Source organism: Oncorhynchus gorbuscha, linkage group LG06 (assembly GCF_021184085.1).
Source record: "Oncorhynchus gorbuscha isolate QuinsamMale2020 ecotype Even-year linkage group LG06, OgorEven_v1.0, whole genome shotgun sequence".
Taxonomy (NCBI): domain Eukaryota; kingdom Metazoa; phylum Chordata; class Actinopteri; order Salmoniformes; family Salmonidae; genus Oncorhynchus; species Oncorhynchus gorbuscha.
In genome coordinates this window covers 86545617-86667512 of record NC_060178.1, presented here as the reverse complement: position 1 = coordinate 86667512, position 121896 = coordinate 86545617, and the positions used below count along the sequence as shown (strand labels likewise).

Here is a 121896-nt window from a genome sequence, read left to right as displayed (position 1 = left end):
AATCATTTTTTACCCAAACGGTCCCCAGAAAAAGAAGGCCATGCCTTGCCAGTCCCTGGCACAAAAAAAAATTCTAAATGAAACCATGAATGAGATCTAAGGAGAGAGATACCAGTTATGGACCTAAACTCAGCCCACTGGGCAGATACTGGTTGCTTCTATGTTGTTTCCCCGTCATTTCAACAACAAAAAAATGCTATTTGATGATGTTGAATCAATGTGGAAAACTGATGCAAGAAGTCATCAATGTAAGGGAATTTTATATTTTTTCACCAAATAATTAACTTAAATCCAACGACATGGCAGAATTTTTTATTGATTTCACGTTAGTTGCTCTTTAACTTCTTGCCCTTTGTGTTGTCGTCTGTGCCCAATAAAGTTTGTACCATGTTTTGTACTGCTCCCATGTTGTGTTGCTACCATGCTATGTTGTGTTGACTCTCTTGTCGGGGTGTGTGTTCTGTTCTATATTTACATATATACACTACCGTTCATGTCACGGTATTCGTTGGAAGCACACTCGGACCAATCTGCAGCGTGATATGGTTTCCACATACTATTTAATTGAAACGAACAAAACAACAAAGAATGAATGACACAAACAATGAACAGTGACTACAGCGGTGCAACATGCACTAACTAAAATCAATATTCCACAAAACACAGGTGGAAAAAAGACTTCCTAAATATGATCCCCAATTAGGGACAACGATAACCAGCTGCCTCTAATTGGAAACCATATCATGCACACCAACTTACTAGAAACTAGAATAACCCCCTAGTCACACTCCGACCTTAACACCATAGAGAACCAAGGGCTCTCTATGGTCAGGGCGTGGCAGTTCAAAAGTTTGGGGTCACTTAGAAATGTCCTTGTTTTTGAAAGAAAAGCACATTTTTGCCCATTAAAATAACATAAAACTGATCATAAATACAGTGTAGACATTGGTAATGTTGTAAATGACTATTGTAGCTGGAAACGGCAGAATTTTTATGGAATATCTAAATAGGCATACAGAGGCCCATTATCAGCAACCATCACTCCTGTGTTCGCTAATCCAAGTTTATCATTTTAAAACCCTTTTGCAATTATGTTAGCACAGCATGTCAATATTTGACATGGTACAGGTGTCTTCTTCAATTTGAGCCATTAACCATATGTGTGAGGTGCAGTGGTAAAATACTACTTGAGTAAAAGTCTTAATGTATTTGGTGTTAAACTTAAGTATCAAAAGTAAATGTAATTGCAAAAATATACTTAAGTATCAAAAGTTAAAGTATGAATAATTTAAAATTGCTCACAAGCAAACCAGATGGCACCATTTTCATGTTTTTTAACTTTACAGACAGCCAGGGGCACACTCCAACACTCAGACATCAAACACTTTTCAACCCGTATGATCTAATACAGAATTTAAAAAACATACACATATTATGATATCATAGTGAATTCATGAGGTGAATGAACAAGCCTTATCGTACTTCATAATTTTCGCTCTTATATAGTTACAGTCAGTTTTAAAAACATCTAACCAAAATATTTCAACTTCTTTATTACTTTACCCAAAACAGTTGGATTCATGAGTTTTGATGACAAAAGTAAATTTAAAAAAGATCAGCGAAAGCAAATACCTGATAAAAATGTAATTATATTAATGCTGTAAGTACAGAAATGGTTTGTTCTCAAGGAAATTAATATCCAAATAGTCAGTGACAAGTGGATGGAGTTTGTGATAGGTATGTGAACTTACTACAGTATTATAGACACTATGTCCTGGGATTTCCTATGATCTTCTATGTAGAAGAACCCATAACATTCTATCGACGGTTGTGAGCATCATCGAGCAAAACGTGTATGTTCATGAGAGTCTCAGCTTTTCATAGATAGATTTTAATAGTTTGCAGCTCAAACCATTCTGACTCTACAGACGTTTTTGTAAGCTCAGCTACTAGCATAGTACCCGTTAATTGTAAAAAGACCCAGCTACTAGCGTAGCCCCCATTAATCACACAGACTAACGGTAATAGACAAATCCATTGGTACTACCCTGAAGTCTGTAGCTCAAACACACAATGTTTGAAAGGGGTTAGAAGTCCAAAATGCAGGTGTTATGCTGAGATTTGTCAAGATAAATTACACAAGTTGTTTGTTCAGCTAGCTACGTAGCTACAATGTATTCGGAAAGTATTCAGACCTGTTGACTTTTTCTACATTTTGTTAAGTTACAGCCATGTTCTAAAACGGATTCAATTGTTTTTTCCCCTCATCAATCTACTCACAAAATCCCATAATGAAAAAGCAAAAACTTTTTTAGAAATTTACATTTTTTAGAAACTGAAATATCACATTTAAGTAGTCAGACCCTTTACTCAGTACTATATTGAAACACCTTTGGCAGCGATTACAGCCTCAAGTCGTTTTGGGTATGACGCTACAAGCTTGTCACACCTGTACTGTGTTTGGGGAGTTTCTCCCATTCTCAATCTCTGTCAGGTTGGATGGGGAGCGTCGCTGCACAATTTCTTCAGGACTCTCCAAAAATGTTTTATAGGGTTCAAGTCCGGGCTCTGGCTGGGCCACTCAAGGACATCCAGAGATTTGTCCCGAAGTCACTCCTGTGTTGTCTTGGCTGTGTGTTTAAGGTCCTTGTCCTGTTGAAAGGTAAACCTTCACCCCAGGCTGAGGTCCTGCGCGCTCTGGAGCAGGTTTTCATCAAGGATCTCTTAGTACTTTGTTCCGTTCATCTGTCCCTTGAGCCCGACTAGTCTCCCAGTCACTGCCACTGAAAAACATCCGCACAGCATGATGCTGCCACCACCATGCTTCACCGTAGGTATGGTGCCTGGTTTCCTCCAGACGTGACACTTGGCATTCAGGCCAAAGAGTTAAATCTTGGTTTTATCATACCAGAGAACCTTGTTTCTCATGGTCTAAGAGTCCTTTAGGTGGCTTTGGAAAACTCCAAGCAGGCTGTCATGTGCCTTTTACTGAGGAGGGGCTTCTGTCTGACAACTCTAGCATAAAGGCCTGATTGGTGGAGTGCTGCAGAGATGGTTGTCCTTTGCATAGTGTAATCAGAAGAATATAACTGCTCTTCAAGAGGTGATCGTATTATAAAGAAAATGGTTGTAAAATGTATTTGACATTCCCTTGAAAACAACATTCGGTTGTCAATGGCGGAGCTGGGAGTCTCCCTGCCCCCTAGGTGAATTGAACGTTCTGCACCTTACTGTGACGCTTATTGATAACGACTTATAAACCTCCAGATATTCTATGTTCACACAGTGAGGATTCTGTGGAGAGAGAGATACCTCTGGAGAAAATAGCCTACAGCAGGGCCAGCCCTAGGCATAAACAACATAAGTGGTCGGTTGGGGGCCTGATCAATGAATGCCTTAGCTTGAGTGTTAGAATAATAGAATACACCCAGCCCAACACTCTAACCACTAGCCTACCCTGCCGCCACATTTGAAACTTCTCTCCGCCCCATAGCAAAAATATATATAATTCCAGCAAACTTGCTTTAAAACTTGCTTTAAAACTGCAAATTGCAACTGCAATTTTGGGAAATTAATTCAGGCCACTTCAATGTTTGCCCGCAAGGTGGGGGGCCCAAAAGGCATGGGCCGGCCCTGGCCCACTGTGTGGATTAAATGGGGATGTGATATTAAAGAAGACTGTTCTTTAAAGGCTATTCCCAGGCACAGAAGTAAAACACAATTGTGTCTCTGTCCATATGTCACATTCATTTAGCTGTGTCTGTACCACAACACACATCATGGATAGCCAGGTGATGTATTTTTGGATGAAGTTACCTTGTCACATGGGCAACAACAGCAACAACCACCTGAGCAAAGAAACCAGCTATTCTTCTATTTGTCCTTTTAGTGGCCATGCTGATTGTGTCATTGTGGTGTGGCGGGAATTGGTGGGCAGCTTACAGAGACCAGAGAGAAGGTATCAACCAGGCAACAACACTGTCTAACAAACATGCTTTTTTTACACAGGAGGGTGGAAGAAGTGTTTTTCTCACAATCTAATGACAATAATAAAGTTGACAACTGACTGTTTAGAAGGAAGATGAAAACAATGGTATGATCACAATCAAAAGCAAAGGCACTGCATTTCAAATAGCCATTTGTGACATATTCTAGTTCATGGAGTGGGCCACCACCTTGTGGCTTTGATGTCAAAATAATCAACAGTTGGACTAGGCCTACTAGTCGAGTAACCACTGCCCAGTAACCACTGCCCAGTAACCACTGCCCAGAAACCACTGTCCAGTAACCACTGCCCTGTAACCACTGCCCTGTAACCACTGCCCAGTAACCACTGCCCTGTAACCACTGCCCAGTAACCACTGCCCTGTAAACACTGCCCTGTAAACACTGCCCTGTATCCACTGCCCAGTAACCACTGCCCTGTAAACACTGCCCTGTAACCACTGCCCAGTAACCACTGCCCTGTAAACACTGCCCAGTAACCACTGCCCAGTAATCACTTCCCTGTAACCACTGCCCAGTAACCACTGCCCTGTAACCACTGCCCAGTAACCACTGCCCTGTAAACACTGCCCAGTAACCACTGCCCTGTAACCACTGCCCAGTAACCACTGCCCAGTAACCACTGCCCTGTAACCACTGCCCAGTAACCACTGCCCTGTAAACACTGCCCTGTAAACACTGCCCTGTAACCACTGCCCAGTAACCACTGCCCTGTAACCACTGCCCTGTAACCACTGCCCTACCACCAGGTGTCTCCTCATACCTACTTTTTAGATCTTATTAAGAAAGATAATCTGTGTGTGCAGATGCAAAACTAGGCTATTGACACATTGGGGGTCTCTATTTCATCATAGGCTATAAATGTTCTGTGGAGAGGCACGAATAGATAGCCTAATTTATTTACAATGGTCTACTTCTAGTCTTGATGTCCCAATTGCATATAAATGTTCAATCCATGGAGCGGGGAAAAGACACTTTGAATACCTTCGAGGTCACCACGGTCAAATGCAGCAACTTGTACATGGAACGCAAAGACCTTGAAAATAGACTTTGCAAATACTTTTCCTGGCAGTGCAGTAATTTTGTGCAAGCTTTACTTATTCAAATCAGACATCTTTGTAAAGTGTCAATTAGAAAGTGGTTCACACATCCCCCTTCCCTTAGAAGTAATACATTGTATTTGTTATCTTTGTAGAGTTAACAAGACAAAAAGTTCCTTGTATTATTCTATTTACAGTGACACTCAACCCTGTTGGTATTAATCAAAATGGTGTGAGTGTGTGTGTGTGTTTGAGAGAGAGAGAGAGAGAGAGAGAGAGAGAGAGAGAGAGAGAGAGAGAGAGAGAGAGAGAGAGAGAGAGAGAGAGAGAGAGAGAGAGAGAGAGAGAGAGAGAGAGAGAGAGTAGGCAGTCACTATCCAATCGCTATACACTATACAATCGCTCTGCATGAACAGCTCTAGAAGCCTAGTATTGTGAGATCCAATCCCGATTTAAATATTTCAGAATTGACAAAAAGCAGAGATTGCAGGGTAATTCAAAACCACTAGAAACGGAATATAGGCAACATTTTCAAAGAGCTATCAACTTTTATCCCACTGGATGTAGGCTACCTGGGGACAATGTAGAGCGCTTTTTTTTTGTCAGTGTGGGTTGGAACAGGTGAATTGCAAGTAGCGACAATATCAAGGACCACCAAGAACAACAACAATTTACAACAGTCAGACATCTGAAGGTAAGGTCCTCAACAGATTAATGTAATTTGTGAAGAGATGAAGGTACAGTAAGTGTTGTGTAACACAATCAATACGCACGGTCTAATAGCGACACTCAAAAGCCAGTAGAGACTATACAACTTTCGTGGGTTTTTGTAAATTGTTCCAAAACATATTTAACAGTTAGTTAAAAGCCTATAGTTGAGCTTCATGTATCTGTTGTGAAGAGATTTTGCGATTCAAACTTTGGTGAAGCAAACATGACGTACGTTATGTTATGTACGTCATGTTATATAAAGGTTCAATTCATTTTTTGTGTCCAAAATATGACATATTAACACTATATAGCCCAGTGTTTCTTAATCCTGAGGGTATCCATTTTTACAAAACAACTACCACACCTGATTCAAATCATCAAAGCCCGATGACGAGTTTATCCTTGAAATCAAATCAAATAAAATGTGTATTGATCGCATTCCGAATACACCAGGTGTAGACTTTACAGTGAAATGCTTACTTACGAGCACATTCCCAAAAGTGCAGAGTTAAAATGTAAGACAAATATTTCCTCAATTAAATTAAAGGAAATCGTAAGACAATAAAAACAATAGTGAGGCTATATACAAGAAGTACCAGTACTGAGTCAACGTGCAGGTGTGCTAGGTAATTGAGGTAATAGTATGTGCATGTGGGTAGAAACAAAAAATATGCACCCCTTTGGTTCCCCAGGAACCACTGCTTATATACACTAACATATGACAGTTTTTTTTTTTTTTACAATCACTTTGGCACTAATTTCAGGAACATTGATGTCATTTTTCAAAAATCTAGTCACAAAACTCACAACCAATGATCAAAATGCTAATTTGATGCCATCAGCTCTACAGACCTGATTTAGCTCATCGAAGAAAGTTACATTCGAAACAGCGAATCATGTGGCTGCCTGCAACTCAATATATAGAGTATATCGAGTAGAGAGCTTTAGATGTTGTTCGACCAAACATTAGAACAGGCAAGATGAGTAATCTAAGCCAGTTTGACCGTGGTCTGATTGTTGATGCCACACATGGTGATTCCAGCATCTCAGAAACAGCTGCCCTCCTGGGATTTTTACTCACTACAATCTCTAGAGTTTACAGAGAATGGTGCTATAAACAAAACACATTCAGTGAGCGGCATTTCTATGGGCAAAAACACAGAGGAGAATGTCCAGACTCATTCAAGCTAACAGAAAGGCCACAAATGCTCAAATAACAGCTGTTTAATACAGTGGTGTGCAGAAGGGCATCTCGTAACGTACAACACCGTGAATAATTCAGGCTGTTGTGGAGGCAAAAGGGGGTCCTACCCAGTACTCAATAGGTTTACCTAATAAAATGGCTAGTGAGTGTACAATAATGTCAAATCTGAAAAGTAAAGGGCCTGAATAATTTTGCATGCCCAATTTTTCAGTTTCTGATTTGTTAGAAAAGTTTGAAATATCCAATAAATGTCGTTCCACTTCATGATTATGTCCCACTTGTTGTTGATTCTTCACAAAAAATACAGTTTTATATCTTTATGTTTGAAGCCTGAAATGTGGCAAAAGGTCGCAAAGTTCAAGGGAGCTGAATACTTTCGCAAGGCACTGTACATGATCATCTGAAGTTTGCCAATGAAAATCTGAATGATTCAGAGGACAACTGGGTGAAAGTGTTGTGGTCAGATGAGACCAAAATGGAGCTCTTTGGCATCAACTCAACTCGCCGTGTTTGGAGGAGGAGGAATACTGCATATGACCCCAAGAACACCATCCCCACCATCAAACATGGAGGTGGACACATTATTCTTTGGGGGTGTTTTTCTGCTAAGGGGACAGTACAACTTCACCACATCAAAGGGATGATGGATGGGGCCATGTACCATCAAATCTTGGGTGAGAACCTCCTTCCCTCAGCCAGGGCATTGAAAATGGGTCGAGGATGGGTATTCCAGCATGACAATGACCCAAAACACACGGCCAAGGCAACAAAGAAGTGGCTCAAGAAGAAGCACATTAAGGTCCTGGAGTGGCCTAGCCAGTCTCCAGACCTTAATCCCATAGAAAATCTGTGGAGGGAGCTGAAGGTTCGAGATGCCAAACGTCAGCCTCGAAACCTTAATGACTTGGAGAAGATCTGCAAAGAGGAGTGGGACAAAATCCCTCCTGAGTTGTGTGCAAACCTGGTGGCCAACTACAAGAAACGTCTGACCTCTGTGATTGCCAACAAGGGTTTTGCCACCAAGTACTAAGTCATGTTTTGCAGAGGGGTCAAATACTTATTTCCCTCATTAAAATGCAAATGAATTTATAACATTTTTGACATGTGTCTTTCTGGATTTTGTTGTTGTTATTCTGTCTCTCACTGTTCAAGTTAACCTACCATTAAAATTATAGACAGATAATTTCTTTGTCAGTGGGCAAACGTACAAAATCAGCAGGGGATCAAATACTTTTTTCCCTCACTGTATGTCATTGTGTGGGATAATGTCAGGTTCCACCATGCTCAAATGGTGCAAGCATGGTTTCAGGCCCAACCACAATTTACCACCCTGTACTTACCCCCATACTCTCGTTTCCTTAAACCGATTGAGGAATTTTTCTCCACATGTAGGTGGATGGTATATGATAGGCGTCCTCACGAACAAGTCACCCTTTTCCAGGCCATGGATGACGCATGCAATGACATCACGTCAGGCCTGGATTCGCCCGAAGATTCTTCCTAAGATGTTTGCCTAATGAAAACATCCATTGTGATGTGGATGAGAACCTGTGGCCAAATCCACAAGACAGGTTTGATGGAAATATAGAAGTACAGTAATCAATCTTTTGTTTAACTTTTTACCGTAAGCCAGGTGAGGAACACTGCAGTGATGTTTTACAGTAAGCCAGATGAGGAACACTGCAGTGATGTTTTTCAGTAAGCCAGGTGAGGAACACTGCAGTGTTGTTTTACAGTAAGCCAGGTGAGTAACACTGCAGTGATGTTTTACAGTAAGCCAGGTGAGGAACACTGCAGTGATGTTTTACAGTAAGCCAGGTGAGGAACACTGCAGTGATGTTTTACAGTAAGCCAGGTGAGGAACACTGCAGTGATGTTTTACAGTAAGCCAGGTGAGGAACACTGCAGTGATGTTTTACAGTAAGCCAGGTGAGGAACACTGCAGTGATGTTTTACAGTAAGCCAGGTGAGTAACACTGCAGTGATGTTTTACAGTAAGCCAGGTGAGGAACACTGCAGTGATGTTTTACAGTAAGCCAGGTGAGGAACACTGCAGTGATGTTTTACAGTAAGCCAGGTGAGGAACACTGCAGTGATGTTTTTCAGTAAGCCAGGTGAGGAACACTGCAGTGATGTTTTACAGTAAGCCAGGTGAGGAACACTGCAGTGATGTTTTACAGTAAGCCAGGTGAGTAACACTGCAGTGATGTTTTACAGTAAGCCAGGTGAGGAACACTGCAGTTGACCTTGAACTGTTTTTTCTTTTTTTGTAGCTAATTATTTTTGCTTTGATTCAAAGAAACCTATGTTGTGATTTTGTTGTATTTCATCAATAAATTTCAGATTTTGTTTAATGATTCCACTGTGTCTGTAGTATTCTCTCTACTAGTCCTTTTACGGTGATGTATCTACGTGTAGTACCATAATGAAACATGTATCACATATTTTGTACTACAATATTTAATGATTGGACGAACAACTACACAGTGAAACTATCGGTATCTTGTGTGTGGGTGATCTAAATGAATGGTCCTATGGTATTTCATGATAAATTAGTTATTGATTATCATTGAACCAATGATTCTGCAAGTGCAAGGTTTCTTTAAAGATATGAATGCACAATGCAATGTTTTGAACATTGGACAGCCTGTGTTACAAGTGATGACCATTTTGAGTTTTGGGTCTAGAGTTTTGAAAAATGACCACAAGGTTCTGAAATTAGTGCCAAAGTGATTGTTAAAAACTGTAATCAATACATTTTCAGATGAACACAGCATTGACCGTCACTTTTTTTGCACGCACAGTACACACCTGAGCAGGTGAGCCCTTTTTTCTGCAACATTATATTCCTGCCTTCTCTGTAATTTCATTGGTTTGAAAGAGTGATATTCTGGAGTGATTTGTCAGAGCTTCTGCCTGTCAAGTTTTGAGATTCGTATTGGCGATGGATTGAGAATAATACCTGTAAAAGGAAAAACAAGATTTCAAATCAAATCACATGCGCCGAATATATATGGTGTTGACTTTACCGTGAAATATTTTCTGACGAGCCCTTCCCAACGAGGCAGAGTTTAATAATACAAATACAATAAAAGAATGGAGCTATATAGAGGGAGTACCAGTACCAGATCAATGTGGAGCTAAATAGAGGGAGTACCAGTATCAACCAATGAGTGAAACTGATACATGGCAAAAAAAGAATAAAAATTAAACATTCTTCATGGTATTCAGTTTAAGGTTGAATGACCTCAGTTGGTGATTGAAAGAGTTAATGGCAGAAGCGGAATGGTTAACATATCCATGATTTTTCTTGGTTTTAAGGTTGGGAACAAAGACCATGTTTGTGTGTGTGAGAGTGAGAGTGAAACAGAGGGAGAGTGCGAGTTTGTGTCAGTGAGAGTATGAGTGAGACTGAGAGTGCATGTGAGTGTGGCTAAGCACTGGCTCCATGGCAGGAAACTAAACAGCATCCGCCACCACAACAACTCCATCTATTTGGTTATAAGATGGCTGTCGTCAACTCAGTATTACGTAATCTGACAGAGACAAACAGCATGGCACAGCACTGAAAGACGTCTGGGACTACTGTAGGGATGCTTAATAAAACCATTTGGCAGTTGTTTAGATGGGTTTGACAAACTCTTCACAAGGAGAAGTCTTGGTATAAAAATAGAAAACCTTGAAAGGCTCATGGCACCTCATCTCAAGTTCAACTTATAGTTCGAGCAGCACATACAATATGTGAGTGTGTTTCCTGTACTATGCTATCCAATGAGTGTGACTCAACAAGAGTTTCTCAACTGACATTCCTAAGTGTTATCACTGGGGCGGCAGGTAGCCTAGTGGTTAAGAGTGTTGGGCCATTAAGCAAAAGTTCACTGGTTTCTCCTAGGTGAAAAATATGTTTATGTTTACCTTGAGCAAGGCACTTAACCCTAATTTATCCTGTAAGTCACTCAATGATTCTTAGAAGGGATCAATGCCAGCTTCAGCAATACCTCCACTTGTGTTTTCGTGTTGCTGGCTTATTCTTACCTCCTGAGGATTTCTCAGAAAACACTGAAATCTAGCCATTTTGAACAGAAACAGAATCAAATCAAATCTCTCCATCAGTTGCTTGTGTGATGTGGGTTAACACCACTACATCCTGATTACAGTATGTTTTATTTGCTTGCTCCTCACTTAGCTGGTTGGGTGTATCGAGAGTGACTCTTTTGAAGAGATGACAAAGTCACTAGTTTCTCACTTCTCATCCTCTTAAAAAACGTTCTCCTCTTCTCTTTCTGTGTGAACAGGTTCTGCTGAATTCCATGGATCGGACACTCAAGAGGCTTCATCTCCTTCTGCTCCCGACCGCTGTCACTTTCTGGTCTCTCCCCTTCTCTATGGCCACCAGCGTGGCCCCAGGGGGATGTGGCTCCAATGTAGGCTCCCTGTACTATAGCCTGTGTGACCTCAGTGCCGTATGGGGCATCGTACTGGAGTCATTCGCGGCGGCTGGCGTGGTGGGTTCCATCATCCTCCTCATCGTCCTCCTGGCCAGCCTACCATTCATCACAGACAAGAGCAAGAGGAGCTCCGTGGGGCTCCATGCCTGCTTCCTGATCTGTACCCTGGGCCTCTTCTGCCTCACTTTCTCCTTCATCGTAGGGAAGGACTTCGCCACCTGTGCCTCGCGGCGCTTCCTCTTTGGGGTGCTGTTCGCTGGGTGCTTCACGTGTCTTCTCATGCAGTGTGTGAGGCTGAACCTCCTGGCCCGCAGGGGGGATCAGGGGCCCCGGGCCTGGGTTCTGTGTCTGGGAGCCCTGGGGCTCTGGCTGGTGGAGGTGGTCATCAACACAGAGTGGCTGATCATTACCATTGTTCGCTACCCACTGTCACCGCTCAACGTTACTGGGACAGCACTAGGCACGGCCGCCGACGTGCCCTGTAACATCGCCAACCAGGACTTTGTAATGGCGCTGATCTACGTACTGAATCTTCTCCTAGCTGTCGTAGTGGCATCCTTACCCTCCCTGTGCGGGAAACACAAGCAGAGACGCCAGGAGGGAGCAATACTCCTCGTCACGGGTCTCCTCTCTGTGTTCATCTGGGTGGCCTGGATCACCATGTACGTCTGGGGGAACCTGAGGACCGGTGGACCCAGCTGGGATGACCCTACCCTGGCCATCGCCCTAGTCAGCAATGCCTGGGTGTTCCTGGTCCTCTACACCATCCCAGAGATCTGCTCTCTGACTCAGGAGGACGGGGGGGCACCGGGGTTCAGAGAGGACCTGCACCCCAGTAGAGGGGTGGGCTACGAGACCATCCTGAAGGACCAAGGAGCCCAGAATATGTTTATGGAGAACAAGGCTTTCTCTATGGATGAAAACTCAGGTATGTAGACATACATTCATGCATGCACACACAGGTGCGCGCAAACACACACATTCACAAACACACACTGACACTTGTTGACCCACTAATTACCTGGCTTCACTAATTAGTACACCTCACTAGACGACAGGATGTTTTGTCCTCTTGCTGGCAAATCACATACAGTGGATGATTCTAACACACCTAGCAAACATTAGAGGGGGAGGTTCATTAAGAGGGCCACTGAAGCTTGCATCAGTCCAGTCCGACACATGAATAAGGGAACGTTGTTGTCTGCATGGAGTGATCTTAACACACTGTCAGTGAAGAAGTAACAATAAATGGCATCGAAACGGCAATGAATTCACACCCAGTTTATGTTCTCCAAACTCTTCAGAATTTGATATGCTGATGGTTTTAATCCTGTTGGTGACCCGTATCTGATCTAGTAGGATGCAGCCGGGCCAGACAGGACACTGTGTCCCTCCTCCTCCCACTCTATCTCTTTGATGCTGCTCTACCTGCCCCCAACATGCCCTAGCCTCATCTCATCACCACAAGGTTTGCGTTCCAAATGGCACCCTGTTTCCTATGTAGTGCATGCACTTCTTTTGACCAGGGCACATAGGTCTCTGGTCAAACGTAGTGCACTATATAGGGAATAGGGTGCCCTTTGGGACGCATACTATGGCTTAGGTTAAAGTGGGAGGGATAATAGCACATGGTAATGTGGATGGCGGATGGCGCCTTTTGAGTTAGCAGATCTGTCCTGACAGAGATTAGCTTACTGTATGTCCTGGTCTGCTGAGAGATCAGCTGGCACCACGCCCTATCAAGACAATATTAGAAGATAGAGGGACACCATTTTTACTGACTGGAATATCATGTTTGAATAAATTAAACTAAATAACATTTGGCTTAGCCCATCAAACTAATAATGTGAAGAGAACGGAGAATGTTGGGAGAAAAATAACCCTTCCATATTTGGCGACTATATTAAATAGTAAAAGGGAATGTTTGTTTTAAAACAAATGAACATTTTCTGGTCGAGACTGAGAACGAAGGATGATGAGAGAGAGCTATGAAAACATTAAATAGTCAGTCACTGTCTATGTTTAGCCAGAGGACTTATTTAAAAGTTAAGCTACCGAGTCGCCTCTCCCACACACGCGTTCCATTACCACCGATCCACCAGGTGATTCAATGGGAGTTTGTAATTACTCAACCGTTAGTACATGTCTAGAATAGAACAGTGACCTAACCAGTGTCCCATGCATACATAAATGTTGACACAACACACACCTCAGCTCTAATTCAGTCCCAATATCAATGCTTGTGTTTGCGTTACTGTGCCGTCTCCATAGATACCTAGTCAGTTGCACAACAGAATGAATTCAACTGAAATGTGTCTTCCACATTTAACCCAACCCCTCTGAATCAGAACATCTGAACGTTCTGTACATTTTCATTCTCTTGAACAGGCCCCAGGTGTAGATAATCAAGTCAAACCAATCAAACAATGATATTGTGTACAGATAAGTATAAATAAGTTGTGACACTGTACTGCACAGCACTGTACTGCATAGTACTTCTCCAGTGTTACTTAAAAAATATATCCTTTTTAAGGCTTTACACTAAGCAGTGTTAAATCAAGTGTTGCGTCTATGGATCCATATAGACACCGGAACAGTGTTAAATTAACACACTGCTTAGTGTAAAGCCTTATTCAAATATTTCCCTGAGTGCCCTGTATTTGTTAAGGACAGAGAAATGACTGTTGCATTCATCCATTTTCTGTCCGATGGACTTCACCAACTCAGATCCTAAGCTATCATAAAATTGTTTTGTTTCAAATGTTAACGAAATACCATGCTTATTTCATAAGGCCTTATTTGTTTTAGCCTAATACAGGGGCTTGAAACTCATACACATCACTTTGAACCAAAACCACGCCCATCGTTATCAAATTTCCTAGCATGATCTGTTGCTGGTTTATTTTTTAGAATTGTCTGTTTCAATATCTATGTTTGTGCATGTACATATATTAATTAATGTATCTGATGCTACTCATATAAATTGCAAACAGTTTCTGAACTAATGCAATATGTTACTTGGACTTATTGCACCCATTTACTGAAATGGTTGTTCCAGTTTAGATGCTTTAGGTAGTCTCATAGTTTAGTCTTCCCAACTCTGGCAGTCATTCTGAATACAGGTTGGAGGTAATAAAACATCCAATAGGTGGATGTCCCCACACTGGCTGGATTACAATAGGAATTACACATCACTGCATGGCCTGTAAACTATGACTTCCAGGCTGTTGTATTGCTCTCTAATATACTTATTTTTTAGATTTGTTCTTAAAGGGGTACAAACACTACCCAGTAAAGGTATCCTTTGTACCTTTAGTTATGAGTGCATAATTGGCATGTGAGTAGGCTCCAAAAATCCTGTTTGAAGGATTGTGGATGTCCTGCGTCCATTTCCAGGAAACTTCCAAAGAAGACTTGTGGAAAATCTTGGAATTTTGCAGAGTTTTGGAATTCTAACTGAAAGTCATACAGTATTATACTGGCTTGCAAATGGAGTTTTCTAAATTCTACTGGAATCCAGCAGGAGTTAAACAATCCAAGTCATACAGTATTCTATTGGAATCCAGCAGGAGTTAAACTACCCAAGTCATACAGTATTCTACTGGAATCCAGCAGGAGTTAAACTACCCAAGTCATACAGTATTCTATTGGAATCCAGCAGGAGTTAAACTACCCAAGTCATACAGTATTCTATTGGAATCCAGCAGGAGTTAAACTACCCAAGTCATACAGTATTCTACTGGAATCCAGCAGGAGTTAAACTACCCAAGTCATACAGTATTCTATTGGAATCCAGCAGGAGTTAAACTACCCAAATCATACAGTATTCTACTGGAATCCAGCAGGTGTTAAACTACCCAAGTCATACAGTATTCTACTGGAATCCAGCAGGAGTTAAACTACCCAAGTCATACAGTATTCTACTGGAATCCAGCAGGAGTTAAACTACCCAAGTCATACAGTATTCTATTAGAATCCAGCAGGAGTTAAACTACCCAAGTCATACTGTCATGCAGGTGAAAGAGGACCCAAAAGCGACTTGGCGAAAACAGAGTCTTTAATCCAGTAAAGTAAATACAAACAAAAAAACACAACTTTCACTCGAAATGACGAGGACAAACTGGAGACTCGATCTTGAACCGCAGGTGAACAGCAGGTTGCCTCGGGAAGGCACTTGAACCAGACAGACTCAGACACCTGCTCACCACGCAGCATCTGAGGAAAACACGACACGACAGGGCGATACACAAACACAGCACGGTGAATTCTAGACAAGGAACCGACAGGACAGGAACGGAACACAAAGGAAGAAATAGGGACTCTAATCAGGGGAAAGGATCGGGAACAGGTGTGGGAAGACTAAATGATTGATTAGGGGAATAGGAACAGCTGGGAGCAGGAACGGAACGATAGAGAGAAGAGAGAGCGAGAGAGTGAGAGAGGGAGGGGGAGAGAGAGGGATAGAAAGAGGGAAAGAACCTAATAAGACCAGCAGAGGGAAACGAATAGAATGGGAAGCACAGGGACAAGACAAGATAATAAATGACAAAACATGACAGTACCCCCCACTCACCGAGCGCCTCCTGGCGCACTCGAGGAGGAATCCTGGCGGCAACGGAGGAAATCATCAATGAGTGAACGGTCCAGCACGTCCCGAGACGGAACCCAACTCCTCTCCTCAGGACCGTAACCCTCCCAATCCACTAAGTATTGGTGACCCCGTCCCCGAGAACGCATGTCCATGATCTTATGTACCTTGTAAATAGGTGCGCTCTCGACAAGGACGGGAGGGGGGAGGGAAGACGAACGGGGTGCGAAGAAAGGGCTTAACACAGGAGACATGGAAGACAGGATGGACGCGACGAAGATGTCGCGGAAGAAGCAGTCGCACAGCGACAGGATTGATGACCTGGGAGACACGGAACGGACCAATGAACCGCGGAGTCAACTTACGAGAAGCTGTCGTAAGAGGAAGGTTGCGAGTGGAAAGCCACACTCTCTGGCCGCAACAATACCTTGGACTCTTAATCCTGCGTTTATTGGCGGCTCTCACAGTCTGTGCCCTGTAACGGCAAAGTGCAGACCTCACCCTCCTCCAGGTGCGCTCACAACGTTGGACAAACGCTTGAGCGGAGGGAACGCTGGACTCGGCAAGCTGGGATGAGAACAGAGGAGGCTGGTAACCCAGACTACTCTGAAACGGAGATAACCCGGTAGCAGACGAAGGAAGCGAATTGTGAGCGTATTCTGCCCAGGGGAGCTGTTCTGCCCAAGACGCAGGGTTTCTGAAAGAAAGGCTGCGTAGTATGCGACCAATCGTCTGATTGGCCCTCTCTGCTTGACCGTTAGACTGGGGATGAAACCCGGAAGAGAGACTGACGGACGCACCAATCAAACGACAGAACTCCCTCCAAAACTGTGACGTGAATTGCGGGCCTCTGTCTGAAACGGCGTCTAACGGGAGGCCATGAATTCTGAATACATTCTCGATAATGATTTGTGCCGTCTCCTTAGCGGAAGGAAGTTTAGCGAGGGGAATGAAATGTGCCGCCTTAGAGAACCTATCGACAACCGTAAGAATCACAGTCTTCCCCGCAGACAAAGGCAGACCGGTAATGAAGTCTAGGGCGATGTGAGACCATGGTCGAGAAGGAATGGGGAGCGGTCTGAGACGACCGGCAGGAGGAGAGTTACCCGACTTAGTCTGCGCGCAGTCCGAACAAGCAGCCACGAAACGGCGCGTGTCGACGCTCCTGAGTCGGCCACCAAAAGCGCTGGCGAATAGACGCAAGAGTGCCTCGAACACCGGGATGACCAGCTAACTTGGCAGAGTGAGCCCACTGAAGAACAGCCAGACGAGTGGAAACAGGAACGAAAAGGAGGTTACTAGGACAAGCGTGCGGCGACGCAGTGTGCGTGAGTGCTTGCTTAACCTGTCTTTCAATTCCCCAGACTGTTAACCCGACAACACGCCCATAAGGAAGAATCCCCTCGGGATCAGTAGAAGCCACAGAAGAACTAAACAGACGGGATAAGGCATCAGGCTTGGTGTTCTTGCTACCCGGACGGTAAGAAATCACAAACTCGAAACGAGCGAAAAACAACGCCCAACGAGCTTGACGGGCATTAAGTCGTTTGGCAGAACGGATGTACTCAAGGTTCTTATGGTCTGTCCAAACGACAAAAGGAACGGTCGCCCCCTCCAACCACTGTCGCCATTCGCCTAGGGCTAAGCGGATGGCGAGCAGTTCACGGTTACCCACATCATAGTTGCGCTCAGATGGCGACAGGCGATGAGAAAAATAAGCGCAAGGATGAACCTTATCGTCAGACTGGAAGCGCTGGGATAGAATGGCTCCCACGCCTACCTCTGAAGCGTCAACCTCGACAATGAATTGTCTAGTGACGTCAGGAGTAACGAGGATAGGAGCGGACGTAAAACGTTCTTTTAGAAGATCAAAAGCTCCCTGGGCGGAACCGGACCACTTAAAACACGTCTTGACAGAAGTAAGAGCTGTGAGAGGGGCAGCAACTTGACCGAAATTACGAATGAAACGCCGATAGAAATTAGCGAAACCTAAAAAGCGCTGCAACTCGACACGTGACCTTGGAACGGGCCAATCACTGACAGCTTGGACCTTAGCGGAATCCATCTGAATGCCTTCAGCGGAAATAACGGAACCGAGAAAAGTAACGGAGGAGACATGAAAAGAGCACTTCTCAGACTTTACGTAGAGACAATTCTCTAAAAGGCGCTGTAGAACACGTCGAACGTGCTGAACATGAATCTCGAGTGACGGAGAAAAAATCAGGATATCGTCAAGATATACAAAAACAAAGATGTTCAGCATGTCTCTCAGAACATCATTAACTAATGCCTGAAAAACAGCTGGCGCATTGGCGAGACCAAACGGCAGAACCCGGTACTCAAAATGCCCTAACGGAGTGTTAAACGCCGTTTTCCACTCGTCCCCCTCTCTGATGCGCACGAGATGGTAAGCGTTACGAAGGTCCAACTTAGTAAAGCACCTGGCTCCCTGCAGAATCTCGAAGGCTGATGACATAAGGGGAAGCGGATAACGATTCTTAACCGTTATGTCATTCAGCCCTCGATAATCCACGCAGGGGCGCAGAGTACCGTCCTTCTTCTTAACAAAAAGAACCCCGCCCCGGCCGGAGAGGAAGAAGGCACTATGGTACCGGCGTCAAGAGACACAGACAAATAATCCTCGAGAGCCTTACGTTCGGGAGCCGACAGAGAGTATAGTCTACCCCGAGGAGGAGTGGTCCCCGGAAGGAGATCAATACTACAATCATACGACCGGTGAGGAGGAAGGGAGTTGGCTCGGGACCGACTGAAGACCGTGCGCAGATCATGATATTCCTCCGGCACTCCTGTCAAATCGCCAGGTTCCTCCTGAGAAGTAGGGACAGAAGAAACGGGAGGGATGGCAGACATTAAACACTTCACATGACAAGAAACGTTCCAGGATAGGATAGAATTACTAGACCAATTAATAGAAGGATTATGACATACTAGCCAGGGATGACCCAAAACAACAGGTGTAAACGGTGAACGAAAAATCAAAAAAGAAATAGTCTCACTGTGGTTACCAGATACTGTGAGGGTTAAAGGTAGTGTCTCAAATCTGATACTGGGAAGATGACTACCATCTAAGGCGAACATGGGCGTAGGCTTCTCTAACTCTCTGAAAGGAATGTCATGTTTCCGAACCCATGCTTCGTCCATGAAACAACCCTCAGCCCCAGAGTCTATCAAGGCACTACATGTAGCACCCGAACCGGTCCAGCGTAGATGGACCGACAAAGTAGTACAGAATTTTGATGGAGAGACTTGAGTAGTTGCGCTCACCTGTAGCCCTCCGCTTACAAATGAGCTCTGGCTTTTACTGGACATGAATTAACAAAATGTCCAGCAACTCCGCAATAGAGGCACAGGCGGTTGGTGATCCTCCGTTCCCTCTCCTTAGTCGAGATGCGAATCCCTCCCAGCTGCATGGGCTCAGACTCTGAGCCAGAGGAGGGAGATGGTTGCGATGCGGAGCAGGGAAACACCGTTGATGCGAGCTCTCTTCCACGAGCCCGGTGACGAAGATCTACCCGTCGTTCTATGCGGATGGCGAGAGCAATCAAAGAGTCCACATCTGAAGGAACCTCCCGGGAGAGAATCTCATCCTTAACCACTGCGTGGAGTCCCTCCAGAAAACGAGCGAGCAGCGCCGGCTCGTTCCACTCACTAGAGGCAGCAAGAGTGCGAAACTCAATAGAATAATCCGTTATGGACCGTTTACCTTGGCATAAGGAAGCCAGGGCCCTAGAAGCCTCCCTACCAAAAACTGAACGGTCAAAAACCCGAATCATCTCCTCTTTAAAGTTCTGGAACTTGTTAGAGCAATCAGCCCTTGCCTCCCAGATAGCTGTGCCCCATTCTCGAGCCCGGCCAGTAAGGAGTGAAATGACGTAAGCAACCTGAGCTCTCTCTAGAGTATGTGTTGGGTTGGAGAGAGAACACAATCTCACACTGCGTGAGAAAGGAGCGGCACTCAGTGGGCTGCCCGGAGTAGCAAGGTGGGTTATTAACCCTAGGTTCTGGAGGCTCGGCAGGCCAGGAAGTAACAGGTGGCACGAGACGTAGACTCTGGAACTGTCCAGAGAGGTCGGAAACCTGAGCAGCCAGGTTCTCCACGGCATGGCGAGCAGCAGACAATTCCTGCTCGTGTCTGCCGAGCATGGCTCCTTGGATCTCGACGGCAGTGTAACGAGCGTCTGAAGTCGCTGGGTCCATTCCTTGGTCGGTTCCTTCTGTCATGCAGGTGAAAGAGGACCCAAAAGCGACTTGGCGAAAACAGAGTCTTTAATCCAGTAAAGTAAATACAAACAAAAAAACACAACTTTCACTCGAAATGACGAGGACAAACTGGAGACTCGATCTTGAACCGCAGGTGAACAGCAGGTTGCCTCGGGAAGGCACTTGAACCAGACAGACTCAGACACCTGCTCACCACGCAGCATCTGAGGAAAACACGACACGACAGGGCGATACACAAACACAGCACGGTGAATTCTAGACAAGGAACCGACAGGACAGGAACGGAACACAAAGGAAGAAATAGGGACTCTAATCAGGGGAAAGGATCGGGAACAGGTGTGGGAAGACTAAATGATTGATTAGGGGAATAGGAACAGCTGGGAGCAGGAACGGAACGATAGAGAGAAGAGAGAGCGAGAGAGTGAGAGAGGGAGGGGGAGAGAGAGGGATAGAAAGAGGGAAAGAACCTAATAAGACCAGCAGAGGGAAACGAATAGAATGGGAAGCACAGGGACAAGACAAGATAATAAATGACAAAACATGACACATACAGTATTCTACTGGAATCCAGCAGGAGTTAAACTACCCAAGTCATACAGTATTCTACTGGAATCCAGCAGGAGTTAAACTACCCAAGTCATACAGTATTCTACTGGAATCCAGCAGGAGTTAAACTACCCAAGTCATACAGTATTCTACTGCATTTACATTACATTTAAGTCATTTAGCAGACGCTCTTATCCAGAGCGACTTACAAATTGGTGCATTCACCTTATGACATCCAGTGGAACAGTCACTTTACAATAGTGCATCTAAAACTTAAGGGGGGGTGAGAGGGATTACTTATCCTATCCTAGGTATTCCTTAAAGAGGTGGGGTTTCAGGTGTCTCCGGAAGGTGGTGATTGACTCCGCTGTCCTGGCGTCGTGAGGGAGTTTGTTCCACCATTGGGGGGCCAGCAGGAGTTAAACTACCCAATAGTTAGAATTGTTATTCACCTATAGCCTGCGTTCAGATTGAGCACCATGATTATAAATATTGGGTGGAGACTACCTAAGCCAACTCAACTGGAACAAACATTTCAGTAACAGTTACAAAAAAATCTAACTGAATGGATTTGTTTAGAAAAATGTATGTTATGTATCTCCGTGTAGCATAAGATTAATCAATGTGAATACAAAAACATAGCTATTGAAACAAACAATTCTAAAAATCAACCTGCAATAGAGCATGCTGGAAAATATAATATTATATAATAATTATTATTAATTACATTTTTTAACACAATCTTTTTTCTTTCAAGTCCATGTCCCAGGTCATTTGTTGTGTAGGTCCATGTATATTCCTCAATGCTAAATGGAAAGATAAGTGCTATGTAATTCCCTGGTTCATTCTGTGCTTATCTTTTCCATTCATTTGGGAATGAGGGATGTACCTGAACCTACATACTGTAACTGATGGCATTGGACAGAATTAAGGAAATGATGTTTGTTTCAGCATCACTGGAAGAACGTTCAGACCTCAACAAAACATTTGATACGCTGATGTTCATCAAATGCAATCACCATCTTAAATGATTAACCAAGATCTAAAATGACTGTTAAAGTACCATAGGCTATGACAATGATGTAAACATTAATGTAATGCATGATGTAAAGAAATCCTGAAAAATACATGTTAATGATTAATGATACATTTTAATTTTCTCGACATACTCACTAGAATATATTGAGAGAACAGGGATCAATAAAGAAAGCCATCAAAATATGCATATTAATCTCCTTTTAGTTGATCAAAAATCAGAAAAGTATTGCGACCCCACCATGTAAAAAATAAAAATAAAAAAGGTAATGTAATCAATAGTCAGTGTTTATTTTTTGATTTGTGGCTATGACAATTACAGTATAACAACATACAAGGAGCGTAGCGACACGAACAGTTACGTCTTGCAGCTGAGCTATCAAACTCAATCTGTATCTGAGTCCAAATATAAACCTAATGACCGTGACAGCTTTAGTTTCCCACTGAAAACCAAACTTTGTCTCATTGTCAATATTACAGATATACAAGGAGGATAGCGATACTGATGTCTTATAAATTGAGCTTGATAGCTTTGCTGCATCTGAGTCTGAGTATAAACCTGTTTCTCCAGTGACCCCATTCTCAGATAAGGCGACCCCTCGCATGTTGGGGAAACGCTGATTTAGAGTTAGGAGAGTATTTATGAATCTACCTACTTCATGAAAATAACAGATCATCCTGAAAGTTGCCATATTCAGTTCAATCCATGAAATATTGGAAGGGGAGAAAAGTGTACAATAGTCGTTGAACAATAGTCATATAAATCGACCTTAATCCTCACTGATGATGGAACTGTGATAACAACGGTCCAGTCGTCATGAACCGTGCTTCAGGTTTAAACTGTCATATTTTGTCTGCATTACATAATGATTCAAATAGGCTACATGTCCCTTGTAACTTGTAATTCAATATTATTCATTATTGCTAGCGACCCTCAGCAACAACCACATGGACGTGACAGTGATTACAGAGGAAACTAATAAAAATGGTCTAAATCAAACAATGTAATGAGATGTAGGGTAAGGCTACCAACTGAAAGGAACTAACACTAAATTGGCAGTTAAATATGTGTGCTTATTACTTACGGTCGCTACCGATATTGGCGTATAACATTGAACATAATAGGAAATTATAAGAAACAGGAAAAGTCGGGGGATATAATTAAATATTCTAGAGTGCACAAAGGTTAAATTTGGCACAACTGTCATTCTGCTCGGATATGCCTCACATCTCGCGTCTGTTTTTCTACTTGGAACTGAAAAGTTAGCTAGACCTTATTCATGGTTTCCTCGTGCATAAGGATGGTTGAAATATGAGGGAATGAAGTCCAGGTCTAATTATGGTGCATCTGTAGTCACACATCGGCCACTCCTCCATTGATGTGATCTCCACCCTAAACGAATACATGGCTGGCACATGAATTTCTCCATGCTTAAATTGTCAGAATAGGCACAGAGAGAAAATTGCATAAAACGGGAATTAAGTTCCATTGAAGCGCACATAACTTGGGTCTGAATTCCACCCTTATAGCCTAAATCAGTGGTTTATGATCTTGTCATGGTGGTTAAAACCATGACTGGTTGCTTGGGAACACTGAATACCTAGAGCCCTCAAACTCAACTCTGGACTTCAAAGCTAGTTCCACTGAGTTTTTCATTGTTGGCACAATTGATTATCACGTAGAACAAAAAAACAGCAGCCAACAGCCCTTGTAGGTCAAGAGTTGAATACCCCTGACCTAGAGAAGGACAACATTTCAGAGCTGAATATCTGACTAAGTTGGATTGATTGAGATTAGAGGTTGAATATGTATTTATATAAAGAAAGTATTCATTGTCCCAACGTATATTATTCAGATGTTGTCTGTTTTCTTGTTGTACCTTTCAGGTCCGAAGGTTGTGTCCCCATACAGTGGCTACAGTGGCCAGCTCCGCAGTTCTGTCTACCAGCCCACAGAGCTAGCTATCATTAGCAAGGGAATGGGGAATGTGAGTACTGGCCATCAGTTGTTTGTCCATATGCGCTCGCGTGCACACACACACACACACACACACACACACACACACACACACACACACACACACACACACACACACACACACACACACACACACACACACACACACACACACACACACACACACACACACACACACACACATCCTCAGATTGTTGTTTTTTGTTTTTCAATTATCTCTTAAAAGGAAAGAGGACCCATATTAATATCCATTTGTTTAAATATTATTCCCTTCTCTTTTGTCTGGATGCTGATGTGCATGTTGTGGCCCATGTGTATCACTGACTGCAGCAGGAAATGTCCTATGAGTCTCGCATCCCCCGAGCCTCCATCAACAACAGCTCCCCGGCCCACAGTACCCTGTCAGTATCCACCGACAAGGCCGCAGACACACAGACACAACAGGGCCACAGTGTAGGTGGAGATAGACAGCCCATGTCCTCTTGAGTGCGTCCCAAATGGCACAGTATTCATTTTATATTACACTACTTTTGACCAGAGCCCGGTCAAAAGTAGTGCACTAAATATGGAATAGGGTGCGATTTGAGACGAACACCTGCTGTACTCAGACACATTCTCCTCACCTTTCTCTAGCCTCTGTCTGCACACAGCACAAGCAATCCTCTCAACTCTGTCGTATACCTGTATCCATAGCAACTTGTTCTACCTACGGGTTCCTCCTGATGAATTCTCTCTTTGTCTATGTTTCACCTTGACGAGCATGTGTATTTTCTTCCTGCTCTTGTACACGCTTATTGGATGGTGTTTAGTTCTACATTCCTATCGGATGGTTTTTAGTTCTACATTCCTATCGGATGGTTTTTAGTTCTACATTCCCATTGGATGGTTTTTAGTTCTACATTCCCAGGGAATATATTGTTTTTGCCTTTTTCTCTTATTGAGATGTTCCTGTTTTGGACCTGTCTTATCTTTCACTTCATTTGTCCTCTGGGTTTCTTACTTCTTTCTGGTGTTATGGACAGTCCTTTTATCAATTCAATCTTTTTTCACACGCACATTGCATTAGGACTATCATTACACTACGCATATTTATGACATTAGCCTCATGTGCAATTCCACGATAACAGAATTACAGTGAGACTCAAATTTTACACTTCCTTGTTGAAGGTAGACCTTCTGCATGGAGTTGTATGGTTTGTTAAGCTTTTGAAATCAATGGTTTAAGTTTGGCATACATTTTAAAGTGACAAATCTGAGTCCCCGCGTAATTCCGTTACCATGGAATTGCCCCAAAACAGTTTTTAACAATATCATCTCTCTTTTTTTCAGGGTAATGGACTACACAAGAAATCCCAGTGGTGAACACAGACTTTACGTTACACCTCTCTCCTCAAGACATTTTTGTTCATCCATTTTATTCAAATCTGTTGACTATATTTTGCTGTTTTCCATTGGATTCTTAATATGAGCTGGCTCTAAAGCTGCCAGCCTATCAGACTCCAGAGGTGACATTTGGGTGATCGATACAAACAATTTGCCTATCTATAAATGGACAGACCTGCACAGCAAAATCAATGGTGTACATTTAACTCCGAAAGTGTTAAATGTACACTATTTTCAGTGAACATATGAGTCCCACTGAACTGGTGTTAATATAACACTTTTGAAACTGTTAAAAATTGAACTCTGTTGCAGTGTTCCCCATTCAACTCTTAAACTGTTCATAATAATATAATAATAATAAATAATATATGCCATTTAGCAGACGCTTTTATCCAAAGCGACTTACAGTCATGTGTGCATACATTCTACGTATGGGTGGTCCCGGGGATCGAACCCACTACCCTGGCGTTACAAGCGCCATGCTCAACCAACTGAGCTACAGAAGGACCACTTGATTGTGGTATTTGCATAGCTCTACTGTAGAGTATTATGCAATACCTACAGAGTAAAACGTAACATTAGACAAATTTGCGTATTTCCCAGAGTGCCTTTTCTTTTCAAGTGAATTGTAAAGTTACCACCCATGACTGTATTTGTTAACGATAGAGACATGCTTACTGAATTTAATTTAAAAGGCCTGTAGCTTTCACCTACTGAGTATCTAAAACTATGACTCTATGATAGTACATGTATCATGACCTAGTTTCATCCTAACACAGAGGTGTTAAGAAAGTCATGGTTTGCACACCAAATCAGGCCTGCAAATTGCATTATGCTGGCTCTCGAAGTGATGTGTAATTCCTATTGAAAACCAGCCAGATTTGGGATATACTATAGTTAAAATTGTTATTCACTTGCAACCTGCATTCAGAATGATTGTCAGGGTTCTTCTTCTTTTGAAAATTGATAAGACTACCTAAACCATTTCAACTGAAACAACAATTTTAGTAACAGGTGCAATAAATTTAACTAAGTGATTGGGTTAGTTTAGAAAAATGGCTATATAGTAAACATACACACACACACACACACACACACACACACTCACATGGAAGTGCAGCCAACGACAAGATCGGTCAAGCGAGGGGCCAACAGGTGTGACGGTGTCATGGGATTTACCTGCCATCCCTGGGTTCCCAGAGGAGGACTCATTAAGAGTGGGAAAATTCCATATCTGGAACATCTCTATGGTTCCAAGGAATATTGGGAAAGGACTCTTCTGTCACTGGGATACCAACTAATATGAATACACTTAGTTATAGGTTAAGCATTCAAATAGTGTGCACTTGCTTGCTTTAAATGAAGTAAGGGCCAATATTATTAAATCATAATCCAATCTAATTTGATTTGTCACGAGCGCCGAATACAACAGGTGTAGACCTTACAGTGAAATGCTTACTTATGTGCCCATTCCCAACAGTGCAGTTTTAAGAATACCTAAAAACGGTCAATGTTTAGTGCTTAGATTGTGGATATCACTTTCATAAAGTTCACATAGCTATTTCAGTTGTAGCTAAATGGTGTTGAATGAGTTCATGTAAATACCATGCCAATGAATGTCTCCTCACTACATACTGTATGTATGGAAGCACTTGTATGAACTGTTGTATGAATTTGAAATATATTTTTAACATAGCTATTTACAGTACTTACTTTTTTATCAAATCAGATTTGAGCCTACACTTGTAAATGTAATCATGAAATGTAAATCTAATATGAAGTTTGAAAAACATAATTAATTATTTGATTGCACATTCTGTATCAACAACCTTTAATGTCCCAAATAATAAAGAATCACTGGTGAAATACATAGTCCGAAGAGAATCTGTCATAAATTAAACCCTAATTCCGGTAATATCTTATACTGTTAATTACCCTTATACTATTATAAATGCCCATATGTTTTATTTTATTTAAATTTGTCCTTTATCTAGGCAAGTCAGTTAAGGACCAATTATTTTTTTCAATGACGGCCTAGGAACAGTGGGTTAACTGCCTGTTCAGGGGCAGAACGACAGATTTGTACCTTGTCAGCTCGGGGATTTGAACTTGCAACCTTCAGAGACTACATAATATCCTATACACTGAGTGGCCCGTTTATTAGGTACACCACCCTGTTCACAAAAATGGTTCGCCCCTACAGACAGTGAGTCATGTGGCTGTGGCTTGCTATATAAATCAGGCAGACAGGCATTCTGCTACTGTTCAACTGAACGTTCGAATGGGCAAAATGAGTGACCGAAGTGAGTTTGAGCATAGTATCATCGTTCCCATATCTCAGAATTGGCTATCCTCCTGGGCTTTTCACACAGACAGTGTCTAGGGTTTACCGAGAATGGTGCGACAAACAAAAAACATCCATTCAACGGTAGTCCTGTGGGCAAAAACAAATCAAATCCAAATCAAATTGTATTTGTCACATACACATGGTTAGCAGATGTTAATGCGAGCGTAGCAAAATGCTTGTGCTTCTAGTTCCGACAATGCCATAATACCCAACGAGTAATCTAACCTAACAATTCAGCTTATAGGTGAGAGGTCAAAGGAGAAAGGCAAAAATCATGCAAGCTAACAGCTGGCCACAAACAGGCAAATAACGTTGGTCCAACGGTTTGTGTTAAATGCGGAAGGCACATTTCATTTGAATGCATTCAGTTGTACAACTGACTAGGTTTCCCCTTTCCCTCGTCACAGAAGGGCTATTGCAGGAGATGATCACACCGGGTTCCACTCCTATCAGCTAAAAACAAGAAGAAGCCGCTTCAGTGGGCATTTTATCACAAACACTGGACAATTTGAGGAGTGGAAAAATGAATCCCAGTTCCTGTTGCATCACGCTGATTGCAGAGTCAGGATTTGGTGTAAGTAGCATGAGTCCATGGCTCCATCCTGCCTGGTGTCAACGGTACAGGCTGGTGGCGGTGGTTTAACGGTGTGGAGAATGTTTTCCTGGCACACATTAGGTCCCTTGATACAAATTGAGCAATGTTTCCATGCCCTGAATAAGTCATGCTGTTCTGGAGGCAAAGAGGGGTCTGACCTGGTACTAGATGAGTGTATCTAATAAACTGGCCACTCAGTGTATGTTGTATTATAGTTCAATTATAGTTGTCAACATTGCTATTACAATGTCTGGCATGCAAATTCATGTGATGGGGAAATAGCACAGCAAAACTGTAACCCAGTGTTGTCAGGTCACTGGTCTGTTGCCGCTGTGTGAAGAGACTGTAGACATCAATAGAATAAGGAATTAGTAAATTAATAGGATCTCTCTGGAAAAATGCTAGTTCCCCTCGGCAGACGGGTTGCCTCCCACATTAACAATGTTCCAACATACTGTTGCCCTAGGTATGGGATTTCCCAGACTAGATAGATGCCATCTCAAAGGACACAGTTGATTGGTGGCGGAAAAGTACTTAATTCTCTGCTCTCTCGCTCCCTGTTGCATGGGTTATTTCCATAGCCACCTTGATAAGGGCCTCTGTGGAACTCCCCTCAGGGTCTCTATGTGTCACACTGAGTGTTCATTCAAAATGGCACCCTTTATCCTATAGTGCCCATAGGGTTCTGATCAAAAGTAGTTCACCCTGTAGGGAATAGGGTGCCATTTGGGGTGCACAGGATGATAACAGGTTAGTTAAGGCCAGGATTACAAGTTGGATAACAACACAGTTTTTAAGTACTATTTTTATTAGAGTGGTATAAGGAGATAGCTAAAAGAATGTAGAGTGGTGGGTTGCATTCACAGCCAAGAATGTGCTATTGTTTCATGAGTGAGACTTGTGTGTTGACTTTCACACCCCTCATTTGTTTTGCCTATCAGTTGACTAGTCACAGGGTCCCGTGTGGTTCAGTTGGTAGAGCATGGAGGTTGCAATGCAAGGGTTGTGGATTCGATTCCCACGGTGGACCAGTACGGGAAAAAGTACAAAAATGTATATATTCACTACTGTAAGTCACTCTGGATAAGAGTGTGTACTAAACCACAAAGGCCCATTGTGTGTTAGAGAAGATAAGTCAGGTGTTATAGAGTAGCTGGCCACTGCATGGGCAATTTGGTTTTGTTAGGTTGTTGTGGAAAAGGACAAAATAAACTGTTCACATAATCAAAAATGATAGAATAATTATTTGGGCTAAATAGTTTGCTATGCCATTATTTGATAGGTGTCTGATGACACATATACAGTACTTCTAATACTCAGACATTCTGATACACCAGTGGACAGAGAATTGGGAGACACCCAAAAACCGTTCTGCTTATTTTCATAATAGCATGTCATTAGATCATGTGTGTGGTCATAGTAATATTGTATCCAGTTACACTGACTGACATTAGATTGATGGAACGATACCAGTCATCAAAGGGGATGGAAATAATTCATTTATGTTTGTTGTATTATCTATTTTGTGCTTTTGATATGAAAGATACAGTATACAGTATGTATCCATAGTTCTCTCCCTGGTTGTATTATGACAACATAAGAGAGACCTAAAGTAAGACAGTATATCTATCCAGAGTTCTCTCCCTGGTTGAATTTTGACAACATAAGAGAGCCCTAAAGTGGTCCAGAATATCCACTCGTGCCTTGTTATAGAGCTTGTACAAATCAAACATCATACTGTCTTACTATCTGGTCTAGTGAATCACCACCCAAGTTACCATTGCAGTTGCCTGTTGTTTATCTGTTATCCTGGCCAGTGTTAGTTGGAGCGATTCCACTATCTGGGATAGGCTATTCAGGTCTGTATATCTGGGATGGGTTATTCAGGTTTGTTATGATGACAAATGATGGTGCTGGCAACACCCTATACAGGACTATAATCCTAGGGCTGTAATGGATAGGGATAGACTGAGAGGAGGGTATGCTTTGAATGTGTTGTGCATCTGTTGAAGTCTGTCAGTAAGCACATGTGTATGAGCTGCCTACCCTCAAGCCTTGGCCCCATGCCATTGTGGCATAAACTGACTGCTGCCTCCTCAGTCTTGCAACCATGAAAACTAAAGCTAATCAACGCAAACCTTCCATTGTGATAGCACCTATTCTCTCTCTCTTACGCTCTCGCTCTCTCTCCTGTAAGTGGGCGTCAGGGTGGCTGAATGTGATGTATGTCTGATTCCAACTACAGAAGGTTGACCTTGATAACCTCCTAGCGCTAAATAGCTTGGGAAGGGCTCCCCCACACAAGTCTAACTTTATCAAGTGTTGTTGAATGCTGCTGGCTCAGGAGGAAAAGCTATATTTTCTTTGATGGGCAGAGAAGAAGGAGAACCTGATATTTTCTAGGACAATCCTACCTCAACAATGTAGGGTCACAAAACGGTTGTAGGCTTACGAAACCCATTCTGTGATGAAAACAATGTAGGGTTTTGAAACCCATTCTGTGATGTACATACAGAAATGTGGTTATAACAAAGACTTGATATATTATGTAAGGGTGGGTAGATTAAATAGGTAGATGTGGTTCTTTGTGTTAGCGCTCACACATAGGTAAGTTCATATGACTCTGTTACACAATGGGCACATCCCAATTGGCACGCTATTCCCTATATTGTGCACTACGTTCTCTTTCTAACGCCCAGAGGAGTGTGTGTGATGCGGAATGTGTGATGCAGGGATAGATTTATTGGAAAGACCTAACCTTGAGATCAGACCATAGGCTCAGAGGAAGTGAGAGGGAATATTCGGATCAATGTGAAAAACAAACCCTGTCTGTGAACACAAGGTCAAGGGAGCCATAGAGATGCAGTAGAATTCCTTTTAATTCTGTGGTCAGAGCATTAAGAAAAGCATCACTACCCACATCTGGTCTGTGTTCTATGTCCATTGGGGTATACATACAGTAAAGTACACACACTAAAGGGTAAGAAATTATACAGTTGAAGTCGGAAGTTTACATACACCTTAGCCAACTACATTTAAACTCAGTTTTTTAATCCTAGTCGAAATTCCCTATCTTAGGCCAGTTAGGATCAACCACTTTATTTAAAGAATGTGAAATGTCAGAATAATAGTAGAGAGAATTATTTATTTTAGCTTGTATTTCTTTCATCACATTCCCAGTGGGTCAGAAGTTTACATATACTCAATTAGTATTTGGTAGCATTGCCTTAAATTGTTTAACTTAGGTAAAACATTTTGGGTAGCCTTCCACAAGCATTCCACAATAAGTTGGGTGAATTTTGGCCCATTCCTCCTGACAGAGCTGGTGTAACTGAGTCAGGTTTCTAGGCCTCCTTGAGCACACACGCTTTTTCAGTTCTGCCCACACATTTTCTATAGGATTGAGGTCAGGGGTGATGGCCACTCCAATACCTTGACTTTGTTGTTCTTAAGCCATTTTACCACAACTTGGGAAGTATGCTTGGGGTCATTGTCCATTTGGAAGACCCATTTGCCACCACGCTTTAACTTCCTGATTGATGTGTTGAGATGGTGCTTCAATATATCCACATAAGTTTGCTTCCTCATGATGATGCCATCTATTTTGTGAAGTACACCAGTCCCTCCTGCAGCAAAGCACACCCACAACATGATGCTTCCACCACCGTGCTTGTTATGCAGGTGAATGAGGACCCAAAAGCGACTTGGCGAAAACAGAGTCTTTAATCCAGTAAAGTAATTCTACAATCATAAGACATAATTCCACTCGTAATGACGAGAACAGACTGGAGACTCGATCAAGAACTGCAGGTTGCCTCGGGAAGGCACTTGAACGTAGCAGACTCAGACACCTGCTCACCACGCAGCATCTGAGGGAAACACGACACGACAGGGCGATACACAGACACAGCACGGTGAACAATAGACAAGGATCCGACAGGGCAGGAACGGAAAACAAGGGGAGAAATAGGGACTCTAATCAGGGAAAAAGATATGGAACAGGTGTGGGAAGACTAAATGATTGATTAGGGGAATAGGAACAGCTGGGAGCAGGAACGGAACGATAGAGAGAAGAGAGAGAGGAAGGGAGAGAGAAAAAGGGGAACGAACCTAAAAAGACCAGCAGGGGAAAACGAACAGAAGGAAAAGCAAAATGACAAGACAATCTAAGACAAAACATGACAGTACCCCCCCACTCACCGAGCGCCTCCTGGCGCTCTCGAGGAGGAACACTGGCGGCAACGGAGGAAATCATAGATCACAAACAGTCCAGCACGTCCCGAGAAAGAACCCAACTCCTCTCCTCAGGACCGTAACGAAAAACGATAAAAAGGGAAACTAGGGTACTACTCTAAAAAAAAAAATGAGACACGGGTAGAGAACTGAAAGCTTTAGAGCAAACAGGACCAAACAGGCCAGGAGAGTAACAACTAGGGACAGACTGAGACACAGCAAGGGCAGGAACAAGAACAGGAGAGATGCGATGGCAGGGAACAGACTGAGACCCAGCAAGACCAGGAGCAGAAGCAGAAAAAAATTACCAGACTTCTTCTGCGCGCAGTCTGAACACGCAGCCACGAAACGGCGCGTGTCACGCTCCTGAGTAGGCCACCAAAACCGCTGGCGAATAGAAGCAAGCGTACCCCGAACGCCGGGATGGCCAGCTAACTTGGCAGAGTGAGCCCACTGAAGAACAGCCAGACGAGTAGAAACAGGAACGAAAAGAAGGTTACTAGGACAAGCGCGCGGCGACGCAGTGTGCGTGAGTGCTTGCTTAACCTGTCTCTCAATTCCCCAGACAGTCAACCCGACAACACGCCCAACAGGAAGGATCCCTCGGGATCGGTAGAAGCCACAGAAGAACTAAAGAGACGGGATAAAGCATGAGGCTTGGTGTTCTTAGTACCCGGGCAATAAGAAATAACGAACTCGAAACGAGCGAAAAACAACGCCCAACGAGCATGACGCGCATTCAGTCGTTTGGCATAACGGATGTACTCAAGGTTCTTTTGGTCAGTCCAAACGACAAAAGGAACGGTCGCCCCCTCCAACCACTGTCGCCATTTGCCTAGGGCTAAACGGATGGCGAGCAGTTCGCGGTTAGCCACATCATAGTTACGTTCCGACGGTGACAGGCGATGAGAAAAATACGCACAAGGGTGGACCCCATCGTCAGTATCGGAGCGCTGGGACAGAATGGCTCCCACGCCCACCCCCGACGCGTCAACCTCAACAATAAACTGTTTAGTGACGTCAGGTGCAACAAGGATAGAAGCGGATGCAAAACGCTTCTTGAAGAGATCAGAACAACAATCATACGACCGGTGAGGAGGAAGGGAGTTGGTTCTGGACCGACTGAAGACCGTGCGCAGACCATGATATTCCTCCGGCACTCCTGTCAAATCACCAGGTTCCTCCTGAGAAGAGGGGACAGAACAAACAGGAGAAATAGCAGACATTAAACACGTCACATGACAAGAAACGTTCCAGGAAAGGATAGAATTACTAGACCAATCAAAAGAAGGATTATGACACACTAGCCAGGGATGACCCAAAACAACAGGTGTAAAAGGTGAACAAAAAATCAAAAAGAAATGGTCTCACTATGGTTACCAGATACAGTGAGGGTTAAAGGTAGTGTTTCATATAATATACTGGGGAGAGGACTACCATCCAAGGCAAACATGACCGTGGGCTCCCTAACTGTCTGAGAGGAATGTCATGTTCCCGCGCCCAGGCTTCGTCCATAAAACAGCCCTCTGCCCCAGAGTCTATTAATGCACTGCAGGAAGCTGCCGATCCGGTCCAGCGTAGATGGACCGGTAAGGTAGTACATGTACTTGACGGAGAGGACCGTCTAGTAGCGCTTATCAGTCGCCCTCCGCTTACTGATGAGCTCTGGCCTTTAACTGGACATGAAATGACAAAATGACCAGCGGAACCGCAATAGAGACAGAGGCGGTTGGTGATTCTCCGTTCCCTCTCCTTAGTCGAGATGCGAATACCCCCCAGCTGCATGGGCTCAACACCTGAGTCAGTGGGGAAAGACGGTAGTGTCGGAGAGAGGGGAGACACAGTTAACGCAAGCTCTCTTCTATGAGCTCGGTGACGAAGATCTACCCGTCGTTCAATGCGAATAGCGAGTTCAATCAAAGAATCCACGCTGGATGGAACCTCCCGAGAGAGAATCTCATCCTTAACCTTAGCGTGGAGTCCCTCCAGAAAGCGAGCGAGCAACGCCTGCTCGTTCCAGTTACTGGAGGCAGCAAGAGTGCGAAACTCTATAGAGTAATCCGTTATGGATCGATTACCTTGACATAGGGAAGACAGGGACCAGGAAGCTTCTTTCCCAAAAACTGAGCGATCAAAAACCCTTATCATCTCCTCTTTAAAGTTCAGATAATTGTTAGTACACTCAGCGCTTGCCTCCCAGATAGCTGTGCCCCACTGCCGAGCCCGACCAGTAAGGAGTGATATGACGTAGGCAATCCGAGCTCTCTCTCTTGAGTATGTGTTGGGTTGGAGAGAGAACACTATATCACACTGGGTGAGAAAGGAGCGGCACTCAGTGGGCTGCCCAGAATAACATGGTGGGTTATTAACCCTAGGTTCCGGAGGCTCGGAAGAACCGGAAGTAGCTGGTGACACGAGACGAAGACTCTGATACTGTCCTGAGAGGTCGGAGACCTGAGCGGCCAGGGTCTCAACGGCATGCCGAGCAGCAGACAATTCCTGCTCGTGTCTGCCGAGCATCGCTCCCTGGAACTCGAGAGTAGAGTAGAGAGAATCCATAGTCGCTGGGTCCATTCTTGGTCGGATCATTCTGTTATGCAGGTGAATGAGGACCCAAAAGCGACTTGGCGAAAACAGAGTCTTTAATCCAGTAAAGTAATTCTACAATCATAAGACATAATTCCACTCGTAATGACGAGAACAGACTGGAGACTCGATCAAGAACTGCAGGTTGCCTTGGGAAGGCACTTGAACGTAGCAGACTCAGACACCTGCTCACCACGCAGCATCTGAGGGAAACACGACACGACAGGGCGATACACAGACACAGCACGGTGAACAATAGACAAGGATCCGACAGGGCAGGAACGGAAAACAAGGGGAGAAATAGGGACTCTAATCAGGGAAAAAGATATGGAACAGGTGTGGGAAGACTAAATGATTGATTAGGGCAGTGGTTCTTAACCTGGGTTCGATCGAACCCCAGGGGTTCGGTGAGTCAGTCTCAGGGGTTCGGCGGAGGTCAAGACACACATCCGACTCATATGATTCGTGATGACACGCCCCGCTTGGCCATCATTGGCTGCAGGTGATCACGCTACATCGCTTGGCCTATCTGTGCTGCAGGGAATTTGGTGTGCTCAGTAGTCGACTTGTGACTGTTGTGATGGTACGTCTTGTGATTTCTTTCTTAATATTTTAATCCCTTCATACTTATTATGTCGAGCAAAAAAATAATGTGTTCGGACGAATATGTACAATATAAATTCACATGTATAACGGAACGTGATGGGAGTCAGCGTCCTAACTGCATGATTTACAATGCCAAGTTGAGCAATTCTCGTCTAGCACCGGCAAAACTACGAGAACACTTCTGCATGACATGGAAAATACAAGAACACAACGCTCGCTGAATTCAAGGTGAAGAGAGCCAGATTTGATGAAAAGGCTACTCTGCCTGTTCTCGGCTTTGTACCCATCAACAAACCGATCCTCACAGCATCGTACGAAGTTGCTTACCTGATTGCAAAGCAGGGCAAACCACACACCATTGGTGAAACACTCATAAAACCAGCTATGTTGAAGATGGTGAATATCATGCTGGGAAAAGAGGCTGAAGTTAAGTTATCCCAAATTCCTCTTTCAAATGACACCACCAGTGACAGAATAGAGGACATGAGCAAAGACATCTTGGCTCAAGTAGTTGCAGATCTGATTTCAAGCCCGGCAAAATTCTGCCTTCAACTCGACGAGACCACAGACATTTCCAATCTAAGCCAGCTTGCTGTATTCGTGCGCTATGTGAAAGACGACTTGATAAAGGAAGATTTTTTATTTTGTAAGCCTCTTACAACAACAACTAAGGCAGCAGATGTGAAGAAACTTGTGGATGACTTCTTCAAAGACAACAATCTTTCGTGGGATATGGTTTCTGCAGTTTGTTGGGACGGAGCTCCAGTCATGCTGGGAAGAAAGTCTGGTTTTGGTGCGCTAGTGAAAGCCGATGCACCACACATCATTGTTACACATTGTATTCTGCACAGGCATGCGTTGGCAACAAAAACCTTGCCTCCAAAACTGTCAGAAGTATTAAAAATTGTAGTGGAATGCGTGAACTATGTGCGAACTAGTGCTCTGAGGCCCCACATCTTCAGTGAGCTGTGTAAGGAAATGGGCTCTGAAATCGAGGTACTTCTGTACCATTCTAACGTTCGGTGTTTATCCCGGGGACAGGTGCTGAATCGTGTTTTTGCCGTGCATGTGGAATTAGCCCTGTTTTTGCAATAGCACCAACATTGTCTTGCAGATTGCTTCAAGAATTCTGAGTTCATTCTCATTTTAGCGTACATGGCCGATATCTTCGCAGCTCTCAATCATCTCAATCAAAAGATGCAGGGCGGTGGAGTCAACATCATCGAAGCGGAGGGAAACCTGAAGGCTTTTCAAAAAAAGCTACCGTTATGGAAACGACGAACAGAGAACAATAACTTCGCAAACTTTCCCCTGCTGGACGACTGTGTAAGTAAGATCAAAGATGTATCTGGAATCGGAGACATTTCTGTACCCGCTGAACTGAAGCAAGCAATTGACACAGTCTCTCGACGGATACTTCCCTACAAGAGAGTCATATCCAGCATAGGTGAGACAGCCGTTCACGTGTTGAGACAGATGTCAATGATGAATACCTCGATGAAATCATTGAAATTCAGCAGAGCCAGGTTCAACAGCAACTCTTCAGAACAACAACGCTTTCAACGTTTTGGTGTCAACAAATGGTAACGTACCCTGTTATTGCTAAGAAAGCTCTGGAGATTTTCATACCGTTTGTTACAACACATCTTTGCGAGCAATCCTTTGAGGATGCTGGACATAAAAACGAAGAAAAGGAACAGAATTTGTTGCGAAAATGACATGAGAATGGCACTTGCCAAGCTGAAGCCGTACATTTCTGAACTGGTCTCTGAAAGGCAACAGCAGAAGTCACACTGATTTGCAGTAAATATTCATTATTATATTTTTGTTTGAAAATAATGTTTTGATGATTTTGTTCTTTGAACACAGTGATGTTGATGCACGGTTCATTTTGTGCACCAGTAAAATATATACCTATGTTTTGAGTAAAATAAAATATTTTTAAAATATATTTTTTTAAATAATATTTTATTTTTCCAATTAAGAAGGGTTCGGTGAATGCGCATATGAAACTGGTGGGGTTCAGTATCTCCAACAAGGTTAAGAACCACTGGATTAGGGGAATAGGAACAGCTGGGAGCAGGAACGGAACGATAGAGAGAAGAGAGAGAGGAAGGGAGAGAGAAAAAGGGGAACGAACCTAAAAAGACCAGCAGGGGGAAAACGAACAGAAGGAAAAGCAAAATGACAAGACAATCTAAGACAAAACATGACAGTGCTTCACATTTGGGATGGTGTTCTTCGGCTTGCAAGAATCCCCCTTTTTCCTCCAGACATAATGATCATTATGGCAAACAGTTCAATTTTTGTTTCATCAGACCAGAGGACATCTCCAAAAAGTACGACCTTTGTCTCCTTGTGCAGTTTCAAACTGTAGTCTGGCTTTTTTATGGCGGTTTTGGAGCAGTGGCTTCTTCCTTGCTGAGCGGCCTTTCAGGTTATGTCGATATAGGACTCGTTTTACTGTGGATAAAGATACTTTTGTACCCGTTTCCTCCAGCATCTTCACAAGGTCCTTGCTCCAGAGGAGAGATTTCCACCCTGCCACCATCCAGATAAATGCCAGCATCTCTTTGGGACTGCAGTCCACACCATGTACAGTATCATTCACATCATCAGCACTCATATGCTGAGTTTGGCACTTCGCCAGCTGGGAGTTTCACCCGGGTGAATTGAGCTCTGGCAACACTGTTCCCAGTTCCCGCCTGTAACGGTTTTCTAGATGTGGCGCTGGGCAGACTGGGAGCACTGGCGGCGCTGGGTAGACTGGGGGCACTGGCGGCGCTGGGCAGACTGGTGGCACTGGCGGCGCTGGGCAGACTGGCGACACTGGCGGCGTTGGGCAGACTGGCGGCTCCTTGCAGACTGACAGCTCCTTGCAGACTGACATCTCCTTGCAGACTGACAGCTCTGGCTGCTCCATGTAGACTGACAGCTCTGGCTGCTTCATGCAGACTGACAGCTCTGGCTGCTCCATGCAGACTGACAGCTCTGGCTGCTCCATGCAGACTGACAGCTCTGGCTGCTCCATGTAGACTGACAGCTCTGGCTGCTCCATGCAGACTGGCAGCTCTGGCTGCTCCATGCAGACTGGCAGCTCTGGCTTCTCCATGCAGGCTGGCAGCTCTGGCTGCGCTGAACAGGCGAGAGACTCCGGCAGCGCAGGAGAGGAGAAAGGCTCTGGCTGCGCTAAACAGGTGGGAGGCTCCGGCAGCGCTGTAGAGGAGAAAAGCTCTGGCTGCACTGAACAGGCGGGAGACTCCGGCAGCGCAGGAGAGGAGAAAGGCTCTGGCTGCACTAAACAGGCAGGAGGCTCCGGCAGCGCTGTAGAGGAGAAAAGCTCTGGCTGCGCTAAACAGGCGAGGCGCACTGAAGGCCTGGTGTGTGGTGCTGGAACTGGTGGTACTGGATCGTGGACACGCACAGGAAGCCTGGTGTGGGGAGCTGCTACCGGAGGACTGGAGTGTGGAGGTGGTACAGGATGGGCTAGACCGTGAAGGCGTACTGGAGATCTTGAGAGCAGTGTTGGCACAGGACGTGCAAGGCTAGGGATATGCACAGGAGGCCTGATGCGTGAGGCTGGCACCAACTTCACCAGCCGACTAACACGCACCTCAGGACGGTATGGAGCGCTAACCCAGGTGCCATCAAATCCCCAACACGTTCCGTCGGGCAAATTCCATGCAAAAAGCACCAACACAGCAACTCCCTCATTTCTCTCTCCTCCAATTTCCCCCATTAACTCCTTCACAGTCTCTGTTTCGCTTACCTCCAACACCGGCTCTGGTTCTGGTCTCCTCCTTGGCTCCTCACGATAAACAGGGAGAGTTGGCTCAGGTCTGACTCCTGACTCTGCCACACTCTCCCTGAGCCACCCCTCAAGAAATTTTTGGGGCTGATTCTCAGGCTTCCATCCGCTACGCCGTGCTGCCTCCTCATATCTGCGCCTCTCAGCTTTCGTCGCCTCCAGTTCTTCCTTGGGGCGGCGATATTCTCCAGGCTGAGCCCAGGGTCCTTTACCATCCAGTTCCTCCTCCCATGTCCATTTCTCCAGGTGGTGCAGCCTCTCCCACTGCAGCTGCTGCTGCTCCTGCTGCCTCTGTTGCCTCTCCTGTGGCTCCTGCCTGTTAACACGCTGCTTGGTCCGTTGGTGGTGGGTGATTCTGTCACGGTTTTCTAGGTGTGGTGAAGGAGAGTCGGACCAAAACGCAGCGTGTAGATTGCGATCCATGTTTAATCAAACAAACGTAAACACGAATAAACACAAACACTACAAAACAATAAACGTAACGAAAACCGAAACAGCCTATACTTGTCAACTAACACAGCGACAGGAACAAAGACACTAAGGACAATCACCCACGACAAACTCAAAGAATATGGCTGCCTAAATATGGTTCCCAATCAGAGACAACGATAAGCACCTGCCTCTGATTGAGAACCACTCCAGACAGCCATAGACTGCTAGATAACCCCACTAGCTACAATCCCAAATACATATACACCAAAACCCCAAGACAAAACACACCACAATACAAAAACTCCATGCCACACCCTGGCCTGACCCAATACATGAATAAAAACACAAAATACTTAGACCAGGGCGTGACAGAACCCCCCCCCTCCTAAGGTGCGGACTCCCGAACGCACCTCAAAACAATAGGGAGGGTCCGGGTGGGCGTCTGTCCATGGTGGCGGCTCCGGCGCGGGACGTGGAACCCACTCAGTCAATATCTTAGTCCCCTCTCCTCGCGTCCCTGGATAGACCACCCTTGCCGCCGACCATGGCCTAGTAGTCCTCACACCACAATACAAAAACTCCATGCCACACCCTGGCCTGACCCAATACATGAAGAAAAACACAAAATACTTAGAACAGGGCGTGACACCGCCCCTGCATCCAGCGACTTGAGGGAGGTCTGTCAAATGTTTAGCCTGCTCTGCTCTCACGTGGTTGGCCAGGGACCTTGGCAAAGTTTCAACTTTCTCATCAAATAGCTGCAGATGACCCTATGCCTGTTAGCGCTTATAGGAATGAGTTAAACACCCCATTTGACTTTAAATCTCGTAGGGGGCTTGGCCTATGATAAAGAAAAACATTTACACAACTGTAACTTGGGTAGAGGACTCTTGTCCTGACATTCTGGTCGCTGAAACATGGTTAAATGGTTCTGTCTCTGATACAAAACATTGAAGTGAATGATTATAATGTATTTAGATGTGACAGATTACAGAAAGGTAGAGAAGTGACCATATACAGTACCAGTCAAAAGTTGGGGAACACCTACTCATTCAAGAGTTTTTCTTTATTTTTTACTATTTTCTACGTTGTAAAAAATGATGAAATGACATATGGAATTATGTAGTAACCAAAAAAGTGTTAAACCAATCAAAATATATCTTACATTTGAGATTCTTTGAAGTAGCCACCCATTACCTTGATGACAGCTTTACACACTCTTGGCATTCTCTCAACCAGTTTTTCCAACAGTCTTGAAGGAGACATATATTGATCACTTGTTGGCTGCTTTTCTTTCACTCTGTGGTCCAACACATCGCAAACTATCTCAATTGGGTTGAGGTCAGGGGATTGTGGAGGCCAGGTCATCTGATGCAGCACTCTATCACTCTCCTTCTCGGTGAAAAATCCCTTACACAGCCTGGAGGTGTGTTGGGTCATTGTCCTGGTGAAAAACAAATGATAGTCCCACTAAGTGCAAACCAGATGGCATGGCGTATTGCTGCAGAAAGCTGTGGTAGCCACGCTGGTTAAGTGTGCCTTGAATTCTAAATAAATCACTGACAGTGTCACCAACAAAGCAACCCACAACATCACACCTCCTCCTCCATGTTTAATGGTGGGAACCACACATGCAGAGATCATCCGTTCACCTACTCTGAGTCTCACAAAGACACGGAACCAAAAATCTCAAATTTGGACCAAAGGACAGATTTCCACCGGCCTAATGTCCATTGCTCATGTTTCTTCACCCAACAAGTCTCTTATTATTATTGGTGTCCTTTATTAGCAGTTTTTTTGCAGCAATTCAACCATGAAGGTCTGATTCACGCAGTCTCCTCTGAACAGTTGATGTTGAGATGTGTGTGTGTTGCATGAACTCTTTAAATAATTTTGGGGGGGCGCAATTCTGAGGCTGGCAACTCTAATGAGTTCATCCTCTGCAACAGAGGTGACCCTGGGTCTTCCTTTCCAGTGGCGGTCCTCATGAGAGCCAGTTATCACAGCGCTTGATGGTTTTTGCCACTGCACTTGAAGAAACTTTCAAAGTTCTTGAAATTTTCCAGATTGACTGACCTTCATGTCTTAAAGTAATGATGGACTGTCATTTATCTTTCCTTATTTGACCTGTTCTTGCCTTAATATGGGCTTGGTCTTTTACCAAATAGGGCTATCTTCTGTATACCACCCCTACCTTGTCACAACTGATTGGCTTCAACGCATTAAGAAGGAAAATACATTCCACAAATGACCTTTTAACAAGGCACACCTGTTAATTGAAATGCATTCCAGGTGACTACCTCATGAAGCTGGTTGAGAGAATGCCAAGAGTGTGCAAGCTGTAATAAAGGCAAATGGTGGCTACTTTGAAGAATCTCAAATATAAAATATATTTCGATTTGTTTAACACTTATTTGGTTACTGCATGATTCCATGTGTTATTTCATAGTTTTGATGTCTTCACTATTATTCTACAATGTAGAAAATAGTAAAAATAAAGCCCATTAACATTGACTGGTACTGTATGTAAAATCAAATTTCATGGCATCCCAAACTTTAAATAGTTTTTTCCCAAGAAATCTGAGCTCCTGGTTGTAGAAGTGTCCATAAATCAGAATACACATAGCTGAGATTTACTGCACACCTGCTGCCAACAGCGGATGCTAATGGTGACATATCCGAGTGTTTAACAGCTTTCCTGTCCTCGGAATTCGTCATTTGGCTATCCTCAGCCAATTTAAGACTATGTGCATTTATTTTAATCTCTCAGTTGATCTCAAAACCAATAGGGCTAATTGTGAGAAGAAAAATAACTTTTGTAGAAATCCTTGTTGAATGATTTTATTCTTACTAGTAAGCCCCCAAAATATTTGTCTAGTGGAGTATTTGCATATGATCTCAGTGATCATTATCCCATAGCATGTATTAGAGATACCAAACAGCAAAATACTAATCCTTGTTTAATTAAGAAGATACATTTTAAAAGGTTTTCTCCTCAAGGGATTTTACATGACATGTTCTACTATAATTTAGCCATCATCTCCTGTATTCCTGACTCTGACATGGCTCTAGAAAATGTGTTCTCCATTATTTATTCCTCTGGCAGATAAACAAGACACTTTTAAACAATTCAGAGGCTATTCAGGGCTATTAGCTATCTGAGCTTCAGCTATCTGAGCTCGTTCCTTGCTCAGGCCTGGGCAAAAATCAAGGAAAACTGACTCTGTAGTAGACTGGCAATCTTTCAGACAATTGAGAATCAGATTTACTATCTCAATTTAGAAAGCTAAATCAAGCTACTTTTTAAGCCCTATCTCGGACTCTGCTGGTGATCCTTTTAAATATGGCATCATAACTGAGAAGAATGGGATAAGTGATGCTTTTAATCATCATTTTATCTCGGCATACCTGGGCCAAAGCAATAGCGGTCTCTGTCTTGTGGTAAGACTCACTCAGTTGGAACAAACTTAAACTTGCGCCTATTTTCAAAGCTGAATAAAATGTCTTTGAGAAAACATAAAAGTGGCATAACATATTATTTCACAAACATTCTTTATGAATTTAAATGTATTCCAAGAAGTAATGATCTAGTTTTTCAAAAGTATCTGTAATCTGATTACATGAAATCAGTTACTCCTCAACCCTAGTGGACAATAATATGACGTCAATGGGAAAATCAACACCATTCCTGGATAAGCTTACGTTACTATGAATCAGAAGTGACTGTGTGTATTCTGGCCACTGAAGCCTTAGTATCTCTCACAACAACAATTTAAATAAGGAGGTTGATTCAACGTACAATTGTAAGGCAACCTGCTGCAATGGGACTGCGAGTTTGCTCAACATTAGGGCATGAAGCTGAACCAAGATACATTCTCAAGTTGAATTGTATGTTCATTCAAATTTTAATTTTAGATTGAATGAACATGCAATTCAACTTGAGAATTTATTCTACCTCATTTGCATATTTTCCAGTGTGCTTTGCCTTTCAAGTGAATAGGAGTTACCACCCATGACTGTATTTGTTAGCGACGGAGACATGGTTGTTCTACTCAATGGCTTTCAGTCCCCGGTCACTGTGCTATCTAACCTCCAAACGAGCTTCGATGCCATACAACACTCCTTCTGTGGCTTAAACGCTAGTAAAACCAAATGCATGCTTTTCAACCGTTCACTGCCTGCACCCGCACGCCCGACTAGCATCACCACCCTGGATTGCTCCGACCTAGAATATGTGGACATCTATAAGTAACTAGGTGTCTGGCTAGACTGTAAACTCTCCTTCCAGACTCATATCAATCTCCAATCTAAAATCAAATCTAGAGTCGGCTTTCTATTCCGCAACAAAGCCTCCTTCACTCACGCCGCCAAACTGGATGCAGTTCATCACAGTGCCATCCTTTTTGTTACTAAAGCACCTTATACCACCCACCACTGTGACCTGTATGCTCTAGTCGGCTGGCCCTCGCTACATATTCGTCGCCAGACCCACTGGCTCCAGGTCATCTACAAGTCCATGCTAGGTAAAGCTCCGCCCTATCTCAGTTCACTGGTCACGATGGCAACACCCACCCGTAGCACGCGCTCCAGCAGGTGTATCTCAATGATCATCCCTAAAGCCAACACCTCATTTGGCCGCCTTTCGTTCCAGTTCTCTGCTGCCTGTGACTGGAACGAATTGCAAAAATCACTGAAGTTGGAGACTTTTATCTCCCTCACCAATTTCAAACATCTGCTATCTGCTATCTGAGCAGCTAACCGATCGCTGCAGCTGTACATAGTCTATCGGTAAATAGCCCACCCAATTTGACCTACCTCATCCCCATACTGTTTTTATTTATTTACTTTTCTGCTCTTTTGCACACCAATATCTCTACCTGTACATGACCATCTGATCATTTATCACTCCAGTGTTAATCTGCAAAATTTGAATTATTCGCCTACCTCCTCATGCCTTTTGCACACAATGTATATAGACTTAAGTGTTATTGACTTGTTAATTGATTACTCCATGTGTAACTCTGTGTTGTCTGTTCACACTGCTATGCTGTATCTTGGCCAGGTCGCAGTTGCAAATGAGAACTTGTTCTCAACTAGCTTACCTGGTGAAATAAAATAAAAATAAAAAAATTAAAAACTGTAGCCTTCACCAAGTGTGTCCAAAGTGAAGGTTGCGTCATTAAGTTTATACTCTTTCTGACCAAACATGCAGTTTCTTCAGAAAGTATTCACACCCCATTACTATTTCCAAATGTATTGTGTTACAAAGTCAGATGAATTGATTTAGTTGTTATTTCTTGTCAACAATCCACACAAAATACTCTGTGATGTGGAAGAAAAAGTCTGATAGTTGTAAAAAAAAATGTTTTTTAAATGGTATAAACACATATCGCTTGATTAGATAAGTATTCAAACCCGTGAGTCAATACATGTTAGATACACAAGACTTTCTGGATAAGTCTCTAAGAGCTTTCCACACCTGGATTTTGCAACATTTGCCAATTATTCTTTGCAAAATTCTTCAATCTCTGTCAAATTGGTTGTTGATCATTGCTAGACAACCATTTTCAGTTCTTGCCATAGATTTTCATGCAGATTTATTTCAAAACTGTAACTTGGCCACTTAGGAACATTCAATGTCTTCTTAGTAAGCGACTTCAGTGTAGATTTGGCCTTGTTTTTTTTAGGTTATTGTCCTGCTGAAAGGTGAATTCATCTTCCGGTGTCTGGAATTATTATTATTAGAAAATCTTTGGAGGGAGTTGAAAGTCCATGTTGCCCAGCAACAGCCCCAAACATCACTGCTCTAGAGGAGATCTGCATGGAGGAAGGGGCCAAAATACCAACAACAGTGTGTGAAAAGCTTGTGAAGAATTACAGAAAATGTTTGACCTCTGTCATTGCCAACAAAGGGTATATAACAAATTATTGACAAACTTTTGTTATTGACCAAATACTTATTTTCCACCATCATTTGCAAATAAATTCAGTAAAAATCCTACAAAGTGATTTTCTGGATTTTGTTTCTCATTTTGTCTGTCATAGTTGAAGTGTACCTATGATGTAAATTACAGGCCTTTCTCATCTTTTTAAGTGGGAGAACTTGCACAATATGTGGCTGACTAAATACTTTTTTGCCCCACTGTACATTTATTTATCTGCTTTATGTCTCGAGAGTAAAACATTTTTTGTTGGCTCGCAAACCCTTTATACACACATAAATAAATAAAAATCACACATCTTAGCCATCAGGCTAGCTATATGAAAAACATAATGGATAAATAAGTAAAGCGCAATAAAAACTTAATCAAACAAGAGCTTGAAGTGAGGGTGGAGGAAATAGCAGCCAGGAAAATGTTGCTATTGGGGAGGATGGGCGAGAATGGCAAAGTCTGACTCGGACTGCGCGACCAGTAAGTTAGCTAGCACGTAACAACATTAGCTAATTAGCCAACATAGCTAACGGCATCAACGTTAGCTAAGTTAGCCAAGTTCTTCTTTGAAAATTGACAAGTTAACTCTAGCTATTTAACACTTCTAGAATATAGTAATATATTGTCAATTACTAGCTAGCTAGATAATGCACGTTTTAATTTGTTTTCTTGCTTTATTTAAATGCCCAGTAACCAACTGTGTCTGTGGCACAAGAAAATATTCATGGTTACAAAAGTATCCAGTCGTGCAGCTAACGTTACACTTGTTACTTCTCTCATCAGCCTACAGTTCTTGAAATGTTGTTGTCATGCTGACATGATGTGTCTGACTTTCCAGAAATAACACTAGACCTCATCCATATGCCTCTGTGCTCAGATGTGGGAGCCATGGATCATCATGATCATATGACAGAAGAGCAAGCAGAGGTAGGTGTTTGTTTGATTTCTAATTTCACAAGTTTATTATTCTTCTATAATAGGCCTACAACACAAATAATTTCCATAGCGGATTCATTGTATTTTCTCAACAGATATCACTGAAGAAACAGAAGAGATGCGCCTGTCTTGGATCCTTATCCATCATGATACCCTAATGTACGAACCAGTGCCACCCCAGACAAGGAGGCTTGGTGGTGTGGGGGAGATGGTGGCTTTCCAGAGGATGCTCCTGGGGTAGGTCACAGTCCTGCGCAGGTTGCAGGAGGTGCTGTTAAAGGAGGAAAGCGAGAGATTAGCCCTGGAGAAGGAGAAGCTAGCCCTGGAGAAGGAGAAGCTAGCCCTGGAGAAGGAGAAGCTAGCCCTGGAGAAGAAGAGAAGCGAAGAAGACTTGAAAATTAATATCCTAAAATAAATCTGTTTCGATATCATACAAACCTTTTTGTCATGTGAATCTCCTCCTTATGAGGTCATTTCTTATTTGTAGGCCATCACTGTATCTACCAGTGGCATTGTGATCAGTGGCAACATCCTGATCAGGTACAGCTGGTGGAATGTCAGGTATATTGGGATGTGGCATCCTGTTTTGTATGCAGATGTAGTGCAAGATACATTCTGAGGTTATGATCTTGCATGTTTTTTCTGGTCTGTATGACATAATGCCCCCAGAGCGGTCAATGCATCTGCATCTGGATTGTAGGAATCTGATAGATCTCTCTACTAATCTCCTTATTTTCATCTGAGCATGGTTGTAGTTCTCTTCTGCAATGTGGTTAGTGTCTAGGATTGGTGTCATGAGCCACATTTTTTGTCAATAGCCACTATCTTCCTGTCCAGGTTGGTGCCCCCCCTTGGGTTCTTGCCGTGGGGGAGATCTTCGTGGGCTATACCTGGCCTTGTCTCAGGATAGTACGTTGGTGGTTGAAGATATCCCTCTAGTGATGTAGGGGCTGTGCTTTGGCAAAGTGGGTGGGGTTATATCCTGCCTGTTTGGCCCTATCTGGGTGTATCGTCGGACGGATCCACAGTGTCTCCTGACCCCTCCTGTCTCAGCCTCCAGTATTTATGCTGCAAAAGTTTGTGTCGGGGAGGCTAGGGTCTGTTATATCTGGAGTATTTCTCCTGTCTTACCCGGTGTCCTGTGTGAATTTAAGTATGCTCTCTCTAATTCTCTCTCTCTTTTTCTCTCTTTCTTTCTTTCATTCTTTCTTTCTCTCTGAGGTCCTGAGCCCTAGGACCATGCCTCAGGACTACCTGGCCTGATGACTACTTGCTGTCCCCAGTCCACCTGGTCGTGCTGCTGCTCCAGTTTCAACAATTCTGCCTGCGGCTATGAAACCCTGATCTGTTCGCCAGATGTGCTACCTTGTCCCAGACCTGCTGTTTTCAACTCTCTAGAGACAGAAAGAGCGGTAGAGATACTCTGAATGATCGGCTATCGAGAGCATCCTGGCGGGCTGTATCACCGCCTGGTACGGCAACTGCTCCGCCCTCAACCGTAAGGCTCTCCAGAGGGTAGTGAGGACTGCACAACGCATCACCGGGGGCAAACTACCTGCCCTCCAGGACACCTACACCACCCGTTGTTACAGGAAGGCCATAAAGATCATCAAGGACATCAACCACCCGAACCACTGCCTGTTCACCCCGCTATCATCCAGAAGGCGAGGTCAGTACAGGTGCATCAAAGCTGGGACCGAGAGACTGAAAAACAGCTTCTATCTCAAGGCCATCAGACTGTTAAACAGCCACCACTAACACTGAGTGGCTGCTGCCAACACACTGTCATTGACACTGACCCAACTCCAGCCATTTTAATAATGGGAATTGATGGGAAATGATGTAAATATATCACTAGCCACTTTAAACAATGCTACCTTATATAATGTTACTTACCCTACATTATTCATCTCATATGCATATGTATATACTGTACTCTACATCATCGACTGCATCCTTATGTAACACATGTATCACTAGCCACTTTAACTATGCCACTTTGTTTACTTTGTCTACACACTCATCTCATATGTATATACTGTACTCGATACCATCTACTGTATGCTGCTCTGTACCATCACTCATTCATATATCCTTATGTACATGTTCCTTATCCCCTTACACTGTGTATAAGACAGTAGTTTTGGAATTGTTAGTTAGATTACTTGTTGGTTATCACTGCATTGTCGGAACTAGAAGCACAAGCATTTCGCTACACTCGCATTAACATCTGCTAACCATGTGTATGTGACAAATAAAATTTGATTTGATTTGATTTATATGAAAAGTCAACTGACATTTACTCCTGAGGTGCTGACCTGTTGCACCCTCTACAACCACTGTGATTATTATTATTTGACCCTGATGGTCATCTATGAACATTTGAACATCTTGGCCATGTTCTGTTATAATCTCCACCCGGCACAACCAGAAGAGAACTGGCCACCCTCATAGCCTGGTTCCTCTCTAGGGTTCTTCCTATGTTCCAGCCTTTCTAGGAAGTTTTTCCTAGCCACGATGCTTCTACACCTGCATTGCTTGCTGTTTGGAGTTTTAGGCTGTGTTTCTATACAGCACTGTGACATCAGCTGATGTAAGAAGGGCCTTATAAATACATTTGATTGATTGATTGATTGATTGATTGATTGATTGATTGATTGATTGATTGATTGATCCCCTGAAACCCCAAACATACAAAGTAGTAAATTGATATCATAAGAAGCAACACTATTTTACGTGCGCTGTGGACCACAAAACAATTACACAGGTAACAGGTAAAGGAAAGAAAGGGTTAGTGATGTCTGATTTCTTCACCTAATAGCCAGCCATTTGGGGGCTCCCGAGTGGCGCAGCGGTCTAAGGCACTGTATATCAGTGCTGGAGGCACTACTACAGACACCCAGGTTTGATTCCAGGCTGTATCATAACAGGCTGTGATTGGGAGTTCCAAAGGATGGCACACAATTGGCCCAGCATCATCTGGGTTTGGCCAGTGTAGGCCGTCATTGTAAATAACAATGTGTTCTTAACTGACTTGCCTGGTTAAAAAAATATATATATATATATAAAAATATCAGGAATGTGATGTTCCTCAAACTCCCAGGGCTGAATTTGATACAATGAAGGAGTCATGTGTGCTCCTGGGCCATTCGTCAAAAACATTTGTGAAGGCTAGTGTGACATTGCAGACTAGTTGCACATTGATAGAGTGGAAGTTCTTTCGATTAATCTCAATTTCCTCCTCTTCACGTGGACCCTATCAGGAGAAATGGTAAGACTACATCAGATACCTATAAGGCTTACTGAAATAATATATTTTGGTGGAGTGCAAACTCTACTTATGTAGACATGTTTTGACAGAAGCTTGTCATCGTCACTGACCTTTATTGCTACATGGGTCCCATCCACTGCACCAAGGACATTGGGGAATTTAGCCACCTCAAAAAAATGTTTGTTTGGTGCTTATTTGTTCAGCTGCAGTTGATAGGAACTTGATAACTCTTTGCACATGATGACACAATTCATCATACCTGCCCTAACCACCCGACTCACAGAGGACTTTCTAGCTCCCACTGTCCCTGCGAGCAAGGCTTGAAAGGATCCCGATGCTAGGAATCTCAGGGCTATCATGAATTGTAGGATGAATGGAAAAGGTCATGATCTAATGGTCTTTCTTTTTAAGTTTTCATGTAGAAGGTCAGCCAAGTACATGATAGAGTGTCGTGGTAGTCGATGTTGCCTCAGTAGAACATGCTCAAGGACATGTAGTGGATCCGTCTGATCTCTGAGGGGCCTCTGTGGGTTCTCCCTCTCTCTATCAACTACCCAAAGAACTACCTTCCTTTAATGTAAAGTAAGCTTTGAATCACAAAATATTCCTTTTTGATTATTACCGTTTTTGACTATTGGCATTTTGTTTGACTATTGTTATTTTAATTAACATTGTCTAATCAATACATTCACCTTTGTCATCATTTGATATGACCATTTCAACAATTATTATCATGATATTCATTATTTAATCAAATATGTAATTACAAGTTTTTCAAATTAAGGTTTACATTGATGTTTTTAGATATGTCTTTTTGAAATGCTCACCTACTGACACCAGTCTGCAGAAGACAAGCGTTTACCTGTCCTAAACTTAAGTACATTTCCAAGAAGAAGTTCTAAAACATTATTTTCAAGAAACCCATTTCTTCTTTGCTTTTTTCTTAGAAATAAACATAGGGGAAAAGAACTTGAGAACATTTCCAATAACTATGTTGAGGAATAGCAAAAACTAGAAAGCACTTAAAAATACATTTCTCCTTAAGACGGTTTAGTGAATCCAGGCCCTGAAACATACATTGAGAATTACTGCCAGGGTAATTAAGTTTGGTCATTGAGACAACCTAAATCATATAAACTGGAACAACCTTCTCAGTAATGGGTACAATATTTCCAACTACTAAGACTTTGGATTAGTTTAGAAAATGGTATGTTATTTATGTTTGTGTAGCATATGATTAATCAACCAATCAATGTAAATGCAACAACACAGGTATTGAAAGAAACCATTCTGAAAATCAGTCTGCAATACAGCATGCTGTGAAATATGATGATGGGTGTAGTTTTGAGCAAACATAAATTTGTCATTTTACTCAACAAGCTTGTTCAAATTCAGCTCACTTTGAGCAGAGTTTGTTGAGTAAACAAACTGGAACAAATTAGCTAAAACTCTTGTCTTTTTGAATTACCCTCAACTCACATATTAATGCTGATTAAAGGTCCAATGCAGCCGTTTTATCTCAATATCAAATAATTTCTGTGTACAATTAAGTACCTTACTGTGATTATTTTCAATTCAACTTTTCATAAAGAAACCAAAATAGCTTCTTAGCAAGAATTTTGCTAGGACTGTCGGAGTGGTCTGAGTGGTGAGGGGAAAACTGAAAACTAGCTGTTATTAGCAGAGAGGTTTGGAAAACTTATTGGTCTATTAACTCATTAACTCACATCACCAGGCAGGCCAAAACTCCATCCCACCAAAACAGGCTGGAATTTCAGAGGGTCTTTTCAAACAGCTCTTACATTTAAAGGGCATTATCATCATTGTCACAATTTCACAATATTATTCCAACCTCAGTGTGGAAATACACTGCTCAAAAAAATAAAGGGAACACTAATTTAACACACCCTACATCTGAATGAATGAAATATTCTTATTAAATACTTTTTTCTTTACATAGTTGAATGTGCTGACAAAAATTATCAATGGAAATCAAATTTATCAACCCATGGAGGTCTGGATTTGGAGTCACACTAAAAATTAAAGTGGAAAACCACACTACAGGCTGATTCAACTTTGATGTAATGTCCTTAAAACAAGTCAAAATGAGGCTCAGTAGAGTGTGTGGCCTCCACGTGCCTGTATGACCTCCCTACAACGCCTGGGCATGCTCCTGATGAGGTGGCGGATGGTCTCCTGAGGGATCTCCTCCCAGACCTGGACTAAAGCATCCGCCATCTCCTGGACAGTCTGTGGTGCAACGTGGCTTTGGTGGATGGAGTGAGACATGATGTCCCAGATGTGCTCAATTGGATTCAGGTCTGGGGAACGGGCGGGCCAGTCCATTGCATCAATGCCTTCCTCTTGCAGGAGCTGCTGACACACTCCAGCCACATGAGGTCTAGCATTGTTCTTGCATTAGGAGGAACCCAGGGCCAACCGCACCAGCATATGGTGTCACAAGGGATCTGAGGATCTCATCTCGGTACCTAATGGCAGTCAGGCTACCTCTGGCGAGCACAAGGAGGGCTGTGCGGCCCCCCAAAGAAATGCCACCCCACACCATGACTGACCCACCACCAAACCGGTCATGCTGGAGGATGTTGCAGGCAGCAGAACGTTCTCCACGGCGTCTCCAGACTCTGTCACGTCTGTCACGTGCTCAGTGTGAACCTGCTTTCATCTGTGAAGAGCACAGGGCGCCAGTGGCGAATTTGCCACACTTGGTGTTATCTGGCAAATGCCAAACATCCTGCACGGTGTTGGGCTGTAAGCACAACCCCCACCTGTGGACGTCGGGCCCTCATACCACCCACATTTGTGGCCTGCTGGAGGTCATTTTGCAGGGCTCTGGCAGTGCTCCTCCTGCTACTCCTTCCACAAAGGCGGAGGTAGCGGTCCTGCTGCTGGGTTGTTGCCCTCCTACGGCCTCCTCCACATCTCCTGATGTACTAGCCTGTCTCCTGGTAGTGCCTCCATGCTCTGGACACTACGCTGACAGATACAGCAAACTTTCTTGCCACAGCTCACATTGATGTTCCATCCTGGATGAGCTGCACTACCTGAGCCACTTGTGTGGGTTGTAGACTCCGTCTCATGCTACCACTAGAGTGAAAGCACCGCCAGCATTCAAAAGTGACCAAAACATCAGCCAGGAAGCATAGGAACTGAGAAGTGGTCTGTGGTCACCACCTGCAGAACCACTCCTTTATTGGGGGTGTCTTGCTAATGGCCTATAATTTCCACCTGTTGTCTATTCCATTTGCACAACAGCATGTGATATTTATTGTCAATCAGTGTTGCTTCCTAAGTGGACAGTTTGATTTCACAGAAGTGTGATTGACTTGGAGTTACATTGTGTTGTTTAAGTGTTCCCTTTATTTTTTGGAGCAGTGTATATATAAAACACAGGGCTTTTAAGCAATTGGTTGAGTTGGCTTTTTTACAGTGTTGCCTTCCAAAGGCAAACATGAATTTGTAATTTTACTACACACATTTTTTCAAATTCAGTTCACTTCGAGCAGAGTTTGTTGAGTAAACAAACTTTAACACATTAGCTCAAATTCTTGTCATTTTGAAGTTAAGATGGCTTTTTTACTGTGTGCAAATGTCTGTGTTCCCATGAAATGTAAGGTGTCAGAATACTGTATTACATCACAACTCACTGTAACACATGCAAAGAGGTCAGACGGACACAATCTTTGTCTATGTTAATAGCCCTTATGCACATTCCATGATCGAACGTTCTAAATACACTTCCTATCGGTTTGGCAATTTCCGGCCAGTCTAGTTGTTATCGACGATATAACATTACTACCACCATGTCACAGTTTTTTACTAGGTGTCTTCAGGACTTGCCTCAAATTAATATTAATGATGTACATCGAATTGTGAAATCAGCCTCCGAGACTCCAGCTAGCAAGAATGAAAATGGGTTCAAGATGTATATAGGAAGCTACATAGACAACTATGAAAGTGAGTACCAAATCAATGACAGATATGACGTTAGCTAGCTACAATCATTAGCTAGCTACAATCATTAGCTAGCTACAATCATTAGCAAGCTACAATCATTAGCAAGCTACAATCATTAGCAAGCTAATTTAACTAATAACTGTAGCTAGCTAGTTACTTCGTAAAAATGTGTAACGTTGATAGAATCTACCTGAGAATGTGTGTATTTTCGTTAGCTTGGTTAAGTTATGCTTGCTAGCTAAAAAATCATCGTTATTCATGTCTTCCACACAGTATCCAACAAAGATGCATTGGCAGGGGAGATCACCGTGAGGGCTGCCTGCTACAGGTCCATGAGGAAGAGTGAAAAGCCGCACAGCATGAGAGTAGGGAAAGGTTATAGATAGCTACTAGGGACCTTGTTCAACATCTCCTGTGAGACACTGTCATCATGGTCAAAATGTGTTGGAAACAGTATCAACGTTTAGTCTTATCAGTAGATAGATCTTAATGATGGGTCCCAATCCCAATTTAGAATTGCCCACTTAACAGGTTATTTGGTAAAGATCTGTTGATACAGTGTTTGGTAATTGTGTTACTGAGACACAATGTATTCCTGTATAGTTAAATGAGCTCCTAGTTAAGAAGACTAGATACTACTATGTTTATTGTTATTTATGGACCGCATCATTCTTGTTTCTCACTTCAGTCACTCCGTACCAGTGATAAGGGTCCAAAGCCACTGTTCCTGTGTTGCAGGAAGTGCTCTGTGCCATCATCAGGTGGCCCTTCTTTACCAGACAGCGCACTACTCTCAACTAAACATTCCTGCTGCACCACCAGTTCACAGCTGCACAGACACAGAACAGCGTTGGCACAAGCCAAGAACACTTGTGAGTATATCAATATCCATACAAAAATGCACCTGAAAAGTATTCAGCCTATGAGACGGTAAATCCATGTTAATTAGAGTGTGAAGCCAGGTCCGGTTGATGGGACAGAGTTCCGTAAACCTACTAGCTCGTGTGCTGATGGAATAAGGTAAGTTGGAGGTTCCTAGAATGGTAACATTTTAGAAAACATTTTCTTGTGATTGTATCCAGATGATGATAAGCCTAAACAGTGGCGTCTTTACGATGTAATGACAAATGTTTGGGACAAAGACTGGGGGGAAATATATAATCTATAAATCTGTATATTTTAATTAATTTCATTTGAACTTTCAGGCTTGTGCTGTTTCTGGAAAAGTTACACGAGTCTTTGTCATAGTAATCTCTCCAACCTGATGTTAAGGTTTTAAAATGTTTTGCAGAAGTTCTCTCTACAAAACACTCAATGGATACATGCCTGACACCTTCTCCGCGTCTCAGAAACGTATGCCAACTTTTATCCACTTACTGAACCTCTTGTGACAACAAATGTCAGCTGACGTGCCCCTGGTTGAGTCCGCCTTTGGGCCAGTGCAATGTGGCAGTGTTCTGTCCTATCAGCTTCCACAGCCAAAGACCTGTGAAATTGTGAAGATTGCCGATGCTCCTTCTCCACCAATACTTCCATTAGATGGCTACAGGCTTCAGGCTTCCCAGTGTGCTTACGTCCTTAGCCATCAGGAGCAGATCCACCTCAAGGCATTAGAGACAACCTACGAGATGTCACACAAATTCGAGGTTGCTACAAGGGAGCAGAGCAGCAGCCCGGAATGGCATCAGCTCAGGAAAATGAGAATAACATCCTCTCGTTTCCGAGAGGTTTGTCATGTCCGGGGAGAGACCTCAGCTGACCACCTAGCTGAGCAGATGTTCAAGGGATCTGGTATGCAGACCGTGGAGATGAAGAGGGGGCTAGCCATGGAGCCAGTGGCTGTACAGGGATCTGGTATGCAGACCATGGATATGAAGAGGGGGCTAGCCATGGAGCCAGTGGCTGTACAGGGATCTGGTATGCAGACCATGGAGATGAAGAGGGGGCTAGCCATGGAGCCAGTGGCTGTACAGGGATCTGGTATGCAGACCATGGAGATGAAGAGGGGGCTAGCCATGGAGCCAGTGGCTGTACAGGGATCTGGTATGCAGACCATGGATATGAAGAGGGGCTAGCCATGGAGCCAGTGGCTGTACAGGGATCTGGTATGCAGACCATGGATATGAAGAGGGGGCTAGCCATGGAGCCAGTGGCTGTACAGGGATCTGGTATGCAGACCATGGAGATGAAGAGGGGGCTAGCCATGGAGCCAGTGGCTGTACAGGGATCTGGTATGCAGACCATGGATATGAAGAGGGGGCTAGCCGAGGAGCCAGTGGCTGTACAGGGATCTGGTATGCAGACCATGGATATGAAGAGGGGGCTAGCCATGGAGCCAGTGGCTGTACAGGGATCTGATATGCAGACCATGGATATGAAGAGGGGGCTAGCCATGGAGCCAGTGGATATACAGGGATCTGGTATGCAGACCATGGAGATGAAGAGGGGGCTAGCCATGGAGCCAGTGGCTGTACAGGGATCTGGTATGCAGACCATGGAGATGAAGAGGGGGATAGCCATGGAGCCAGTGGCTGTACAGGGATCTGGTATGCAGACCATGGATATGAAGAGGGGCTAGCCATGGAGCCAGTGGCTGTACAGGGATCTGGTATGCAGACCATGGATATGAAGAGGGGGCTAGCCATGGAGCCAGTGGCTGTACAGGGATCTGGTATGCAGACCATGGAGATGAAGAGGGTGCTAGCCATGGAGCCAGTGGATATACAGGGATCTGGTGTGCAGACCATGGAGATGAAGAGGGGGCTAGCCATGGAACCAGTGGCTGTACAGGGATCTGGTATGCAGACCATGGATATGAAGAGGGGGCTAGCCATGGAGCCAGTGGCTGTACAGGGATCTGGTATGCAGACCATGGATATGAAGAGGGGGCTAGCCATGGAGCCAGTGGATATACAGGGATCTGGTATGCAAACCATGGAGATGAAGAGGGGGCTAGCCATGGAGCCAGTGGCTGTACAGGGATCTGGTATGCAGACCATGGAGATGAAGAGGGGGCTAGCCATGGAGCCAGTGGTTGTACAGGGATCTGGTATGCAGACCATGGATATGAAGAGGGTGCTAGCCATGGAGCCAGTGGTTGTACAGGGATCTGGTATGCAGACCATGGATATGAAGAGGGGGCTAGCCATGGAGCCAGTGGCTGTACAGGGATCTGGTATGCAGACCATGGAGATGAAGAGGGGGCTAGCCATGGAGCCAGTGGCTGTACAGGGATCTGGTATGCAGACCATGGATATGAAGAGGGGGCTAGCCATGGAGCCAGTGGCTGTACAGGGATCTGGTATGCAGACCATGGATATGAAGAGGGGGCTAGCCATGGAGCCAGTGGCTGTACAGGGATCTGGTATGCAGACCATGGATATGAAGAGGGGGTTAGCCATGGAGCCAGTGGCTGTACAGGGATCTGTTATGCAGACCATGGATATGAAGAGGGGGCTAGCCATGGAGCCAGTGGCTGTACAGGGATCTGGTATGCAGACCATGGATATGAAGAGGGGCTAGCCATGGAGCCAGTGGCTGTACAGGGATCTGGTATGCAGACCATGGATATGAAGAGGGGGCTAGCCATGGAGCCAGTGGCTGTACAGGAGTACTGCATACTGAAGAATGTTAACTTCTTTCCGTGTGGCTTCGTAGTGCACCCAGATGCTCCGTGGTTAGGATCCTCTCCAGATGGCATCATATTTGATCCCAGTGTAAGACCACACTTTGGGCTCTTAGAGGTCAAGTGCCCAAATGTACCATGTTATTTTGACTGCCCTTACCTGAAGATACAGACGTTGAAGAGATGTCATGCTTACTACTGGCAGGTGCAAGGTCAAATCCTTCTCACAGGTTGTAGCTGGTGTGACTTTGTCATCTGTGCACAGGAGGACATCCTAGTTGAAAGGATATATAAAGATCTACAGGTTTCAAAAACTATAAGAGAGAAGGTTGACCACTTTTATTTTTACCACTACTTGCAGAAGTGTCTCTCGCACCTGAATGGATCCCTTGCATGGGTGCCAAGTTCTTGTGAAGAAATCTACAGTAGAATAGATTTGTTTTAAAAAATGTATTTCAGCAAATGTTCAACAGTTCAATTAATCAATTACACATCTCTAACATTGTATTCAATCTTGCATTATGGCTGTTCTGTGTTTACCTGATTTCTCCCCCCCCCATTACTCATTGCCTAATTAAAGCCAATACAAGCTCCACACAAACTGATATTCACTACAACACAAATGATTGATACATGTCGTAGATAAACAAATTATTATTTTGCTGGTAGCAAATAAACATGTCCATTTACACTGGCTTGGCCCATGCTCTGGACCAGATCAGAGACGGCACAGTACATAGGCAGCGCACCTTGTTCCTCACCCCCCTCAGTCGGAGCAGGAGGTTTCAGTCTTCTCTCCCAAACACCAGGTCTCTTTTGAATTTGCCAGTTCCACACGAAGACAGTAGGAACAACACCTCTTTTTAGGTATTGTCGCTCCCCAATCTTTCCCTCAACAAAGTCACTTTCAACGAAATGTGTACTACACACCTTTATGTGTTTGGTGACAGGAAAGTTGTCACGACGTACTGCCACTAACCACCTTTTTCTGAGCTCGACATCGACTGGGAAACGATGGAAGCTCACAATACCATTACATTTGGAAGAAACTGAACACAGAGGCACTGAACAATGTTCATTAGCACCTCCTTCGTGGGGCTGTAATTTAAACGTAGTCATTGCGAACTATTTCAGTCAGAAATGCATTGACGATAGCTAGGAAACTAATGATAAAAACAATAGCAGAACTCGCTCCGGAAGTCATCAACCCGGTCGGAAATAAATTAGAATGCTGGAGGTGGAATAATGCATAGAGCCTATTATATCCTCATTTGAGTCCACAATCATTGGACACTGTATTGGACACCACAGTCGACAGCATATTGGACACCGACTTTGAATGAAAGTGTCTGCGAAATGACCTCAAACATGGTACACTTAGACAGCATATCACACACCACATTGGACACAGTTTGGATAAACACATTGAAAAATATTAATATGGTATATTTATTTGTAGCCTACACACAAAGGTTTAGGTTCGGATTCAGAGATTCAGAGTGTTTATTGGTCACATGAATAGAGGATTGCAGGAGCATTGACGGGGTGTGGGGGACAAGTGAAATAAAAACAATAAAAAGTATAATAAAAACAAATCAATAATATACATATTAACAACTGCAACAGTGATGAATGTCATTGGAGTTGGGCCAGAATAAAAGTAAGTTAGTGAGGGGAATGTCCATAGGAGGAGCAGCATGTAAGGTATGTGACGTTTGATGGGGTGTGGGGGGTGGGGAATGTCCATAGGAGGAGCAGCATGTAAGGTAAGTGACGTTTGATGGGGTGTGGGGGGATATGTCCATAGAAGGAGTAGCAGGGGGAAATGTCCATAGGAGGAGCAGCATGTAAGGTAAGTGACGTTTGATGGGGTGTGGGGGTGGGAAATGTCCATAGGAGGAGCAGCATGTAAGGTAAGTGACGTTTGGTGGGGGGGATATGTCCATAGGAGGAGCAGCATGTAAGGTAAGTGACGTTTGATGGGGTGTGGGGGAAATGTCCATAGAAGGAGTAGCAGGGGGAAATGTCCATAGGAGGAGCAGCATGTAAGGTAAGTGACGTTTGATGGGGTGTGGGGGGGATATGTCCATAGGAGGAGCAGCATGTAAGGTAAGTGACGTTTGATGGGGTGTGGGGGGAAACGTCCATAGAAGGAGTAGCAGGGGGAAATGTCCATAGGAGGAGCAGCATGTAAGGTAAGTGACGTTTGGTGGGGGGGAAATGTCCATAGGAGGAGCAGCATGTAAGGTAAGTGACGTTTGGTGGGGTGTGGGGGGATGTCCATAGAAGGAGTAGCAGGGGAAATGTCCATAGGGGGAGCAGCATGTAAGGTAAGTGACGTTTGGTGGGGGGGGGGGGGGGATGTCCATAGAAGGAGTAGCAGGGGGAAATGTCCATAGCGGGAGCAGGTTGCTGACTAGTGGTGGCTATTCAGCAGCTTTATGGTCTGAGGGTAGAAACAATTGGCAAGTCATCCAGTTTTGTCGTATATAAATTAGCCTGAGAGTTGGAGTGTGTCCCTGGCTATCTGTCAATAAGAAAAAATGGGCCGTTCGGTTTAAGGAATTTGAAATGATTTATACTTTTACTTTTGATAGTTCAGTACTTTTGATCAATTCCATGTACTTTTACTTTTGATACTTAAGTACATTTTAGCAATTCCATTTACTTTGATGCTTAAGTATTTTTGTTAACCAAGTACTTCTAGACTTTTACTCAAGTAGTATTTTACTCTGTGACTTTTACTTTTACTTCAGTCCTATTCTATTAAAGTATCTTTACATCCGGACACTTTCTGTTTACCTGGAATTGTTCCTTATTGTAGCTCAAGACGAGGCCCTCTCTGTTAGCACCATCTCAACCATAGAATTGATCCTAAAGAGGTACAACTGCTTTGTCACTAGGGTGGTATTGTGTAGCGTCCTCCTGTACTTTAAGGTACCTATTTGTACCCAAGTTCATTTCTCAGATAGTAACTTTCTCCACAAATACTTTTTGCCTTTACAGAGTACCACCACAGTGACGAAGCTATTTGTTCCTTAATAATGACAAAAATGTACCTCTACCATAGAACAATTAAAGTGGCACAACACTTCCACTCACAGGTGGCCAAAAATAATTATCGGAAAGCCACGCCTCCAATATATTTTCCCAGTATGCCTTGCCTTTAAGATAATTGTAGAGTTACCACCCATGACTGTATTTGTTAGTGACAGAGACATGGTTGTTGAATGTATTTATTTACAGCCCTGTAGTGTTCACCAAGTGAGTTCCTAGGCATATATTATCATTACAGTTAAACTTGGCGGTCCTCAGGTATTTCATCCTCACTCTCGTCAGGTTCCATCTCCTAAACGAATGGAGCGTGTATTCATTCCTCTTTTTGCTCTTGATGCCAAACTTCCTCATTGCACCACTACACTCAGTTCCTTCTCTGCGGTCATCACTGCACCTAACACCACAGTTCATTCAACCTCACTCTCGTCAAATTCAATTTCCTTCTGTAGCTCTTCCAAAAGTTCTGTGTTACTCTCCATTCCATATTCACTCAAAACATATTCCACTTTCCTCCTTCTCCCCCACTCCATATTTACACATCATATGTTTTACTTTCCTCCTGTCCGCCATCTTACCACCAACCTCTCAATGAGATTGTTTTCAAGAAAAACTTGCCTAACATTGAAGTGCGGGCACGCACACCCACATCCCTAGTGACTGTCAGGTTTAGAAAACATTGTGAGTAGACCAACTAAGCCATTTAAACTGGAACAACCATTTCGATAACAGGTTTAAAACATTTAACTGATTGGATTAGTTTAGAAGAATGTATGTTATTTATCTTTGTGTAGCATAAGATTAATCAATCAATTAATGTCCATGGAAAAACACTGATGTTAAAACCAATTCAGAATAATAGACCTGCAGTAGAGCATGCTGAGAAATATGACGAGAATAATAGTTACGGCACAAATTTCCCTTTTTAGAGTACCACTCCAAAGCTGTTAGTTCCTTTAAGTTAGCAAAAAGTCATCATTATACCTTGTGAGAGTGTGATGATTGTGCATTTATATTCAAAATATGGTTTACAAAAAGGGATAATTATACTCTTTATCCACACATGTACCCTAAAAGGTATCGAACAGTACCATGTGACATCATTATATGTACCTCTGAAAGTACATTATGTGTATTGTGATACTTTTTGTACCCCAGGGAACAATACTGCAGGCTTATTTCTAATAGCGTAGGCATACGTGAGAGAGAACCTTTGAATCTGTGGTTTGATGTTTACCCAGGTAGAGCTCTGCCTGATAAACTTAGTTTAGGAACATGTTCTCTCTCTGACTGAGAGTAAGACACACACACAGGCACCTGCACACACGCACATAATCTATGGCAGTGCAGGACCAGGCTTCCCATCAAAGCCCCTCTGTCCCATTGCAATAACAGTCTCGTCCAGGCCAGCCCCCGTTCAGCCAGCTTCCAGCCCACCTCTTGTCCACTGCCCCAGGCCTAAGGCCAGGGCCGAGGGCCCCACAGCAAACAAACTGAGAATCACCAGCAGCCATTGATGAATGTGGTAACATTAGGAACTAGCTAATACACTACACATCCAAGGCAAACATAGCCGGAACATTCTGGTCGAATGAACAGTCCTCCTCTGCAACTGCAGACCTGCGCGTAACTAATCTATAAAATAAAGCCAGGCAATAAACTAAATGGCACAATCTGGACTAATGAATCAGTGATAGCGAGACATTGATTGTAGTGTTTTTGTTTATTGAAGCTTGATAGGATTGTTTAGATTTACTAATCTCTTCCTCCCACTACTTTGACATTAATTAACGTTTTTATTTTATTGGCTTTTCCACTAATCCTATCTATTATTTATCAGAAACAGTTCTGAAATGTCAGTGAAACATACCGCATTTGGTTTGGATTTCAAGGTTAGCATGGTGGTGTAAGCAGGGTGTAAGCAGGGTGTAAGCAGGGTGTAAGCAGGGTGTAAGCAGGGTGTAAGCAGGGTGTAAGCAGGGTGTTGGGATAAAGTGGTGGTTGACAAATGCTCTTCCTGAACATATAGGCTACATGTTCCCCCTCTATGTAAACAAAAAGCCTTTCATTATGGACTCATGAACCTGGCCTGAACCTCTGTCCTGTTTACCAACAGGCTTACATCACTACCACTAGCTGCTCCACGCGGCCCCTGCCCTGCCAGAGGCCCCTGAGGGTGAACTAACTGTTGGTGTGAGAAGTGATGACTGACAGCATTGCTATGTAGGACTGCTGTGCGGTCACTGGTCAATCAGGTTATACAATACTAGTCAAAAGTTTGTCACACCTACTCATTCCAGGGTTTTTCTTTATTTTTACTATTTTCTACATTGTAGAATAATAGTGAAGACATCAAAATGATGAAATAACACATATGGAATCATGTAGCAACCAAAAAAAGTGTTTAAAAAATAAAAATATATTTGAGATTCTTCAAAGTAGCCACCCTTTGCCTTGATGACAGCTTTGGACACTCTTGGCAAAATAGTAAAAATAAAGAACAACCCTTGAAGGAGTACGTGTGTCCAAACTCTTGACTGGAATGTACATCACTGGAAAAACATAGGATGTTTACCAAATGGCACCCTATTCCCTATTAGGATGCCGGTGGGAGGAGTTGGGAGGGTCGTCAGCTACATGGGACACCTGGGCCCCACCTGGGCCCGCTGTGTCATAGGATAAATACACCACTTCCCCATTCAGGGAGGAGACTCTCTCCATTCAGACACCTTTACAGATTTTGTTGTGTATCTTGGTGGTCTTTTGGTTGTTTGCTTTGGCACCTTTTCAACACCCTGCATTATCACATTCATGCATGCAAAACACTCACTTACTTACACTACTGATTACCGATTACACACACCATTGTATATTGTACTTAGTTTACTTTATTTAATAAATATATATTTTGTTACTCCTTATCTCCACGTTGTCTCCCTTTTCTTACGGGCTTTGAGCCGGTTCGTGACAGATGTAATTGAGAAAAAAAACATATTAATAATATTAATAAAACACAGTTCTAGTCCTCCTCAGTGCGAGTTGCTGAATCAATAAGGGGATCGGTTTGGAATTCAGTTATGACCTAGAGGGAAGGTGACTCTTTCTCCCTCAGGAAGGCTTTTACCAGACGTTTGCATATAGCTGGTGACAGTTAAAACAGCTCTGTGGTCAAGGCAAACAGAGAGACCTGTTGAAGCATGTGATAATGGAGTACAGATTTGCCTCACAACTATAGTCGTTAACTGAGAGCCAGATGTTATCTTTTTTTGTTTCAAGTGAGAAGTAGGCATTGGTCTGAAGCCGAAAAATAAACAACATTTTAGTAATTTAGCAGATGCTCTTATCCAAAGCGATTTACAGGAGCAATTAGGATTGGTTAAGAGCCTTGCTTAAGGGCACATTGACTGATTTCACCTAGTCAGTTCAGGGATTCAAACAACCAACCTTTATGGTTACTGGCCCAACCTCTTAACCGCTAGGCTACTACCCAGCCCAAATTCACATGAGTACCACAAAGCCTATTCCACCCATGTTCTACCAAGATTTTCCAGCACACAGCATTGACCTGCTACAGTAGCTATGTTGGTATTGTACTTCAAATTGTAGGCGGGTTGCTTAGGATTCAAACCTCAGTGCCTAATTCATACTCGTAGAGGAGATGCTTCCACAATGTGATTTGTACCACATACAAGGTCAAGTATTGGATCCTTCACACACCACAGTGAGACATTATCCCATTATGCTACCTAAGCAAGCTTTGCTTTTATACTTACAAGACCATCTGGCTTGATTGAGCTGTTTTGTCTTGTAGTAATGTGGAGCCTGTTTTTCCTTAAACCTATATTAGAGCAATACATGTAATTGAAAAATAATTAATCATAACATACTATTTTAGTCAGTAGGTGCCCAACATAGCAACAAGTGGTGGTGTGTTGGACACAGTAGCTCAGATAGATGGAGTCTGTCTTCATTCTTGATTTCTGTAAGTGTTAGCTTACCTGTGTAATATTGACATAAGCTCAGAACCACTTGTGGTGTATTTCAAATATGGTCCTGTTTTATCAAACGCTGTACTGATCAGTGGACAGTTCATTACCTCTTAAAATAATATGTAGCTTAAAGTTATGTCTGTACTTGTACACATTTACAATAGGCCTACATCTAAAAATACATAGTCAAAAGACATAACCATATACAACATTTGAATAGCAGGACACTTAAGTTCATTATCCATCTGAAGAGTATGAATTAGGCTTTTTGAAAAGGTTTGAATCCTAAACAACCTGCCTACGCATAGTTTGCAATAAAATACCAACATAGTTACTGTAGCAGGTCAAAGCTGTGTGCTGGAAAACCTTGGTATATAGCATGGGTGGAATTGTGGTGTTCATGTGAATATTCCGTTTTATTAGAATTCATAACAATGCTTACATCTCACTTAAAACTTTTTTTTAAATTTTTTTTTAATAGGGAATAGAGTGCCAGTTCTGACTCAGACTCAGTCAAATCCAAGATGGCGTTGCAGTTCAGACATCTTTGTCTTGTCCCGTTTATATATATATATATATATTGTTTCCTTTGTATATATTTCATATATATTTTTAATATTATTAATCTCAGTTTCAACATCCCAGAGGATCCTGCAACCCGCCTCACCCAATGTGGTATGGATCTGCTATTTTCTACACTTTAGAACCGGAACCCCCAACAGAAGCCAGCCAGCTAACTAGCTACGAGTAGTCTGTTAGCCACTGCTAGCGGTCATCAGCTAATCTTAGCCCAGTTAACTCCTGTCAGTCTGCACAGCGCAATTCAACCCAGCGCATACCGGACTGCTTTTTCTCCACGTCTCTGGTTTCCTACTACAAGCTCTGAACCTGGATCATCGCAGCTAGCTAACTGCTATCTGAGTGGCTACCCCCTGGCTAACGTCTCTGTCCCGAAGCAAGCACCAGTGAGCCTGGAACTAGCCTCGTGCTAGTTTTCCCACAAGAAAGAACTGCCAAAGGGGGTGGAGTTGCAAACTACTGCAGAGATAGCCTGCAGAGTTCTGTCATACTATCCAGGTCTGTGTCCAAACAATTCCAGCTTCTACTTCTAAAAATCCACCTTTCCAGAAACAAGTCTGTCCCGGTTGCGGTTTTGTTATAGACCACCTTCTGCCCCAAGCTGTGCCCTAGACACCATATGTGAATTGATTGCCCCCCATCTATCTTCAGAGCTCGTACTGTTAGGTGACCTAAACTGAGACATGCTTAACACCCCGGGCGTCCTACAGTCTAAGATAGATTACCTCAATCTCACACAAATTATCAATGAATTTAACAGGTACAACCACAAATCCGTAAGCACGGACACCCTCATAGATATCATCCTGATCAACCTGCCCTCTGAATACACCTCTGCAGTCTTCAACCAGGATCTCAGCGATCACTGCCTCATTGCCTGCGTCCGCAATGGGTCTGCGGTCAAACGACTAGCACTCATCACTGTCAAACGCTCCCTAAAACACTTCAGCAAGCAGGTATTTCTAATCGACCTGGCCCGGGTATTCTGGAAGGATATTGTCCTCATTCCATCAGTAGAGGATGCCTGGTTATTCTTTAAAAGTGCTTTCCTCACCATCTTAAATAAGCATGCCCCATTCCAAAAAAATTGAACCAGGAACAGATATAGGCCTTGGTTCACTTCAGACCTGACTGTCCTTGACCAGCACAAAAACACTGCATTAGCATCGAATAGACCCCGCGATATGCAACTTTCAGGGAAGTTAGGAACCAATATACACAGGCAGTTAGGAAAGCAAAGGCTAGATTTTTCAAACCGAAATTTGCATCCTGTAGCACAAACTCCAGAAAGTTTTGGGGCACTGTAAAGTCCATTGAGAATAAGAGCACCTCCTCCCAGCTGCGGAATGCACTGATGCTAGGAAACACTGTCATCACCGATAAATCCACAATAATTGAAAACTTCAATAAGCATTTTCTATGGCTGGCCATGCTTTCCACCTGGCTACCCCAACCCTGGTCAACAGCCCTGCACCCTCCACAGTAGCTTGCCCAAACCTCCATTTCCCCTTCACTCAAATCCAGATATCTGATGTTCTGAAAGAGTTGCAAAATCTGGACCCCTACAAATCAGCTGGGCTAGACAATCTGGACCCTCTCTTTCTAAAATGATCTGCCGCAATTGTTGCAACCCCTATTACTAGCCTGTTCAACCTCTCTATCGTATCATCTGAGATCCCCAAGGATTGGAAAGCTGCTACGGTCATCTCCCTATTCAAAGGGGAAGACACTCTAGACCCAAACTGTTACAGACCTACAGTGCCTTGCGAAAGTATTCGGCCCCCTTGAACTTTGCGACCTTTTGCCACATTTCAGGCTTCAAACATAAAGATATAAAACTGTATTTATTGTGAAGAATCAACAACAAATGGGACACAATCATGAAGTGGAACGACATTTATTGGATATTTCAAACTTTTTTAACAAATCAAAAACTGAAAAATTGGGCGTGCAAAATTAGTCTATACACAAGACTATTTCACTTATAATTCACTGTATCCCAATTCTAGTGGGTCAGAAGTTTACATACACTAAGTTGACTGTGCTTTTAAACAGCTTGGAAAATTCCAGAAAATTATGTCATGGCTTTAGAAGCTTCTGATAGGCTAATTAACATCATTTGAGTCAATTGGAGGTGTACCTGTGGATGTATTTAAAGGCCTACCTTCAAACTCAGTGCCTCTTTGCTTGACATCATGGGGAAATCAAAGGAAATCAGCCAAGACTTTAGAAAAAAGATTGTAGACCTCCACAAGTCTGGTTCATCCTTGGGAGAAATGTCCAAATGCCTGAAGGTACCATGTTCATCTGTACAAACAATAGTACGCAAGTATAAACACCATGGGACCACGCAGCCGTCATACCGCTCAGGAAGGAGACGCATTCTGTCTCCTGGAGATGAACATAATTTGGTGCGAAAAGTGCAAATCAATCTCAAAACAACAGCAAAGGACCGTGTGAAGTTGCTGGAGGAAACAGGTGCTGTCACGAGCGTCGTCTTGTAAATGACCGGACCAAGGTACAGCGTGGTGAGCGTACATTTTTCTTTATTTTTTAAATGTCGCCAAACAAAACAATAAGCAACAAAAACTAACGTGAAGCTCCATAAGGCTATACATGCATTAAACGAAGACAACAACCCACAACTGAGAAAATGAAAAAAGGCTGGCACCACTCGTCCTGGCTGAATGCCCACTTTGGCCCGGCACGTGCGGAGCGCAGGCACAGGATGCACTGGGTGTGACAGCACACCGGAGACACAGTGAGTCAAGCCGGCACAGGTTACCCTGGGCCGAAGAGGCGCACAGGAGACCAGGAGCGCTGTGCTGGCACAATTCAATTCAATTCAATTCAAGGGCTTTATTGGCATGGGAAACATGTGTTAACATTGCCAAAGCAAGTGAGGTAGACGACATACAAAGTGAATATATAAAGTGAAAAACAACAAAAAATAACAGTAAACATTACACATACAACAGTTTCAAAACAGTAAAGACATTACAAATGTCATATTATATATATATATACAATGTACAAATAGTTAAAGAACACAAGATAAAATAAATAAGCATAAATATGGGTTGTATTTACAATGGTGTTTGTTCTTCACTGGTTGCCCTTTTCTCGTGGCAACAGGTCACAAATCTTGCTGCTGTGATGGCACACTGTGGAATTTCACCCAGTAGATATGGAAGTTTTTCAAAATTGGATATGTTTTCGAATTCTTTGTGGATCTGTGTGATCTGGGGGAAATATGTCTCTCTAATATGGTCATACATTGAGCAGGAGGTTAGGAAGTGCAGCTCAGTTTCCACCTCATTTTGTGGGCAGTGAGCACATAGCCTGTCTTCTCTTGAGAGCCATGTCTGCCTACGGCGGCCTTTCTCAATAGCAAGGCTATGCTCACTGAGTCTGTACATAGTCAAAGCTTTCCTTAATTTTGGGTCAGTCACAGTGGTCAGGTATTCTGCCGCTGTGTACTCTCTGTGTAGGGCCAAATAGCATTCTAGTTTGCTCTGTTTTTTGTTAATTCTTTCCAATGTGTTAAGTAATTATCTTTTTGTTTTCTCATGATTTGGTTGGGTCTAATTGTGCTGTTGTCCTGGGGCTCTGTAGGGTGTGTTTGTGTTTGTGAACAGAGCCCCAGGACCAGCTTGCTTAGGGGACTCTTCTCCAGGTTCATCTCTCTGTTTGTGATGGCTTTGTTATGGAAGGTTTGTGAATCGCTTCCTTTTAGGTGGTTGTAGAATTTAATGGCTCTTTTCTGGATTTTGATAATTAGTAGGTATCGGCCTAATTCTGCTCTGCATGCATTATTTGGTGTTTTACGTTGTACACGGAGGATATTTTTGCAGAATTCTGCGTGCAGAGTCTCAATTTGGTGTTTGTCCCATTTTGTGAAGTCTTGGTTGGTGAGCGGACCCCAGACCTCACAACCATAAAGGGCAATGGGCTCTATGACTGATTCATAAAGCACAATCCGTCCTGGCACAATCCGTCCTGGCTGGATGCCCACTCTAGCATGACACATGCGCGGAGAGCTGGCTCAGAGCGCACTGGGCTGTGAACGCGCACTGGAGACACCTTGCGCTTCACCACATAACACTAGCTCCGCCAACCTCCCCGTGTCCCCCCCCCCCCTAATTCTTTTTTTTCCCGGTCTTCCTTGCCAGCCGTGACCCTGTGTAACGCTGGGCCCCTTTACTAGCTGCTTCCGCTTCCTCGCTGCTTCCAACTGCTTCCAAGGCAGGCGATCCTTTCCAGCCAGGATCTCCTACCACATCCAGGATCCCTTTCACTTTTTATAGCTACTGTTTACAGGCCTCCTGGGCCATATACAGCGTTTCTCACTGAGTTCCCTGAATTCCTATCAGACCTTGTAGTCATTGCAGATAATATTCTAATCTTTGGTGACTTTAATATTCACATGGAAAAGTCCACAGACCCACTCCAAGAGAAATGAACATTAAATTATCTGGCAACAGCTATAGGTGGACATTCCTGCAGTCAGCATGCCAATTGATGCCAAACCTTGACCCAGAAAATATAAAAAACTATCGGCCTATATCGAATCTTCCATTCCTCTCAAAGATTTTAGAGAAGGCTGTTGCGCAGCAACTCACTGCCTTCCTGTTGACAAACAATGTATACGAAATGCTTCAGTCTGGTTTTAGACCCCATCATAGCACTGAGACGGCACTTGTGAAGGTGGTAAATGACATTTTGATGGCATCGGACCGAGGCTCTGCATCTGTCCTCGTGCTCCTAGACCTTAGTGCTGCTTTTGATACCATCGATCACCACATTCTTTTGGAGAGATTGGAAACCCAAATTGGTCTACACGGACATGTTCTGGCCTGGTTTAGGTCTTATCTGTCGGAAAGATATCAGTTTGTCTCTGTGAATGGTTTGTCCTCTGACAAATCAACTGTACATTTCGGTGTTCCTCAAGGTTCTGTTTTAGGACCACTATTGTTTTCACTATATATTTTACCTCTTGGGGATGTTATTCGAAAACATAATGAGAAATGAACATTAAATTATCTGGCAACAGCTATAGGTGGACATTCCTGCAGTCAGCATGCCAATTGATGCCAAACCTTGACCCAGAAAATATAAAAAACTATCGGCCTATATCGAATCTTCCATTCCTCTCAAAGATTTTAGAGAAGGCTGTTGCGCAGCAACTCACTGCCTTCCTGAAGACAAACAATGTATACGAAATGCTTCAGTCTGGTTTTAGACCCCATCATAGCACTGAGACGGCACTTGTGAAGGTGGTAAATGACATTTTGATGGCATCGGACCGAGGCTCTGCATCTGTCCTCGTGCTCCTAGACCTTAGTGCTGCTTTTGATACCATCGATCACCACATTCTTTTGGAGAGATTGGAAACCCAAATTGGTCTACACGGACATGTTCTGGCCTGGTTTAGGTCTTATCTGTCGGAAAGATATCAGTTTGTCTCTGTGAATGGTTTGTCCTCTGACAAATCAACTGTACATTTCGGTGTTCCTCAAGGTTCTGTTTTAGGACCACTATTGTTTTCACTATATATTTTACCTCTTGGGGATGTTATTCGAAAACATAATGTAAACTTTCACTGCTATGCGGATGACACACAGCTGTACATTTCAATGAAACATGGTGAAGCCCCAAAATTGCCCTCGCTAGAAGCATGTGTTTCAGACATAAGGAAGTGGATGGCTGCAAACTTTCTACTATTAAACTCGGACAAAACAGAGATGCTTGTTCTAGGTCCCAAGAAACAAAGAGATCTTCTGTTGAATCTGACAATTAATCTTAATGGTTGTACAGTCGTCTCAAATAAAACTGTGAAGGACCTCGGCGTTACTCTGGACCCTGATCTCTCTTTTGAAGAACATATCAAGACCATTTCGAGGACAGCTTTTTTCCATCTACGTAACATTGCAAAAATCAGAAACTTTCTGATGCAGAAAAATTAATCCATGATTTTGTCACTTCTAGGTTAGACTACTGCAATGCTCTATTTTCCGGCTACCCGGATAAAGCAATAAATAAACTTCAGTTAGTGCTAAATACGGCTGCTAGAATCCTGACTAGAACCAAAAAATTTGATCATATTACTCCAGTGCTAGCCTCTCTACACTGGCTTCCTGTCAAAGCAAGGGCTGATTTCAAGGTTTTACTGCTAACCTACAAAGCATTACATGGGCTTGCTCCTACCTACCTCTCTGATTTGGTCCTGCCGTACATACCTACACGTACGCTACGGTCACAAGACGCAGGCCTCCTAATTGTCCCTAGAATTTCTAAGCAAACAGCTGGAGGCAGGGCTTTCTCCTATAGAGCTCCATTTTTATGGAACGGTCTGCCTACCCATGTCAGAGACGCAAACTCGGTCTCAACCTTTAAGTCTTTACTGAAGACTCATCTCTTCAGTGGGTCATATGATTGAGTGTAGTCTGGCCCAGGAGTGGGAAGGTGAACGGAAAGGCTCTGGAGCAACGAACCGCCCTTGCTGTCTCTGCCTGGCCGGTTCCCCTCTTTCCACTGGGATTCTCTGCCTCTAACCCTGTTACGGGGCTGAGTCACTGGCTTGCTGGGGCTCTCTCGTGCCGTCCCTGGGGGGTGCATCACCTGGGTGGGTTGATTCACTGTTGTGGTCGGCCTGTCTGGGTTCCCCCCTTGGGTTGTACCGTGTCGGAGATCTTTGTGTGCTATACTCGGCCTTGTCTCAGGATGGTAAGTTGGTGGTTGAAGATTTCCCTCTAGTGGTGTGGGGGCTGTGCTTTGGCAAAGTGGGTGGGGTTATATCCTTCCTGTTTGGCCCTGTCCGGGGGTGTCCTCGGATGGGGCCACAGTGTCTCCTGACCCCTCCTGTCTCAGCCTCCAGTATTTATGCTGCAGTAGTTTATGTGTCGGGGGGCTAGGGTCAGTTTGTTTATCTGGAGTACTTCTCCTGTCCTATTCAGGTGTCCTGTGTGAATCTAAGTGTGCGTTCTCTAATTCTCTCTTCTCTCTTTCTTTCTCTCTCTCGGAGGACCTGAGCCCTAGGACCATGCCCCAGGACTACCTGACATGATGACTCCTTGCTGTCCCCAGTCCACCTGGCCATGCTGCTGCTCCAGTTTCAACTGGCCTGGGCCCTAGGACCATGTCCCAGGACTACCTGACATGAGGACTCCTTGCTGTCCCCAGTCCACCTGGCCATGCTCCTGCTCCAGTTTCAACTGACCTGAGCCCTAGGACCGTGCCCCAGGACTACCTGACATGATGGCTCCTTGCTGTCCCCAGTCCACCTGACTGTGCTGCTGCTCCAGTTTCAACTGTTCTGCCTTATTATTATTTGACCATGCTGGTCATTTATGAACATTTGAACATCTTGGTCATGTTCTGTTATAATCTCTACCCGGCACAGCCAGAAGAGGACTGGCCACCCCACATAGCCCGGTTCCTCTCTAGGTTTCTTCCTAGGTTTTGGCCTTTCTAGGGAGTTTTTCCTAGCCACCGTGCTTTTACACCTGCATTGTTTGCTGTTTGGGGTTTTAGGCTGGGTTTCTGTACAGCACTTTGAGATATCAGCTGATGTACGAAGGGCTATATAAATAAATTTGATTTGATTTCCTTCCAGAATGTCTTCCCATGTCCACTCTGTCTGCTCCTCCCGGCCATGCCGCTTGGTCCGTTTGTGGTGGGTTGTTCTGTCACGAGCGTCGTCTTGAAAATGACCGGAACAAGGTGCAGTGTGGTAAGTGTACATTTTTCTTTATTTTTTAAATGTTGCCAACAAAACAATAAACAACAATAATGAACGTGAAGCTCCGTAAGGCTATACATGCATTAAACGAAGACAACAACCCACAAACGAGAAAAGGAAAAAAGCTGCCTAAGTATGATTCCCAATCAGAGACAACGATAGACAGCTGTACCTGATTGAGAATTATACCGGGCCAAAAACAAAGAACCAGAAAGCATAGACTTTCCCACCCGAGTCACACCCTGACCAAACAAACATAGAGAATAAAAGAATCTATATGGTCAGGGCGTGACAGGTACAAAAGTATCTATATCCACAGTAAAACGAGTCCTATATCGACAAGGCCACTCAGCAAGGAAGAATCCACTGCTTCAAAACCGCTATAAAAAGCCTGACTACGGTTTGTAACTGCACATGGGGACAAAGATTTTTGAAGAAATGTCCTCTGGTCTGATGAAACTGTGAAGCACGGGGGTGGCAGCATCATGTTGTGGGGGTGCTTTGCTGCAGGAGGGACTGGTGCACTTCACAAAATAGATGGCATCATGTGGAAGCAAATTATGTGGATATATTGAAGCAGCATTTCAAGACATCAGTTAAAACTTGGTTGCAAATATGTCCTTCAATGGACAATGACCCCAAGCATACTTGGCTTAAGGACAACAAAGTCAAGGTATTGGAGTGGCCATCACCCCTGACCTCAATCCTATAGAACATTTGTGGGCAGAACTGAAAAAGCTTGTGCGAGCAAGGAGGCCTACAAACCTGTTACATCAGCTCTGTCAGGAGGAATGGGCCAACATTCACCCAACTTATTGTGGGAAGCTTGTGGAAGGCTACCCGAAACATTTGACCCAAGCTAAACTAATTCAAGGCAATGCTACCAAATAGTAATTGAGTGTATGTAAACTTCTGACCCACTGGGAATGTGATGAAAGAAACACAAGCTGAAATAAATCATTTTCTCTAATATTATTCTGACATTTCACATTCTTAATATAAAGTGGTGATCCTAACTGACCCAAAACAGGGAATTTTTACTTAGATTAAATGTCAGGAATTGTGAAAAACTGAGTTTAAATGAATTTGGCTTAGGTGTATGTATACTTCCGACTTCAACTGTAGATGTTTTCTATTGTGTTATTGACTGTACATTTGTTTATTCCATTTGTAACTCTGTGTTGTTGTTTGTGTCACACTGCTTTGCTTTGTCTTGGCCAGGTCTCAGTTGTAAATGAGAACTTGTTTTCAACTGGCCTACCTGGTTAAATAAAAAAATAAAAAGGACATTGACGAACTCGAGGGAAGGCAACTCTCCCTCAGGAATGATTTACCAGCAGTTTGCATAGAGCTGGTGACAGTTACAACAGCCCTGTGGTCAAGGCAAACAGAGAGAGACCTGTTGAAGCATGTGATATAGGAGTACACATTTGTCTCACAACTACAGTAATTAACTGTCCATATCAGATCCAAATGTTACATATACAGTGCAAATCTACACTGAGTGTACAAAATATTAGGAACACTTTCTTAATATTGAGTTGCACTCCCTTTGCTTTTACTCATTGGGGAATGGACTCTACAAGGTGTCGAAAGCGTTCCACAGGGATGCGGCCCCATGTTAACTGTTTTGTCAGTTGGCTGGATGTCCTTTGGGTGGTGGACCATTCTTGAAACACACAGGAAACTGTTGAGTGTGAAAAACATAGCAGCATTGCAGTTCTTTACACACTCAAAGCGGTGCGGCTGGCCTAGTACAGTACCATACCCTGTTCAAAGGTTCCTTAAATATTTTGTCTTGCCCATTCTCCCACTGAATTGAACACATACACAACTCATGTCTCAATTGTCTTAAGGCTTAAAAATCCTTATTTAACCTTTCTCCTCCCCTTCATATACACTGATTGAAGAGGATTTAATATGTGACATCAATAAGAGATCATAGCTTTCACCTGGATTCACCTTGTCAGTCTGTCATGGAAAGGTGTTCCTAATGTTTTGTACACTCAGTGTATATGGCTATGGTCCATTAAAGCTGTTACTGTGTACATCAACTGTATGTAACTTGACTTATTGTGTTGATAGTATGGTAGGGTTATGTCAAGGCCAAGGGCACTCCACTCACACCATCCGCAAACATAAGCACCTGTGAGATGAACAGTCAATTTACGGAGGAAACCATAGCAACACTAGAACCTATGATATCGAGTGAGTGAGTGAGTCATACAGTATAGTTGACACTGAAATGCTTGAATTGCTTTTTCATTTTAAAGAGAGCAAGAAAAACATGTCTATTTTTAATTAATCTTTGAACCCAGAACCAAGTGCTAGACTACTTTTTCGTAAGCAAACTCTTTGTAATCAACCAGATGCTTTTGGAGAAAGATGTTCAGGGGAATATAACACCTATTATCCCTGTGAAGATTTTCATTCTGCTCTCTATCCCTTCGGGGGTTAGGTCTCGTCACTACTAACTGCCCATATGATTGTCTCTGTATTCATGTGCTTAATTGGAGTGTTCTGATGACTCCCTCCCTTATTTACCTCATTATCTGCTCTGGGCTCTACCTCTCTGTGGAGAAGGGCTTTGTTGTACCAGATCATCACCACCACAGTCATTACCGTTAACTGTTTCACACTATTGATGGATTTTTTTATTTTACCTTTATTTAACAAGGCAAGTCAGTTAAGAACAAATTCTTATTTACAGTGACGGCCTACACCGGCCAAAACCGGATGACACTGGGCCAATTGCGCACCGCCCTATGGGACTCCCAATCAAGGCCGGTTGTGATCCAGCCTGGATACGTACCAGGGTGTCTGTAGTTACGCCTCAAGCACTGAGATGCAGTGCCTTAGACTGCTGTGCCACTCGGGAGCCCATAACTGTGGGGTGATAACCACAGAGTTATATCATATCAACATATATATGGCATGGTCTTGATGCATGAGAATAATAGACACCCACACATTGTATAAAAATCCAAACGGATGCTCTAGATGCAAAAAAATATAAAATACTACCAACTACTGTAGGAACAGACATGCTCAAAAATATCCCCTCAGGACAGATCTCTGTGTCCTCCTCTTCCCCTAATCCTGTCTACCCCCCTTGTGCTTTAGACACTGTGGCCTGTGGCCATCCTGACAGGTGAGGAGTCTGGGGTGTCCCTAAGATGTCACTTTGGATCTGTGGCTACTCCACTGCCAGAGGAGATGAGATGAACAGTGTGGTCTTTGTGTGTCTGGGACAAAGCTGGTCCTGTGAGAGAAGAGAGCCAGGGGAAGGCAGGGCCACGGGAGATATTACACTGACGGCAGCACTTTGAGGAAGGGCACCATCTGAACACCACAACAGCCCCTGTCCTGCTACTACTGACAACCACAGTGTAATCCCCTGAACAGCTGATCTCACAACCCAGAACCAAATCTCACGTGCACTCAGTGACGATTTTAGCATGTAAATCTTGGTGGGGCAAAAACAATTATTGGTGGGGATGCATGCCAGCAAAGCCACTACACAGCACAACACTAAACAATACATTAATTGCACTATATGGCGAAAAACGGTCCCACAAATTGTTAGGGCCTACATAAAGTTGTGCCAACAGCAGATTCCCAACACCTTACCACTGCTACAACTGGTTATCAGCGGAGCTTTGTCTGGCAGTGAAACAGCTCATTCAGCCTCATTTACTGTCTTTTTATACAAATGTTGTTTCTACTGACAATTGAGATGTACAAACTATTGCATAAGGGGATGACAAGCGGATAAGAGGCAATCCATAATTTCGATTAAGACATTAATGAGCAAGTTAGGACAGACGTAGTCAATATAACTATTTGTTCAGCACTTTTGAAATGTACAGAGACAGAATTCAGAACATGGGCCGTTTTATAGTGTCCTCCATGTACACCAAGTCAGAACGCTAGGATAAATAAAGGGGGCATATAAGCAGACAATGAAAGCTCTTACAATATTCAATGATTACATTCCTCTAAAACAGGTTATAGGCTACATGTGTACCACCAAGTTAGAACAGAAGGTAAAATGAAGAGGGGAAAATTTACCAAAATATTAGGGTGAGGTACATGGGCTACTAACACAACATACACTTAGTATTACTTTCTTAACTAAAGTACACAAATCTCACCTGGCATATTACATCATTTATTCAGCAGCATACAAGACAATTTTGGACTCACCTTGTTGTGCTGTGCCCACTTGAACAGTGTGGCGGTCCTTCATGGGCAAATTTTGTCATCAAACTTTGGTCATCAAAGTCTGTCATTCTCTGGATTTATGGTGCTTTCAAGACACCTGGGAATTCAGAAAAGGGTCAAATCATGATGAGGTCGTAACTCTAGAAAAAGACCCCAGTTCCCGAATTACAATTCCGAGTTGGATGACCATTCAAAACGTACTTTTCCCAGTCAGAGTTTGTTTTTTTCCCCGAGTTCCCAGGTGTCTTGAACTTTCCCATCGGAGCTAACAGTTATTTTCAGCGCGGCAGATATTCATGCTGGATTGAAAGCAAGGCCAATGTTGAATGTTTATCATTTTAAGCTTGGAAAATAGACCCTTTAACCCATACTTGGGACCACACAGCAGTGGTGGAAAAAGTACTCAATTGTCATACTTGAGTAAAAGTAAAGATACCTTAATAGAAAATGACTCAAGTAAAAGTGAAAGTCACCCAGTAAAATTGTACTTGAGTAAATGTCTAAAAGTATTTGGTTTTAAATATACTTAAGTACCAAAGTAAATGGAATTGCTCAGATAAAAGTATAACTCATTTCAAATTCCTTATATTAAGCAAACCAGACGGCACAATTACATTTTTTATTTGTATTTACAGATAACCAGGGGCACACTTCATCACTCAGACATAATTTGCAAACAAAGCATTTGTATTTAGTGAGTCCACCAGATCAGAGGCAGTAGTTATGACCAGGGATTTTCTCTTCATAAATGCATGAATTTGACCATTTTCCTGTTAAAAAGTTAACGAGTACTTTTGGGTGTCAGGAAAAATGTATGGAGTAAAAAGTACATTTATTTTCTTTAGGAATGGAGTGAAGTAAATGTAAAAGTTTCCAAAAATATAAATAGTAAAGTAAAGTACAGATACCCCAAAAAACTACTTAAGTAATATGTTAAAGTATTTTGTTGACATGATCATTCCAATCAAAGGTACTGTAGATATAACGTGATTTGATGTCATTTCATCTGTGGCCAATGACCATGAGCCTTCTTAGATGGGCACTTCTAATGTAACTCTATGGCAGCACCTAGGGGCTTGAATTTTCAAGGTCTACCCTTAGATTTGGTGGTAACATAGTGTCTCCATGAGTGACAGAACACTGAGCCAATCATGGCGCAACTAGAGAATATTATCCAATCATGGCGCAACTAGAGAACATTACTTACACCTACGCTCCATATTTTTCACTGGCTGCCCCACCACAGAAAAGCACCGAGCTTGTCACGGATCGGCTTCGTCCCCGTCTTTTTCATGACATACTTTATTTTGGGTGGCGAAATTTAAAAAACTATTACGTATTCCTGCGCCTGTCTAATATCATTATACAGCGTGACATAGCTAGGCTGAAACCTGCATTTTTGAGATGCCTTACTCAAGAAAGAAAAAAAGAGACCATTTTTTGGGGCTTTATTAACTCAATTATTATATTTTCTTTTAAATTGTTTGCAAGCTGATATGTGACACGTATTAATGTCAAAATAACATGCAAAACAGGCAACCCCCCCCAAAAATGTTTTGTAAATGAGTTGTTAGTAGAGGGTGGTTAAGAGAAAGAGCTTGATGTGTCAGTATTCCTGTGTTACCAATAATGTGTTAATACTGTGCTAATACTGAGTTACTCTGACTATCCCCTGTTTGAGCAATCAGGGGAGGAGGTCTGCAGGTGTTTGCCCAGCCTGTTGACACAGCTGCTTCTTCTGTCAAGTACTGCACAGTCAGACTGTCATGGGAAGGCTACACGCAAGTAGCTAGAAATAGAACTAATCGCATAAATGAACCCCTTGAACTTCTTCTGTCACTCATGGAGGAAAACAGTGGCTTTGCCAAGAGTTAAACGGAAGAGAAACTGAGATCAGAGAAACAGATTTTCCCTGCTTCAGTTTAAGACCACAAGACCATCTATTTTTGGTCATGATGTATGGCAGTGTTTCCCAACTTCGGTCCTCCAGTACACTCAACAGTACCTATTTGTGTTGTGGTCCCGGACTACCACACTGATTCTACTTGTCAACTGATCATCAAGCCTTTGACAAGTTGAAGCAGGTGTTTTTGTCCAGGGCTACAAAACAAATGTGTGCTGTTGGGGGAACTGGAGGACTGGAGATGGGAAACATTGATGTATGGAGTACTCTACTGTCACGAGTGTGAGTGTTTCCCCTCTAAAGTGGGACAGGGACATTGCAGAGCGGCCACCAGGTTGAGGAATGTGAAACAGTTGTCCAGCCGCTGCCAGACAGGCCCATTGTGTGGCACACAGTCACAGGGCTGCAAACAAAGGTATAAGCACAGCTAAAGCTCTTTATCTCCTGTAGATTTTAGGCAATCCATGCCAACACTGTTCATGTGAAATGTAATATGCGTAACATGCATATATTTTGTATTTTCTTTGAAGTCCTAGTCTAACTTTTTGGTGTGTCTGACCCTTCAACAGATGAACTCAGATCAACTCATAGATACAATTTTGATCTCTGCATCCAGTATGAAGAAAGATAGATGTAGTTTTGCAAGCCAATGCTAACAACAGTAGCTGTAGCGCAAAGACCAGTTCATCGGACTCTGGGGAAGTAGATAAAGGGCTTAAAATCTCTAAATATCCCTTTAATTTCAGCTGAGGGCCCTAAGGAAATACCTGCCTGAGGAAAACTGAGGTTCCATGGTATCCAAGGGCACAGGTGTGGAGTGAAACACTACCCAGAAAAGGGGCGGGCAGACAGCTTGCTTCAGATGCACACGGGACAGTAGTGTGTGAGAAAGAGGACGATTCTCTCTCTCTTCTTTCTTACTATTTGAGAGCGTGATTGTCCTATGGTTATTTTGCATAAACTTCCCACAAGCTTCTATCTCAAGGCCATCAGACTGTTCAATAGCCATCACTAGCCGGCTACCACCCGGTTACTCAACCCTGCACCTTAGAGGCTGCTGCCCTATATACAGTGGGGAGAACAAGTATTTGATACACTGCCGATTTTGCAGGTTTCCCTACTTACAAAGCATGTAGAGGTCTGTAATTTTTTATCATAGGTACACTTCAACTGTGAGAGAAGGAATCTAAAACAAACATTCTGACAATCACATTGTAGGATTTTTAAGTAATTCATTTGTATTTTATTGCATGACATAAGTATTTGATCACCTACCAACCAGTAAGAATTCCGGCTCTCACAGACCTGTTAGTTTTTCTTTAAGAAGCACTCCTGTTCTCCACTCATTACCTGTATTAACTGCACCTGTTTGAACTCGTTACCTGTATAAAAGACACCTGTCCACACACTCAATCAAACAGACTCCAACCTCTCCACAATGGCCAAGACCAGAGAGCTGTGTAAGGACATCAGGGGTAAAATTGTAGACCTGCACAAGGCTGGGATGGGCTACAGGACAATAGGCAAGCAGCTTGGTGAGAAGGCAACAACTGTTGGCGCAATTATTAGAAAATGGAAGAAGTTCAAGATGACTGTCAATCACCCTCGGCCTGGGTCTCCATGCAAGATCTCACCTCGTGAGGCATCAATGATCATGAGGAAGGTGAGGGATCAGCCCAGAACTACACGGCAGGACCTGGTCAATGACCTGAAGAGAGCTGGGACCACAGTCTCAAAGAAAACCATTAGTATCACACTATGCCGCGCATGTCCAGGCCCGTCTGAAGTTTGCCAATCACCATCTGGATGATCCAGAGGAGGAATGGGAGAAGGTTGTGTGGTCTGATGAGACAAAAATAGAGCCTTTTGGTCTAAACTCCACTCGGTGTGTTTGGAGGAAGAAGAAGGATGAGTACAACCCCAAGAACATCATCCCAACCGTGAAGCATGGAGGTGGAAACATCATTCTTTGGGGATGCTTTTCTGCAAAGGAGACAGGACGACTGCACCGTATTGAGGGGAGGATGGATGGGGCCATGTATCGCTAGATCTTAACCAACAACCTGTAAGGGTTTTCGTCCTCCTCTGATGATGATGATGAGTAAGAGAGATCGGACCAATTTTCAGCGTGGTAATTGTCCATTTTAGTCCAACTGAACAGTACAACATACAAAATAACAAAGTGAAACAAACGAAACAGTCCTGTGTGGTACAAACACTAACACGGAAAATAATCACCCATGAAACACAAGAGAAAACCGGCTACCTAAATATGGTTCTCGATCAGGGACAACGATAGACAGCTGCCTCTGATTGAGAACCATACCAGGCCAAACACAGAAATAGCAAATCATAGAAAAACTAACATAGACAACCCACCCAACTCACACCCTGACCATACTAAAACAAAGACATAACAAAAGAACTAAGGTCAGAACGTGACACCTCCTTCCCTCAGTAAGAGCATTGTGGCTGGGTCTTCCAGCATGACAACGAGCCGAAACACACAGCCAGGGCAACTAAGGAATGTCTCCGTACGAAGCATCTCAAGGTCCTGGAGTGGCCTAGCCAGTCTCCAGACCTGAACCCAATAGAAAATCTTTGGAGGGAGCTGAAAGTCTGTATTGCCCAGCGACAGCCCCGAAACCTGAAGGATCTGGATGGAGGACTGGGCCAAAATCCCTGCTGCAGTGTGTGCAAACCTGGTCAAGAACTACAGGAAACGTATGATCTCTGTAATTGCAAACAAAGGTGTCTGTACCAAATATTAAGTTCTGCTTTTCTGATGTATCAAATACTTATGTCATGCAATAAAATGCAAATTAAAAACTTACAAATCATACAATGTGATTTTCTGGATTTTTGTTTTAGATTCCGTCTCTCACAGTTGAAGTGTACCTATGATAGAAATTACAGACCTCTACATGCTTTGTAAGTAGGAAAACCTGCAAAATCGGCAGTGTATCAAATACCTGTTCTCCCCACTGTACATAGACATGGAATCCCTGGTCACTTTAATAATGGAACACTAGTCACTTTAATCATGTTTACTTACATACTGATTTACTCATTTCAAATGTATTCTATTCTACTGTATTTTAGGCAATGTCAATCTCAATTTTGGGTCAGTCACAGTGGTCAGGTATTCTGACACTGTGTACTCTCTGTTTAGGACCAAATAGCATCCTAGCTTGCTCTGTTTTTTTTCAATGTGTCAAGTAATTTTCTTTTTGTTTTCTCATGATTTGGTTGGGTCTAATTATGCTGCTGTCCTGGGGCTCTGTGGGGTCTGTTTGTGTTTGTGAACCGAGCCTCAGGACCAGTTTGCTTAGGGGCTTTTCTCCAGGTTCATTTCTCTGTAGGTGATGGCTTTGTTGTGGAAGGTTTGGGAATCGCTTCCTTTTAAGTGGTTGTAGAATTTAGCGTCTCTTTTCTGGATTCTGATCATTAGCGGGTATCAGCCTAATTCTGCTCTGTATGCATTATTTGGTGTTTTACATTGTACACAGAGGATATTTTTGCAAAATTCTGTCTGCAGAGTCACCATTTTGTGAATTATTGGTTGGTGAGAAGATCCCAGACCTCACAACCATAAAGGGCAATGGGTTATATAACCGATTCAAGTATTTTTAGTCTGATCCTAATTTTGAACACCATTATTTTTGTCTTACAATTTACTGTCAGGGCCCAGGTCTGACAGAATCTGTGCAGAAGATCTAGGTGCTGCTGTAGGCCCTCAATAGTTGGGGACAGAAGCACCAGATCAGCAAACTTTTGACTTCAATAGTAGGGCCGGATGCTGCAGACTGTTCTAGTGCCCTCACCATTTCGTTGATATAATTTGTGTACATGAATATATCCACATATGTATGTGTGTGTGTGTGTGTGTGTGTGTGTGTGTGTGTGTGTGTGTGTGTGTGTGTGTGTGTGTGTGTGTGTGTGTGTGTGTGTGTGTGTGTGTGTGTGTGTGTGTGTGTGTGTGTGTGTGTGTGTGTGTGTGTGTGTGTGTGTGTGTGTTGAAGAGGGTGGGGCTTAAGCTTGCATCCCTGTCTCACCCCACGGCCCTGTGGAGAGAAATTCGTTTTTTGCCCATTTTAACCGCACACCTGTTGTTTGTGTACATGGATTTTATAACGTCATATGCTTTTACCCCAACACCATTTTCCAACCAGATTTAACTTCCTGAATGTCTTGAGATGCTGCTTGAATATATCCACATAATTTTGCTTCCTCATGATGCCATCTATTTTGTGAAGTGCACCAGTCCCTCTTGCAGCAAAGCACCCCCACAACATGATGCTGCCACCCAAGTGCTTCACGGTTGGGATGGTGTTCTTCAGCTTGCAAGCCTCCCCCTTTTTCCTCCAAACATATCGATGGTCATTATGGCCAAACAGTTCTATTTTTGTTTCATCAGAACAGAGAACATTTCTCCAAAAAGTACGATCTTTGTCCCCATGTGCAGGTGCAAACCTTAGTCTGGCTTTTTTTATGGCGGATTTGGAGCAGTGACTTCTTCCTTGTTGAGCGGCCTTTCAGGTTCTTCAAATCAAATCAAATTTTATTTGTCACATACACATGGTTAGCAGATGTTAATGCGAGTGTAGCGAAATGCTTGTGCTTCTAGTTCCGACAATGCAGTGATAACCAACAAGTAATCTAACTAACAATTCCAAAACTACTGTCTTATACACAGTGTAAGGGGATAAGGAACATGTACATAAGGATATATGAATGAGTGATGGTACAGAGCAGCATACAGTAGATGGTATCGAGTACAGTATATACATATGAGATGAGTGTGTAGACAAAGTAAACAAAGTGGCATAGTTAAAGTGGCTAGTGATACATGTGTTACATAAGGATGCAGTCGATGTTGTAGAGTACAGTATATACATATGCATATGAGATGAATAATGTAGGGTAAGTAACATTATATAAGGTAGCATTGTTTAAAGTGGCTAGTGATATATTTACATCATTTCCCATCAATTCCCATTATTAAAATGGCTGGAGTTGGGTCAGTGTCAATGACAGTGTGTTGGCAGCAGCCACTCAATGTTAGTGGTGGCTATTTAACAGTCTGATGGCCTTGAGATAGAAGCTGTTTTTCAGTCTCTCGGTCCCAGCTTTGATGCACCTGTACTGACCTCGCCTTCTGGATGATAGCGGGGTGAACAGGCAGTGGTTCGGGTGGTTGATGTCCTTGATGATCTTTATGGCCTTCCTGTAACAACGGGTGGTGTAGGTGTCCTGGAGGGCAGGTAGTTTGCCCCCGGTGATGCGTTGTGCAGTCCTCACTACCCTCTGGAGAGCCTTACGGTTGAGGGCGGAGCAGTTGCCGTACCAGGCGGTGATACAGCCCGCCAGGATGCTCTCGATTGTGCATCTGTAGAAGTTTGTGAGTGCTTTTGGTGACAAGCCGAATTTCTTCAGCCTCTTGAGGTTGAATAGACGCTGCTGCGCCTTCTTCACGACGCTGTCAGTGTGAGTGGACCAATTCAGTTTGTCTGTGATGTGTATGCCGAGGAACTTGAAACTAGCTACCCTCTCCACTACTGTTCCATCGATGTGGATAGGGGGGTGTTCCCTCTGCTGTTTCCTGAAGTCCACAATCATCTCCTTAGTTTTGTTGACGTTGAGTGTGAGGTTATTTTCCTGACACCACACTCCAAGGGCCCTCACCTCCTCCCTGTAGGCCGTCTCATCATGGTTGGTAATCAAGCCTACCACTGTTGTGTCGTCCGCAAACTTGATGATTGAGTTGGAGGCGTGCGTGGCCACGCAGTCGTGGGTGAACAGGGAGTACAGGAGAGGGCTCAGAACGCACCCTTGTGGGGCCCCCGTGTTGAGGATCAGCGGGGAGGAGATGTTGTTGCCTACCCTCACCACCTGGGGGCGGCCCGTCAGGAAGTCCAGTACCCAGTTGCACAGGGCGGGGTCGAGACCCAGGGTCTCGAGCTTGATGACGAGCTTGGAGGGTACTATGGTGTTGAATGCCGAGCTGTAGTCGATGAACAGCATTCTCACATAGGTATTCCTCTTGTCCAGGTGGGTTAGGGCAGTGTGCAGTGTGGTTGAGATTGCATCGTCTGTGGACCTATTTGGGCGGTAAGCAAATTGGAGTGGGTCTAGGGTGTCAGGTAGGGTGGAGGTGATATGGTCCTTGACTAGTCTCTCAAAGCACTTCATGATGACGGAAGTGAGTGCTACGGGGCGGTAGTCGTTTAGCTCAGTTACCTTAGCTTTCTTGGGAACAGGAACAATGGTGGCCCTCTTGAAGCATGTGGGAACAGGTTATGTCGATATAGGACTCATTTTACTGTGGATATAGGACTCGTTTTACTGTGGATATAGATACCTTTGTACCTGTTTCCTCCAGCATCTTCACAAGATCCTTTGCTGTTGTTCTGGGATTGATTTGCACTTTTCGCACCAAAGTACGTTCATCTCCAGGAGACTGAATGCGCCTCCTTCCTGAGCGGTATGACGGCTGTGTGGTACCATGGTGTTTATACTTGCGTACTATTGTTTGTACAGATGAAAGTGGTACCTTCAGGTGTTTGGAAATTGCTCCCAAGGATGAACTAGACTTGTGGAAGTCTACTATTTTTGTTCTCAGGTCTTGGCTGATTTCTTTTGATTTTTGTCATGTTTTGTCTTATATTGTCTTGTCATTTTGCTTTTCCTTCTGTTCGTTTTCCCCCTGCTGGTCTTTTTAGGTTCGTTCCCTTTTTTCTCTCTCCCTCCCTCTCTCTCTTCTCTCTATCGTTCCGTTCCTGCTCCCAGCTGTTCCTATTCCCCTAATCAATCATTTAGTCTTTCCACACCTGTTCCCTATCTTTTCCTCTAATTAGAGTCCCTATTTCTCCCCTTGTCTTCCGTTTCTGTCCTGTCAGATCCTTGTATATTGTTCACCGTGCTGTGTCTTTGTATCGCCCTGTCGTGTCGTGTTTCCCTCAGATGCTGCGTGGTGAGCAGGTGTCTGAGTCTGCTACGGTCAAGTGCCTTCCCGAGGCAACCTACAGTTTATGATCGAGTCTCCAGTCTGTTCTCGTCATTACGAGTGGAATTGTTTTTTATGCTTTATTTACCGCTCCGATTTGTCTAGGAGTATTGCATATTTCCTTTACTGGATTAAAGACTCTGTTTTCGCCAAGTCGCTTTTGGGTCCTCATTCACCTGCATAACAGAAGGATCCGACCAAAGAATGGACCCAGCGACTACAGATGCTCGTAACACTGCCGTCGAGATCCAAGGAGCCATGCTCGGCAGACACGAGCAGGAATTGTCTGCTGCTCGTCATGCCGTGGAGAACCTGGCCGCTCAGGTTTCCGACCTCTCTGGACAGTTCCAGAGTCTTCGTCTCGTGCCACCTGTTACTTCCTGGTCTGCCGAGCCTCCGGAACCTAGGGTTAATAACCCACCTTGTTACTCCGGGCAGCCCACGGAGTGCCGCTCCTTTCTCACCCAGTGTGATATTGTGTTCTCTCTCCAACCCAACACATACTCTAGAGAGAGAGCTCGGGTTGCTTACGTCATATCACTCCTTACTGGCCGGGCTCAAGAGTGGGGCACAGCTATCTGGGAGGCAAGGGCTGATTGTTCTAACAATTACCAGAACTTTAAAGAGGAGATGATTCGGGTTTTTGACCGTTCAGTTTTTGGTAGGGAGGCTTCTAGGGCCCTGGCTTCCCTATGCCAAGGTGATCGATCCATAACGGATTACTCTATAGAGTTTCGCACTCTTGCTGCCTCTAGTGACTGGAACGAGCCGGCGCTGCTCGCTCGTTTTCTGGAGGGACTCCACGCAGTGGTTAAAGATGAGATTCTCTCCCGGGAGGTTCCTTCCAGTGTGGACTCTTTGATTGCTCTCGCCATCCGCATAGAACGACGGGTAGATCTTCGTCACCAAGCTCGTGGAAGAGAGCTCGCGTCAACGGTGTTTCCCTGCTCCGCATCGCAACCATCTCCCTCCTCTGGCTCAGAGACTGAGCCCATGCAGCTGGGAGGTATTCGCATCTCGACTAAGGAGAGGGAACGGAGGATCACCAACCGCCTGTGCCTCTATTGCGGACTTGCTGGACATTTTGTCAATTCATGTCCAGTAAAAGCCAGAGCTCATCAGTAAGCGGAGGGCTACTGGTGAGCGCTACTACTCAGGTCTCTCCATCTAGATCCTGTACTACTATGTCGGTCCATCTACGCTGGACCGGTTCGGGTGCTACATGCAGTGCCTTGATAGACTCTGGGGCTGAGGGTTGTTTCATGGACGAAGCATGGGCTCGGAAACATGACATTCCTTTCAGACAGTTAGACAAGCCTACGCCCATGTTCGCCTTAGATGGTAGTCATCTTCCCAGTATCAGATTTGAGACACTACCTTTAACCCTCACAGTATCTGGTAACCACAGTGAGACTATTTCTTTTTTGATTTTTCGTTCACCTTTTACACCTGTTGTTTTGGGTCATCCCTGGCTAGTATGTCATAATCCTTCTATTAATTGGTCTAGTAATTCTATCCTATCCTGGAACGTTTCTTGTCATGTGAAGTGTTTAATGTCTGCCATCCCTCCCGTTTCTTCTGTCCCCACTTCTCAGGAGGAACCTGGCGATTTGACAGGAGTGCCGGAGGAATATCGTGATCTGCGCACGGTCTTCAGTCGGTCCCGAGCCAACTCCCTTCCTCCTCACCGGTCGTATGATTGTAGTATTGATCTCCTTCCGGGGACCACTCCTCCTCGGGGTAGACTATACTCTCTGTCGGCTCCCGAACGTAAGGCTCTCGAGGATTATTTGTCTGTGTCTCTTGACGCCGGTACCATAGTGCCTTCTTCCTCTCCGGCCGGGGCGGGGTTTTTTTTTGTTAAGAAAAAGGACGGTACTCTGCGCCCCTGCGTGGATTATCGAGGGCTGAATGACATAACGGTTAAGAATCGTTATCCGCTTCCCCTTATGTCATCAGCCTTCGAGATTCTGCAGGGAGCCAGGTGCTTTACTAAGTTGGACCTTCGTAACGCTTACCATCTCGTGCGCATCAGAGAGGGGGACGAGTGGAAAACGGCGTTTAACACTCCGTTAGGGCATTTTGAGTACCGGGTTCTGCCGTTTGGTCTCGCCAATGCGCCAGCTGTTTTTCAGGCATTAGTTAATGATGTTCTGAGAGACATGCTGAACATCTTTGTTTTTGTCTACCTTGACGATATCCTGATTTTTTCACCGTCACTCGAGATTCATGTTCAGCACGTTCGACGTGTTCTCCAGCGCCTTTTAGAGAATTGTCTCTACGTGAAGGCTGAGAAGTGCTCTTTTCATGTCTCCTCCGTTACTTTTCTCGGTTCCGTTATTTCCGCTGAAGGCATTCAGATGGATTCCGCTAAGGTCCAAGCTGTCAGTGAGTGGCCCGTTCCAAGGTCACGTGTCGAGTTGCAGCGCTTTCTAGGTTTCGCTAATTTCTATCGGCGTTTCATTCGTAATTTCGGTCAAGTTGCTGCCCCTCTCACAGCTCTTACTTCTGTCAAGACGTGTTTTAAGTGGTCCGGTTCCGCCCAGGGAGCTTTTGATCTTCTAAAAGAACGTTTTACGTCCGCTCCTATCCTCGTTACTCCTGACGTCACTAGACAATTCATTGTCGAGGTTGACGCTTCAGAGGTAGGCGTGGGAGCCATTCTATCCCAGCGCTTCCAGTCTGACGATAAGGTTCATCCTTGCGCTTATTTTTCTCATCGCCTGTCGCCAATCTGAACACAACTATGATGTGGGTAACCGCGAACTGCTCGCCATCCGCTTAGCCCTAGGCGAATGGCGACAGTGGTTGGAGGGGGCGACCGTTCCTTTTGTCGTTTGGACAGACCATAAGAACCTTGAGTACATCCGTTCTGCCAAACGACTTAATGCTCGTCAAGCTCGTTGGGCGTTGTTTTTCGCTCGTTTCGAGTTTGTGATTTCTTACCGTCCGGGTAGCAAGAACACCAAGCCTGATGCCTTATCCCGTCTTTTTAGTTCTTCTGTGGTTTCTACTGATCCCGAGGGGATTCTTCCTTATGGGCGTGTTGTCGGGTTGACAGTCTGGGGAATTGAAAGACAGGTTAAGCAAGCACTCACGCACACTGCGTCGCCGCGCGCTTGTCCTAGTAACCTTCTTTTCATTCCTGTTTCTACTCGTCTGGCTGTTCTTCAGTGGGCTCACTCTGCCAAGTTAGCTGGTCATCCCGGCGTTCGAGGCACTCTTGCTTCTATTCGCCAGCGCTTTTGGTGGCCGACTCAGGAGCGTGACACGCGCCGTTTCGTGGCTGCTTGTTCGGACTGCGCGCAGACTAAGTCAGGTAACTCTCCTCCTGCCGGTCGTCTCAGACCGCTTCCCATTCCTTCTCGACCATGGTCTCACATCGCCCTAGACTTCATTACCGGTCTGCCTTTGTCTGCGGGGAAGACTGTGATTCTTATGGTTGTCGATAGGTTCTCTAAGGCGGCACATTTCATTCCCCTCGCTAAACTTCCTTCCGCTAAGGAGACGGCACAAATCATCATCGAGAATGTGTTCAGAATTCATGGCCTCCCGTTAGACGCCGTTTCAGACAGAGGCCCGCAATTCACGTCACAGTTTTGGAGGGAGTTCTGTCGTTTGATTGGTGCGTCCGTCAGTCTCTCTTCCGGGTTTCATCCCCAGTCTAACGGTCAAGCAGAGAGGGCCAATCAGACGATTGGTCGCATACTACGCAGCCTTTCTTTCAGAAACCCTGCGTCTTGGGCAGAACAGCTCCCCTGGGCAGAATACGCTCACAACTTGCTTCCTTCGTCTGCTACCAGGTTATCTCCGTTTCAGAGTAGTCTGGGTTACCAGCCTCCTCTGTTCTCATCCCAGCTTGCCGAGTCCAGCGTTCCCTCCGCTCAAGCGTTTGTCCAACGTTGTGAGCGCACCTGGAGGAGGGTGAGGTCTGCACTTTTCCGTTACAGGGCACAGACTGTGAGAGCCGCCAATAAACGTAGGATTAAGAGTCCAAGGTATTGTTGCGGCCAGAGAGTGTGGCTTTCCACTCGCAACCTTCCTCTTACGACAGCTTCTCGTAAGTTGACTCCGCGGTTCATTGGTCCGTTCCGTGTCTCCCAGGTCGTCAATCCTGTCGCTGTGCGACTGCTTCTTCCGCGACATCTTCGTCGCGTCCATCCTGTCTTCCATGTCTCCTGTGTCAAGCCCTTTCTTCGCACCCCGTTCGTCTTCCCTCCCCCCTCCCGTCCTTGTCGAGAGCGCACCTATTTACAAGGTACGTAGGATCATGGACATGCGTTCTCGGGGACGGGGTCACCAATACTTAGTGGATTGGGAGGGTTACGGTCCTGAGGAGAGGAGTTGGGTTCCGTCTCGGGACGTGCTGGACCGTTCACTGATCGATGATTTCCTCCGTTGCCGCCAGGATTCCTCCTCGAGTGCGCCAGGAGGCGCTCGGTGAGTGGGGGGGTACTGTCATGTTTTGTCTTATATTGTCTTGTCATTTTGCTTTTCCTTCTGTTCGTTTTCCCCCTGCTGGTCTTTTTAGGTTCGTTCCCTTTTTTCTCTCTCCCTCCCTCTCTCTCTTCTCTCTATCGTTCCGTTCCTGCTCCCAGCTGTTCCTATTCCCCTAATCAATCATTTAGTCTTTCCACACCTGTTCCCTATCTTTTCCTCTGATTAGAGTCCCTATTTCTCCCCTTGTCTTCCGTTTCTGTCCTGTCGGATCCTTGTATATTGTTCACCGTGCTGTGTCTTTGTATCGCCCTGTCGTGTCGTGTTTCCCTCAGATGCTGCGTGGTGAGCAGGTGTCTGAGTCTGCTACGGTCAAGTGCCTTCCCGAGGCAACCTACAGTTTATGATCGAGTCTCCAGTCTGTTCTCGTCATTACGAGTGGAATTGTTTTTTATGCTTTATTTACCGCTCCGATTTGTCTAGGAGTATTGCATATTTCCTTTACTGGATTAAAGACTCTGTTTTCGCCAAGTCGCTTTTGGGTCCTCATTCACCTGCATAACAATTTTCCCATTTTTGTCAAGCAGAGGCATTGAGTTTGAAGGTAGGCATTGAAATACATCCACAGGTGTACACATCCAATTGAATCAAATGATGTCAATTAGCCTATCAGAAGCTTCTAAAGCTATGACATAATTTTCTGGAATTTCCAACCTGTTTAAAGGTACAGTCAACTTAGTGTATGTAAACTTCTGACCCACTAGAATTGTGATAATCTGCCTGTAAACATTACACACAGAAGTTCTAAAATAATAAAGACATTTCAAATGTCATATTATGTCTATATACAGTGTTGTAACAATGTGCAAATGGTTAAAATACAAACAAAATAAATAAACATATAAATATGGGTTGCATATACAATGGTGTTCTCTCTCTCTGTTTCTCGTTATTTCTCGCTCTCTGTCCCTATTTACCTCTCTACCTCTCCCTTCCGCTTTAGTAGTTTAGCCTGTGTAGAGAAATAACATAACTTATCGCATGTCTTTAGACTGGCTATACAGTGACAGAGATTCCTGTTAGTGTAAATATTGACTTCCATGATTCACAGTCACACACAGAGGTAGGCTAGTAGCCTAATGTCAATAGACCTTGTGGACCCCAGGAAGAGTCACTGCTGCTTCAGCAGCAGCTAAAGGGGATCCAAATAAAATACAAAAAACCTCTGGACGAAAGGTACAATTGTACTGTGTATGTTTGCCAACCATTGTAATACAGTCAAAGGAAAATGTGTTTTTTCAAGGTGTGAGTAGTTGCAAGGAACTGAAACATGGAAAGGACCAGCATCAATATGTTAAAATCGTTGTTGGCATACTGTAGAACAGAGGAGACTAGTTGGTGTGCTGCTAAAAACATAGAGCATTATATATAACTAAAACAAAAAGTAATTTTACAAAGCTGAACCATAGAGCTCCAGTATAGTATGGTAGACTCCTCCTCATGCACTAATGACAGAATCTGACAGGGCAGATGCATGGCTCTACAACTCTCTAAGCAGGTAGTGCTTGGCAACAGGACAGTCCATTGGGATATACTCACACACTTCATGCAACCTTAGCTTGATATAGTAGAGATGAAGCAGGGGTCTCTCTTTGTTGAAAGTAGACATGTATTGATGTAAAGCCAGCAGGACACAAAATTAATCTACCATCTGTATTCCAAATCTCCCCAGGAAAATATCAGTTGAAATATGCATTGTTTATAAATGTACCTCCATGCTGTACATTAATTTTCTCAGTCATTCTTGGCAAAATCATTGAGACAGTAGCTACCCAGCTAGGACATTTGGCTCCTTGGAAGTTGTGGAAACGTAAGATTTTGGTTTCACATTGGTTCTGGGAACAAAGCCATACTTTCCTGACCTGTAAAACGGAATGTTTTTCAAACATTCTGATAACGGAAGTTGTCACACCCTGACCTTAGAGCTTTTTACGTCTATATTTTGGTTTGGTCAGGGTGTGATTTGGGTGGGCATTCTATGTTCCTTTTTCTATGTTTTTGTATTTATTTGTTTTGGCCAGGTATGGTTCTCAATCAGGGACAGCTGTCTATCGTTGTCTCTGATTGGGAACCATACTTAGGTAGCTTTTTCCCACAGGGTTTTTGTGGGTAGTTAATTTCTGTTTAGTGTTTTGCACCTTTCAGGACTGTTTTGGGTATGCTCTTGTTTATTTGTGTTATAGTGTTCAGTTTTAATAAAACAAGCATGAACACTAACCACGCTGCGCTTTGATCCGATGATTCCTCTTCTTCAGATTACTAAGACCGTTACAGAAGTGAACATTAAGCCTGATCTGGGAACGTTTACTTTTAGGTGGCAGGGAGGTTTTGAGAATGTTTTATTCTGGTTCTTTTCAAGTTTTACAGGGAGGTTTTATTAATGTTCTGAGAGTGGAAATGATGGAGGTTGGAGGTTTTTAAATAACTTCCTTAAAACTTTCACTAAATCTTTAAATAACACTGGTAGCTTATTAAGGGATAACATTTGTTTTACTCCATGCACAGATAAGACACATGGAAATTAATTTTCTTATGAATTAATCATGCAAAATATGTTTTTTCATTGTGACACAACAGTGAGATTCGAACCTAAACGTCCTCTCACTGTCAACTGCATTTATTTTCAGAAAACGTAACGTGTAAATATTTCTATGAACATAACACGATTCAACAACTAAGACAAACTGAACAAGTTCCACAGACATGTGACTAACAGAAATTCAATTATGTGTCCCTGAACAAAAGGGGGTCAAAATCAAAAGTAACAGTCAGTATCTGGTGTGGCCACCAGCTGCATTAAGAACAGCAGTGCATCTCCTCATGGACTGCACCAGATTTGCCAGTTCTTGTTGTGAGATGTTACCTCACTCTTCTACCATGGCACCTGCAAGTTCCCAGACATTTCTGGGGGGAATGGCCCTAGCCCTCACTGTCTGATCCAACAGGTCCCAGACGTGCTCAATGGGATTGAGATCCGGGTTCCTGTTAGAGGAATTCGAAATTCCTATATGTTTTATAGCCAAAATCAAATTCGCACTCTCTCTAGTTCAATAATGAGTTGTAAATTCATTAATTATGCATGAAGTAGATCGAGACCAGTCTTAAAAGCCAGGTAACAGCGTTTATTGCAAGAGAGTACTAACTACAAATACAAAGAACCTTACATTTAAAGAGAGGACATGAAATGACATCATCAGTTTCTCACACTCTCTCCGATCCACACAATAGCACAGTGTTTTCAGGTCTGGAGATGTCTTCTACTCCCCTCATAAACCAGACATTCCAATCTGTCTAAAAGATATCTTCTTCTCCACTAATAGAATATCAAGGACCATTCTTATCTGTCAGAAAAGATATATCATCCCTCTCCCTTAAACCTTCCGCAAGGTACAGACAATTAATTCGTTTTACTTACATTTTCAGTAACAGCTTAACCAAGAACCCATACATTTCATACCATAACATAATACTATTAGAATAAATGGTTCTAATTGAAATGTATACATTATTATTCATTTCAACTATAATTTCCTCCAACAGTTCCTCACTGGCCATGGCAGAACACTAGCATTTCTGTCTTGCAGGAAATCACGCACAGAACGAGCAGTATGGCTGGTGGCATTGTCATAGTGGAGGGTCATGTCAGGATGAGCCTGCAGGAAGGGTACCACATGAGGGAGGAGGACGTATTCCCTGTAACGCACAGCATTGTGATTGCCTGCAATGACAACAAGCTCAGTCCGATGATGTTGTGATACACAGCCCCAGAGCATGACGGACCCTCCACCTCCAAATCGATCCGGCTCCAGAGTACAGGCCTCAGTATAACGTTCCTTCCTTTGGCGATAAATGCGAATCCGACCATCACCCCTGGTGAGATAAAACCACGACTCGTCAGTCAAGAGCACTTTTGCCAGTCCTATCTGGTCCAGCGACGGTGGGTTTGTGCCCACAGGCGATGTTGTTGCCAATGATGTCTGGTGAGGACCTGCCTTACAACAGACCTACAAGCCCTCAGTCCAGCCTCTTTCAGCCTATTGCAGACAGTTTGAGCACTGATGGACGGATTGTGTGTTCCTGGTGTAACTAGGGCAGTTGTTGTTGCCATCCTGTACCTGTCCTGCAGGTGTGATGTTTGGATGTACCGATCCTTGGCAGGTGTTGTGACACGTGGTCTGCAACTGCGAGGTCGATCAGCTGTCTGTCCTGTCTCCCTGTCTTAGGCCTCTCACAGTTTGGACATTGCAATTTATTGCCCAGGACACATCTGCAGTCCTCATGCCTCCTTGCATAAGGCACGTTCACGCAGATGAGCAGGGACCCTGGTCTTCTTTCTTTCGGTGTTTTTCAGAGTCAGTAGAAAGGCCTCTTTAGTGTCCTAAGTTTTCATAACTGTGATCTTAATTGCCTACCGTCTGTAAGCTATTAGTGTCTTAACGACCGTTCCACAGGTGCATGTTCATTAATTGTTTATGGTTCATTGAAAAAAGATAGGAAACAGTGTTTAAACCCTTTACAATGAAGATCTGTGAAGGTATTTGGATTTTTTATCTTCGGTTCTCTATCCATGGAATTAATCCACTGCACCCCGGGATGGAGCTAGCATGCCATGTTTTTTATGTATACAAAGCTGATTCAAACGGACCCCATTTTAAAGGAAATAAGTTTTCTTGTGTTTTTTTATGGAAAGTTTTCTTAAAGTTCTCGGAACAATTTGATAACATGACTTTAAATAGACCCATGAAGAAACATGTAGAAAACGTTATGCTGAAGTACTGAAATTCCCACAGTTAAAGGGAAAGTGTTTGAGAACATTCCCAATGTCAAACCAGTTGGAAAAGTTTCCTAGAACATTACCAACATTGAAAACATGTAACCATGTTCAAACTTTTCGGAAACATTCTGTTAATTAGGGATACACAATATATCTGTGAACATATCGGAATGGGACGATATTAGCTAAAAATGCCAACATCGGTATCTGCCCAATGTCTAGTTTAATGCCGTTGTTAAAAACCGATATCAAAGCTGCCGTGCATACCTATTTAATGACGCCACGTAAAATGATTTCTAAATTGCCACATAACATCATTGCTAAATTGTAATTACTTCGCCACTATCGGCCTATTTATTGCCTTACTTCATTTGCACATTGTATACTAATTGTTTTATTGTGTACGTTTGTTTTTCCCATGTGTAACTGTTGTTTTTGTCGCAATGCTTTGCTTTATCTTGAAAATAAATAGCTAGCCAGCTACTTAATCCTGTTGCCCAAAGCTAACGTTATAAGCAGCTAGCTTCATCTGACTAGTGAGGCTCAACCGGACCGGGTTATGTTCTGAAGCTAGCCACAATAAGGATTAGGCACAATAGTGGAATTTGCAGTTTGCCTTCAAAATAAAAGTGTCATTGACTGTGATCCAAATGTTATGCAAATGAATACAAATAGAAGAATGCCATACTTTTATTTTGAAGGCTAACCGATAAATCCACTATTGTGGCAAATCGTTATTGTGGCTAGCTTCACATTAGATGATTTTAGATGATGAAACCTAGATATATATATATACAGTATAGGGGTGGCAGCGTAGCCTAGTGGTTAGAGTGTTGGACTAGTAACCGGAAGGTTGCGAGTTCAAACCCCCGAGCTGACAAGGTAAATCTGTCGTTCTGCCCCTGAACAGGCAGTTAACAGGCTGTCATTGAAAATAAGAATACGTTCTTAACTGACTTGCCTGGTTAAATAAAATTGTTTAAAAAAAAATAGCTCCTGAAACAGATCATGTAGATTTGATCTGTTTTTGGGGAAGAACCTTTTTTTATGACCAGCACTGTAGGTGCGCGAGACAACTTTACCAGCTTCATAGCATATGTATTGATGAATTGTTGTGACATGAAATACGAGTGATAGTGTAATCAATGTGTAATAACTACGTAAAAAATGTATGAGCGCGTTAAATTATTACGTGACGTGCAGTCATATTCAGATCCTGATTGGTCAACAAGCTTATTTGGTATGTCAAATAGTGTTTTTTGACACGTATCTTTTTTGACACGCAAAGACGCAAACGCGTTCCGTAGAAATCCTGTCTGAGAATGAAACGACTGAAGAAATGATCAAGGAAACAGCACAGCAAATATGTGAAAGAAAACGTTTTTGATTATGTCTTACTGGTAATGGGGACATAAGTAAATGCCAACAAAACATTTTTTGGGGTCAGTGTGTGTGTGTGTGTGTGTGTGTGTGTGTGTGTGTGTGTGTGTGTGTGTGTGTGTGTGTGTGTGTGTGTGTGTGTGTGTGTGTGTGTGTGTGTGTGTGTGTGTGTGTGTGTGTGTGTGTGTGTGTGACCTTTTATTTAACTAGGCAAGTCCGCTAAAAACAAATTCTTATTTACAATGACGGCCTACCCTGGCCAAACCCGGACGAAGCTGGGCCAATTGTGCACTGCCCTATGGGACTCCCAATCACGTCAAACCAGGGACTGTAGTGATACCTCTTGCACTGAAATGCAGTGCCTTAGACCGCTGCATCAGTGTGTGTGTGTGTTAACTATTTAACTGTACTAGAATGCTTAAAAGGCTGCAAAAAAATTTAAATATCTGTATAATTTTTTGGGGGGCAAGGAAAATATCAGATATCTGTATCGGCCAAAAATGTAATATCGGTCGGTGCATTGCTACTGTTAATGATTTTTGGGGTATTTCTTTACAATTTGGGGGGGGGGGGCAAGTTCGTTAAATGTAAATATACTGAGAATGTCACAATGCCAAGAAATTATCTTGCACCCTTCCTAGAAAGTTGTGGGAAGGTTGTATCCAAAATAACCATAGAACAAACACACTCTCACCAAGCTTTAAGAAACATGTGGTTTTCAGAACGTTATGTGCTAGCTGGGTAGGTTTCCATCCAATTGGGCAGATTTACATGTAATGTTCAAAAATGTGCATAAAAACAATATGCACATTTTCCCAGCAGAGATATGTTGACATCAAATTGACTTGTTGTGGATAAAAGCCCGTGCGTAATGGCGAAGAGCACATAACCATTCCCATATACCGAATAGAAAATGGGTTTCCAATGTTTTTTCAATTCTACTGATGGTTTTGTCACAAATTAAATTTTGTTATATAGCAAATGTACTCACTATGGTCTTGGCATGTGTGCTATAACCAACAGCTCGCATTGTGCGTGTCTAGCCTACATGATGAGTTATTATGGACAAATTAGCATACCATTCCAAGAGATCCACGGGTGATGCAATCTATTGCACTCCACACTGCCTTTTCCCAAATGGACAAAAGGAACACCTATGTGAGAATGCTGTTCATTGATTACAGCTCAGCGTTCAACACCATTGTGTCCTCCAAACTCATCACTAAGCTAAGGACCATGGGTCTAAACACCTCCCTCTGCAATTGGATAATGGACTTCTTTAAGGGCCACCCCTAGGTGGTGAGAGAAGGCAACAACACATCTGCCACGCTGACCCTCAACACGGGGCCCCTCAGGTGTGCGTGCTTAGTCCCCTCCTGTACTCCCTGTTCACCCACGACTGTGTGACCGCGCACGACTCTAACACTCTCATTAAGTTTGCAGATGACACAACGGTGGTAGGCCTGATTACAGACAACGAGGCAGCCTACAGGGGGGACTTCGGAGACCTGGCAGTGTGGTGCCAGGACAACCTCTCCCTCAACGTTAGCAAGACAAAGTAGCTGATCGTGGACTACAGGAAATGGAGAGCCGAGCACGCCCGTATCCACATCAAAAAGTTATACAGCTGCACCATTGAGAGCATCTTGACTGGCTTCAACACCGCTTGGAATGGCAACTGTTTGGTGTTCGACAGCAAGGCGCTACAGAGGGTAGTGTGTATGGCCAAGTACATCACTGGGGCTGAGCTCCATGCCACCCAGGACCTTTATACCAGGCAGTGTCAGAGGAAGGCCCTAAAAATTGTCAAAGACTCCAGCCACCCAAGTCATACACTGTAGGTCTGGAACCAATAGGAACCTGAACAGCTTCTACCTCCAAGCTATAAGACTGCTAAAGAGTTAGTTAAATAGTTGTCGACAACATTTGGAAAGTTTACCAAAAAATGTGCTGTTTCCATCAGGCCTGTCATAACATTTTGTTATGTACTTCACTTGCATAAAAAGGTTGGAAGGTGGGACATGTTTCAACTGAAGGCCAAATCCATAGATATTATCCACTGACATCTTGTGGACATAAACTGACAATGCAGTCATGAACACCCTATGGTTTCTTTCAGCCAATCAGCAACGTTGTTTACAATCACTGACAGGGTCAGAGTTAATTCGTTCCAACATGGAGAAATTTCACGGCTTGCAAGTGAGCTAGCTAAGTAAATGAACAACATTGAGAAAGACCTTGGTGGATTGTACTCTACATAGGAAATGAAGTGTACCGTAATATAGATAAGATATCGGGAAAGAATATGTTTCGTTTAAGAGTAAATATTATGGGATCGTCGTCTTCACAAAAGGTTGGTAGTAGCTAATTTCAGCTGTTAAACGCCACTAGCCAGCTACAGCCTTCTATTTGTAAATAAAAACAAATACTTGTTCGCCAGCATGATAATAAAGTCATTATTCTGAGCTAGTTAGCTTGTATTCAAAGTATTGTTTGTCTGTATGGGGTAAATTAATACGTAACTATTGGGATTCCTCTAGCTAACTACTAGCTCTCATTCACCAAAGTTTACACAGTACATGTTGTACGGGCTAGTTAGCTACCTAGCTAGCTAGATATTTGCATAATTAATCAAACCATCTTGGTTTTCATCCAATTGGCGACATATTTTAATTGGAATATTCTATAATCAGCGCATTTCCCCTACCAGAGAAGTTTCCAATAAATTACTCTTTGCAATAATCGGCTGTGCGTGTTGACGTAGTACACATAAATAACTTGATGTTAAATTCCCATGTGCGTAATAAAAAATATAATTTAAATGAGTTTCCATCACATTTTCAACGCTGAAGTTTTTGACACATTTTTTTGCGTTATATAGCTAATGTGCCCACTCTGGGTTTGGTAGGTGCGCTCTAGCCAACAGCTAGCAGATACAGTGCGGGTGAAGCCTACTAACGTTACATGATGAGATTATCATGGACAGAAGAGCGAGATTATTTTTTATTTGTCAAACAGCAGCCAGGCATCGATCACAATGTCAACAGAATAAGACTTTCGATATTTATTGGAAAGGAGCAAAAAGCTCATCACTGTGCACGTTCACCACCCTGTGAAGTACATAACTTTAAACTGTAGCCTAACAAACCTCATGCTCTCCGGCGTTGTAAATTAGTGGTAGTAACACGCACCATATCACGTTTACTTATTGTATAAATATTTGCACATAAAGGCGTTTTCCCCGCCATTTCTCGCATTATTCATTTTACAGACACAAAAAGATCCCACCTTGTCTAGCGTATTTTGTTTTGTCTACATTTGGAAAATTTACCAACAAGTTTGCTGTTTCCATCTGGCCTGTCATGATTACATTTTTTTTTTTAAATCGGATATATATGCTACTTTACTCGCATAAAAAAGGTTGGATCGAAACCTGGTTACTGATAACAGTTATTGGTGAAGTTATACAGTCTGAAACAAAGGGTGACCTACTGACCTCAAACAAGGTTCAGATTGTCCACTGACTACCCTTCTATATTGCACACCCTTTAGTTTGTCCCTTTTCATCTCACATGACTTTATGTTAATTTGCCTGCTCTGCCCCCCTGAAAGACAGTGTCACTCACACACCTATTCACTTCAGCCTTCTCCCTGGGGCCTTCCTGACCTCCAGGCAGGCCCCCATTGACCTGGTGACCTCTGACTCCTGACCTCTAGGCCTGCACTCCCTGCCCGCCTGCATGCCCTCTCCCTGGGCCTGAGAGTGTGTAGCTATCTCCCTGGAACTACAGACCTCCAGGTCTCCACACCTACTCTCCCTACCGGCGAACACCCCTCTCCCTTGGCCTTAGAGTATAGCTTACTCCCTGGATTTACTAAGACATCTATAGTCCTACTGTCAAGAACCATGTGCACCTGGTAACCCGTAACAGGCTCTGTGTTCCTGGTGACCCGCCAGCTTTTTTTCTGCTCAAAGACTAAGTCCCCACTCCAACCTCCATGGCCTGAATGCTGCCCCCAGCCCCTGAGTCCGGCCGCTCCGACTTGGACTCGGGGTGCCCCCCGCCTTGATGGAGGCCTCCTTTTGCACCTGGTAACCTGAAACAAGCTCTGTGCACCTTGTGACCCGTCCGCTTTTATCCGCTCAGAGACTCAACCTCAGTGCTGCCCCTGAGTTCGGTCGCCTCTGCTCAGACTCTGAATGCCCCCCGCCTTGGGGGAGGTCTCCACGTTCACCTGATGACCTTTTGACTTACACAGAAAGTCCCAACCTGACTCACAGTCCCACCAGAGGACGTGCCCGGGACTGTTGGGCAACCACCACCTAGCACCCTACCTATCCAGAGCCCAATGTCAATGTCTTATGCATTCTACCCGCCTGCCTGGGCTCTCTCACACTCTTTGTCTGGCCCCTGGCCTTTCTCCGTGCACCTGGTAACCCGTAAGTAAATATGGAGGATGGTGAATCAGGAGATTGGCAGGAACTCATCCGGCCGCACCCCAACCCCGTCACAAACTGCTTTACTCACCTGCCAAAAGAGGCAGGCTATCCCGGGCCAACTCAAGATCCGTGGCTCTACGGTATCGTTACGTTTAGGGGGGATTCTGATTTAGAGGCGTTCAGTCATAATCCCACAGATGGTAGCTTCGCACCGTTTCCTCCTCAGCCAAGCAAATACACCAAATGTCTGAACCTACGGTTCCTCTCGTACTGAGCAGGATTACTATTGCAACAACACATCATCAGTAGGGTAAAACTAACCTGTCTCACGACCGTCCAAACCCAGCTCACATTCCCTATTAGTGGGTGAACAATCCAACACTTGGTGAATTCTGTCCTCCCTAAACTCACTTTAGGACACCTGCGTTACCTTTTGACAGGTGTACCACCCCAGTCAACATCCCCACTTGCCACTGTCCCCACAGCGGGTCGCACCTGGGGCTCGCCTCCCTCCCTTAACGGGTAAGTGAAAAAACTGTAAAGGTAGTGGTATTTCACCGGCGGCCAAGGCCTCCCACTTATTCTACACCTCTCATGTCTCTTCACAGTGCCAGACTAGAGTCAAGCTCAACAGGGTCTTCTTTCCCCGCTTATTCCGCCAAGCCCATTCCCTTAGCTATGGTTTTGCTAGACAGTAGGTAGGTACAGTGGGAATCTCGTTTATCCATTCATGCGCATCACTAATTAGATGGCAAGGTATTTGGCTACCTCGAGACTCTTAATTATGTCCCGCCGTTTACCCCCGCTTCATTGATATTCCTTACTTTGACATGAGGGGGTCACAGTCACCCCACGGGTGATTTGAGTGCGACCGCGACATGTGGATACACTCCTTTGAATTTCATCAAGTTAACATTCATTGATCCGTGCCCAGTGGGAACCTAGGCTTCTTCCGTCCGTTTTATGGTTCCGCAGCAAATTAATGGGCGTGGATGGTACTACCCACATCAGATGTAGGCCTCCCTCCCCAGACAAGCTGGGGATACCTCTCCCCACTTCGTAGGGCATGAGCCAGATCCATGCAATGACCTGTCACTGCGGGGCCAATGGGTTTAGTCTCAGCCTCAAGTCTAGTGAGCGTAGAGGAGACGTACCCACCTACAATGAGCCAATCCTTATCCTGAAGTTATGGATCTTTTTCTGCCAACTTTCCTTACCTATATTGTTATAACATGCCAGAGGCTGTTCAGCTTGGAGACCTGCTGCGGATATGGGTACGGTCCAGCGTGAGATTTACACCCTCTCCCCCGGATTTTCAAGGGCCAGGGAGAGCTCACTGGACGCCGCCGAAACCACAACGCTTTCCAAGGCTTGGGCCCCTTTCTCTGGGCGAACCCATTTCAGGGCACACTGCCCTCCGCAATGAAAAGACAAAATTGACAAACTGAAGGGTGTGCAATATAGAAGGGTAGTCAGTGGACATTCTGAATCTTGTTTGAGATCAGTAGGTCATATGACCAAGGAGCTATTGAAATTTGAAATATTTAAAAGCATTGAAAATTCATGTAAAAACGTGTGAAATGGACAAACCTAAGGGCCCACTGAGTGTACATTCTGAACCTTTTTGAAGTCCGGTCACATGACCAATGAGCTATTAAAATAAAAAAAATGTAAATAATTTAAAATAGTGTGAGATGTAAATCTACAAAAAAAAGTGTTTGCAATGTGTGTCTATGCCGTCAGGTTAGCTAGAACCAGTTTTGACAGTTTTAGGAGTAATGGTTTAAGAGCTATTGAAATGTGAACATTTGGATTTGTCACTATGTTGACAGTCCCTAACTGATGTTGGTGGATGTAAGGAAAACTACAGGCAAATATCCGTTGTATATCCAACTTGAAACTGTCTTTACCTCGGTTTTCATAATAACATGATCGTGTAGCCAGCAGATCCGACCCGCTTGCTTACAGCTGCACTAGGGTTGGATAGGCTTCCTATGTAAATTAAGTAAATAAAATAACTAGCAGTCATTCAATCTTCTTGGTGAACAGTTGGGATAATGGGACATTTCAGAGTACGAAGTACGACACATTTCTCATCCATGGATTGAGGTACATTTTCCAAGACATATTGCGCAGGCTAGTGGTGTCTTAATCTACACAGGAAGTCTGTCCAACCCTAGTGCAGGTGTAAGAAAGCGAGTCATCTGCTGGCGATGACATTAGTTAACATGCTTTATATTTCTACCAGCTGTGTATCCTGTACCTACTACACCTGGGACAGAGAATCCCTCGATGTTTTCAACTGCCATGGGTGAGACCTTACCTCAGACTAGGAACTATCTGTAGTGTCACTGGACCTGATTCAGCCACTCCTTGTAGTATCTCTACCATTGACGGTATTGGACCCGATTCAGCTACTCTGAATACATCAACCAATGACAGTAGCCAACAGACAGCAACAACAGTCAATAGCCCTGAGTCTGGCTCTGGCCCCAGTACCTCTGACTCCCCTCCTGCCAAGGCCAATGGCCCTCCACCGACTCCCACCCACTGCTGTATGAGCGGTTGTCATAACTGTGTATGGATCGAGCACACAGAACAGCTCCTAGCCTACTACCGTAATGGAGGGTTGGGGATAGAAAAGGCCCTGGCTGCTATTGAGGAGAACGTCCCGGATGAGAACCTAAAAGCGTTCCTAAAGATGGAGATCAGGATGATGAAGAAGTCAAGTTTTTAAGTATGGCTTTGTGCGGCAGTGAGGGCATTTTTATACTGTATGCACTTTAAAATCACTCCCTCAGATTTGAATACTGGTGTGCATTTTATCGTATGAGTTTGTCAAACTGTCATTTTACTTGTTCAAGGACATTTTAACTAGCTTTTGTCATTATAAAATATTCTTACTTACTATAGATTGGGTATTTTACATGAGTAGCATAAATCATGTATTATCATTTTATGTACAGTTGAAGTCGGAAGTTTACATACACCTTAGCCAAATACATTTAAACTCAGTTTTTCACAATTCCTGACATTTTAATCCTAGTAAAAATTCCCTGTCTTAGGTCAGTCAGGATCACTACTTTATTTTAAGAATGTGTAATGTCAGAAGAATAGTAGAAAGAATGTTTTATTTCTTTCATCACATTCCCAGTGGGTGAGAAGTTTACATACACTCAATTAGAAGTTTACATACACTCAATTAGTATTTGGTAGCATTGCCTTTAAATTGTTTAACTTGGGACAAATGTTTCGGGTAGCCTTCCACAAGCTTGACACAATAAGTTGGTTGAATTTTGGCCCATTCCTCCTCATAGAGCTCGTGTAACTGAGCCAGGTTTGTAGGCCTCCTTGCTCGCTTTTTGAGTTCTGCCCACAAATGTTCTATGGGGTTGAGGTCAGGGCTTTGTGATGGCCACTTCAAAGACCTTGACTTTGTTGTCCTTTAAGCCATTTTACCACAACTTTGAAAGTATGCTTGGGGTCATTGTCCATTTGTAAGACCCATTTGCGACTAAGATTTAACTTCCTGACTAATGTCTTGATATTGCTTCAATATATCCACATAATTTTCCTCCTGATGATGCCATCTATTTTGTGAAGTGCACCAGTCCCTCCTGCAGCAAAGCACCCCCCCCCCCCCCAAAATGATGCTTCCACCCACGTGCTTCACGGTTGGGATGGTGTTCTTTGGCTTGCAAGCCTCCCCCTTTTTCCTCCAAACATAACAATGGTCATTATGGCCAAACAGTTCTTTTTTTTTATCAGACCAGAGGACATTTCTCCAAAAAGTACGATCTTTGTCCCCATGTGCAGTTGCAAACTGTAGTCTGGCTTTTTTTTATGGCAATTTTGGAGCAGTGGCTTCTTCCTTGCTGAGTGCCCTTTCAGGTTATGTCGATATGGGACTCGTTTTACTGTGAATATAGATACCTTTTTACCTGTTTCCTCCAGCTTCTTCTCAAGGTCCTTTGCTGTTGTTCTGGGTTTGATTTGCACTTTTCGCACCAAAGTACGTTCATCTCCAGGAGACAGAACGTGTCTCCTTCCTGAGCGGTATGGCGGCTGCGTGGTCCCATGGTGTTTATACTTGCGTACTATTGTTTGTACAGATGAACGTGGTACCTTCAGGTGTTTGGAAATTGCTACCAAGGATGAACCAGACTTGTGGAGGCCTACACATTGTTTTTTGAGGTCTTGGCTGATTTCTTTTGATTTTTCCATGATGTCAAGCAAAGAGACACTGAGTTTAAAGGTAGGCCTTGAAATACATCCACAGGTGTACACCTCCAATTGACTCAAATGATGTCAATTAGCCTAGCAGAAGCTTCTAAAGCCATGACATCATTTTCTGGAATTTTCCAAGCTGTATAAAGGCACAGTCAACTTAGTGTATGTAGACTTCTGACCCACTGGAATTGTGATACAGTGAATTATAAGTGAAATAATCCGTCTGTAAACAATTGTTTGAAAAATGACTCGTGTCATACACAAAGTAGTTAACCTAACCAATTTACCAAAACTATAGTTTGTTAACAAGACATTTGTGGAGTGGTTGAAAAATGTAATCTTCCGACTTCAACGGTAGCCTCGCTACTGTCATTTTACTGTTTTTAATTTTCTTATTTATTTACTTATCTATTGTTTACCTCATACCTATTTCATATTTATAAATTGCACTGTTGGTTAGGGCTTGTAAGTGCATTCGGTGCACGTGACAAACTTTGGTTTGATAGTGATTTGATAGTTAGCTGAGACTTCAAATTCAATACGCACAATTATAATTGATGGATTAACATTTTGACATGTTTGAGGTATATGGACTGAATACATTTTCATATTGGTTGATGTGTTATTGTATTATCTAAATTATAAGTATGTTGATGATGGACAACATATGTGTGAAATAAATATTGTACTTGTGTGAATGAATGAAGCCTTTGTCATTTTCTTTGACCATTTTAACTCAATTGCCCACTGGAGGTTGCCCTTTTTCAATAATACACTGTTCATCTGTTGAATAGCACATTTTGCCACCTCTATATCCTATACCTGCTACACCTGGGACAGAGGTTCCCTCAATGTTTTCAACTGCAATGGGTGAAAGCTTACCTCACACTAGGAACTATCTGTAGTGTCACTACAAGTTTTGTTTCCATGTGAGAACGAATGCACAGGAAAAGGGCATTGTGACATGTAGCATTGGTGAAATAGGCACTTGGGCATTAAACTACAGTGTAGCCAGTAATTTACATTTTTTCCATTAAGTCAGAACCAGTCACGATCACCCTAAAGCACCTAGCTCTTTTTTAATCCCCCCCAGAGTAACCCAGATCAAACAAAAGCATGTCCCCTCTCTGCACCCTTTTGCTGCCAGGCTAGCGCTGTCTGCATTCCTAGTAGGACAGAGCTGGTAACATCAGGTTCATTGTCACCTAGGAAACCAGGGGCACTCCACACTGCTTGGCAACTAGTGATTGACTGACTACAGCTCCAATGAATGACATCAACACAGGATTCTAGTAACTTGCAGTGTTTTAGGAGATGCCTGGGAGTTTACAATGCATTTACACTCAAGTCATGATGTGTACTCTGAAGTACCCCCTCATGCATTTTACCAGTATGCCAATGGTCCCATGAGTCTTCTCAAGTGCCCCCTGTGGATTGGCCAAGAACCCCCAGGGGTCCTAGTACGCCTGGTTGGGAACCACTGACTTAGCCTATGCCTTGTATAGGTAACATATTGTTTAGCCGCCTGATGTAAAATGAATCTAGTCTATTGTATCTATTTTCCAATAATGGTATTCACTTCAAAATAGGAATGCATGGAATGCGCTATGGGCGACATGAAACAATATCGCAGGTATGAACAATAGGCCCACACATTTTTACCTCTTACGAAAATCACACACTGACATGTGCTCCATATCATTAGAGGAGCATAGAAGGTGTTCTAACAGTGAAGATAGCAGAATTAGAAGGGCTCTGGACAATATGAAGCGATCTGAGGGGAAGAACTGTTGGTATGCCTCGTGTCTAGTCTGGAGGAATAATTATTGTCCCAGAATTAATATCATAGGCTACTGATCAGAATGTAGTATATGAACTGATCCCTGACAATAGTATTGCTTACAATGATCATGGCCCTCTGCTGTCTCTCCCTTCCTGAGTGATCCTTCACCCTTCATTACCTCCATACAGAGAGAGACTGAAGCACCTTGTGTGTCCTCGTGAGTTATGACCTTAGAGGTGATCAGGCACAGCCAGACCAGACAGACACATCCTCAGGGCAGCAATGACCCCCATTGTCAATGTCACTATATTGATATTATTTTTTTTTTATTATTTTTTTTTTTCATGTCATATCTTCTACTGTTCTAGTCTATTACTGTTCTGTCCTTTGTCATGTATTTGTATGTTTCATGTGGACCCCAGGAAGAGTAGCTGCTGCATGTGCAATAGCTAATGGGGATCCTAATAAACTAAACTATATCCCATTAAGTGATAATATGCTGCAGTAGTTGTCTGGTCAAAAGACCATCAAACATAGGTAAATATACACGTTGTAGGCTACGGTGTTGATGCAAGTAGATGGTATTGATGCAGATTGCTACATGCAATCTGTCTAATTTAAAATGTAATGCTTGTAGATAATGAGCAAGATTGATCACAGATTGGTCAATAACTACTGAGGCGAAATAATCCCTGCCACATGGGTGGGTTTACCCAATGTAATTAACTAATCAGAAAAACAGAATCCAGACACTATAATCCACAACTACAGTCAGAGTAATTGTTTTTCTGAGTGGGGTGGGTGGGTCAGGGAGGGCTACATCCGAGAGCAGAAATGGTGTCTGGAGTGAGGTACTAGTGAGTAATCTCAGCTCTGAACGCAATGGTGAGTAGTGCACCAAGAAGACACTCGCCGTAAAGGATTAGCCTATTTTGTGCATCGAGTAATAGATAGGTCAATCTGAGATACTGTTCAGGGATTGAGGGTTTGTTGACACCCTGGGCCAGGGCATCCCAGAGAACTAGGCCCAGCAGATGGATGGAGAGAATGTTGCATAAGTGGTGGGAGGGCTGCTCAGTTGGGCTAGGACTGGAAGGTTCCCAGTATATGGAGAATCTTCATTACCATCCAAGTCAATATTGTATTAGCGACATAGTTCATCATCTTTCGTGACAGTCTTATCATTAAAACCGAGTAACTGATTTGGTTCTGGGTGCCACGATTACACCGTTCATCCAATTGATTTATTCACATCTCTGTGCAATGTGGTATCCCTTATTATGTCTCTGCATTTAGTTTTAATGATTTGGAAGGCTGTGGATAAACAACAATTGAAGACCACTTTGGAAAACAAGCTAGAATACAATCAACACTAAATGCATTCAAGTTATTGCTGTCTTTGTGCTCCAACTCCCTCCATCCATCTTCCCTCACCCCCTCTCTTCTGCTCCCCACTCCTTCATGAGTGTCCCCCACCCCCTGACCCCCACCTCAGGCCACAGCAGCGATGACAGTAGGTCAGGGATGGGAGGCGGGACACTCCTAATCTGCAGAGGTGAATATAAGAGGTCCCGCAGCCCCACCTGGCCTTCATAGCAAACCTAGCATAGACCCACACACACATCCAGAGCTCACATCCACTGGTCTGGCTAGCCTTCACCCAAGAACCCGGTGAGTAGAAATAATTTCCAGTTATTCACATGAACTTTGCTGTCTTATAGGTCTATCTTTATGTCGTGTTGTGGTCTCTCTCTTGCCGTGATGTGTGTTTTGTCTTATATTTTTAATCCCAGCCCCCATCCCTGCTGGAGGCCTTTTGGTAGGCCGTCGTTGTAAATAACAATTTGTTCTTAACTGACTTGTCTAATTAAATAAGATACAAAAATAAAAGTTATAGATATGTAATATTTCAGAAACAATCGTCTAACTTGCAAGGGTAGCCGCTGGGTACACCCATCCATTCAGAAACTTACTCCATGATGACAGACACTTGATGGATTTTGTTACTGTACTGTTCAACATTTTTTGTAGAAAAGAGAAGTGGGAAAGAGTAAAAAATTAGCAGAATATTCTATTTGAATTATTGAAGTCCTTGTCCTGTGCTGAGACAGTTTTGAGGGGTGGGTCGGAGAAACAAACCAATTTGCGTTAAGTACCTACACCAGGTGTAGGGTCTTAATATGATCACCCTGTTGTTGCAGTTCCTGCTCAGCAGCTAATTCTAACTTGGAGTGTATTCAAGGTTTAAAAATACTTCTTACATTTGTAATTTCCACTTCAACATTTCAGACTTGATTTGCCCTAACTAAAAATGTAACCCCTACAAAATGTTACATTAATTATAATCCACACAATAACTATTATTTTCCTGATGTGAGAAACTGGTTAAATTAAGATCCTACAGTATATCTGTAGTTTGCAAGCTATGAATATGGCCCGATGTGTTTTCCAGATAATTGGTGCTCATCTGGTTCAAGGATGAATATTACAATTAGACAGAAAGTTATTGATGTTGGAAATGTGTTTTAGACAGAACCACAATATGACATTGTTTTGTGTATTTATTTTCAGAGAGGTCTGTATAATGCTAGTTACCTAATTGTGGAAAGCAAATTAGGCTGATGTTTTATTTTCTTATTTCATTGTTTTAGGTTTCAATTATCAATGAGCCATTGGACATTAATTTTGATATTGCATCAACATAGTTAAATTGGATCCAATATGAAACATTGTAGGTCATGAGCCATGTTGTGAGTTTTTGGAATGTCATTGTAAGAGAGGATAAGATTGAGCAGCACTTTAGACAGTCTGCATGCTCAGCATATTCTTAATGTTGTCCTTGTACTAATGAGATTAGCCCAAGTGTGGATGGCTGGCTGCTGACTTGAAACGAGGAGGGTGGAGATGGTGGGGAGGGGGGTGCTTATTAACTTGAGCTGGGATTACATGATGAAATTGGGTCATCATTTTGCGTCACTCAACAAAGTAGCCTATCCGAGATAGACATTCAATTACAAGGGCAATATGCATTTAAAACGTAATCCCACTAATATCAGATCAGTAAGGGGATAAGGCATTAGGTTGAGCCCTCAGACAAGGTTGTGAGGGGCTGTTCGTTAATTGAAGTTCCTTATAAAACATGTAATAATGTAGGTATCAAAGCAGATAGCATTGGTGTTCAATATGCTCCGTGTTGTTGAAGATCGTCTTGCCAGTAGCTATCTCCTTTCTTCTTTTCTTTATTCAAATTTCTTCCATTCTAAGCTCCAAATGTTCAATACTGAAGAACAAGCTTTTAGTGTCATAAAAATGTGAGCACTAGATCATGTACTGTAGTTTTGATGGAATGGTCAAAATTGGATAAAATCTGTTTCCCTCATTTCCCCAGTTGAGGAGATCTCATCAAGACGACAACACTTCAGAGGTGGATTGAACACATAACCACCTGCACAAAAAAAAAATTCTAACTACTAACCATGAATCTCGAGGTCCCCAAGTTGGAGATCAAGTCTGCCACCCGTGTCACCGGGGGCCCTGCCACGCCACGCAAGGGACCCCCTAAATTCAAGCAGAGACAGACTCGCCAGTTCAAGAGCAAGCCCCCCAAGAAGGGAATCCAGGGGTAAGGCCACATTTATTGGGTTTTCTTAGTTTCAAACAGTCATTCGACAAGTGCACAATGACATTTTCATGAGTTTTGATTATAAATAAATTAACTCTGTCTCCTTTACAGCTTTGGTGATGATATCCCTGGAATGGAGGGTTTAGGCACTGGTAAGTTCATTACAACTGTTCGTCTACTCTACCTGTACCTTCCCTAAAAACTGTAGAAAACCATAGTGGGTTTGCTTGGTCTACTGACTGTTACTAAACATAATATGTTTCCTCTGCAGACATCACAGTCATCTGCCCCTGGGAGGCCTTCAACCACCTAGAGCTTAGCGAGCTGGCCAAGTATGGTATCATCTAAATCTTTCAGACCTCCACCATCCATCCCACAATCCTCTACTTCCACCTCCATCTACGTACAACCAAAGATTGTGGATACATGAAGATAGTTCACTCAAGCAGTTTACTATTGTAAAAAATATTCAATGTTCCCGTCTGTGGAAGTGGGTGTTCCCTCTCTTTCGTGAGCATGCTTTGCCACGTAAACTCACAGTTCCTCCATAATAACTGGCATGTACACACGAGAAAGGAAACAGCTGGCTCTGGTTTAGTTATTGTTTCTGAGCAAGAGAGATGTCTCACTCTGGGGCACCCCCTCCGGCAGGGTGGGGCAATAACTAGACCAGAGCGTCCCCACTCCAATCAGCAAAAAATGAAGGTGGGATGTGTCACTTTCTCTACCGTCTCTGTTCAAACCATCCATCTGCCCCCAGCCCTCTCACTGTGTTTGACTGAAACTATCAAAACATATACCAAAGTGAAGAACCCCCCCCCCCCACCCCTCCCCCCAAAAAAGGAAAGCGGTACAGAAAAGAACCGTCTCCATCTTTAACTGGTTTCTTCTTTTGTTTCTGCAGCTGCCAAAGTTCACATACAACATGTCTGCTCATGATTAGGACTCTGTTCTGGTATCTGTCTATCTTTATCAGGTTTGCAGCGATATTCTATCTAGGATTAACCAGCAGCCATTTTCCTTTTTTTCTCCTCCCCTGTCTCCAAGTGCTTCTCTCCTTATATCCTCTATTTTGCTCCTCTTCGTCATGGTATACAACTTTCAATTTACAAAAAGCAATGCCGTCTCAAAGGTTGAGTAAACAAACAAGTGACATACCCGTGAAATGGGTGGGTTCTCATTTCACGTGCCTCGGCACTTCTTTTATCACCATAGATGAAATCTGTCATCGATGCCGAATATCACACATATACAATCTGATTCCTGTAGAGATGAGACAGTTGCTTGTCATGGCTGAGCATAATGTGTAGTCTGTCACTGGTACAAATTGGATGAAACAACATCATCCTCCTCCCCCTTTCCTCTCCCTCAGGATCCCCAATCCTTCGCTGGTTACACACACGACTTTTAACAGAACAAGGATTCTATCATTCTATCGTCCTGTTTAACTCTGGCATCCTTATTTCCCACATTTTGTATAACAAAGAAGAATTTGTGACTATCTTTATTATGTAACGTATATTTTAACTAAGTATTCTCAGGGATATGAACTTGTTTTATGGCTTGGGAAAAAAACACCTTGTCATTGGCAATTTTGGCTCTTGCTGTCTTTACTTTTACCACAAGCAGCATAATAGACATTGAATGGAGATGAATGAGTGTGCAACATTACTACAACAGATGCAGATTCCCCCACAAACCTCAGATGTCAAATTTGATTTCTAATTTGATTCTCACCTGATAATCTACCATACTAGGTCACTGTGATTGGGCAGCAGTAGTGATGTCTTGTGTAATCTAGTTTAGGTTACCTTCCCCAATGCTCATGTTGACGTCTCGTTGTCACTTTATTTAGCTGGGCATGTCATCTCTATTTCATGAACTTTCTCTATAATTCATTCATTCCATCCATAATTTCATCTCATTCCACAATTATCATGCTTTCCATCATTTTGTTTGCTTGTGTTTCACTGTAGTCTCATATTTGTATCGTATTTCATGAGATCAATGTACACTTATGTATACATTGTGGCCAGTCACATTTTAATAGCATATATAATGTATAGATTTATTTTATTTTTGCATGTTCTCTGTCTTTTACTTTGTCCATCGCATGTTGGCATTGTGTCTTGTGTATATTGTGGGTGTTGCACACTTATTTGATCATTATGTCATATTTTCATTATGTCCGTTTTATTTTGTACTTGTCCATTTGTAGTTTGTGTTGTGTAATCATGTAAAGACCATCTTTCCTCATCATTATCTCTCTATCATCTCATCCATCATTTTTTAAATGCCCTTAACTTATTTTATCTTACCATTTTCCATTCTTCTCCTTTTCTGGTAAATCAGTTGAAGGCCATGGATAGCCTACAAAAGCTAGTTTGTGTTGGAATCCTCACGCTGACAGTGAAAAGTTACTTGAGGGGTTTGTAGTCTTGCAGGATGGATGTCCACGTTGTCTCAGTTTCTTGTGAATGTAAAATTAGTAGCAGTAGATGAATGGTAAGAAATAAGGGATGAGGAAGACGGATGCTTCAGCTGCCAACATAGGCTACTCATGTCATCAGAGCTCTGTCCTTTGTACAGGATCAAATCAAAATAAAGCTAAAAACAAAAGGAAAATAAATATTTTGCCTGGTTTATTTTTTAAGGTCTATCAAAATATATCATATATTTGAAATTACAATATCTCCAATAAAGAGGATACATTCCTAGCTGGCATAGTCGTATCAATAAAAAACAAGTGTATTGGCATTTCCTGCCACTGGCACAGGTTTAGAGCAGTTCATGACACACATCCACATAGAATTGGCTTTCCAGACTACTGTACCAGAAAATACAGTGCCTTCAGAAAGTATTCAGACCCCTCAACTTTTTCCACATTATGTCACAGCCTTATTCCTTATTAGCCTTATCTCTCTGTACTTTGCTCAGTTCATCTTTGCCTCTATCCTGACTATCCCCAATCCCTGCCACTGAAAAATATTCCCACAGTATGATGCTGCCACCACCATGTTACACCGTTGGGATGGTGCCAGGTGTCCTTCAGATGTGAAGCTTGGCATTCAGGCCAAATAGTTCAATATTGGTTTCATCAGACAAGAGAATCATGTTTCAGGTTGTCATGTGCATTTTACAGAGGAGTCGCTTCCGTCTGGCCACTCTACCATAAAGGCCTAATTAGTGGAGTGCTACAGAGATGGTTGTCCTTCTGGAAGGTTCTCCCATGCCAATGGGCCCAGCGTCGTCTGGGTTAGGGGAGGCTTTGGCCGGCCAGGAAGTCCTTGTCCCAACGCTCTCTAGCGACTCCTGTGGCGGGCCGGGCGCATGCACACTGACACAGTCGCCGGGCGTACGGTGTTTCCCATCTGACACATTGGTGCGGCTGGCATCCAGGTTAAGTGAGCACTGTGTCAAGAAGCAGTGCAGATTGCCGGGTTGTTTTCCGGAGGAAGCAGGTCCCCTTACCTTCGCCTTTAATGAGTCCGTACGGGAGTTGCAGAGATTGGACAAGACTAACTACCAATTGGGTATCACAAAATTGGGGATAAAAAATGAATGATGGAGGCCACCATGTTCTTGGGGACCTTCAATGCTGCAGAATTTTTTTGGTACCCTTCCCCAGATCTGTGCCTCGACACAATCCTGTCTCGGAGCTCTATGGACAATTCCTTTCACCTCATGGCTTGGATTTTGCTCAAACATGCACTGTCAAATGTGGGACCTTACGTAGACAGGTGTGTGCCTTTCCATATCATGTCCAATCAATTGACTTTACCACAGGTGGACACCAACCTTTTGATAACCATGTAAATCTCTGTCGGACAAAGTAACTTTTATCAATATATTCGGCTCTATTTATTCTCACATTCAAAAATGCTAATTAGCATCAAAGTAGACATCATGCAAAACTACAAATCCCTGCAAGCTCCTGCATTTTCTAGCTGACACCTTTCCTAACATGTATTGTGTCAATTTAAAACTTGCACAAGACACAGCCACATTAACAGCTAATTAGCATTTCATTTTAGGAGGGAAAAATAAAGGTGAATATATTGCTAAAAGTCACATTGTCTGAGAGAGATTGACATGGTTATAAGATCATCACGCCAAGGAATGCCTGCATGAAACACAGCCCTTATTTCAAGTGTTTCTAAAACTCCCTATGGGAAAAATGAATTGCGGAAAAACGATTGGAACCATTTCCTTGTTTGACCGCTAGGTTTATGGGTATTATGACTCATACTGTGGTACTCTGTACTCAATGGAGTTAGTGGCGAGGAGACGAGTTTTGCCAGGGTCGGTGTGGATCAAGATGCAGGAGAAAGGTGGACGAATGGTTTATTTGAAAGGGCTCCAAAGTTCGACAAATTTTCAACCAGGAGACAATTGAACTTTGCTATCGGGGGTTCCCCAGGAGCTGAGGGCAAGAACAAGAAGTATGTTAGGGGAAGTACTGTCATGTGTCAATGTGCAGCGGTTAGGACAGAGTCAGGCACAGGACACAGAACTGAGAAAAATACGTACTTTACTCAAAAAGTAACAACAACATTTCCACGTAGGGAAAACACTCACAGAAGTCTTGAACACTAAACAAAGAACAAACACACACAAAAGCATGTGGGAACTAGAGGGTTAAATAGGGAATAAATTATAACGTAATGGGAACCAGGTGTGTACAATCAAGACAAAATAAATGGAAAAAGAAACGTAGATTGGTTGCAGCTAGAAAGCCAGTGACGACGACCGCTGAATACCGCCTGAACAAGGAGAGGCACCAACTTCGGCGGAAGTCGTGACAGTACCCCCCCAACTCGCGGTTACAGCAGTGCACCGACCCCGGCCTCGGGGACGACCCGGAGGACGAGGCGCAGGGCGATCCGGGTGGAGACGGTGAAATTCCTGCAGTTAGGAAGGGTCCAGGATGTCCTCCACCAGCACCCAGCATCCCTCCTCAGGACCGTACCCATCCCACTCCACGAGGTACTGAAGGCCCGATGCCTTGAGTTCATGATGGCTTGCACAGTATATGCCGGGGCCTCCTCGATGTTCAGAGGGGACGGGAGAACCTCCCGCACCTCAGACTGCTGGAGCGGACCAGCCACCACCGGCCTGAGGAGAGACAAATGGAACGAGGGGTTAATACGGTAGTCAGGGGGAAGCTGTAACCTATAACATACCTCGTTCAGTCTCCTCAGGACTTTAAATGGCCCCACAAACCACGGACCGAGCTTCCCGATCCCCCGGTGCATCCACCGGGGCCTCACTGCGGTGGTGGTCGGCGCTCACCTTCTGTCGCCTGATGGCCCGTTGCAGGCGCACATGGGCAGTGTCCCATGTCTCCTCCAAGCGCCAAAACCATTCATCCACCTCTGGCTCTGATGCCACGGTGCCAGGACTGGGGATGAAAGCTGACCACTCCCCAGGCGGTCCTGGCAATAGGACCGCAGAAACCTACCCACATCCTGGTTAACTCTCTCCACCTGGGGGTCTCGGTCAGGCTGACCGAGACCCCCAGGCATTCCATGAATGCCCTCCAGACCCTCGATGTGAACTGGGGACCCCGATCAGACACTATATCCTCAGGCACCCCATAGTGCCAGAAGATGTGTGTAAACAGGGTCCCCGCAGTCTGCAGGGCCGTAGGGAGACCGGGCAAAGGAAGGAGACGGCAGGACTTAGATAACCGATCCACAACTACCAGAAATGTTGTGTTTCCTTGTGACAGAGGAAGATCCGTCACGAATTCCACCGATAGGTGTGACCACGGCCATTGTGGAAGGGGTAGGGGTTGTAATTTCCCTCTGGGCAGGTGTCTAGGTGCCTTGCACTGAGCGCACACCAAGCAGGAGGAAACATAAACCCTCATGTCCTTAACTAAAGTGGGCCACCAGTACTTCCCACTAAGACAGCGCACTGTCCGACCGATAACAGGATGAACAGAGGAGGGTGACGTGTGGGCCCAACAGATCAATCGATCACGGACAGCAGACAGAACTTACAGACGCCCAACTGGACACTGGGTGGGAGTGGGCTCTGCACATGTTTTTTTTACCTTTATTTAACCAGGCAAGTCAGTTAAGAACAAATTCTTATTTTCAATGATGGCCTAGGAACACTGGATTAACTGCCTGTTCAGGGCAAGAACGACAGATTTGTACCTTGTCAGCTCGGGGATTTGAACTTGCAACCTTCCGGTTACTAGTCCAACGCTCTAACCACTAGGCTACCCATAATGCCCGTTCGATGTCCGCGTCAACCTCCCATACCACCGGGCAAGAAGCCGGAAGTATGGGAGTGGGATCCGTGGACCGCTCCTCTGTGTCATACATCCGGGACAGTGAGTCTGCCATAGCGGTCTGGGAACCGGGTCTGTAGGATAGGGTGAAAACAAAACGGGTGAAAAACATGGCCCACCTTGCCTGGCGAGGGTTCATTCTCCTCGCCGCCCAGATGTACTCCAGATTGCGGTGGTCAGTCCAAATGAGAAAAGGGTGTTTAGCCCCCTCAAGCCAATGCCTCCACGCATTCAGAGCCCTGACAATGGCCAACAGCTCCCGGTCCCCCACATCATAGTTTCGCTCCACCTGACTGAGCTTCTTTGAAAAGAAAGCACAGGGGCGGAGCTTTGGTGGCATACCCGAGCGCTGAGACAGCACAGCTCCTATCCCAGCCTCTGACGCGTCCACCTCTACTATGAGTGCCAAGGAGGGATCATGATGAGCCAGCACAGGAGCCGAGGTAAACAGAGCCTTCAGGTGACCAAAAGCCCTGTCCGCCCCAGCTGACCACTGCAGTCGCACCGGTCCCCCCTTCAGCAAGGAGGTAATGGGAGCCGCTACCTGACCAAAGCCCCGGATAAACCTCCGGTAGTAGTTGGCAAACCCTAAGAACTGCTGCACCTCCTTTACTGTGGTTGGAGTCGGCCAATTACACACGGCTAAAATGCGGTCATTCTCCATCTCCACCCCTGACGCGGACAGGCGGTACCCTAGGAAGGAGACGGATTGTTGGAAGAACAGACATTTCTCAGCCTTGACCTACAGGTCCCTGAAAATCTTGTCTTCAAAGGATTGGAAGACTGATGGAGCATTCATTAACCCGTACGGCATGACGAGGTACTCATAGTGCCCAGAGGTGGTACTAAATGCCGTCTTCCACTCATCCCCCTCCCGGATACGCACCAGGTTGTAAGCTCTCCTGAGATCCAATTTGGTGAAGAAGCACACCTTGTGCAATGACTCGGTCACACTGGCTATGAGAGGCAGGGGGTAACTATACTTCACCGTGATCTGATTTATACCTCTATAGTCAATGCACGGGCGTAAACCTCCATCCTTCTTCTTCACAAAAAAGAAACTTGAGGAGGCAGGTGAAGTGGAATGCCGAATGTATCCCTGTCACAGAGATTCAGAGACATATGTTTCCATAGCCGCCGTCTCCTCCTGTGACAGAGGATACACGTGACTCCTGGAAAGTGCTGCGTCTACTAGGAGATTTATCGCACAATCTCCCCATCGACGGGGTGGTAATTGAGTCGCCTTCTTTTTACAGAAGGCGAGAGACAAATCGGCATATTCAGGGGGGATGTGCATGGTGGAGACCTGGTTTGGACTCTCCACCGTAGTTGCATCTATGGAAACACCTATACACCTCCCTGAACACTGATGTGACCATCCCTTGAGAGCCCTCTGTTGCCACAAAATAGTGGGGTCATGATAGGCCAACCAGGGAAGCCCCAACACCACAGGAAACGCAGGAGAATCGATCAGGAAGAGGCTACTTCTCTCCTCATGACCCTCCTGCGTTATCATGCATACATGGAGCTGTGACCTCCCTAATCAGGCCTGGCCCTAAAGAATAAATTATAACCTAATGGGAACTAGGTGTGTACAATCAAGACAAAATAAATGGAAAAAGAAACGTAGATCGGTGGCAGCTAGAAAGCCGGTCAAACGCCTCCCGAACAAGGAGGGGAGAGGCAGCTACTCTTCCTTGGGTCCAGCAACATTAAGGAAGTTATGAACAATTTGAAACATTACATTTCATAACACTTTACCCAATACATTTAGTGTGTTCCCTCAGGCCACTCTACTATCACATATTTACAATACAACATCCACGTGTATGTGGGTGTAGAGTGCGTGTCTTATCATGTGTCTGTGCCTGTATTCTGTTCCTTCACTGTCCCTTCTGTTCCATAAGGTGTATTTTTATCTGTTTTTTTATATCTGAGTCTACTGCTTGCATCAGTTACCGGATGTGGAATAGAGTTCTATGTAGTCATGGCTCTATGTAGTACTGTGCACCTTCCATAGTCTGCTCTTGATTTGGGGATTGTGAAGATACCTTTGGTGGATTGTCTTGTGGGCAGGGATGGGTAGGTTACTTTCTAAATGTAATCCGTTACGGTTACTATTTACCTGTCCAAAAATGTCATCAGTAACGTAACTTTTCGATTACTAAAAATCAGTCATGTAACTTTTGGATGACCAAAATCAGTAACGTAATCTGATTACTTTCAGTTACGTTCAGATTACTTTCCCCCTAAGAGGCATTAGAAGAATACAAAAATGTATGTTACCAATTGAATGACATGTATTGCAGGATAAATCAATGTTAAAGTTTACATAGCCATGTATGGATGTTACATTTTACTTTAGGCTTCTTCTAACCCATCGCTTTCTACTACATAATACGATTAAATTATATATTTACATTAAAAACAAAGTCTATCAGAATCCCAGTCATTCCAATACAATTTATACCCCTTGCTCTTCAAGAATAGGACTTCGAAATGTTGATTTACCTGAGCATAACCCCAAAACTAGCCATCCCTACTCTGTTGTTTATGATTTTGTTGTCATGGAGGACTGATTGGGCTCATTGATTCGAGTGGAAAAATAAATGCTGTGCTCATGGAATGAAATGCTTTGACCACTACTGAAAAGTGCTAATTACATGTGAAAATGAATGCCATATGCTGCTTTGCCATAGACCTATTGTTTACCTTTTTGTTGGTGACACTTTGATATGCAGCTGTTTAAAGGGCAAATCCACAGATGAAACAATAACAAAACGGGCGCCCCGTCTTGGTTTTGGTAAAAAGCTGAGGGATGGGCCTGGAGAAATGTAACCACTCTCAGATTATTAATAGACAGAGCTATGGATGCTAAGGACCGACCATCCATGATATTTAAATTAATGTTTTAACCATGTTATGAGGCTATACATTTACACTGTTTACAAACATTGTAGAAAACAAGCTTATATTTTGGGTTCTTGTGGAGTGTGACAGTTGAAATAAGCTCAAGCTATTTGGGCTGCAATATGAGGTGCAGTATTCAAATTAACGTATCCTCTGCAGCAGAGGTAACTCTGGGTCTTCCTGTCCTGTGGCGGTCCTCATGAGTGCCAGTTTCATCATAGCGCTTGATGGTTTTTGCGACTGCACTTGAAGAAAATTTCAGTCAAAGTTCTTGAAATGTTCCGGATTAACTGACCTTCATGTCTTAAAGTAATGATGGACTGTCGTTTCTATTTCCTTATTTGAGCTGCTCTTGCCATAATATGGACTTGGTCTTTTTACCAAATAGGGCTATCTTCTGTATACCACCCCTACCTTGTCACACCACAACTGATTGGCTCAAATGCATTAAGGAGGAAAGAAATTCCACAAATGAACTTTTAACAAGGTACACCTGTTAATTGAAATGCATTCCAGGTGACTACTTCATGAAGCTGGTAGAGAGAATGCCAAGAGTGTGCAAAGCTGTCATCAAGTCCAAAAATGGATGTACCAACTACAGATTATGCATTTAAGTCTATAAAAATTGTGAGAGTTTGAGCATGTGTCCATTAGGCCTATGGATTTATATTTTTTATCGGCATGAATGACTGCGCAATAAAAGCCCCACTTTTATTCCATAGGCTGGGATCAGCACTATGCAGCTATTGTTAGAGCGCATTTTCACTGGCTGTCCATTGGTTAAAAAAAAGGATTGATATTTTTTTTATTTAATTTTACCTTTATTTTACTAGTCAAGTCAGTTAAGAACAAATTCTTATTTTCAATGACGGCCTAGGAACAGTGGGTTAACTGCCTGTTCAGGGGCAGAACGACATATTTTGTACCTGGTCAGCTCGGGGATTTGCAGCTTAAACTTCTAGAATTCAAGCATTATTGGGTTCAAATACACATTTAGATTTGTGAACAGCCATCCACAACAACTGCAATCTGTAAGGCGCAAAAAGCTAAATGAGACAGCAGCAGTATCGCAGTAGAATACACTGCTGTCATGTTTACCTCCAAGCGTTTATTCAATTTGGATAATATTTAGATACCGACAGCAGTCGCACCATTTCATTTTTTTAAACCTTTATTTAACTAGGCAAGTCAGTTAACGACCGATTTTTACTTTGTCAATTTGGGGATTCAATCCAGCTACCTTTCAGTAATTGGCCCAACGCTCTAACCACTAGACTAATTGCCTCTGACCATTGGAAGACATAGCTTGGACTGTAGCCTACAGAAGCCTATTCCTACTCTTTACCCGCAATCCATCAAACACATTTGGGGTGTCATCATAGTGGTCTCTGACTTGTGGTCAAACTCATTCAGGTGGAACAAAATTACATTTGTGTTGATTTGAATGGCATTGAGAAAACGGAGAAGATCTTTTTCACAAACATCCTTTCTAAATGTAAAATGAATCCTTTAAGTAATCATCTATTTTTTCAAAGGTATCTGTAATCTGATTACAATATTTTTGCTGGAAATGTAATGGATTACAGTTAGCGGTTTTACATTACTCCCCAACACTGTTTTTGGGGTATGCGTGGGTGTCCGAGCTGTGTGCTAGTAGTTTAAACAGACACCTAGGTGCATTCAACATATCTTACAAAAACAAGTAGTGATGAAGTCAATCTCTCTTCCACTTTGAGCCAAACTTCCCATGGGGCTGGGGGATTAATAATGTCTGGTGCGAGAGACGCAGGTTGAGGTTTCCAGGGTTAGAGTAGTGAAGAAGTTGTCATAAGCTGAGGCAGTGAAGAATGTAGAGGAAGATGGGTTAAGGTGGAGGGATCCTGAAAGGATTATTGTGAGTAGTAGGTAGGCCAGCAAGTGATATATGCTTCAATA

General features: G+C 43.6%; 2 protein-coding genes across 9 annotated transcripts; both read left to right on the top strand.

Moving 5' to 3' along the window:
* The first annotated feature begins 5391 nt into the window (after positions 1–5391).
* On the top strand, positions 5392–48139 carry LOC124038477 (G-protein coupled receptor family C group 5 member C-like). Of its 8 annotated transcripts, none has more exons than XM_046354402.1 (7): positions 5392–5739; positions 11256–12336; positions 23707–23807; positions 24128–24198; positions 25127–25155; positions 46559–46647; positions 46727–48139. In XM_046354402.1, exons 2-7 carry the CDS (start codon positions 11271–11273, stop codon positions 46895–46897), a joined length of 1527 nt encoding a protein of 508 aa, XP_046210358.1. In that variant the 5' UTR covers positions 5392–5739; positions 11256–11270; the 3' UTR covers positions 46898–48139. The 8 variants fall into 8 exon arrangements, 6 of the variants coding, with proteins under 6 accessions (XP_046210358.1, XP_046210359.1, XP_046210362.1 ...); XM_046354403.1 differs by having other exon boundaries at positions 5393–5739; positions 46752–48139; XR_006839359.1 differs by having other exon boundaries at positions 5394–5739; positions 24128–24250; positions 46752–46778.
* A 60514-nt stretch (positions 48140–108653) lies between these two features.
* On the top strand, positions 108654–113379 carry pde6gb (phosphodiesterase 6G, cGMP-specific, rod, gamma, paralog b). The gene is made up of 4 exons (XM_046354400.1): positions 108654–108799; positions 110517–110750; positions 110862–110902; positions 111022–113379. Exons 2-4 carry the CDS (start codon positions 110605–110607, stop codon positions 111096–111098), a joined length of 264 nt encoding a protein of 87 aa, XP_046210356.1. The 5' UTR covers positions 108654–108799; positions 110517–110604; the 3' UTR covers positions 111099–113379.
* The last annotated feature ends 8517 nt before the right edge of the window (positions 113380–121896 follow it).

What these genes read in the sequence shown, in the direction of transcription:
- LOC124038477 (XM_046354402.1), top strand. Translation starts at nt 11,271, where the DNA reads ATGGATCGGACACTCAAGAGGCTTCATCTCCTTCTGCTCCCGACCGCT. An exon ending in TTAGCAAGGGAATGGGGAAT is followed by an intron (nt 23,808 to 24,127) that starts GTGAGTACTGGC and finishes CACTGACTGCAG; the next exon opens with CAGGAAATGTCCTATGAGTC. An exon ending in TCCCCGGCCCACAGTACCCT is followed by an intron (nt 24,199 to 25,126) that starts GTCAGTATCCAC and finishes TCTTTTTTTCAG; the next exon opens with GGTAATGGACTACACAAGAA.
- pde6gb (XM_046354400.1), top strand. Translation starts at nt 110,605, where the DNA reads ATGAATCTCGAGGTCCCCAAGTTGGAGATCAAGTCTGCCACCCGTGTC. An exon ending in CCCAAGAAGGGAATCCAGGG is followed by an intron (nt 110,751 to 110,861) that starts GTAAGGCCACAT and finishes TCTCCTTTACAG; the next exon opens with CTTTGGTGATGATATCCCTG. An exon ending in AATGGAGGGTTTAGGCACTG is followed by an intron (nt 110,903 to 111,021) that starts GTAAGTTCATTA and finishes TTTCCTCTGCAG; the next exon opens with ACATCACAGTCATCTGCCCC.